The following is a 133,598-nucleotide window of genomic DNA, read 5'->3' on the forward strand; positions in this document are numbered from 1 at the left end:
TAAACATAGTTATGAATATTATATTCCATTTCTGCGAACACATCCCCATAAACCCTACACACTGTTCTTTAATGCAAACAGGCACTATTAAATGACCTGCGTCAGCCACGTTGACTTGAAATATACTTTAAGATGTAAAACAGTTCCCTCTGCTGGTCAATTAACATTATGAAAACAGTCTATAATGATAAATGGAAAGACCATCAATGACTGTTGATCAAATCATAATTCTGTGATTTGCAACTTGATAGTTTGGATAAATTATCATGAGGTGTTATCAGATGAGTTGTGTGCGTGAGACATACATTATATTATTATATATATATATCACAAGAGAAATGATGTGCAATCATGTAGCAGTATGTCTTATGGGTGGTCCAAATAATATTTTAATAATGGAAAATAAGGATTGCATCATTATCATATACAGATTCATTGAAAAGTAAAAACAAGTTTCAAATAAAACTAAAATGAAATACATTAGAATCAAGCTTTGATAGACAGGTTCATACACATGACAATATTCATAACCACATTCATACAAAGAATAAGCAGGCCATTCCTTTCCTGTGGTTTAACTGTGTGTTGTCTAAGCGTTAAGAAAAAACAGAAAACCTCAGGAACATAATTAGCTCATAGTAACCATGTAGGTAGATCTGTTCTTTACATTTACAGGTGTGGAAATCATTTACAGTTACAGTATTTGTTTCTTCATATCATGGATAACTTCATACCACAGTGTCACTAACTGACTTATCTTTGCTTCTGCTGATGACCGTAGACGTTTTGTAGGTGTGAGAGTGAGAAACCTCTTCCTGGAAGGCATTCTCCAAAACATTCAGGATGGATTTCCGAACTCTGTCTTTGAAATCTTGTCCCATGAACACATACAGCAGTGGGTTCAAGCCACTGTTGAGAAAGGCCAGGCTCTCTGCTATAGGATACCCAATAGTGGTGACAAGGTGTAATGTTTCACTAGGATAAGTAGGCCTGGAATTGACCATCTCAATTAAGTCCATGATGTGAATGGGAGCCCAGCACAGGAAAAAAGTGGTGATAACTGCGGCGATGATCTTAAAGGGGCGACTTGACTTGCTGGCCAGGGTGCGGTTTCTTCTGATACGATGGATTATCACAGCATAACAGGAGACAATGACAGTGAAGGGGACAACAAATCCCAGGAGGAAGCGAGTGATGGTCATGGCCTCAACACGAAGCTGTATCACAGACGATGTTTCATTATCAGAAAGAGGAAAGTCGGTGGAGCAGAAGGTGACGTCCTTATCAAAAGTCTTAGTGTCACTGAAGATGAAGTATGGAGTGCTGAGAATCAGAGCCAGTACCCAAACACCCAGACTCACACAGGACGCCTTGCGTACACTCCGGTGGTTCTGGGCCCAGACGGGCAACACCACAGACACACATCTGTCCACACTGATCACCATCAGAATGTAGACACTGGCAAAGAAGTTCAGGACGGTTATAGTGATACGAAGTTTGCACATGAACTTGCCAAAAGGCCAGTGGAAATCCAAAGCTGTGTAGGTCACAAACAGGGCCAGAATTGCTATGAAAAAGAAGTCGGCCACAGCCAGGTTGAGGAACCAAACTGTTTTAACGGTTTTCTTCATCTTGAACCCGGTCACCCAGATAACCACTCCATTCCCGAGCACACCAAGGACAAAGGCCAGACAGAAAACAATGAGGGACATGATCTTGAGAGACTTTTTCAGCTCTGCATACTTGCCATACAAAGAGCCATTTGCATGAGATACATCTGTTGTATTGATGTGATAGAAAGGTGCAATAGTTATTTTCTCCATTGTTGTCTTGAGACCTGCAATGACATCATGAAAAATAAATGAAAAATGTTTCTGAACTTTTCATGCCAGTCTCTTCTGCTTATTTAAAAAACGTCCTCTTTTTTTTGCACATATAAAACAGGAGCCAAAGTTGTCATCAAAATGTCATCAGAGTCTACTCACATCAAATCACTTTATCCTTCTTAAACGAGAAGTAGGCTAGTATAAGCATATGTATATATATATATATACGTATATATATATATGTGTATATATATATATATATATATATATATATATCATTTGCATATATATATATCATTTGCATCTATATATATACATATATATATATGTATATATATTACCTTAATTAAATTGAATATTGCCATATTGTTGTTATAAGGATAACAGTTACCTTTCTCAATGATCATCAGTCGTTTGAGGATGTGTCTGCTGCACCAGTAAAGCCTCATGCTATTAATAAGACTCCTGATATGATATCAGCGTCATCGAGGCAGGACCATATGTAGCACGCAGTAATTCATGACAAAAAATCATGAATTCTCAAAAATTCTCATGACAAATTCCAGTTGTTCTGCAAGTCCACTTTTTTCAATGATTATTATTGAGAATAATTATTGTTTATTTATATAATTTATTTGTTGAACACAACAAACATGGGCCTAAAGATCTCTAATTAGTTTTTAGGTGGAAAAAATGGTGGGGCAATCACATGTTACACTTTCGTAATCAGATTTCCGCTGAAATGTAGAGGAACTAAATGTCCTCTATCATCAGGAACTGATAGATTCTAAACTACTTGTCATTTTGCACGAGCACAAAACTTTCCCCCAAACACTACTGGCAGTACTTTATTATCAATCAAATAAATAAATACACATCGATCGGTATGGCTTTGGCTGAAATGTTTCCACAATTCACCCAACCAAAGAGCCATTTGCATCTGATACATCTGTTGTATTCATGTGATAGAAAGGTGCAGTAGTATTTCTCTCCATTGTTGTCTTGAGACCTGCAATGACATCATGAAAAATAAATGAAAAATGTTTCTGAACTTTTCATGCCAGTCTCTTGTGCCAATTTAAAAAAATGTCCTATTTTTTTGCACATACAGTATAAAACAGGAGCCAAAGTTGATGAGTCATCAGAGTCTACTCACATTAAATTACTCTTTATCCTTCTTAAACGAGAAGTAGGCTAGTGTAACCCGTCTACCCTCCATGTATGTAGACGGGACCCTGAGTTCTTTTCTCCAATTAACTTCTGTAGGGTAACTCTGATTTACTCAACATTATTTATCTTGGGTCACTATAGACACCTCATCCTGGATGTAACTAAATATTAGGAAACCACAAAATAGCAAATGATTGAGTGTACTAACCCTTTAGCACAATGTATAAGCACCGCAGTCTATGTAGGCTATATACCTCTGAGATAATAAACACACCCAGAAACCACTTTAAAATAGAAGGACGTAATTTCTTACTTTAATTGGAAGGCAAAAACAATATTAACTTAAACCTTAAGTGTGCTTTCTACTTTTGTTTCTTAAACAAGTGTTTCCACAGCAATCACACTGTGTATTCAAACCTTAGCCACAGTATGAGATAGATAGATAGATAGATAGATAGATAGATAGATAGATAGATAGATAGATAGACAGCTTTATCTATCCCCGTGGGGAAATTTGATTGCTACCAAGTCAGACAACAACAAACAAACAACAAAAACACAGTATTTACAATACACCAATAAATAAATAACATCATAAGAAGACCTTTGAGACATAATCAACAGTTGAGAGGTACCATGGATTTAGGCCATGTCTAAAATGTTCATTATAAAATCTGACCGCTGCTGAAACAAAAGACCTCCTGAATGGTTCAGTAGAGCACTGAGGCATCACTAGTCGCTCACTGAATGATCTTCTGAGTCCGTTAAAAACACCATGTATGTTTTAAGTTTGGCCCTTGTCCTCTTTTCTACAGTGACCTCCAGTGAGTCTGGTGCAAGACCAATCACTGAGCCAGCCTTTCTGATCAACTTATTGATCCTGTTTTTATCATCCACAGTGATGCTGCCCCCCCAGCAGAGCACGGCATAAAAAAGAACACTAGCTATAATACCTTGATAGAAAACATGAAGAACGGTCTTGCTGACATTAAAGCATCTAAGTTTTCTCAAGAAGAAGAGTCTCGACTGGGCCTTCTTGAATACAACATCAGTGTTCTTTTTCCAGTTTAATTTACTGTCCAGGTGGACACGTAGGTATTTATAGGACTGGACAATCTCAATCGGCTGACCCTTGACTACCACTTGGGAGACCTCTTCCTTCTTCCTTCTAAAATCAATAATCAGCTCTTTGCTCTTCCCAACATTCAGTTTTTAAAAGTTTTTATCACACCAGCTGACAAATGATTCAATCTTTGTTTTGTAGGCCAGGTCACTGCCTTGGTTAAGTAGACCCACTAGAGCAGTGTCGTCTGAACATTTTTGGATTTGACAAGACGCCTGACTCTGCCTGTAGTCAGCGGTGTAGAGTGTAAATAAAAAAGGAGATCAAACTGTGCCTCGTGGGGCTCCTGTTTTAGTTCAAATGCTGTCAGACCATTTTTTATCATGCCTAACATACTGAGGTCTAGATAAAAGATAATCTAAAACCAAGGCGATGGTTGTGTTGAGGTGTTTAAAATCCATCAGCTTGTTAGCTAAAATGTGTGGTTGAATAGTATTAAAAGCACTAGAAAAATCAAAAAACATAATCCTAACAGAGATGGCAGTTATTTCAAGGTGGCTGTAAATACTGTGAAGCATAAAAAGTAGTGCATCATCTACTCCCACATCCATCCTGTGGCTCTGACCTGTCTACTCATGTGACCCAGAATAACCCTTTCAAAACATTTCATTCTGTGTGATGTCAGGGCTATAGGTCTAAGATCATTAAGACTACTCACATTGTTTTTTTTAGGGATTGGAACAATACAAGATGTTTTCCACATTACTGGAATTATTGATTACGAAAGAGACAAGGAAAACAACTAATGAAGAACTGAGCACAACTGGTCAGCACAGACTGTTAGAGTACGTGGATGGACACCATCAGGGCCTGCTGCCTTGTAAGCATTCAGGCGCCTTAACTGCTGTCGAACATCATCAACACCAATAACAATAGCTGGGCTACAGTCCTCAGGACTACTCTGTGCAAGAGATGAGAGGATGATCTCATGAGAAGCAGAAAAATCAAATTCATCAAACCTAGCAAAAAACTGATTTGCCTCATTAACATTTATCCCAGAGCCAAGGGAACTGGAATTACTGGTCCCATAGCCAGTAATGGATTTCATGCCGTTCCAAAGGCCCCGTGTGTTACTATTGTATATCTGTCCTTCAACCCTATCCCTGTACTTAGACTTAGCCTGTTTGATTATTACTTTCAGCTCCTTTTGAGCAGTTTTAATATTATCTTTGTCACCACTAAAGAATGCAGATTTTTTCCTATTGATGGCAGCTTTAAAGGGACTGTTTGTAACTTTTGAGCACGGGGTCACAGCATCCAGGGACTTCCTATTGGTGCTGATGGCTTTGTCTCCTTATGTCGCAATGACCGTGCAAGATATTTCAGCTTCACACACACTTTCTCGGCGGGAAAATGAAACGGCTCGGTCTTGATGCTTGATTCCCTGGCTGCCATATTGCAGTTAAAAATGGTTAAAACTATCAAAATTAGATCCAGCATGCTAGAAAACATATAATTTGACACCAAGATCACTCAAATCGACCAAGTAGATGAATTTCTATGAGAGAAACCATTATCGGCAGTTTAATTTGGCGGCCATCTTGGATTTTCAAGTGGCCAATCGTTTATATTTGCTTAGTGACCCCTCAGCAATCATCATGCCAAATTTGGTGCTTGTATCACTATTTGCACGATTTGACTGAAAAATGTATGTTATCCGCTCCACTATGTGAACTGCAAATTTCCCCACTGCGGGACTAATAAAGGAATATCTTATCTTTTCCTATTATTACTATAGATAACGACATATAATTCTTCTGGCAATGTTTGAACCGTAAAATGATATTCTGTAAATCAAAAGAGCAGATTCAGAAAAGAGAACATGGTTTAATCAGTGCGTAACATCGCGCATTAGTGAACAACCAGTTCAGCTCCACATCCTAACACAGGGGTCAGCAACTTTTACTATCTAAAGAGACATTTTAGTCAAAATAAAAAAACAAAATTCTGTCTGGAGCCGCAAAACATTTGATCATTGTGATGAAGGTAACACAGTTTATAGTCTAAGTATATAGTATATAAGTCTAATGCAGTGAGGGCCCAAGTGCAAATGTACTACAGAGTATTAGGGCCACATAGACGGGAAAAACAATCTGAGATTTACAGAATAAAGTCATAATGTTACGAGAATAAAGTCGGAATATTACGTGAATAAAGTCATAACTTTACGAGAAAAAAAGTCGTAATATTATGAGAATAAAGTCAGAACGTTACGAGAATAAAGTCGTAATATTATGAGATTAAAGTCGTAACTTTGCGAGAAAAAATCATAACGTTACGAGAAAAAAGTCGTAATATTACGAGAATAAAGTCATAACTTTTAGAGAATATTTTTTTAATATTACGAGAATAAAGTCATAACTATACGAGAAAAAAAGAAAATTACTCGTAAAATTACTACTTTATAATATTGACTTTATTCACATAATAGTAAAACTTTTTTTCTCATGAACTTTTGACTGTTTTCTCATAATATTATGACTATATTCTCAAAATCTCAGATTTTTTTTCCCCTCAATGTGGCCCTAATACTCCGTCGTACCATAGACCTACAACAATGATAAAAAAAAAATATGAAAATGTAAACAATAAACTGTTATTTATTTCCATGTTTATAAATCCACAGGGAGCCACTGGAGAGGAGCTAAAGAGTGGCTCCAGAGACCCCTTTCCTAACAGAATGACTAGTAGAGGATTCCTGATATTGTGTACTGCTTTTGCAGGACGTAAACATTGTATCGATAGATTACAGCACCCTCCTTCTGTGCAGTGCAAAAAAAACGAGCTGCAATAGCAGGAACAACTCTGATTTTAGAAAAGCAAACTTGAACATGAACATAGACTATTGTATGTGGAAGCAGCCACAGCCACTACACAGCCAACAACACGGAGCTGATGCAGGAGAACTGGAGAGGAGAGGAAGAGGGAGTGGACAGTGAATGGATGACCCATAACCACGTTACTATGGTTCATAATAATGCAGGACTGAGGATTCATCCATTTCATGCAGGAGACGAGCAAGAATCTACCGATGCTCGTTCATCCCACAGAGGTTCATATGAGACAGCAGAGCAGTCACATCACATGTCACCTTGACTATAGGCTACAGTGGAAATCAACATAACTTGAGCAAAACTGAAAACATATGATTTATTTCTTCCTTTATCTTCTGGTAAATCAGCATTTCCCCCATGGCTGACAATAATGACATAGTATGACAAGAAGAGTTTTCTCCTGAAGTCTTGGCTCATTAAACTGTTTGTGGGCTATAATCTGTCAGATATAATCCTCATGAATGAAATCAAACCATTCTGAGACAGAAAAAAACATTTCAGTCACAAGGTAGGAGCTGCAATCACTTTTTGCTGGGTGAAAACTGTATTTTATTAATTGTAATGGTCCTTTAAAGGAATTTCAGAAAGTAAAAAGGGCTGAGTGGGCTATAATCTGTCAGATATAATCCTCATGAATGATATCAAACCATTCTGAGGCAGAAAAAAAACATTTCAGTCACAAGGTAGGAGCTGCAATCAGTTTTTGGCAGGTGAAAACTATGGGTAGTATCGGTCGAGTGAAGGAATTTAAGCAGTTAAAAAGGATTGAATGGGCTATAATCGCTTAGATATCATCCTCATGAATGAAATCAAACCTTTCTGAGACAGACAAAAACTTTCAGTCACAAGGTAGGAGCTGCAATCACTTTTTGGCAGGTGAAAACAATGAGTTGTAATGGTCCTTTAAAGGAATTTCAGCAGGTAAAAAGGACTGAGTGGACTATAATCTGTCAGATATAATCCTCATGAATGAAATCAAACCATTCTGAGACAGAAAAAAACATTTCAGTCACAAGATAGGAGCTGCAATCACTTTTTGCTGCGTGAAAACTGTATTTTATTAATTGTAATGGTCCTTTAAAGGAATTTGAGCAGGAAAAAGGGACTGACTGGGCTATAATCTGTCAGATATAATCCTCATGAATGAAATCAAACCATTCTGAAGTAGAAAAAAACTTTCAGTCACAAGGTAGGAGCTGCAATCAGTTTTTGGTAGGTGAAAAACTATGAGTTGTAATGGTCCTTTAAAGGAATTTCAGAAGGTAAAAAGGACTGAGTGGGCTATAATCTGTCAGATATAATCCTTATGAATGATATCAAACCATTCTGAGACAGAAAAAAACCTTCAGTCACAAGGTAGGATCAGCAATCAGTTTTTGGCAGGTGAAAAACTGTATTTTATGGGTTGAAATGGTCCTTTAAAGGAATTTCAGAAGGTAAAAAGGACTGAGTGGGCTATAGTCTGTCAGATATAATCCTCATGAATGAAATCAAACCATTCTGATACAAAAAAAAAACTTCTAGCCACCAGGTACAAGCTGCAATTTGTCTTCGGAAGGTGAAAACTATGGGTTGTAATGGTCCTTTGAGAAAAACACAATTTTATTGGCATTAAAAGATAAATACAAATTTTACATACTTTACAGCTTTGGGGAAAAAACTAATTTCTATCAGGCCCACCATAAGAACTGTCTTTTAATTTAACTGTAAAATTATTACTGACAGTTAATCTGTTGAAAGGTGAAATATAGGAGCTCATTAAATTGAATGTCAGTAATATAAAATGGTGATTAAATGCTGCCACCTAGAGTTGGATATTGGAATCAACCTGATACAAATTTAAAATGCATTTAAAACTATTGTATGTCTGTAATCCACATAATATATGGAGCATTTAAGAAGTGTTTATAAGTTAAATGTATATGTAACAGTTACAGGTATTTTCTATTTGTATTAGACGTTTTCTAAAAGTATTTCAACATACATTTTTCAAGTCATACTTCTTGAGCTGGGAGGGCAAAAATACTTCCATGGGAATAGGACTTTGGGTGTCCATAATAGCCCCATAGCCCCATAATGAGACAGTATTAGTGTGGATTTCATATACATCATGGTCTACTCAATGCAAGTTTTTAGTTATGTGCAATATGAAAGCCAATAAAGGCAATATGATTCATATTGTACATGTATCACATCTTGTAGTGTACTGTTTAGCTGTGAAATGAGAAAGTTTGTGACCCAGCAGCCATGTTGAGAAAAGTTGAGGAAATACCAAGCACCGCCCACCAGCCGGAGCAAACTTTCTCATTTTACAGCCAAACAGTACACTACAAGATGTTTCTGAAAACATTTGAGGCGTGAAATAGGCATTACAGTAACAGAGTATTGATTCATATTTGAAAGTTTGACCTTTTGATCAGAGTTTGCAAGTGATTGACAGCTGCCTCTGTTTAATGAACGGCCAATAGGAACGCTCTCTCTCTCTGTGAAATGACCTGTAATTGGCCAAAGACTCCCAACAAGATTTTTTTAAAGCCTGAAAACAGAGCCACGAGGAGGTGCAAAAGTCAAATTTTCTCTCAAAATACTTGAATTACAATATGATGAAAGGTTATTATGGAATTTTTTTCCCCAACGATGCCGAAAACATTCTGCCTACTGCAGGTTTAATCACATTCATGTTTTGTTGCATGGCCACTTTGTGTTATTTCTTGTGGGTTTATTTTCAACTATAAACTCAATACTCGTGAAGAATGAACTGAGTGTCTGGCACTGACATATTTCTTTCTCCAGGTTAGATATTAAAGAGTCTATTAATAACCCAATCACTGTTGGCTCCCTGCTGTGCTGGTGCACTACCAACAGCCGGGGCTTTGAAGAGGCTTCTGTCCAGCACCTGACAGACTCTCTCTTGCTATCCATGTAGTTTTTAACATACACTGAGCGAGAGGACAGAAGGTTGGTTTCAAAGTCCCCATATTTACTGTCCTGTTATCTACTATGCTCTACACACACAACTAGACTATTTGATTGGCGGAATTAAATAAACAGTGCCACCACAACACACATAGGGAACAGCTTGATGTGCTTTTTCCTAAAAAGAAAAACAACAGTACAATTTTTATTCGCAAAGGCAGAGATTATTTTGGATAAAACCATTCTTGGTAACACTTTACAATAACGGTACAATAATTAACATTAGTTAATGCATTAATAAGCCTTAATCAACAGTTAATTAAAAATAACTAAAGTGTCTAATAAGCATTTAATAACGGTGTTCATGTTAACTAAGGTATTCATTTATACATTATTTAATGCTTTAAAATAAGTTATTAACATCTCTTAATACAGTAATGAAAATTAACTAACAGTTAAGTAATAAGATAATAACCATTAAGTAACTGTTAACAAATGTCTATTGTCAACATTTATTAAGGGGTTACATGTTAATGAAGTAAGTTAGTAAATGCTTATTAGACACTTTAGTTACTGTTAATTAAGACTTATTAATGCATTAATAATGTATTTTAAAGCATTAAATAATGTATAAATTAATACCTTATCATGAACACCGTTAGTAAATGCTTATTAGACACTTTAGTTACTGTTAACTGTTAATGAAGGCGTATTAATGCATTAACTAATGTTAATTAATGTACCCTTATTGTAAAGTGTTACCCAATTATTTTCATCCTACTCAAACTAACATATCTTGGTGTGGGTCCAGGAAACTAAACTTTAGGTGTTCCTGTCATTTCAGGTTATTGTGAATATTTTTATTTATTTATTCATTTTTTATAATATGTTTATTGGGTTTTCTTAATTTCACAAACACAATAATAATAATAATAATAATGAAAAAACAAACAAACAAACAAACACTGGTACAGCTCAGATCAAAAAATGTATATAGGAGGTCATAGGAAATAGTCCATAGTGCAGGGAAGTCACAGGATATATGAGTTCATGTTCAAGAGACTCCTTGTGAGATAGTAGAGGAGAGATCAGGTCCAATATAATTCAGATAGGGCTGCCAAATATTGTGGAACTGATCTACTTTGGCATGTAGAATATTTGTAAGATATTCCAAAGGGACCATCTCAAATATGACTTTATGCCAGCCTTGAACAGAGGGTTTCTTATCACTAATCCACTGTAGTAATATATTTTTTCTGAAGAGAAACGGTTCTGACGAGCACCTCTGGTTTCACAACAGCTTCTTCCCAGCTACAATAAGACTGGTGGCAAAGGACATTAAAGAGGGACACAAATACCCCACACCTCACCTCCATACCATTATTGACACACAGTACACCTGAACTGAATGGACTGTAATGCTGTGCAATATGCTGCCTTCCACTGTGTAATTGTCTGAAATATATTAATTATTTATTTTTTTAAATATTGTTGAGAGTTCTTTTAACATGGTCATGGAGCATATACTGTATATTTGTATTCTGGGGTATTATTCCTATGCAGAGGGTAGTTTAGTTTATTTATTGACTACACTGAGGGCGTTTTATAGTTTAATAATTTATTGATTTATTGTGTTGAGTTGAATGTGCTACTTATTTTGCACTGTAATTACCTTATGCCTTTTCTACCTTTTTTTTCTTTTCTTAAAACTGACTGGGTGTAAACTGCTCAGATTTCCAATGTACTTATATTCGGTGCAAATGGCAAATAAAACTCTTGAATCATGAATCTTGAAAAAAGACTTTTATTTTGAAAAGCAGTGGAGCAGCTTCCGGCTGTTTTTGTTGTGTATACTATTACAGGAAGGTGAAAAGCAACGGGACGCTCACTACCATTAACATCAGTATTTTGATGTCAACATGGGGGCTTGTCTGGCTTTGTGCTCTGTAGCAAGCTGTGTAAGTATCTAAATCTAATATCTTACATACTAACTAAGCTTCAGCTCACTGTCGTCGTCCATATGTACATATTAGGAGAGCTAAACTGAGGTGAGCTAAAGGAGTTAAAGGCTACGTTAATAAGCAGCTACGTGACAGTTAAAGGCTCTCGCTGTAAGTTAATGTGAGTTAAGTTATTGGGCTTTACGTTGAATACTGGCTGTACTGGACATATGTTGGTATACATTTAGAGGAAGTTGGCTTTGCGAGATAATGAATCAGCAATGCAAATAGTGAAGTCTGTGGTCAGAACAGGCCAGTTGCACTCACGATAGAAATATTTAACCTAGCTGAGTTAGCTAGATTCAAGATTCAAGATTCAAGCCCTTTATTGTCATTGTGTAGTACAACGAAATTAGATTGTGACAATCCCATAGGTGCTAAAAAAAATGATAATACAAAAAAATAGAGTGCAATATAAATATAAAAAAAATATATAAAAAGATAATACAATAAAAAAGAGAGTGCAATATAAATATATAAAAGATAATACAATAAAAAAAGAGATAGTGCAATATAAATATAAAAAAAAATATATAAAAGATAATACAAAAAAAAGAGAGTGCAATATAAATATATAAAATATAATACAATAAAAAAAGAGATAGTGCAATATAAATATAAATATAAAAAAATATATATAAAAGATAATACAAAAAAAGAGAGAGTGCAATATAAATATATAAAATATAATACAATAAAAAAAGAGAATGCAATATAAATATATAAAATATAATACAATAAAAAAAGAGAGTGCAATATAAATAAATAAAAGATAATACAATAAAAAAGAGAGTGCAATATAAATATATAAAAGATAATACAATAAAAAAAGAGAGTACAATATAAACATAAAAAAATATATATAAAAGATAATACAAAAAAAGAGAGTGCAATATAAATATATAAAAGATAATACAATAAAAAAAGAGTGCAATATAAATATATAAAAGATAATACAATAAAAAAAGAGATAGTGCAATATAAATATAAACATATATATAAAAGATAATACAAAAAAAAGAGAGTGCAATATAAATATAAACAGATATATAAAAGATAATACAATAAAAAAGACAGTGCAATATAAATATATAAAATATAATACAATAAAAAAAGAGAGTGCAATATAAATATATAAAAGATAATACAATAAAAAAAGAGATAGTACAATATAAACATTAAAAAAATATATAAAAGATAATACAATAAAAAAAGAGATAGTACAATATAAACATTAAAAAAATATATAAAAGATAATACAATAAAAAAAATACAATATATATATTGATGAGATGACAGTTTTGCCAGATTATTGCACAAAGTGTCCGTCAGATAATTATATAATTATTGCACAGAGTGATCAGCATGTTATAACGTTACCTAACTTAGCCAGGTAACGTTATATGGTGATGATGAGTCAGATCTGTGGGTGATGCTTATCCACTTGAAGCCAGTAAAGGAAATTCGCTATCACTAAATAATTTACCAGTCCAGTATCTCTAATGGAACAAAACCCTATTTATGATTGCCAAACCAGTTGCCTACATTCATTTGACTGTTTCTTATTTTGTAAAAGCCTGTCTTGCCCATAGCTTTAACTCTTTATATATTATTCAGAATTAAATTAAATTCAATTTGCTTTATTGGCATGACTGTCAGGTGAACAATATTGCCAAAGCATCAATTCAATAATAAAAAAAAGAACAAAATAAAAACAAAAAACATATATATATACATATATACAATTCATTAAGCAAATGACAATTTATAGATATTTAAAAAGAACATGTATGTAAATGGAAGAAAACAATAAAGAAGTAATTAATGTTTGTTGTGTCAATAAAACAAACAAACAAATTAAAAAAAAATTAATAACAATATATTGCAATACCAAAGGATAAATGTAAAAAAAACAAAAAAACAACCCATGAAGTAGAGGAGTAAATAAAAGGCAGAGTGTGAGTTACATCTATTATGTGTTGTTGTTGTTGTGGTTGTCTCTAATGGAACAAAACCCTATTTATGATTGAAATTCTGCCAAAGCAGTTGCCTACATTCATTTGACTGTTTCTTATTTGTAAAAGCCTGTCTTGTCCATAGCTTTTAACTCTTTCTTTCCTTCCACTCCTTTGCAATTCCTCTCCATCATTCACAGGCCTCCTGTCTGTGTGGCTCAGCACCATGTCTTCTGTGTGGCTGCTGTCCCTCCTCCAACAGCTCCACCATCACACGGCTGGTGTTCTCCTTCTTCCTGCTGATGGGTACCATGGTATCTGTCATCATGATCCTTCCTGGCATGGAGGCACAGCTCAGTAAAGTGAGATCACTGTTCCTCCTCATTGCAATTGTATAACAAGTGTTCAGGGTTGTATTGCATTCACTTGCTAGATGCTGTTTACTGCAGTAGTATTGTTAAGTATTGTTACACATTCTCTCTAGGAATACTCTCTCGATAACATTTGTCCTCTGCTGTTTTTGTAGATCCCAGGATTTTGCCAGGGAGGAAGTGCTATACCCGGTTTCGAGAACCAGGTTAACTGCGATGTCATTGTGGGCTACAAGTCTGTGTACCGCATGTGCTTCGCCATGACTTGCTTCTTCTTTCTGTTCTTCGCCATCATGATTCGCGTCCGTAGCAGCAAGGACCCACGTGCAGCTATTCAAAATGGGTAAGTGCTTTTATTGAGCTTACATGGAATACATGTGCATGAGGGTGGAGGGATGTGCTACTTTCGTCTGTCTGCTGTACTGATGGTGGGTTTGTGACTGTTTATTTTACAGGTTCTGGTTCTTTAAATTTCTGATCCTGGTTGGGATTACAGTGGGAGCTTTCTTCATCCCTGATGGAAAATTTCATACCGGTACTAACATGCTCTGTTGGATTACTATAAACAGTAATATACAGTACCATACATTTTTCTAGAGCAGACACTTTGTGCTGTATAGCTGATTTAGGCAAAGGAGAAATATCTATTTTTGTTCAACCGTTTTAGGAAGCTGCATCAGCTATTTTTCCTTTCTACTTCACAGTGTGGTTTTACTTCGGAGTCGTGGGATCCTTCATCTTCATTCTAATCCAACTTATTCTTCTCATCGACTTTGCCCACTCCTGGAACAAGGTGTGGGTAGAAAATGCTGACAATAGTGACAACAAATGCTGGTTTGCAGGTACAGCGTTGACTTGAAAGAGACTTTTCACATATTTGCCAAATGATTTATTATACTCTTGAGGTAATATTTGATTAGACTAATCTACTCTGCCGGCCAAGTCAGCAGCGCATTGTTATAGTTGTGGTTTTAAGCCATTCGTGTGAATGTATGTCCATGTCATTTCCAGGCCTGCTGTCTTTCACCATCCTCCACTACGCACTGGCTATCACTGCCGTGGTGCTTTTCTACGTTTACTACACACAGCCAGACGACTGCACAGAGCACAAGGTCTTCATCAGCCTCAACCTGATCTTGTGCATCATCATCTCCATTGTCTCCATCCTGCCCAAGATACAGGTACAGTGTGCGGACCAGTATAAGGACATACTCATGCAGATACATATGAAAACACATTTAGTGTATGTTTGTCCTGTTTGTTACAGGAAGTCCAGCCACACTCCGGTTTGCTCCAGCCTTCACTCATCTCCCTCTACACCATGTATGTCACTTGGTCTGCAATGACCAACAATCCAAGTGAGTCGCCTGTTACCTTCAGCTCTTTTCTGTAGCTTTTGGTGGCATGTTCAGTTGTGATTATACTCACTGTTTTCTGTCAATATATGTATTTGCTGGTTATCTGCTGCAGCATTTTGATCATACTGGTGAGTTCTCCACGGCATGCTTTAGGAACAAAGAGGTGCTTTTTGCTAGTAGTTGACACACCTTCCTTGTTTGCCTTTCCCAAGTGAATGACAACAATGGGCACGCTTGTGGTGACTGTAGGCTTAGTTTTACCTACACGTCATTCTGTAGAACTACCTCTTTCGTAGTTTACTGATGTTGTAACACTGCACGCACTTTTTGTCTTTGCTAGATATCATAGGCAACAGCTGCTTATCTTATATTGCAAAGCGGACTGATTAAAAACATTAGTTAGTGTACAACAGGAAAATACAGTAGCACAAAAACTTTCTGTTGTTTTGGTGTTTCACTGTTGACAATGACATTTAAGAAAACACTTTGAAAACACTCTTGTTTAAAGAAAAACAGCATTTTTGCATTTATTTCAATGTGGGAGAGTAATGTATTTATGAAGTAGAAAACATGTACACTTTGTTATTAATATGTTTATATTTCCAAATGCATCTCTTATCACCTTCAAATGTGTTTGCGGAAAATTTAAGTTCATTTACATATGAATTATAACATTTGTCTGAATTTTTTCAGGATTAATACAAGGTTCTGTCAAGTGTAAACAGGCTCACTGTGTAATGATGTATTTCTCATAACCTCTTATAGTGTAAAGAAGTGTCTAATGTGTGTGTGTGCTCTGATGTCTTAGATCGAAAGTGTAATCCCAGCCTGTTGAGTCTAGTGTCAAACGTCACCACCACTGAACTGCCTGGTGACAGCACCCCTGGACTGCCTGGTGAAAGCACCCCTGGACAGGTGCAGTGGTGGGACGCTCAGGGCATTGTTGGTCTGATCATCTTCCTCTTCTGCACTCTATATGCCAGGTAGGTTTAAAACCCATCACAAATCATAGTTCATGTTCAGTTTGTATTATTTCTATTTTTGTAAATCTGTCTCTCTCCGTCTCTTCCCTAGTATCCGCTCGTCCAGTAACACCACGGTAAACAAGCTGATGCAGACGGAGGAGGGCGGAGGGTCAGGTGGAGAGGGAGTGGTGGGAGAGGACGGCATACGCAGGGCCGTGGACAACGAGGAGGAGAAAGTCTCTTACAGCTACTCCTTTTTCCACTTCCACCTCTGTTTGGCCTCCCTGTACATCATGATGACTCTCACCAACTGGTACCAGTAAGTATCTCTCACCTACAGATTATTAAACATGAAACATAAGGGGCCCAAATACTTTTCACAGCAGTCATTTTGGTATATCATAGCAGGAAAAGCACAGGTATAATCAATAATATTAAAAACAACTGCATTCCATTTAGTTCAGCTAGTTCCAGGGTCATGGTACTGTGCATGCCGGCTCACTGGCATCGTTGTACTGGTGATTAACCAGCCTTGTTTCCTAAAAATTACATTCCCATACAACTAAATTGCATACTCAATTACGTTTGGAAGGAAACGTATTTTGTTGCGGATTACGTTTATCTCTTACATATCACGAATACCTTTGTAAGTCCGCAGACAGCCGCAGCGAGTGACGTAGTACAGCGAGTGACGTAGTACATCGAGCGACGCGCAGAGCAGGTGACGTAGTATATTGAGCGACCGTGAATGAAAATACGTTGAATAAAAACGTTATAGAATAATAATGGGTATAATAAGTGAGAAAGTCTACTACTGATGGGTGGGTCCAACAAACACAGGACTCTCCCCCAGGAGCCCCAGGAGTTAGTGTCCCGTGTGAAACGTAGTCATTTCTTGCATTTTCGTTTTGTTTTTAAGTCATTTTAAGCCAAACCATGATGTTTAGTTTAGTTTAGTTTTGCTGCCTAAACCTAATTTAATAGTTTTGTTGCATTTTGGTTTTGTTTTGTTTCCATTTACAATGTTAATCACGTGTTTAAAACTACAACCGTAATCCAGGAGAAAAAATATGTGTCCTTCAAAACGTATTTTGGTTGTGCAGTTTTGTTGTATGGGAACGTCATTTTGTTGGAGACGGGGGTTGGATCAACAGACAAGATTGAGGTTGAACTGGACAACATCCAGGTGTGAGTTTGATTACAGAATTTTGCCTGTTAAAATAATGGATAAACATATGGATAGATACAATATGTGAAACAGATAGAAATACAAATAAGCAGCTTTACCACCCCAACTGACAGCTTTTAGTCACACGATTCTCCAGATATGTCAGCGACAAAGTGATCAGTTCTGAGACAAAAACATGCAACAATTTACACACATTTGATGCGTCTGAGATGCCCAAACATTTTGATATCAGTAGCTCTCAGTAGTTGTTGCACAGTCATTGTAGGCCTCCAGCATGGCCACCAGAGGGCACATTACTTTACCTGAAAGTTATCCACTCCTTGAACACAGCTTGAATTGCATTTCTAAAAATTAAAAAAGCTCACCCTCTACAGTGCTGTTTCTAATCATTGAAGAATATCAGTACACAAATTTCGGTGCACGTGTTGAATTGTTTTTTAACTAAATTTCCTTCTGTGTCCTCCCTCAGACCGGACACCACCACCCATGCCATGCAGAGTCACATGCCAGCTGTGTGGGTGAAGATGAGCTCCAGCTGGCTAGGCCTGGGGCTCTACCTCTGGACCCTCATCGCCCCTCTCATCTTCCCCGACAGGGATTTCAACTGAGTACGCCTTGTCTTCTAGCTGTATTTAGTTGTTTAGTGTCTTGCCTAGTGTACTAGGCAGTGTGAAGGATGCTATGAAGGAAATGGGAAGGCTGTTATAAAGGAAATACATTTCTTTTTATTCCTTTTTTTTCAATTAATCTCCTCTGCTGTTATTGTGCTTGTGTTGTTTTACCTCTCCTTGTATGATTATTTAGTGTGGTAATCACTGCAGATATTTGATAGTGTAAGTGGATTTTTCTAGTTAGCCTGATTGATGAGGTTTTTGGCTACAAGAAGTTATTTTCTTTGCCAGTGACTCACATTCGTGGGCAACCCCTTACCTTCCGCCTGTCGTAGTCTTAACAAAGACTCAATAACAAGGCACTTTCTCGATACCTCAGTAACAGATTCCCTTTTAAGGGCCTGTGAGATGTTCTTCTCTGATTGGCCACGTCTGGAATCCCTGATTAGCTGGACTCTGTTAGTGCTGGGGGGGCAACGAGGGGAACCCTCCTCTGGAGCCCCAGCGTGAGTTGAGTGTGAGAGTTAGATAAGACTAATATGACACGCCCTACACATCATAACAGGGCTTCCCTTTTTTGCTGCCGGGCTGTACACAAATCCACTTCATCACACCTTGAGCCAGAGTCCGAATTAGACCACCAGTCTAATCTCAGCTCTTCCAACGCAGGGTATTTTATCTCTGGTGCTACGCCTCTCCATGTCTGACTGTGTTTGGCCGTGTACAGCCACGGGCATCAATCTGTATACCTGTATAGCGGTCTGTTTGCAGCAGGGAGACATGTATTGATCCATAGCAGTCAGCATCATGCAATGTGCAGCGGTACGGTTCAGGAGGTGATGGCGTGAAGTCCACCGTGCTCTCACAAATGCCATTATTTCAGGAATGTTACGGAGCGTGTTATTGAGTTGAGAGGGCGAAAAAAAAAAAAGAAGGAATTTTTAATTGTCGCAGTGTACAAAACAAGAACATTTCAGAAGTGATAAATTGCTGTTAAATGGTAATGACTTTCAAAGTATGTCGATGGTTGTGATGGTGGTACAATGATATTATGCATTATATAGTGGTTACCTCAATATCAATGAATGGAATAAGTTAAAATAAGACCAGTAGGTTTTGTACTTGTAAATGTTTTTGGTACAATCCTGAAAATGTTTGACTGTATTATGTTCCTTTTCAAACATTTCACGCTCATGAATCAGATTCCCTGTTTCTCTGGCTGCATATGAGTATTGTGAGTGGAATTTTTAAATGTCTTTTATATTCATTTTCTTTCTCAAATATTGTCAAATGTATTGTACATTTCACAATTATTATTGCCCTATACTGAGGAGATTATTTAGGCAGAATTGTTATAATGTAATTATTTCAAAAACAATATTAAGTGCCTTTTTGTAGTCCTGCGTTTCAAAAAAGAATTTAACACTAATGCTGACGTGTGCTCGTTATACCTTGCCTTACATTGTGGTGAGTCAGTCATTGCATGCCCACAAGGCATAGGCCTATATGACATGAACTAATATTGTAATTAACGTATACTGTTTTTAATAAAGATGAAAACCTATCACTCACTCTTTGTCTTGATGGAGCCTCAATAGAAGCCTTCCACTCCCATGAAAATGTCAAATAGAGACATTGAGCAAGATTATCCTTATCAGGATGCTATGAAGATGGAGTTTAATACAAAATATATCTGATTAAAAACATTTGATTACCTTTACTTGGGTATAATAATTACTGGTAATATAATTAAGGGGAGACACTACAGGCAAAAACATTGTTTTTCATGCATTGGTATATTTTGAGATTTTGGGCTATTTTGCTTCCATAACATGTCTTCTTTCAGACTAGTGGAAAGAAAACACACAAAATTACACATTTAGGTGTTTATTTTACTACACTTTGTCTATTTGTGTCTGTAGATTTCTCCTAAATTCACCAAAAGTTAGCATTAGATAATGCCTTATTTGCATATGTAAACATACTGTACAATTTCAGAAAACTTGTCATACAATTACTTTTTTTTCTCAGACTCTGAGCCAGAAATCTCCTCTTCATTAGCACTTACATACACCAAACTTCTCAGTTTCATTCCTATCTATATTCTGAAGGTTTTTACAGAGGGGATTGTTCATATACCATTCATAGCCTGATTTATAGAACATTTTATTCCTAAGAACATGGCAAAATTTGATTTTTTTTTTTTCTGATTTATGGAGCTATAAAAAAGAGATAGATAATAATGCCTCATTTGCAAATTTAAACATACATTTTCAGAAAAGTTGTAATACAAAAAAATTGTCTTAATGTAAGTAATCAACTGGGGAAGTTTCATGGTGATATCTATTAGTTATTTTTTTTTTTTTTACATTATTCACCTAATGTGTCTCCCCCTTATATGTTAACACTTAGGAGCCCCATGGATGTTATTGAGTTTACGTAACATCTCCCTATCTCTAATTTGTCACCAGGGTGCAGATAGTGTGATGTGTTCTGTGCATCATCCCATAGATTTAGGTCATGAGGTACCAAAGGAGGGGCTGATAGACGCATCACAGCATGTTCTCTACTGTGGGTGAAGTATATCATGTGTAAAGATGACAGTCCAAAACAAGCTAATCATATGCCTGGCACATTGCTTCACTGCAAGCACTTCACATCTGCTGGATTGTCCGACTATTTGGCCTTACTGTGACAGTGGTTCCCTGTTTGCTGCTTAAACTCTAACACTGTTTCTCTCTCACACACACACACATCAGCCACTAACGTCTTGACCCTTAACTGAGTGTTTGCCCTGCAGTTAGCTCCCTGTGACACAAGTCCAAAGCTAAATTGAAAGACGTATGTATCCAATAATAATTATAGCTCTGACCAGATTTTTGCCTAACTGTAAACCGAAGCAGTAAAAAGTGTGTGACGTGTCCCCTGTTCTGGTACACAGACAGAGCGGTGTGTGTGCCAGTGCTCGCAGCCTCTGCTGTGTTATTTCCCTCTCGCTTAGCTGGCAGACGGGGCCTGTTGGTTTTGGCCGCTACAGTCACTCCAACCAGTTGGCACTGTCTGGAACTGTTCAGGACACACTACCTCCTGTCGACTTCCACCCTCCCAACAACGCCACCCCTCGCTCAGCCTATCCGCGACAATCCTGAGTTGGTGGATCGTGTCACAGTTTAGTTGCGAAAATGAATTCTCATTGTCTTTGCATGTAGTGGAGGAAACAAAGATTTCCCCCGTCACTGAAGGGAGGACACCAGCACACAACTGCAAAAAATTAGAGACCACCTTGCGATGGGATCACTCCAGCTGCGATACCAAATCGGGCCAGGGGCGTACAGTGGGGGGCCACCTGTAAAGTTTCGTGACTGCATCTTGCACGGTTGTGACACTGTTGAGTTGACAAAATCTGTTAGACAGACATTCTTCTGTGGTAGTTCCCGTTAGAGTAGGTGTCTGCTGGATCACATTTTGCCATGATGACACACACACACACAGACTCACAAGGTGAAAACAATACCAGCGTCGCTGTCACGGCTGGTAACAACTATGAGATTGTATTTTCTATGTGGCAGGGGGAAAAAAGCCCTGATGCAAAATGTAAAAAAAAAATCTACAAAAACTAGAGCAACGAATGTAATGAAAAAGTTCCAAACACTTAACTTTCAGCGCTGAAAGTTGCTTAGTCATTTTTGTGTAAACTCACTGGCTGTCTCAGTGTACCTGCACTGACCTTGTCTTGAAGCTGGGACGCTACACATTGCATGAATGTTTTGCAGAGTGGAAGTCCTGTCTTGTCTCTTTGTAGCAGTGCACTGCACACTGGCCTGACACACACAGTGCGATGATCATCGTTAAATGCACATTGTGGTCAATTGATGACGTCACTCCTCTAACGGGAAAAGACAGGCAGCATCTCCACCAAATCTCTGGTGTTTTGACCTTAAAGAGGACCTATTATGCTTATTTTCAGGTACATACTTGTATTTTGGGTTTCTACTTGAACTTGTTTACATGTTTTAATGTTCAAAAAACGCTTAACTTTTCTCATTCCGGCTGAGTTGCAGCACCTCTTTTCATCCTCTGTCTGAAACGCTCTGTTTGAGCTCCCGGAAAGCCCAGTCTGCTGCTCTGATTGGTCAGCTGGCCCACTCTGTTGTGATTGGTCAACTAAACCAAACACTGCGGACTCCGCTCCAGCTCCGCTCTGACTAGCTTTGTTTGAGGGCGTGCCAAACTAGCTGCTAGGCAGGTATTATGCAAATAGGTTACTTGGTGACATCACCACGTTACAGAAGAAAAGGCAGGACTTCAAGCAAGGTGTATCAGGCAGTTTGGGAGCAGTGTTTCTGTGGGGGAGAGTAATTCCCTTTGACGTGGACTTTGGATTTTTGTAACTTTGCAGACCTTTTACATGCACAAAAAACTATATAACACACTAAAGGAAAGAGAAAAAGCACAAAAGCATAATAAGTCCTCTTTAATTGTTTCAGTTTTATTGCTCTGGCCAGCCTTTACACAGTCTCACTCTTTACTCTTTAAAGAACTGCCCTCACTCTTGTAAACTTACCTCATATTTTTTTTTCTCTGTCAGTGATTGAAGCATTTATAGTATACAGTAAAAGCACCAGACTGAGTTTGATGAGACTAAAGAACTCTTTGCACTGTACTCTTCCATTAGTCCCATCTTAAATTGAACAGCCTTTGAACGCAGCCAACAGCATCTGAGAACAAATTAGCTAAGTGTCATAAATCACACTTTTATTTCCCCTGTTATCATCAGGTGTACAAATATGAACTCGTTTTTTTTTTTTTTCTCCTAGGATAGATTTAAGACACTCTCCATCTTTGGCCATTGGCTCCAGTGTCATAAATCCCACCTTCATTTCCTCCGTTATCATCAGATGCAATTTGTCGCTGTAATAAGAGATCAGAGGCCGTAATGTGCTGATTATGAACCACTTAGTGTGGCTCTGCAGCCATGCTTGGTTAGGCATCCTAGGATTTTTAATAATTGCAGATTGACGGAAACAATGGTTATCACTTGCAGTGTTATCCCTGACCTTAATCTTATTCGCTTCCCTTTCACCCACATTAGCCTGGAAATGTCAGCGTTTAGCTGCGTTTTGCATTCACTTGTCAAGAAGAAGGTCATTCTCTACGGTGAAACACGCAGATCATCGCACTGTTTCGCCGTTTATTATTACAACGAAGCTTGAATAGCACCACTGCTCCTGATGTTGACTTGGATAAGCATTGTTTTGGGAGAGCATTGTGCATCCCTGACCACCTCTTTGACAGGATGACTGGAAATGCCTGTCTGAGGTGTAATTGGGTTTTAAGAGTGGGATCCAGGCCCATTAAATTATGTGCAGCATGCAGGGGAGCTAATTGAGTTTGAGCCCTGCTGGCATACTGCATGTGCACTGGAAACATTTACCCAACATTAAACCCCAATTAGGCTTTTCAGGATGGGAAACTTGTTGCTGGATGGAGGGAAGCAAAGATACCGATGCCTGTCAGACTCATTGTGTAATAAAATGTGGGCACTAGTCGATCTGTTTGTTTCTGATCTATTGTTGAACTTCCACTGGACTTTCAGGGCTTTTTTCTCATTTCTGTTTGATCACTTCCATCCTCTCTCTCTGGCCGCAGTGCAATGCAGTCACTAAGCTGGAAGTCTAAAAGTCTGAAAGTCTGTTTATGTGTGTGTGTGTGTATGGCTCTCCTGTGCGCATGCTCTCCCCCAGCTCAGAGGAGCAGCTAATGCAGTTATATAACAGTCAGTGCAGCCGGCGTCTGCTGTGAGCCAAATGCCAGGCCAGTCTGGTTACATAAGCCTGTCAGAGTCATATTGTAGCAGCACGGAGCGCTCACACCACAGCGTGTCCCTGCACTCCTTCCACCGTCTCCTGCACCGTCTCTCACTTCCTCCCACTGTCTTCTTCACTCTCATCTTTTTCTACACCTCTCTCCCCACCTTCCCCTCCCACCTTTTGCTGCGGAGCTGCTGCTCTCAACAACCGGGAACAAAGAGTTTAGCGTGCTGGATGCAGATGCACAGACAGGCTCTGAAAAATATGAGACAGAAAAGAGCGGGACTAACTGTACGTTAGAATGAAATGTTTCTTATTCTACACCAGTCTCTCCTCCACCTAGACGTCATGAAAAATGTAGCTGTTGTTGTCCTTATATGACCTGTGCTGTGCACCATGACAGTGATGGTGAAAAGATGAGGTGTGCTGCCAGTCGCCACCACCTGTGAGCTCTGATGTGTGCTGGCCTTTAGAGCACCATTTGATCTCAAGGATACCAGGACTGCTTCTCTTAGTGGCCTTTACTGAATCTGACCCTCATCTCTCCCCCCGCCACACTCTTGGTCCCTCATGGTATGAGGAGGTCAGATGCAGGAAATTCACTCAGAGCTGTGTGCAAACAATTGCAAAACACCGCCTGTGTGACCCTTTAACAGTTCACGCAGTCATCCAGGGGAAGTTAATTGATTTGTGGCCTCACATCCTGACCTCCATTATATCTCTCTTGCGTGTGATGCCGTGTCAGCATCTCTTTAGGTAGCCTATTCATTCTTGCGGTATGGCAGGAGCATACTTGCTAACCCTCACGATTTTCCTGGGAGCCTCCTGTTTTTTCGTTGCCCTCTCCCGGTTTCCTCCCAGGGTCACAATTGTCCCAATTTATGGTACATCTTTTTTTTTTCCTTTTCGTTATCTCAACCTGTCTCTGGCACTGTACAGCGTGTATAAGCCCTACTGTTTCCACCCGGACGGCAATAGAGCTACACCAAAATATCTTTTCCTGGTGGGGGAGAGCTGCAGGAGAATTTTCAAATGAAAAGTAGGCCTATTTAAAGGGACTCTATGGAAGAATCAGAAATTGGTTGTTAATAGTGACACCTGTGGCCGTTAAGTCAACGACAGCCAGCGTCCTCTTGCTCACGCTTGCCCAAAATCAAACGAAGATTCCTCCATGAATCGAAGCGCCCGGCCGATGTTGAACCTAGTTTTCCCTCGACGTCGGTTACATTCCTGTTTTGCAAGATGGGCTTCACTAGATATAACTTTGTTTTGTTTGTGCTTCCGTGGAGTTTGTGTTGGAGTCTGAGTTGTGGTGGGGGCTGGTTGTTTGTTGGCATTAGACTCCATTTCTAACCAAACATTAGCTATGGTTGATTTTCCTGGAAAAAAAAAATTACCCGCATTCTTCACATTAAAAGCGGTCTACAGGTTGATAGAGGAAACCCTGAAAGTCATGTAAGGTCTCATTTTTTAGGTTAGGTTACAACCTGTTCACAAACTGGCAATAAAAAACGATTAAAAAAACAAAGCATAAAAACTTACATATAGTCCCTTTAACAAAAATGCTGTTGCAATGCACTCATTTTTGTTGTTTTCATTCTTTAAAGGGACTGTTTGTAACTTCTTACACATATAAATCACCCGGGTCGGTTTCTCATGCGCGCTTGCATATGCGTGCTCGCGTGCGGCTACGCTGTTCAGACTCAGACTCCAACACAAACTACACGGAAGCACCAAAACCGCAAAGTTATACCTAGTGAAGCCCGTCTGTTAAACAGTGTTGGTCAGAGGACGCTGGGGAGACCGTAGCTTTGGTCTCCAGGGCCGGATTCTCTGCTCCTCTGCTCCTCTGCCTGCCTGACTTCACTCAGCTCGCTCCACCTCACGTGCATGCGCGCACACTCCACACTGCAGAACAGTTAGTTTAGCTCTAAGTATATCTAGTGGACGTTTGTGCAGAAATAAATGCTGCAGCTCCTCCAGACCAACAGAGGTTTTCCGTGTCTTGTGAAGTGACGGGGCTCCGCAGCGAGAAACGTTATCGTCTCTGACAAAAACTCCGGTGTCTCCCCTGTTCCCTCCGAACGCGGTTGGGAAGCTGAAGCAGGAAAAGCCAACACTAGGATCAGCAGTGATTCATGGAGAGACCTTCGTCTGGTCAGCTAACATTACTGCCAAGCAGCTGAAATATAGAGTGATATTGTGGTTTTAGCTGACGTGTGTCGCCTCACTGTTTTGAGCGATGCTCGTTCATGTCTATGTAGAGCGAGCAAAAGCGCGAACCCGACGCTGACTTTCGTTGACTTAATGCCGACAGGTGTCGCTGTTAGGAAGCATTTCTGATTCTTACAAACAGTCCCTTTAAAAGTCACCAGAATGCAGGAATTAAGTCTGAAACTCACATGTTTTATAAGTAACAATATAACTATGTGGTGGATGAAATATTGCTGCAGAATCAGGCAGAAGCTCAGATCAGAGGGTGCACATGATTACCTCAATCAGTCTGCTATTAAAGCATGAGAGTTGGCCTGGCTAATTAAGAATTAATAGCATTATAACCAGGAACTTCTCCTCTCAACCAATAGCTGCCTCTGCAGCCTTATGAATATTAACGAAGCGGTGCTCGACGTGCCAGCTCATTGGTTGGAGGCCGAGAAAGAGGCGTTGCTCGTCGGACCTGCCGTGCGGGGTGGTGCTGGAGCCTGCTGGAGTGGCGTTTCGCGTAGGGGCGAGATGTTGTTTTGTTGTGGCGATCAGCTGAATGTGGCATCGCTGTCCGGACTGACACAACAACAACAACAACAACAACAACAGTGGGAAGCCTCCCGAGCCCCTCCGGCTCTCCCTCCACAGAAGCACAGCGGACGGCCGCGGAGAGCAGCTCCATCCGGCGCGGAGCGATCCAGGAAATGCGGACTTCTGGCCCTTTATTCGCTCCGGGATAAATGGCTGCAGCAGCACTGTAGCAAGCTGGTAAATATTGCAAATTATGTTTATTACTTTCCACTTGTCATGTTGAGGAGGGTGTGAAGTTGAGCTGCTGTTTTCACAGTCAGAGTGAGTCATGAAGTTGCCTGTTGTGATGATATGTGATGGAGGAAAAGATGCAGCAGCAGTGAGTTGAGAGGGATTTTTGGTGAGAGTCTGTAACTCCAGTGAGCAGCAGCAGCAGCAGCAGCAGCAGCGGTGTGTCGCTGCACATCCAGCTGACTGACAGCAGATGCTGCTTCTTCATCACGCAGCAGTTTGTCCTTAATAACAAACCGGCTGAGAGGAGAGAGAGCAACAGTGCGCACTGACTGACTGACTGACTGATGCACGCAGGCTTTTACGCACAACATGTAAGATTCCTCTCTGGAGAACTTATTTGTGATGGGCTACACCTACACTTGCAGGATTTTTTTTAAGGGGGATGACATCATGCTTTTTGTTGATCAGCTGTTTTATGTGAGATATTATGGTGAAGGTTTATTTTGGCAATCAGTAACTCTGCTTCAAGTTAATATATATCTTCCAAGCACACGGTTCACCCAGCTGGGTATAATGATAATATTATGGTAGCAGGGAATTTACATACAGACACACTGAATGACTGTGTGACTGTTGTTTGACACGTTTATTATGGTAACTAATTTCCTTACAAACCATTTACATGCTGGATAGAGTAACAGGAAGTCTTTGAGTTAGCAGTTTTAACCTTGCTATCTATCTATCTATCTATCTATCTATCTATCTATCTATCTATCTATCTATCTATATATATATCTATCAATATATCTAACTATCTAACTATCTATCTATCTATCTATATATCTATCAATATATCTAACTATCTATCTATCTATCTATCTATCTATCTATCTATCTATCTATATATCTATCAATATATCTAACTATCTATCTATCAGGGCTGGGCAATAGGATATCATAATATCCTAATATGGCATAAGTGTTCCTGGTTTTAAAGGCTGCATTACAGTAAAGTGATGTCATTTTCTGAACTTACAGGCTGTTCTGTTAATTGTCTTAATTAGTCATTATATCCACAGTACTGACGAATATTTCTCAAAAATCTCATCGTAAAAGCACCAAAAGTCAACCCTACAATATTGTCCCAATAACGATATCGAGGTATTTGGTCAAAAATATTGTGATATTTGATTTTCTCCATATCGCCCAGCCCTATCTATCTATCTATCTATCTATCTATCTATCTATCTATCTATCTATCTATCTATCTATCTATCTATCTATCTATGAGCTCATAACTGTCAGTACTTTGAGTTGCAAAGCATGAGTGTATGGATCTATTGATTAGGGCTGTGTATTGGCAAGAATCTGCAGATACGATGCGTATCATGATACAGGGGTTACGATTCAATATATTGTGATGTGTAGCGATACTGTAAGCAAGTCGATATATTGTGATTTTTTAAAATATAATTTTGGGAAAACTGTTTGTCATAGTATAAAGAATACACCACCATATGCATATAATCAGAGTTAAAAAACAAAAAAAGTTTACTTTTGTATGCAATCAGAGCAGCGGGATATGCATTTATCACAGTAACTGTAACATCCAACATCATAGCACTACTTTCAGATGGCACATACACTGAGAGGGTGCTTCTCTTTGCCAATGAAATGAAGTATTGACTGAGTTAATCTTTGCATGCAAGCTATTGATTAAAACGTGCTATAGGCCTAGTGTCTTTGAGAATGGATACAGTATCACAAAACATAATATCGCGATACTCAATATTTCCAATATCTTCTCACACCCCTAATATTGATATAGTCTATATTGATATTAGGCCTACATCAGGTGAAGAAATCACAAATAAATAAGATGCTTGTCATGAGTCATTGCACTTTTTGTGTCTCTAATGCCAGTTTGGCAGGAAGTGAGGTACGGAAAGCACTTGAAGTGTGCTGCTCTCTGCAGATGAAGACCACAAAAGCCAGGTGCTGCTGAGAAATACTTTTTTTTTATATCAGTGGAGTACTGCTGTCCCCTCTTAGTCAATCTATTTGGTCCTTGTAGACTAAGATTTCTTTAGTGGCTTAGTCGTTTTTTATGCTTTTTTCATGCGGAATGACTTATTTCCAAGGAATTTATGAGCACATCTGTGGATTTAAAGTGGTGTTTTTGTGTGATTCCTTGTGGAGAAACTCAGTTTTTTTCAGATTTGGTGATAAAATCAACTAATTAGTTGACAAAATCGTATGAGTGTTTGCCGACGAAGAATTTCTTTGGTCAAGGACATCCCCAAAGTGGAGGTTCAATATCTCCTCAATGCAATCCAAAGAATGTAGCCATAACAATAGCAGCAATGATGCAGTGTCCTTCCTTCCCCCTCGCTCTGGGTCCGTATTGTAACTTACATACAGTAAAGTGTCACACCATGAGTGGAGAGAGGCCAATATGCAATTACTTCTTATTGAATCAGCACAAAGTGGCAGCCTCACAGTGCTCCACTCTGGCCTGGATCAAGACCACTTGTGGTGCTGCTGGCTAAAGAAAGGCACCAGCTCAGCAGGCACCCGAGGAGAGCGCCGCTCCGTTTCCTCGCAAAATTTCCAAGATTGTTTGACATCGTGAAGCATTTGATCGTTGAAAAACTCGCTGCCATTTATGGTTTCGGCATGGACGGGGATAAAAGCTTGCGAGTCAGACTTGCTTTGATGTCTTTATACCATTGTAACTTGGCTGAAATGTTAGAAGGTGGCTTGTAAAGAGGATAATTAGTATTTTTTTAAAGCTGGAAGTGAATGCGCTATTATGTGTATAGCTGCACAACCTGTTTTCGTTTAGCGGTGCCAATTCATTACAGAAAAGCTCTGGTATTTAGTATCGTAGCTGTGGACTTGCGCAATGAGTTTGTTCTGGTACAATAAAAGCAAATCTGTCAGCACTAAAACTGATTACCGAAGACCTCAGTCAGTTAGTCAGGCTGGTTCGTGTGTGCTTGTGTGCCTCTCCCCGGCACAGGCAACACGCCACATGGGAAAAGTTTTCAGCCAATTAACGCAGATCCACTCAACAACTTATCCCTACTTTCATTCACGTGGCATACGCTCTCACTTCTCCATCTCTCACACACTGAGTCAGCCTTGCAGGTGGCGACCTGTTGGTCTAAATTCACGAGATGCCATCGGCAGCAAGAGGGTCGTGTGGAGTTCCTTGCTCAGACCTTCAGACACACCTCCTGCAGATAATCGCGGCCTGATAACCGCGGCCACGCTGGAGCAAAGGATCAGGGGATGATCTGCAGTTTTTTTTCTCCCACGAGTGAGAGCGACAGTTTAGTCTGAACCCTTGATGTGAAATTCTTAGGTGTTACACGGATGGTGTGACCCTGTAGAGAAAAAAAAAGTGAACAAGCGTGTTAGTTGGCATCCCGTTCTGCTTCACGCACGGCTGTTGGCTCCGCAGATGACACAAAGTATTAAATGGCATGTACGAGCATGTTCTAAAGTTTTCTTTGCAAGAAGCATGGCATTGTTATCAGTCTCCTGCAAAGAAAATAAACACACACACACACCCAGTGAAGGCTGTAAAATCCTGGTGGCTGGTGGACACAACCTTTTCATGTCCCTGCTGATGGCTATTAATTCTGTTCTCTGAAGCACCCGAGAAGAATAGAGCCACTGTAGTGCTTGGAGACCGGAGTGAACCAGGAACAAGACTTTGGATACACACTTGTACAAACACACACACACACACACACATACACACACACATGCAAAATGGAGGCCAGGAGTGTCAGTCTGGCAACTTCACAAATGCCCCACTAGCCTAATAATTTAGTTGCATGCAATCCGTTGCAATCTGAATAGGGCTGTCATTCGATTCAAATATTTTATTAATCAAAAATTAATCACACTTTTTTTTTATCTGTTCAAAATGCACCTTAAAGAGAGATTTGTCAAGTGTAAATACTCTTATCGACATCGGAGTCTGCAAATATGCTTGTTTTATGCAAATGTATGTATATATTGATTATTGGAAATCAATTAACAACACAAAACAATGACGAATTTTGTTCAGAAACCCTCACAGGTACTGCATTTAGCATAAAAAATATGCTCAAATCATAACATGGCAAACTGCAGCCCAACAGGCAACAACAGCTGTCAGTGTGTTGACTTGACTATGACTTGCCCCAAACTGCATGTAATTATCATAAAGTGGGCATGTCAATAAAGGGGAGACTCGTGGGTACCCATAGAACCCATTTTCATTCACATATCTTGAGGTCAGAGGGCAAGGGACCCCTTTGAAAATGGCCATGGCAGGTTTTCCTCGCAAAATGGAACGTAAGTTTGCAGCATTATTTAACCTTTTTCGCAACAAGCTAGTATGACATGGTACCAATGGATTCCTTAGGTTTTCTAGTTTCATATGACACCACTATCTTCACTTCAAACTTCAAAAGAGCAATCGCGTCAATGCATTAAAGAAATTAGTGGCGTTAAAACGAATTTGCGTTAACACGTTATTATCGCGTTAACTTTGTCAGCCCTAATTCTGAATAGATGTTATTTAGTCTTCACTGTAATCAGAGTTCAGTTTTGGTGTCATTTGGGTCAGTGTGTGTGTGTCAGGGGGGGGGTGCGGTTGCCTGTCAGCGTCTGGCCTCGACTCAACCTCTCGCCCAGGCCGCTGTGTTTGGCTGCCCCCCTCTCAAACGCAGATAGAATTTCCTTGTGTTTGCCAGAGAGCAAGAGTCTGTCCTGTATATGTGTGTTAGTGTGCCTCCTGTCTGGCCCCGCTCCCATGTGTGCCAGCCCACAGGTTATATAATGATGTGTGTGGACGATGATAGGCGTACAGGCGGCGCAGGTTTCGACAGGGAGAGGAGAGGACGCGCAGCAGAGGGGTTTACTCATTCAAACACTCCCCTTCGTATAAGAGTTAATCATTAGCTGCTTCGGCACAAGTTGGTAGCCAAGTGGAATGTGGAGGGGGAAATCCTCCCTCAGAATAGGTTTATTACATGAAGTTTTCACTGGACCATAAAATGTCACTCTGACTAGACTTCTATTGTTCTCTTCTGTGTGTAATCTGTTTTCTTCTTGTATGAACATTTAGGGCATTTTTGTGCAGGTGTTCACTTTCCACAGTGGCCAGAGTTGTGCAATAGTGATAGTGAGCTTCTGCGCAGCTTTTACCACAGGCATGTCTGTGAAGGGCTCGGCCAGGATCTCATTGTGTAACGCTTTTTGGGGAGAGGCTGCCTAGGCACTGCCCGAAAAAAAGTGATAACACAAGTGGCAGCTTATCAATTACTGGATATATTCAGATTTGAATGAAGGAATTAAAGCTCACCCGGCCTCAGGAGGTCGGGCATGCAGCTCTCCTTGCCTTGAAAGATTGGCTCTAGATGCACGTCGCCCAGTGTGTGCTCATTGATCGGTGACGCAGGCGATGTATCGCATTTCACGACTAGATATCTCTGCCTCTTCCAAATCTCTCGCTTTCTCTCTCTGGGTCCCTCCTGACCACCACACCCCTCAGCACACACACACACACACACACTGCATCTGCACACACACACACAGCAGCCTCCAGGTGTCTGCTCATCACACTAGTCTGTGTTGATTAACTAACACCTCCAGAGAGAACTTGTGGTTAATCTCTGCTTTACTTCCTCCAAAATGTGTTTCTCATTTAAATGTTGGGCACCGCTGCTTGCTTATCCCGGTGCCATGGCGAGAGACAGTAAAGTATACTTCACTAATGGATAAAGTTTTCTAATGATATTTATGTCCTTATACTGGCTTCCTTTCTTAATTTTTCCCTCTCTGCCAGTTCCTTTCCTCTCCGCTTGTCTTCTCTCCTCTCTTCTTGTTTCTTTTCCTCTCCTGTCCTCTAGTTTCCTCTCCTCTCCTTTCCTCTCCACTCATTACTTTTCCTCTAGTTTCCTCTCTGTTCCTCTCCTCTATTATAATTTCTTTTCCTCTCCTGTCTTAAGGTTTCTTCTCCTCGCTTCTCATCGCTTTTCCTCTCCTCTATTATCATTTATTTTCCTCTCCTCTCCTCTCCTCTAGTTCCTTTCCTATCCTGTCATCTAATCTCTTCTTATTCCTTTTCCTCTCCTGTCCTCTAGTTTCCTCTCCTCTTCTCTCCTGTCCTGTCCTCTCCTCTCCTCTCCTCTCCTCTCCTCTCCTCTCCTCTCCTATCCTCTCCTCATCTCCTCTCCTCCTTCTCTGGAGTCCTTTGTCTCAGCGTGTAAGGCGTCCCCCGCAGTAACAGCGAGTGAGGATTGGAGGGGATTTCTGCTCTGCGGGAGGGTAAGAGGGCTTTGGGAGGAAAATCCTTCCAACCCTGCCGTGGATCTACCGAGCAAATCAAGGCAGCAGGCGATGCTCCAGCACAATCCTCCCCAGCCATGTCACTGTCACTGAAGCAGAGCGGTTGAACTAACCCCTGGACCCCCCCCGCCCCCCTCCTCCTCCTTTTAGCTGCACTCTTTAAAAGCCCTGTGGAGTCTGTGGAGCAGCCTTCAGTACAATCCACATGTGTTTTGTCTCTCTGTCAGTCTGCGGTGTACCATGTTCAGCCTTGAGGAACGCTCTCTTACCTGGCGTGCCTTTGTGCTTTGAGATGTGTTGGCTCGCGTGGAGCTCTCTGAGGCACGCTCCCTTTTATATTCAGGGCCATATACTCTGCTTTACGATCCATAATCTAATATACAAAACATCTGAAACAAGTTGGTCTATGTGTGAGCGGCACATGTGCATTTGTTATTTACCGCATATAGTCCCTGCAGGCAAGTTGCGCCCTGACATTGTCAGGTAAGGTCACATAAAGAACACCTCGTTTTAGATGCTGTTAATTATGCAGGAGTGTGGTCGACTGCCATCACTTGGGAAGGTCATTTGCTCCTAACCCCATTAAAGGGCACAAATCTCTACAGATTTTGGTCTGTGTGTGTGTGTGTGTGTTGCGTTGGGATAGAACTTTTCATTTTTTGTTGTGGTTTTTGCCACCGATGCTGTGTTGACATCCTGTTTGAGGTTCAAACTCACTTTGCAGCTGTCTTCCATTTGATGTCACGCTGCAAACGAAGACGTATTTACCCAAGACGTGTTTGTGTACACTGTGTAGGTATGTCTCTGCGTGTTTATATATATTCCGTGACTGTTTGTGTACGATGTTTTTGCTGATGCTTCCATACTGCAGCCCCTAAGCGAGGGCGTCTGTTTCACCTAATTGAAGGTCAATATTTGCATGAGCATTCCTACAGACAACTTTCCTAGCTCGGTCTAGACAGAACACAGGCTACCACTGTACTTCAATAAAATCAGAGTGCCTGTCATATTCTAGTCCAGCACTGCCAAACCTATCTCTCGACACTACGGTACATTTGTACTGTGCCAAAGCAGTGGAAAGGTCTTTCATAGCCCGCTATTATTCTGCAAGAGACGGGGAAGGCCTAATGTGTAACCAAGTGTAGGCCTAAACTTTGCAAAGCACTCTGGTTCTCCTGCTAAATACTGCTGGGGAATGATTCTGAGAAACATAGCAAGAGGGTAATTAAATTCAGCAAATATGGGAATTTCCCTATTTGATAATACATTAATAACAGAACGGCAACAGTGACTGGAAGAGAGAAAAGACAGGAAACGGAAAACAAGTGTCGGCCAGTGATGCCTATTCCTGTGGTGCACATCTTTTGAATCAGATAAGTCAAAGTTTGTGAGTAACTTGACTCTAGAGTTGAAGTCGATTAACCAATAAGTCAATTGAGAGAAAAATGATAACTACTTTTATAACTGATTGGGATTGTTTTTGTTATTTTTCAAGCAAAATTAATGGCAAAAAATATGACACATTCTGTGTTTCAAGCCTTTTCAAATGGCAGGATTTGCTGCTTCTCTTTGTCATATATATTATAGTAATCTGAATACTTTGTGATTTTGGACATTTGGTCAGACGAAAAACCCTGAGCTCTATAAAGTTGTGTTAACTTTTTGATATTTCATCGACCAAACGAATCATCGTCAGATAAGAATAATCGTCAGTATCAGTCCTACTTGGGTCTACTGTAAAGCAGCAGATACAAGAAACAAAGGCCCATAAAGGACTATACAAGAACTGCAATTCTTAATACTAATCATAACCAATTAATCGATTATCAAAATAGTTGGCAATTAATGTAATGGTTGACAACTAATCAATTAATCGTTGCAGCTCTAGACTATACCTGTAGTTTTTCCATGTTTCGCTCATTTACTACAAACCACATATACTTTACATCACAACTCTCCATTCTGCAAACTATGCTGCTGTGTTTTAGAAATGTTCATGTATTTTGTTTACTATTCTCGGTATGCACTTATTTCCATTAATTTCTGTGCAGTATGATTATGTTAGCAGAGTGTTGAAACATGCTCGAGTTGTGTAATTCATCCTTGTAAATTCATCAGATCTGCATTCATTTTTGTAACTTGGTTAAAGGGCTGTCCTTCACCAAAGAAATTGTTAGTCGAGTAACACTTGAATGATTTTGTCCACTAATCGAATAGTTGATTTAGATCTCAGTCGACTAAAACGGCCGATTAGTCGACTAATCAACTAAGAGGGAGCAGCCCTACTTGGTAATTCATTGATTTTGGAAAAAAACTGCAGAGAAAATACATCCAAAGATCTAAAACTGTATAGTGTTCAAAAGTTGTTAAGTATACATGATTTTTAGTTAAGGGAAAACTATGGCTTATTACAACTCTGTTTAATTTTTGTAGTTCTGGTCATTGATTCTATCATTTTATTTATCGCTAAAGTAATTGCCGAGATCTCATATCTCCAGCTGTGCAGCAGACATGAGCAGTCAGGCGATGAGTCAGACTGCTTTAGCGTGAGTCTGAGATTATGTGAGGACAAACCCGTATTTGCTTATTTAACTGTCTGTCTGAAAACCCCTAATAATCCTCTATGAGACAGAGTTCCTCCACCAGCCTCATAGTCAAACAAAAGGCATGACAGCAGGTGAATCATCCAGCTCCACAACACACTGCAGCCTGAGTGAAGTAATCCCGTGTCACATTTGTCACACTGTCACGGTGGATTAACAGTTGGAAGACGAATGGTCAGGTGATGGTGCCGCTCGGCGTGAGTCGCTCCGTTGGGAACGTTACGGATGGGAGGTAGAGGACACAGTTTGTTTGGTATTGTAGATGTTCTGTGACACAGAGCTGCTGACACAGACTCACCCCGGCGTAATTGAGAAAACAAACAGATGATGGAAAATAAAGGCAGGTGGCGCTCATCACAGGGCTACATGTTTACCCTCTGCTGCTGGATGCTATAGAGCCAAGGTTTTCAACACCTTTCGGGGTGGAAAGGTTGTGAGTGAAGCTGAGGAAAGAGGCAGAATGAAGGCAAACAGTTGAGGCTAACACATGAAAGTCCATCCACCAATCCAGTTTCTAACCTCTTATCCTGTGCAGAATCTGCAGCGTTTCCCAGCACATACTGGGATAGAGGCACATAACAGTAAAGTTAAATGAATTGGATATTATAAAGTCTATATGAATTTAGGATTTGCAGCCGTAACCAAGACAAAAGCTTTGACTTTGAAATGCATGATGGAGGGCTGCAATTTTCATTGTCAATTAATCTGACGATTATTTTCTCGACTAATCAATTAGTTGTTTAGTCTAAAAAAAATGTCATAAAATGGTGAAAAATGTCGATCAGTGTTTCCCAAAGGCCAAGATGACGTCCTCAAATGTCTTGTTTAGTCCACAACTCAAAGATAATCAGTTTACTGTCATAGAGGAGTAAAGAAACCAGAAAATATTCACATTGAAGAAGCGTTTTTTAATTAAAAAAATTGCTCAAAACGATTAATCAATTATCAAAATAGTTGGCGATTAATTTAATAGCTGACAACTAATCGATTAATCTACTTATCGTGGCAGCTCTACATGGTCTATATATATTTTTTTTTGGGGAACAGGACAGAGAACGCTGTAGGTAGCTCTTCCTCCGTCGGAGGTGTTACAGTGATTTCTATTATGTAATCCTCGTGTCCTCAACAACCTCATACAGTCAGCAGTCCCAGTGTTTGCAACCAGGTAGTCCCCCACCACCTCCTCCCTCTTTTTTTCTCCCTGCTTTGCACCGTCAGCACGGCGCTACGGAGCAACCCCAGCTTAGTCACTGCAGACTCTGATTTTTCATCAACACTCTGCAACTCTAATATGCTTAATGGCACCGCGCTCGCCCTCCGAGGACACCCGGAGTCTTGCCCCGATGTCAGCTGATTGACAGGCCAGTGAAGGGGGCTAGGGAGAGGGAGGAGAAAGAGGCTGTGTGGGTGCACAGTGCTTCTGGTGCATCTCCAGGGTGAACGCCATATTTCACTCTGACACCCGCTCCCATAGGGAGACCGCAGGAGCTGCACGGCTGGTAGCATGTGACCAGCTGAGGCGATACAAGGTTCAGCTCCCTCGACTCCTCTTCTTCCTCGTTCTCCAAGACCTTCTCTCTCTCTCTCTCTCTCTCTCTCTCTCTCTCTCTCTCTCTTTCTTCCTTTGTCTCACTACCAAGCTGTAGTAGTGTGTATCTGAGAAGCTGATCAAGATTCTTTGAGAGTACAGTAGCCGGAGCGGCGGGGCTTGGTTCCCACTCGCTGCCCCTGAGTAGGGTATCCATTACTGTGGGAGTGCCTAAATTACACAGAAGAGGGAGATCAGGAGAAACCCTACTGAGAGTTTTGGAGAGAGAGAGAGGGGGGGGGGGGGGGGGGGGGTGAAATCAATTTGTCTCTGAGCGAGAAGAGGATGAGACAAAAAAAACAATGCGTTGTGTGTGCAATTACATGATTTCAAAACGCAAATTTGTTTTAACGCCACTCATTTCTTTAACACATTAACACAACTTGTGATCTTTAGGTTGTAGTGGGCTCAGTTTTGAAGCTAGAATATACTGAATCTATAGTGAATATAGTATAATGAGTATAATATAGTATAATAGTGAATACACTGGTGTCATATGAAACTAGAAAACCTAAGGAATCCATTGGTGCCAACCATGTCATACCTGTGTGAGGTTAAATAATGCTCCAAACTTGATCCCTTGACCTCTGACCTCAAGATATGTGAATGAAAATGGGTTCTATGGGTACCCACGAGTCTCCCCTTTACAGACATGACCACTTTATGATAATCACATGCAGTTTGGGGCAAGTCATAGTCAAGTCAGCACACTGACACACTGACAGCTGTTGTTGCCTGTTGGGCTGCAGTTTGCCGTGTTATGATTTGAGCATATTATTTTTTGCTAAATGCAGTACCTGTGAGGGTTTCTGGATAATATTTGTCATTGTTTTGTGTTGTTAATTGATTTCCAATAATAAATATATACACATATTTGCATGAAGCAGCATATTTGCCCACTCCCATGTTGATAAGAGTATTAAATACTTGACAAATCTCCATTTTAAGGTGCATTTTGAACAGAAAAGAAATGTGCTCTTAATTTGCGATTAATTGTGATTAACTACGGACAATCATGCGATTAATTGCGAATAAATATTTTAATCGTTTGACAGCCCTATTTTGAAATTGTCTTCATAACAAGCAGTGTAGCGAGATTGACTTGTATTGAATTGAATTTAACTTCATGAGCTAAATTCCATGGTAGATTTTTTTTTTTTTGTCAGTGTGAAAGCATAATGTTTCTTTGTCAGCGAGGGGGAGGGATGGCATTTCCGATTTTGTGAGAGCGAGCTGTCCCTGTTGCTAAGCCTGCAACAGTATTTCTTTCATTGGTCACAGTTGTTTGTTTTGGCTTTGCATGATTGGTCATGTTGTTATCAGCATTACGGATACACAAGTCACAGGTTGGATAGCGTAGGACGAAGAGAAGAGGGCAACGTTTTCTGCTTTTGTTGCTCAAGTGCAGCCGCAAAACTCCCGAGCTGCAGTTTGCTTTGCAGAGAGTATCAGTGTTTCATCCCATCAATCTGTGTAATGCACTGTTTATTGCTTTTCTGTGTAACTACAGAGTTATCAGATTATCCTCAGTGCCGTTTTTCATGGTGAACATTGTGTTTCATTGTATTCTGCCAAGTCTTTACCACTCTAGTCTGTGTGACAACAAACATCAAACAAGCTTTTCAAAAATGTTACCCCTCTAAAGCCAGACTAGGCCTTTAGTTTGAGGGTCAAATTTCATGATGTACTTATTTCTATCCTCTATCTCATGTCAGTCAGTTTTTTGGTTCTTTCAGTCATACCCCGTCTTTGGACCAAACTAAAATATCAATATTGGGTGAAGTGCCATGAAATTTTATACAGACGTGTGTTGTTTCCAAATAATGAATCCTACTGACTTTGGTGATCCCCTGACTTTTCATCTAGTCTAGTCTTTCGGAGGCTGTAGCATGCTTGGTTTTCATGTCATGTTAGCTTGCCGGGAAGGAGGCTAAATAATGCTCGAAATTTAGGCCAAAGTTCGGTGAGGAAAAACTCCTCTGACCTCAAGATATGTGAATGAAAATGACTGGTAATGAGCCCAATTGTATTCAGCAGGTGAGTTTTAAGGGGTTAACTATGTAAAAGCTAAAATAATACTTAATTAGGGGAACTTGGGATCCTCGTACCATTTTGCATCTTAACAGTACAATACAATAGGTGTTAACTTTTGGCCCGTGGCCAACCATTGAGTTCCAGTTTGGGCCCTCCAAAGGAAAAGGTTTGGGCACCCCTGATCTAGTTCCACCATGAGGTTGACATTTCTCATTTTGAGTGAAATATCTTGACAACTATGGGATGGATTGCCCTAAGATTCACTGCAGATGACTTTTCATCTAGCACCATCATCATGTCAAACGTTCGATTTGTCCATTACTTTGGTTAATGACCAAATAGCTAATGAGTTGGACTTTGTGTTTAATTAGCAAGACTAAACTAAGATAGTGCAACCCAGTTCCCAGGAAAAAAATATTGGCATTGTCCGTTACTGCAAACCACAGATACGTTGAATGTCTACGTTTGTACATTCGGTCAGAGCAAGCGGCGTAGTATATATAGAGCGCTAAGGGCGGTTGTTATTTATTTACAGTAGTTATGTTATTATTTTAACACAAACCATGATTTTTTTTCTAACCTTAACCAAGTCGTTTTGTTGCCTGAATCTAACCAATCCTTTCACAACGTTAACCACACGGCATTGTGCATTTCTGCAAGCGTGATACAAGGCTGATATGAAACATGTTCATGAAAACGTATTGTTGGTTCAGAAAAGTAGACATTCTTTCTAGTAACATACTTTCTGTTGTAGCTACTCAACACTGGTAAATTTATAGCATTTTTCTCACATCATCAGTATGATACTGAATTCAACAAAGCCAATATACAGTACTGCCAGACAGGTGAATTATGTCCTCGTTTTACCCTTAAATGGAGATGGCTTATGTTGATGTGTGAAGGCCAGACCTGTCAGTCATCCTTCGTACAGCCAACGTGAAATGACGTCTCCAACCAAACGCCTGTTGAGTCTTGCCAGACCACAATGAGCCGAGTGAACACTGCGGGCTGACGAGACCGGGTCTGCCAAGACCTGCCTAAAGTGATTTTGTTGTGTTTGTGGCAGTTGGTGTTTTTGGTAGCGTGTGCATATATATGTGTGCCGGACCATGAAACCCAGGGAATGTTCTCACTGAATCTGATCTGATCTGATCACTGAATTCCTTCTCTCCATAATCGCAAACCTTCAGCCGGTGAGCTCACTCTTCACTGTTTGTTCATTTGTTGAGATGCTGGTTAACTTTGATGGCATGCACCGTTTTGAGTTTTTCTTCAATTTGTAGTCAGACGATGAAAGTTATCCTACTTGCCAGTCCCCAGATTAGATTTCCTTGGTCTTTATTAGATTCCCACTCCCACTGGAGGGCACATATTGCCATTTGTTTAAGTTTTGTGGGTTCAAACTTATGACAGCCTCATCTGCTATGTAAATGTACTATAAACACATTTCTATTCTTCCAGAAAGTTCTGCTGCTAGTCCGTCAGCTGTAGGTTTTTACTGAAGTACCTGGCCGGTTGTAGCTGTATGATTTCATACTCTATGTTGTTTTGCTGTTTTGTTTTTTTATCATATTTAAGTTAAAATAGCTTGATTGAAAAAAACTAAATAACTCTGAATAATTTACTGAAAACAAAACTATCAATCATTCATTTGGATTCAGCTGCTCTATAAATACTGTTTTCTCCAAACTGTCGTGGAGACGTGGAAAACTTTGATCGTGCCAGACCACAAAAAGTAAGCTGACAAGCTTGTTAACCACGCACGTCATCCAGGTTTCCCTCATCAGTCAGCTCTCTAGGAAATTAATTAACCTCTATAGTGACTTGTTGATTATATAACTTACAGTGTGGATGTACAGTCAGTGTTTCAGAGACTTATTTGTGACAGGAATATAGAGGCATTTTTAATCCGGAGGAAATCAAAAGCCGTGAACCACTTTTTTTTTATTCGCGTCCACATATTTTTTTTAATGGCTTTAAAGAAAATTGTGCTCCGACCACAAAATATTATTACTTTGGCAAACATCAGTGTGGTTTCAATTACCCTCAGTTGGCTGAGCAAAGCAAGAAATCAGGCACTATGTTTGAACACTTGACTATATGATACTGCATGAAAATGGAGTTTTTCCCATCAACAGCAAGCTGTGCAGTGTGTTTGAAAGGTTTGTGGTTAAAGGGAAAATCTCTAATACTTAAATATACTCATATAAAGTACAGATTCCTATAAAATCCAATTCTCCAATTCACTTCTGTTGTGTTTTGAGCGCTGCAGCTGAATCATTTGGAGCAGGGTGAATTGGACCGCGCTGACCACAGAGACAGTCAATTCAAAGCATGGAAACTATTGAAATCCCACCAACAAAAATGAAACTGTGCCAGAAAATCTGTCTGCATAGGAAGGTGTTTCTGTCCCAAATATCTCCATGGTACAAATGCTCACCCAGTAAGAAATAAAAACATGTCAGTTTGCTGTCATTACATGAAAGCCTGAATAGATGTTACATTCTGGCTGTGTGCAACTTTTCAGGTTTAGTTTTCCTTTCCTTAAAGAAGTAGTTCGACATTTTGGAAAATACTCTTGTTCGCTTTCTGGTGGAGAGTTAGAGGAGAAGAGTAACATTACTTTCACACAAGTTGTGAAACTCTCAGTGGTTGGGTTAGGCATTGACCTCAAATAGTTATGGTTAGGATAAGTCGTCACATCGGGCAGTGAGTCAACGCGAGAGGTTTTGCAACTTGTGGTTGGCCACCTAGACATGACCCTTTCTTGCAGGGATAGTGGGAGGCATTGCTTCTGCTTTAATTCGGAACTGTGCTAAAACCACAGATGAATGATTAGTCTACACTGATGCTCAGTGTCGACAAGAGGTTTTCATAGTCGAGTACTCTGAAACCCCTAATATGAAGTGGTAGAAAGACCAGAAATTTGTAGGGAAACCATAGACTGTATAAAAGAAGTGGACGTAGTCACCGTGACGTCACCCATTGGTTTGTAGACTACGGGCTTGAAGCTTCAAGTTCGGCATTTTGGCCGGCGCCATCTCGTTTTTTTTTGCAACCAGAAGTGACCCGAGAGGGTGGAGCTAAGTACAACCGAATGCTGAATAAGACATTTTTAAGTGAACAAAATGTTACAATTAACTTTCATGAACTGAAAACACAACGTGAAAGGGTTAAAGTTGTAAGACGAAAACACGGACAACACCAAGACTGGACAACGCCGTGGTGGTGACCTGTCAATCACAAGGTAGCCACGCCCTAAAGCATACCCTGCTTATCATCTATTTGACTCTAAATGGGACGATAACTTACTAACTTAAATGAACATCATGCTGTATTGAAGAAGACTTGAAACTGGCGATTGAGACCATAAACTCATGTTTACAATGTTTACTGAGGTAATAAATCAAAGTAGGGTCATTTTCTCATAGACTTCTATACAATCAGACTTGTTTTTGCAACAAGAGGAGTCGCCCCCTGCTGGCTGTTAGAAAGAATGCAAGTTTAAGGCACTTCAGCATTGGCTTCACTTTTCAGACCCGCAGGTTGCCATGGGGGGAAACCCTTTATTTTTCATCATAAAATAAAAAATGTGAAGGTTTGGCTTGAAGAGAAGATAGTCCTGTTTGATAAGCAGCTCATAAATTACTTTATGAGATTGTGGTCAAATTAAGGTTAGCGTAATATTAAATTAATAGGCATGTGGTTTCAGGTGTCAGTTATATTGTTTTACAACATGATCAAACAGGTATTACCCGATCAGCACTGATGTTGTACCTGAGGTTACACTGAGATATCTGGTAACCTGGCATGACAGAAAGCTTTTACAGTAAACAACGTCAGTGGGGAAACATTCTCTGAGGTAACATAATGATCCGATGTGTGTGAAGCCTGGTTTAGGGCATGTTCAGAGACAGTGCTTCAACCTGTATTGGATGACAAATCAGCCGTACGTAACCGGGCAAGAACTAACAGGAAATCAATGTATCCAGCCACCTATCCTACATCAATACAGTGTCTCACGTTCTCGCCATAAGCCTGCTCATCTCCATGTCTTTCTCTCTCTCTCTCTCTGTTTTCTGGCTGTGTCTCTGCAGTGTGCTTCTTCTTTGAAAGCCACAGCATCTCTATTTTAAGGACGTCTTTGTTTCTCTGCTTTGTATTCAAATGATCGGGCTCACTCAGGCAGGAGGATGCAGCTCTGTCTGAGGACGAGCAGGTTGGCGGGGAGAGAAACAAGAGAGTGAAAGAGAAAGAGGTGGCGGGCCGGCTTTCAGAGTCGGGTTTCTCCTAACCAGATCTTTATGAGGTGATGACAGCTGGAGGAATGCGCCGCTAATTCCCCTAACGCGGGTCATGCGACCTTCGGGGCTCGCTTACCTTACAGCGCAATTTGAACGGTCTGGTTGGTCAGAGGGGAGAAAAAGGTCCATATATAATGTGTGTGTCGTATACTGTATATGATTTGATCTCATTAAGAAGCAGCGTGCAGGAATATGGGTTTGTTACCGTATAGCCTGCTGGAAGCAGACGGCGTGGCTGTGTGTGGCCTTCCCTAGTGACCCGACTAGACTGCACCTCCCAGCAACAATGAGTGCAGCCAGCGACACATTTCTGTCTGTCTGCTGATGTAAAGTGGGCCACTTGGTTTGCAGTAGGGTGGGCCAAGTTGGACTTACAGCACAGACTTATGAAGGTGTTGGTACTTTTTTTTTGTAGGGATGCACTGATACTGATATTGGGCCGATACTGACTCAAATAGCTGGATCGGGTATTGGTGACAATGGGGCTGATCTATTTAATTCAATTCTATGTTATTATAAACTGGAATTTGAATTCCTGTTTAGGTTTTGTCCAATTTGTTGCTGCATTAAAAAGGTTTACACTTGAATTGTAATTCCTGTTAAATTTGAAGATTGAAGAAGTTGTTGGTGTACAATTTATTATTTTAATAATAAATAACAATTCACTAAATTTATATCTATGTATTTATTTGTTAATAATAGATTAGTTGTCGACTATTAAATTAATCAACAACTATTTTGCAACTATTTTGATAATCGATTATTCAGCTTGAGTCGTTTTTAAGAAAAAAAAGAGAAAAATTCTCAGATTTTTGCTTCTTAAATGTGAATATTTTCCAGTTTCTTGACTACTCCATGACAGTAAACTGGATATCATTGAGTTGTGAAAATACAAGACATTTTTCACCATTTTATAGATCAAACAACTGATCGATTAATCGAGAAAAAAATCAATAGATTAAGCGACAATGAAAATAATCGTTAGTTGCAGCCCTAAAGTCAAGCCTGATGTTGCCTTACACATAACAGAATGGTCCCAGTCACTTCCACACAGTGAGGCATACATCTTATTTATTAAACACTAGTACTGGATACTCCATATCGGCCGATACCCAAAGCCCAGGTATCGCTGTTGGTATCAGGACTAAAAAAGTCAGATTGGTGCATCCCTTCTTTTTTGTCATATCAAATAATTTCCTTTCACAGTAACTGGTCTTCCCTGTAGTCAGAGTTTTGGTAAAGAAATTGGACGCCAGCGTATGTTTGCTTGTCCCTTGTGCTTTGTTACTAAGCAGCGTGCAGGTACTGACACTCATCTTGACACCTTAATCCTTCTCGACCTTGTGTTTACAGTACAGTAAGGCTCTGTATCTTTAGCACTCTGTTGTTGACAACTGTCACTGTAAAGATAGGATTAGCGCGGTGAAAGCAGCATGATGATTTAACATGTTCGGCTGAGAAACAAGCTGGATAAAGACTACATATGTCATGTAACTTTGGAGCTACTTAAAGGGTCAGTTCACCCACATAATGAACTACAATGTTTTGGTGTCTATCCATGTAGAAAGTTGTACTTGTATTTGCCCATGCAGGTTTTGTGATATCTGTCTAACAGATTTCTGAGACATCTCAATACAATGGAGGTGCATTTTGTTGTGGCGCTCAAAGCATTGAAAAGTTACATAAAAAAAAAAATCAGAACAGTTTTCGAACATATTTTCAAACATATGCTTACTACCATTTCGACTCTTAGATGCCATTGGAATAATTTGTATTCTAAAACATTTCAACCTAAATACTCCAGACCTGTTTGACACCACTTTGTTTAGCCCAGATATTCCAGGTGCTTTGTAATCAGATATTGCTTTAGCTTGGTCGGCTTCATGGCTTTGTTCGCCAGCACCTGAAGACACATGACGGATTTTGGTCTCCCGTCGCTGTCGTGCCAAGGACCCCACTTTGAGAATCGCTGATCCAGAGTAACCAGGACCTTGTTTCTCTAAAGAGATGTTGATATTGACGGACTCAGACGGATATCTCAAAATCTGGACCAATGAAGCCAAAACTATTTGCAGGACCAGACACCACAAGTTAGAAGATATGTTCTGGTACAATTGGGCCCTTTTAAGGGTATAACCAGTGGAAATATTGGGAACACGATCGTTCAGGGGTTTGGGGGGAATTATGCAAGTACAGCAACAAAAAACAAGAACCAGATCCCTCTTTTGTATTGATTAATTTAGAGAAACACAGAAACCTACAGTATAATCATGCAGTAAGCAGTGCAGTTTATGGTTGACATGTATTCTGTAGATTCAGCATTTCACAACTCCACTCAAACACACACAGATTTACCAAGAGACTGTTTTAGCTGCTACTTGATTGTCGTGTGTGATTGATGAGCCGTCTCACTACTCAGCCCCGGAGCTGCCGTCTCATGATGTAGAGGCTGCACACCGCGTGCACATTTGATAGCCTTTTATAAGATTGTCTCAGCTGGCAGATAGAGTCACAACTAGGTCCGAGCCATGTACCGAGAAGACCAAATGACCACGTCCATCTCTCTCTGTGTCTCTCCTACGCTATTTCTGTTTTTCTCCTCTATCTTGTTATTCTCCGTCTCGCACTCTCTCCCTAACACATGCGCTCACACACACCTCCACTTTCAGAGAAACCAACACATAAACAGACGGGTTATGGCACATGGCGTTTGTATATGTGCGCTGGGTTTTGAAGGGCAGCTGACGAGGCGTTGATGCGTCAGGAGAGCCTCTTGTTGACAGGCCACTAATGCAGCGCGGCACTGGGCAGAATGGGCAGCGGGGGCACGCAGCGGAGGAGGGAGAGTAAACTGTAAACCGACACTTAGGCTGAATGGAGTTGTTTGTCATGGTGGGTAGCAATTACTCGGACCGGCCTGGCTTTTTGAGTAAACTCCCTGATCAGAAGGGTGCTCCTCTGCCAGGCCGCGAGATTGAGGCGGGGACGGAGGCCGTGTTGATACATTCTGCGGCCTGGTCCTCGTGTTTGAACATACTCAGACTGAGCTTCCACCTGTTGACTCTTCCCCCGTGTCCGTGTTTGTGCAGGCAGCGCTGAAAGCGCCAGCAACTCCAACTTAACAGCTCGAATGAACATAGTCACAGGTTTCTGAGATGTGCAGATAAGGCATGGCACCGCAGGGTCACGCACAGTGCTATGGCAGTACCTGCTGCAGCTTCACACAGGATGCAGCACAGCAGCAGCTGCAGAAAGAGGAACTTGCACAGGCTTTCCCATCATCACTGGGGAGGAATCCACATGGGTTCACTTCATAGAAAAATAGATAAATGGAAACAAAAATAGCTGCACTGAAACGACTGCTGATGTACAAGTGCACAGACAGTTGTCATTTAGCAGCATGTAGAGGCAGATTCAATAGCAAAACGTTCTCTTTAACCTACCAACAAAGATTGAGCTTCATATTTGTCCCCTCTCCAATCACCTTAACTGAAGATGTTCATCTCGTTGCAAGCCCGTCCTCTTCAGCTGCACCGTGACTTGAGAGAGCAAACATAAAGCAGCCGACTGTGAACGACGGGTCCAATAAGCTGCGTGGGAGAATTTGCACTGTGATCTCGACATCCACGCATCACTGAAACTTGTGGGTGCAGGGAGGACAGCTTTTGAAAATGTCAGTTCCTCTTTCTATATTTATCCGCTCCCGCTCGCCCACCACCCTACCCCATGCTTTGTCACTCTTTTGTTTCATTTGCACACCACTCGTGCTGCGTTTTGATGTTTGGTGTCGAGCTGTCCAAAGGCAGATGAGGTTTCTTTGACAGACACACTGTATCTGTTTCACTTTTGTTACTCCCTGCGAGGCCCCGGTGTCTGTTTGTTCACCGCTGCTGTCCCTAATGTATTTGTTTCAGTGAATCAAACCTAATGCTTAAGACTTAGAAAAACACTAATACTGTATAAACCATAAAACCTGCACTACTGTCGCAAATTGCTAATGATATATCAGCTCTGTACAAGGTATCACTTACCAATCAGTGACTTTACTCAGGGCCGGGCTACTTTCCATAATCACTACCCATAGCGACCCTGGAGACATGATTTCCTGGTAGCCTTCCTCATAATATACATGAAGTTTACTTAGCCGCAAATAATGACAGTGGCGCTTATTAATGCTCCAGCGCCATGGCGAAGGAAAAGATAATAAGAGTGGGTTGCGAGGCTGAAATTGAGAGCTAAATGGGGGGAGAGTGGCTGCAAAAAGGGAATTGTGCATTTCTGTGCGAGATAAATAGAGAAAATAGAGGCAGAGAAACCCCTCAAGATAAAAAAAAAAAGGAATAGAGAGCTGCTGAGTGAAACAGAGGGTGGTCAGTCTTTCAGTGTTTTACAGGATCAGATATCACATCTGCTGAGGATACTTATCGATTGGCATTAACAAAAGACTAGCATGCTCGACTCCATTAGCAGGCGGGTTGGTTGCATGTCTAAGACCGCTCTTCTCCACTAGCTGTATCATATGTGACTGTGTATGTTTGTGTGAAAATGGATGTACATATGTATATTTGAATGCCAAATCCAAATATCAAAAACAAGTGTGCTGAAAGTTGACATCGATAACTTTAGATTTTTTGCCTGGCTCATTCTTTGATCAAATTTTTCCTGATTTGAGACATAGTTTTGTTTGCATTTAACGTGCAATCAGGACGCCTTTCTAGTTTTTGGCGTGGCATTTGTACTCCATGTAATCTGTACTGACTGCAATGTAAACGCATCCGCGTAAATACTGTATGCTACGCTCAAAGCTAGTGACGTAGAATAAAAAGCGAGAAAGACAGCTTAGGGAGTTGAAGTGGAAGGGTCCAACAAAGACACATCTCTTAACCAGGAGACCTGTGGTCAAGGCCAGTGTTTTGTTTTGTAAGTTATGTTAATGACGTTAGTGACGTTAGTGGCGTTTGTGACCTGTTTTCCATACATATGTTACATTTTTTCCTATGTATTTTACTCAGTTTACGAAGGCAAATTACTTTTTTACCATGATGTATTTTTTTCTAAACCTAAATAAGTGGTTTTGTTGCCTCAACCTAACTAGTTTTGTCGTGTGGCGTAGGCATACAAATAACATGCGAAAAGCCTAACAAATGTTGTATATATGTATGCCTTCCTGTGAGATTGGGTTGAAATAGGAGTGTAATTCAGTGGAGTACTCTTTTAAGCACAGTGGTGCTTTGCACTGAAGGCTAATGTCAGCATGCTAACATGCTTAAACAGGTATAATGTTTACCATATTCATCATCTTAGTTTGGTGTGTTAGCATGCTAATTATTGCTAAACACAAGTCTCGGACACATTGAAATGTTTGATGTGATGATGGCGCTACGTGAAAAGTCAGGGATCACTAAAGTTATTACATTTCATCCTGAGAAGGAACATGCTGCATCAAATTTCATGGTAATTCATTCAATAGTTGTTGAGATATTTCACACAAAAAACCCACAAATGTTTACTACATGGTGGTGCTAAAGGAAAAGTCAGACGATCACTGAAGTCTTTGGGATTCATCCTCTGAGAAACGTAAAGTAAATGTACAAAATGATGTCAATCCATCCAATAGTTGTTGAGATATTTCAGTCGGGACCAAAGTGGTGCACCACCCAACTGACATTGACATACCTAGAGTCACGCCGTTAGCATGGCTAAAAACAAGGTTGTTGGTATCATGGGGATCATATTGGCAGCCAACAACATTTGGACATTTCTCCAGCTCTATATCTGACATTAGTTGCACAATGCTCACTTGTCTGCTCAGTAACACACACTCATTATGCTGGTGCCATCCAGTCATGGTCTTCTCTCAAAATGAAAGCTGTAGCTACCTCGGGAGAAAAGTGGCGAGGTTTATGTCAAACTTTGGGAACTTTATGTCAGATAAGTATGTATTTAAGTTTTATGTCGTGAAGTGATGATACAGCTACATTTACCCGCATAATGACTTGGATTTAGTGGTTTGACATGCTGTTCCCAGAAGACTCAGCCCACTCGGGTAGATGGACGTCTTGTTTTACCCCAGTTTTTTTTTTGTTTTTTTTCCCAAATAAATGCAAACAGGTAGAGCAACACTGCAGGCCACAGTGGCTTTTCTACCATAGGTGGGCTCCCTCTTTAAATGGGTTTTGTTTCTATCATAATACCACAGTCTTATGGTCGGACGGGGGTCAGTTTACTGGAAGACCACACGTCTGAAATACTCCCTCAGAACAGAGAGAACCCTCTCTGAATACTACCGTATTTGCCTGTTTTACTGCCTGTGTCTGCAGTTTACGGGGTGAAAGTCCGAAAATATGTCATCTGTATGGTTGTGTGTAAATCTGCAAACCACTCATTTGGTCTAAATTATAGTCTGTGGCTGCTCCAAAACAACACAAAGTTTCTTATAAAGCATGATGTGTGCATTTGAGGTGTTGCTTGCCTCTGCATTATATGAGGTGTGTGTTCATGTACGTGAAATTGCCTCACGTGACCGTACCACAGGGGAGCCCTTGTTTCCATTTACTGTAAATGAGAAGAGTTTTGCATATTGTGAGCCTGACATATGGTTATAGCATTATGAAAGCTTGCTTTCACACCTTCATGATCGTTGCACTTCCCATTTTCTTCAAAAATTATCTTCTCTGTTGTCGCTTGCAGGGTTGTTTAACTTAATACCTCCCAGCTTTCTCTCTGGTTCAAGACTGTGTGTCTGCAGCCCGGTCCCCGGCCTCGCTAATCGTTACGTCTGTGTAGAGCAACTTTCCTGTCAATCATCGCCACAGTGGCAGTTTTGTTCCCGGGCCTCTGCTTCACCCCCCCCTCCAACCTTCCCGTCAGAACCCCTCAGTCAGAGGAACAGAGGACAAAGGGATGACGGATGGGTGAAGGTCCCTCGCAGGGAAGTACAGTATAGAAGGTGCGTGCTGTAAGGGGCGACAATGAGCACATTCAGGCAGACACAATACAGTGCCTCGGCCCGCAAAGCCAGCAGCAGCCTGTGAGAGTAAAGCCCAGCATCAGGCCAGCACAGCATCCGAACAGAGCCAGGGGTAATCACCAAGTCCTGAACAACACTCCTATTGACTGGGGACCAAATAAAATAAGAGAGGAAACACAGGGCAGAGGAGGAAGAATGGGGGGGGACAACCCAGGAACAGGGCAGGAGAAGAAGAGCAAATGAGCAGGTGCGTGGTTGAAGAGGTTGAAAAGACAAACAAAAACATAATCGATCAATTAGAGAAGGAGAGAAACTAGGGATGCACCAATCTGAATTTTTCAGGCCCGATACCGATAGTGATACCAGGGCGTTAGTCATCGGCCGATACCGAGTACAGATCCGATACCGGTCTTTAATTAATAAGCTGTATGCCTCACTGTGTGGAAGTGATGGGATCATTCTTTTATGTGTAAGGCAACAGGCTTTCCTAACTTTGTAAATTAAAATGTAACAAATAAAATACATAGATACAAATTTAGTGAACTGTTCTTTATAGCAACTTGAAAAAAACAAATCTGCAAAATTAACAGGAATTAAAATTCAGGTGTAAACCATTTTAATGCAGCAACAAATTGGTCAAAATTGAAACACAAATTCAAATTCCATTTTTATTGTAATGTATATACAGGGCTGTCAAAGTTAACGCGAAATCGTTTTTTTAACGCAAAAATTAACGCAATCGATCTTTCGGAGGTTGTAGCGGCTCAGTTTTAAAGCTATCTAAGAGAGGATACTAGCATCTTATGAAACTAGAAAAGGAATCCATGTACCAACCATGTCCTACTAGCTTGTCGCGAAGGAGGTTAAATAAAGCTCCAAACTTGCTCTAAATTTTGTGAATTTCCAGTATATAATGTATTTAGTATATAAACATAGAATTGAATTTAATAGATCGCCCCCATTGTCCAATCCAGCTATTTGAATCAGTATCGGCCCGATATCCGATCCGGTATCGGTGCATCCTTAATAGAAACATCTTTTCCCGTCATCTGGCCGTGAGTCCCACCAGGCCACCACGTGTTGCTGGCCGGTGAGGATCCATGTTCCCCTCTGCCTGCCTTCTGATCAGCAGCCCAGCCATCCACTCGTTGCTGAGCGAGTGTGTTTATTTTAGAGCGTGTGACTCACACTTCCTGTGCTCTGCCAGTGAGGCAAAGCTCTATGGAACAGCAGGACCTCCGTTCATTCTCAATTCTCTCTTTCTCTTTCTGTTTCTCTCCCTCCCTCTCTCTCTCTCTCTCGTGTTGCACCGCTGATAGGCCCAGCCCGAGTTCTGCGTAATGCGGGGGCTTGCTTGAATGGATGCCACTCTGGAATTCATGTACAGATGCATGCAGCACGCCGGCTGGAGCTGGAAAAGGTTTACGTAATTGAGACGTGTTCATGTCGGCAAAGAGGGTTTGTCACTGCCGAAGAATGCTGTCATCACTACAACGAGATAGATTTGCTGATAAGGAGGTGATAATTGCAAGGAATCGCCCTCAGGGTTGTGTGCGTGTGTGTGCGTGTGTGTGTGTGACAGGGGAAAACCCCATGTAAGACCTGTTTGTAACCCTATCTGTCGGCAGTGCCACTAGCCGCCGAGTGTGTGTGAGGTGCATGTTTTTGGTTTCCTGCTTTGTCGTGCACTTTGCTACGTTACAATTGATGCCATAACTGTGGTTTCACAGAGGATGGGATGATATTTTCGGGGATGTTACTCATACTGAGTCGCTTTTAGTTTCTTCTTCGTGCTGCATCTTCCTCCTCCTCCTCCTCCTCCCGTACAGTGGAAACATTCATTTACTGTCTTCCCCTCTCCCTCTTTCTCCATCACTCTTTTTTTTTGCCTCACCCCCAGCCTCTCTCTCTCTCTCTCTCACTCTTCCTCTCTCTCTCTTTCTCTCTCTCTCTCAGCAACACACCCACTCAAACAGTCATATCCGCTCTCACTCTCTGGCTCTCCCTGCTTGTCTCACAGTGCCTGTGAAGCGTCTCTGAGGGGGAAGACCAGACTGCTCTGTCAGGTAATCTAAACTCTCTCTCTCTCTCTTTCTCTCTCTCTCTCTCGGCGCTCCCCTCCCCTCACTCTCTGTCTCTCGCTCTCTGTCTTCCTCTCTTATTTAGATCCATCTGTCTTTCTCCTCACCCCCCTCTCTCCCTCTCTTTCCCTCCTTATCATTACTTTACTTGTCAGCTGGTAAATGAGTTATTTAGTTATTGCATCAGCTGTTCCAAGTGTGTGTACATTTGATTGTTTGGTACGTGATAATCTAGCACCCAGAGGAGTATTTAGTAAGTTAAAGGATTGAAGTTTATGAATGTCATAAACTCTGTTTAAGGACAACATAACTGAGTTGTTTTAGCACGTCAAATTGCACTGTTTTGTATGGACGTTATGATGCCAGGATTCAAATGAACAGATTTATTTAAAGTTGGAAAGAGTCTCCCTTGAGATTCCTGTTGAAAGTCCGTTCTTGAAGAGGGATCCCTCCTCTGTCGATTGTGCCTTTTTTTCTGAATTTCTGGAAATTTCATGGAATTTTTTCCTTATCCGAATCGAGGGTGTCAGGATAGAGCTCCTCTCCAGTCAGAGGTAAAGCCCTCTGAAACAAATTCTGGACCATATCATTTAGATTGACAAACTAAGTGACTACGAAAAGATGATTCCCACCCGTGAAAGGTCCTGACCGCAAATAAAATGATGGAAAACCCAGCAACCTGCAATTTAGTCCGACTTGTGGTCAGTTTGTTTTTACAGTTGATTATGTCACCAAAAGGACCAGATTTTCCGCTGCCAGCCAGGGGTATTATTAAAACACTCAGCTCAATCTTCTCCTGCCGTGGAGGTGTGCATTACCCGGCTCCGCCGTGCCACTCCGTGTTTGATTTAATGGCCGGTATTGACCCGCAGTTCACTGGCTTGTGTTTAATCAAAGTGAACACTGCGACGGCTGTGAACTGCCAGTCTTATCAAAGCCCTGTGAAATCCTTCTCTACACCCTCTCGCCGCAGAGGTGCACAGAGCTGAGAGGGAGTGAGTGAGAGCTCTGGTATGTGGTGTTTTTTCAGACGGCGTCCTCCTCAGCGAGCAGCTCCTACTGACAGCAGTGATATCCCCGGGTGAGTGTGAGCGTTGGCCTCTGAGGCTTTTTACGCTCTCTCCGGCGTCTGTTTCTGTCTTCCGTTCCAGTCGTTTACTATCAAACCAATTCTTGATGTGGTTCTGTGACTGGTTCGTGCGACTGTCTAGGATTTGCGGCTTGATTGACAGCTCTGTTTTTGGCAGCGATGGCAGGGGGGAGGACTGTGATTTGACTTTCCGTTTACCTTATACTTAGGGAATGCTGCAGAGCCTCCTGCACAGTATCAAATGTTGCATCGCTTCATTGAGATTATGACCCCTTGCGGTTCAAGCAGACGTTACTGTACACATTCAGCTGCGACCCGTCGTCACTCGGAGGCGGTTACGTGTCAGAGGTCACGCCAGCTTGTCAATGCGCGCCGAGGCCAAGCATTTCCCCTCCTCACTTCCTGCTGCCAGTGTGCGTCTGTAGTCAGAAAGGATGCTGGGAGATAAATTTAGACCTCCAGCTCCCTCTCCATCTGCCGTTGCTCAGAGTAGGCTGGTTTCCATGGGAACCTGCACCAGGCTACCGCCAGTAAGAGAGAACGGGGAGATGTGTGTGTGTGTGTGTGCGTTTGGAGGGGTACGACAGCAAAAAAAAAACAACAACACAGTTTATCTGTTCTCGGGGCACAAGGTAATTTAATGTTTAGCCCATATTTTGTATCCGTCATTTCCAGCTGCATGAATGTGTCTGGGTATTGATGAGGAAATGAGCACCAACTCTGCCTGGCCGTACCCTCCTGTGCATGATAATGAAGTTTTAACTGTAAAAATTGCTGCAAAGCTGCTGCGCTACTTATCGAGCAGGAGTTGAGCTAAATGTTCGTTTTATGGGATTTACGGTTTTAGATATAGAACTGCTAATAGACGGAGCAGCGATGATGGAAGGAGACAGTGTGTGTGTGTGGATGTGTGTGAGCTCTTCCACGTGTCAGGGCTCCCTCAGGTACCTGCATCATCAGTGCCTGTTTCTGCTGACAAAGCCCCTTTACACACACACACACACACTCCTCACTCATTCTCTTCTCCTCTCTCGGTGGACCAGTCGTTAATCACGATTTAGGCACAGAAACTAGTTCACTCACACAACAAATCCTGCCATCATGAGACTGTTCTGTGGAGTATCATACGGTGGGGTCATGACGGACTGGAGGTGGAAAACCAGGGGGGATGAAATGCTCCCGTGTTTGTTGTTTCGCTACTAATATTAGCTTTGCGGTTTTGATGTGACACCGTTTAACAGCTGCATCGGTGGCTTCCTGCTCGCACCTCGGTCTAAAAATAGAGCAGAGCGAAGAACACCCTTGCCCCACCCTCATCGATAAGGTTAGACACATTTACGTAACCTGTGTGTTTTACCAGAGGTCTTATCATTGTTTCTATTAGTGTGTGTTTATACTGTATACGCCCCGTGTTGCATGTAATAGGCGCCACTGATAACAGGTCATCTGTGTGGAATGAGGATGACGAGAAAGGAAAACCCCGCGTCAGAGAGCAGCAGGATCGTCAGAGTGGAACCGGGGTCACCTCAGGGTGCTGCAGCGGATTGGCTGGTCTGATGTGTCGGAGTAGATCTGCTGTGTGTTAGCGGCTCTGGGGAGAGTAATACTGTACACTGTACGTGTGCTGTAGGGCGTGCGTGTGTGTGTGTGTGTTTTGGCTTAATGTAGGCTAGACTCTGGCTTTCCTTCTTCCTGGCAAGGGCCCTGCCTGTGTGTTTCCCCGCTCGGAGCTGGCACGTCTAGACTGCCATGAATAATGTAAGCAACGCTCTCTCCAACCTTAAAACCTTCTAATCGCCCTGTTTAAGGGCTGCATCAACAGCTACGCCAGAGATCATTAAACTTACACCCTGATAACCGACTACACGAGCAGAGACATTTATTACAGGGGAGGTCGAGGAAGACAATTTGTCTTGCTCTTTGTGCTTTCCCTCCTGCTCAATCCTCCTATTTTCTATGCACAGCATCGTCCTTCTTCTTCTTCTTCTTCACACCCAGCTGCATTCACATTTTACAACCAACTTGGTTGCCCTCTCTTATGTTTTTATAAAATTCAAGTGTGTATGGAACACCTTTGCAAGCTATATAAGAAGTGGACATGGACTGCCGTTTTAAAGCCTCGAGTTCGACATTTTGGTCATTGCCATGTTGGACTTTTGCAACCTGAAGTGACACAAGGGGGTGGAGCTAAGTACAACCGAACGCTGAATAAGACACTTTCAGGCGACCAAAATGTTATAATTATCTTTCATGAACTGAAAACACTGTGAAAGGGTTAAAGTTCTAAGACGAAAACACAAACAACTCCCAGACTGGACAACGCCGTGGTAGCAACCTTTCAATCACAAGGTAGTCAGACCCTAAAGCATCCACTGCTTTATGGTCTATTTTCTCTAAATGGGAACATAATTTACTAAATGAACATCATGCTGTATTGTAGAAGACTTGAAACTAGTGATTGAGACCATAAACTCATGTTTACAATGTTTACTGAGGAAATAAATCAAGTGAGAAGTAGGGTCATTTTCTCATAGACTTCTATACAATCAGACTTCTTTTTGCAACGAGAGGAGTTGCCCCCTGCTGGCTATTAGAAAGAATGCAAGTTTAAGGCACTTTCACTTTGGCTTCACTTCTCAGACCTGGAGATAGCCCACTGGCTGAGAGTAATGTGTCTCTCTGGCTCAACAACTCAAGACAGAAACGTCTGCCTGTACAGCTGAAAAGGTGGAAGACAAACAAATGAAAACAGAATTATAATTGGTGTTGATTCGGCTTGTTGTGCTGCCTAATTGCTGCGTGTTGATGGTAAAAGTCTGCCGTAATCACATCGTCGGTCTGCTTGGAGAAACACACGCTAAACAGATGATCGGCCCTCAGCAGATGTGGGGGGGACGTGGAGAAGACGGAGCCGAGAATCTGTCAAGTTGTTTCCAAGAGGAAGACTGATTCGCTTTCTTTTTTTTTCCCCCACTGTAAACTGGCGCTAATGAAGGCTGACTGTGCACGGTGTTTTTTTTTAGACACATGGAGAGAGCAAAAGTGTGGCTCATTAAAAAAAACTGTCAGTGCTGCCTTGCCACCGCTGGCACCTTGAGCTGCAGTCTTCTGCTGGGCCTGTTTATTCAGCCACCGGATCACCGATTCAGTCTTTCCCACCTCTTCTCACATCATCTTGCACTCCCACTTCATATGCATATCTGTAATATTATAAAACATCCATACATTCTCATCTCCCTTCATTTGCTGTGTATCAGTACCAATTCCTTGTTATCTTCTCTCCTGGTATGCTCTTTGCTGCCAGAGGTGGTGCACGCTGTCTACACCATCACAGAGATCTACAGCAGAGAAGGTGAACACACACGGCGTCCTCCCTCAGTGATCTGCAGAGTCAGAGAGGTGGGTGTGTGCAAGTAGTGTCTTTAAGCGTTGATTGATACTCTGGATGAGTCTGTGCCGGAACTGTCAGCAGTTGGGCATGGCTGCTCGGGGAAAATGTTATGATTGGCCCCATCCATTCCCAGAATGTGCTTTGATTGGCCGCGATACAAGAATCCCGTGTCTCGAGTTGAGACGGAGTGCAGGGTTTGTAGTAAGTGAGCGATATTACAGAACATACATCTTGATAAAAGAGGAGATTTTCGTCGCACACCGCAAGTTCTCCATGATCAGGCGTATCGGCTCCTCATAAACACTGCTCTCTAGTCGTGTGTGTGTGTGAGCGGGAAATATTACAGTAGATCTATCTTGATAAACGCTTTCACAGTACCCTTTCCTTTCACAGCAGGCTTCGTAAGGAGCAGCCACTCCTGGCCCCTCATAAACACTGCTCCCTGGTGGCTGTATAACAGCAGAGTGTGAGGGGCGGAGGCTGAGACCCAGTTTGCTGTCAAGTCCCTTTATCCACTAGAAAACAGCAACCCCCCTCCATTTACCCCCTTTAGCTTAAGTGCCAGATCAGATAAGCAAAGGCTATATTTCCAGCATTTGTTTTGACTGCTTGCCCTGACACTGTGGTCTCCTCTGTTGGTGCTTGTGCTGTGGATGTTGCCTGACTTGCCCTGAGCTGCTCTGACTCCTGCAGAGCGGGCCAGTCGTGGTGTCAGATGTGAATCACTTGTGCTTGTGTTTTGAGGAGAAGTCTTGATTTGAAGGGAGTCTATATTTTTAAAGTAATAGTTTGGGTGTTTTGAAGTGGGGGTTGTATGAGGCACTTATCCACAGTAGGTGTATTACCTACAGTAGATAACGGTCGGTGAGCCACCAACATCGAGAAACTGACAGGAGTACCAGCACCAGAGCAAAGCGATGTACTGCTGTGGACGGGGCCGGCAGTAAAACGTATTTTAGCCACCTACTGTAAAAGAAAGGCCCACCTAAAAAAGTGTATGCTATATTTAGAATATTTTCATACAGTCTATGTTTCCGACGGGGAGCTGAAGCTGTTATCTACACTCTCGCCATAGCAACCAGACGCCAATGAAAAAAACAATTAACAGTAGGGCTGACCCGAATGCTTTGAAGCTCTGACCGTTGCCATTGTTATCGACCTATCTGTCATAATAATGTATAAATCCCAAATAGCCCATGAAATAAGGAATAATCCCACAACATTATTCATATTCAAGATGAATTATTATTAGTTATTCTCAGATGGATATCGCTGTTTGTTATGTGTAGAGGTGCGTGTGTGTGTACAGTAGTGCTGCAGCGGCACCATCCCAAAGCATTGAATACCTTCGAATATTTCTCACCAAAGCTTTGAAGCCCAAAAAATGGTATTCGGGACCGCCCAAATTAACAGTAACAGTAATTTTACCACGCAAGGGTTGCTGGGAGTTGCTAGTCTACCTCCGCCTCGATCGGTTAGTTTGTTTGTGTTATTGTGTCACTTTGATTGGTTCGGATTCACCAAAGTCACACAATAGCACATACAAACCGATCGAGGCAGCGGTAGACCAGCAACTCCCGTGTTCTGCGAGGTAGAATTACAGGTTTTTTCAATGGAGTCTGGTGATTTTGGCGAGAGCATAGATAGCGCCTTCAGTTCCCCGTCACAAAGGACTGTCTGATGGCAAGGTAAAGTGGGGAAAATATTCTAAACATAGCGTGCACTTAAAATGATTTAGATTTTTGGTGGGCCTTTCTTTTAGGTGGATAAAACATGTTTTGCTGCCGGCTCCGTCTACAGCAGTACATTGCTTTGCTTCTGTGCAGTAACTCCCGTCTGCTTCTCCAAGCTGAGAGTGCGCCAACCTTCATCTACTGTAGGTAATACACTGACTCTGGATAAGTACTTCATACAGCCCCACTTCAAAACACCCAAACTATCCCCTTAAGAAGTGTTTAAACAGCATGCGGACATGCACGCACTACATGCCTGTGTGCTCAGATCACCGTTCCAATAGCAGAGCATCTTGACCTTACATTTCTTAATAGATTTACAGTAGGTGTGCCTCTGTCTCCCGAATCACTGCACACTTTCTGCTTGTTAAGAGCTGAAGCCCGGACAGATGAGAGCAATAACGTGTTGATGATGCAATTACTTTGCTAATGTTCTCATTACAACACTGACCCCACTCAAATGTAACCCTATTTGTCATAGTATGATATGTGGGGGCAATTTTTAATAGGGAGTTTGATGATGGGACACTAATGATTTTGGCCTTCTGCTCTACCAACATAACTCTCTTGAAGACTGCATGGCAGGCCATTTGGAAAACCTTAGGGTGTCAAGAAGCTTAAGTCGTCTTCACAACGTCCTGTGTGTTTTGATGTGCTGTTTTTCAGCAGACCTTCCTTTATTATCGTTGTTTTATTGCTTTTATTACTGCGAAAACACAAAATCTTATATTTTGTATAAGTAAGTATATTTGTCTAATTACTAGTCAACTAATAAGGGACTTATTTTTACACAATGTATCTTTAATATCTTGTTAAGTGAACAAAATACTACTTTTACGCATTGCAGGCTTATTATGATACACAACACTTCCTAATACTAGTGAAATATAGCTCAAAATGAGTTTTTCCAGCTAATTTCAAGATCTCTTTTTATTTTGAATCTCAACACTATCTTACTATCTTATTTATCTATCACGTGTTCCGTTGGTAGATTTGTTTTTCTTATTACAAGAAAAAAAACACCTTGTATTTATTGTAATTTTTACTTATTTTTGAAGTGGCCTTTTGTTTTTCTGGTTTCATTGCAAAGTGAATAGGAAACATATTTTTCCAGCACTTTGCCGTGCTGTAGCTCTTTGTGACAAAAGCTTTTTTAAACAATCTAATAAATGTGCTAATATGTTTCCACTTTTGTAACTCAGTCCTTCCTTGTCTTTTTCTGTGTTTCTTTAGACCCATTCAGAGGCTGAACGGATAACACTCTTGACAACCAACAAAGGAGATGCAGAGGAGACCTTGGGAGGGCTGTTAGGATGGCTGAGGCTGGACAGAAGCAGAACTGCTTTGTACAGAGAGATGATCCATGTTTACCTGCAACCGTGCAGCTCCAGGGCACCTTTTAATGATGCCTCATTTGGTCCTCTTGAATAACTCTTGGCCCACGCTGAAAAAGGCCCTCCATTGTGATTTACAACTCAGTCTGTCGATGTTCCCCTGCCTCTGACCTCTCTGCTGCCATGCGGTTAGCCCCATGAGGCTCCGAGAGCCCTTCCTTGTGCGTCTGTGAGGCCTCCTCCCCACTCTATGGAGGCTGAGCCCAGCCGTCCGGCTGATGGGGAGCGCTCTGGAAGGCAAGAGCAGCAGCAGCAGCATGTGACGCCTGAATCCTCTCTAGGATCTTGTCCACCTCAGCAGCCCCAGCAGCCTCCGAATCCTCGCCCTGTACACAGATCCGTGGGCCGCCTGCAAAACCGCCAGCCCAAACGCACTGACCATCTGCTTCGGTTACAGCAGCAGCAAGCAGTACAATGGCAGCAATCAGACACCGCAGGTCCCTCGGGAGGCAGCTTCTACTCTCCAGCTTCCTCATCAATCTCATCCCTCCCATCTACTTCCTCCACCCGGGGCGAGCATGGTCACGGGGTCCCATCTCAGTCCAGCCAAGAGGGCCTAGAAGGAGTCAGCTCACCCAGAAAAGGGGAGAAGAAACCCCCAAAACCAGGGAAATATGTGTGCACTTACTGTGGCCGTCCATGTGCCAAGCCAAGTGTTCTTCAGAAACACATTCGCTCCCATACAGGAGAAAGACCCTACCCTTGTGTCCCCTGTGGCTTTTCTTTCAAGACCAAGAGCAACCTGTACAAGCACCGCAAGTCCCATGCCCATCGCATTAAAGCGGGCCTGGTGTCCAGTCGCGATGAGCCCAGTTTGAGTGGACCAGAGGGCAGTGGCGTTGGAGAAGACCCCGAGGAACACACAGAGGGAGAAAGCACAGAGTCTGAGGAAGAGACGGGCCAACACAGAAAATCCTCCTCTAAGGAGATGTCGGGCCAGCAGAGGAAAGGTGGCAAGGAGCCGCTGGGAGGCTCAGAGGAGAGCCAGAGGCCCGAAGACTCCCAGGCTGTCAAGCAAAGGCTGGCGCTAAGGCTTAGCGAAAGGAAACGTGGCCAGATGGCTTCTCCAGATGACCCTCCTTCCTCCCTCTCCACCTCATCTTCCTCCCTAGGCCCTGGCAGTAAGGGCAGCACAGAGTCTGGCTACTTCTCCGGGTCAGGCAGCACTGACTTGTCCCAAGCTAGCCCTCCCAGCACCAGTGCCAAAACCTACGCAGAAATTATTCTAGGTAAATATGGAAGACTGGGAGGGCAGCAGCGCAGTCCCCATCAGCAGCAGCCTCATTCTTCCTCATTCTTAGGAACGGAGGAGAAGAGCATTCCTTTCACTGTACCCAAAACCCAAGTAATAGAACACATCACCAAGCTCATCACTATCAATGAAGCGGTAGTAGACACCACTAAGATTGACAGTGTGAAGCCTAGACGCTCCTCTCTGTCCAGGAAGAGCAGCATGGAGTCACCCAAATTTACCACCCCGTTAGATCCTTACGCATTCGACCACAAAGGAGAAGCCCCTGGCCCCAGCGGTTTGAAGCACCTTCACAGTCCTGAGGCAGATCCACCAGGTACCCAGGAGCAGTCGGCGGTGCCTCTGCACAGAAGCCACTCAATGCCATCCTCTACCAGCCAAGGAGAGCCCTCCACCTCTGGCGCCATGTCTCCCAGAGGTTACCGCCTCTGCCAGTCGTTCGATGAGCAGCAAGCGGCGGCAGCAGAGATGAGGGTTGCCCAAGCCCAGCGCATGCTGAGGCGCCAGCCTGCCATAGAAGTTCCACTGGGAGCTGAGCTAATGCCGGAGGAGGCCGGCGCCACTTCCTCCTCCTCAGCCAGAGGCGCCGAACAAGCCAGGCAGCCACAGCAGCAACAACAGCAAAAGAGTCCGAGCCTGTTTGAATGTGAAGCATGTAGGGCCCACTTCCAACACAGCGAAGGCTACGAGGCCCACAGAGCCGCATGCCCAGGGCAGCAAACGCTGGAGCAGGAGAGCGGGGATGCAAGTAAACCGTGCAGGGAGGATCGCCCCCAGATGATGATGCACTATAAGTTCCGAGCGCTGGCCATGGCGGTGAGGAAGAGGAGGAAAGAGGAAAGCCTGGAGGAGGATCCTCCCAGCCCTGGGTCTGTAGCCGTGTCAGGCAGCTCTGCAGGCCTCATTCCTGTGCCAAGCAGACCAGAGCACAGCCAGGTCCCCTCAGGTTTGTTTATGTTTCTCTACAGCAGCAGATCAAATTATAACAACACTATCCTGTGTGAGCAATACGTTTCTTTTCTGTCGTACATTTTTATCCTCTTTTAATATCTGAAAAACCCGAATAGCTAAGGAAATTACGTTAATAACAAATCAATATCTGCATGTACATCATTAAAGAGGACCTATCATGCTCATTTTCAGGTGCATACTTCTGTTTTGGGTGCTCTTTACATGCTTTAATCTTCAAAAAACACTTTACTTTTCTCATACCAGCTGTGCTGTAGCACCTCTTTTCACCCTCTGTCTGAAATGCTCTGTTTGAGCCCCCCCCCCACTCCCCGAAAAGCCTAGTCTGCTCTGATTGGTCAGCTGGCCCTGCCACTCTGTTGTGATTGGTCAACCAAACCAAACTCTTCGGACTCCGCTCCAGCTCCACTCTAACTAGCTTTGTATGAGGGCGTGCCAAACTAGCCAGCTAGGCAGGTGTTATGCAAATGTGTTACTTGGTGACATCACCATCTTACAGTGTTTCCTTTGGTGTGGACTTTGGGCTTTGTAACTTTGCAGCCCTTTTACATGCACTAAAAACTGTATAACACACTAAAGGAAAAGGAGGAAAAAGCACGAAAGCATAACAGGTCCTCTTTAATGTAAAGCAAAGACAGAAACAGAAAGGAAACTACTGTGTGAAATTACACTACAAAGGAATGAAGTGAAAAAGCAATTAAAGTCAACATTCAAAAGTAAACCAATATAATATAACGGTAGCTTCTTCGTTGTTTGTTTCTAGGTGTTTCTTTACAGACTGAGCCAAAACAACAACAGCAGCAGCAGCAGCAGCAGCAGCAGGACAGGAAGGGTGTGTCCGTCATCCAACACACAAGCTCTTTTGAGAAGCAAGAGAGTGTATCCATGGAGAGTCAGGAACCAGACCTCAGAGAGAGTCAGCAAACACAACAGCCCGAGCCAAAACCGTCACCCTCTACATCTCGCCTCATCCGCCAGCCAAACATCCAAGTGCCAGAGATCCTTGTTACTGTGGAGCCCGACGCTGACATGCCATCTGTGTCGCCGCCAGTGACCTCATTCAAGGTACATTTGGCTATATGTTTTTGTACATTTTACACAATTTGACTTCCTCGCTTTGCTTACTTATTTCATCTCCCTCCCCTCAAATATTTGTGAAACATGCATTGATTTAAGGTTGTTTTTTAACATCGACATCCTAAGAAAAATGTTGCATCTTGCACGTTATGTCAGAACAGTAAACTATTTATCCGTCCTAGGAGGCAGAGCGAGTGGAGGAGTTCCAGTGGCCTCAGCGTAGCCAGTCTCTGGCCCAGCTCCCTGCAGAGAAGCTGCCACCAAAGAAGAAGAGACTCCGCCTGGCAGAAGCAGCCCAGTCCTCCGGGGAGTCCAGCTTTGAGTCTGTGTCTGTGCCTCGCAGCCCCAGTCAAGAGAGCAACATCTCCCACACTTCAAGCCTTACTGCTTCCTTCGAGGACACGGCGAGATCGGAGCCTGCCGTCTGGGCCTCTAGTAGCCAAAGCTCCCAGATGTTGACGGTACCGTCCGCTTCCCACCAACACCACCAAAGCCACAAGGAGATGAGGCGCTCGGCCTCGGAGCAGACCCCTGCCAGCGCCCAACAAACGGAGCAGGTCTCAGAGACCAGAAGTAAGTCATTTGACTATGGGTCCCTGACCTCTCAGCAATCTTCGTCCTCCTGGAAAGAAAGGAGGAAGTGTCTCCTTGTGAAGCACGCCACCTTGGGGGAGCCTGAGCAGGAGGAGGGGGCCGGCGTGAGTCAGCTGTCCAGAGCAGAGAGTCCAAAGCCTGGGCCATCACGCTCCATCCGTCCTCCTCTATACTCAACAGAGGTTAGCTCCCAGTTCAGCCTGGACGTCACGGGGAAAGCCTTGCAGCTGTTACAGCCGCAAGTCTTCCCGCCCGCTCAGGATGTGCTCCCTCTGCAGCAAGCGTTTCCCCCAGGATCGCTATCCCAGCTGATCCCCGTCACCACGGCCATCACTGAAGTACTCTCCACCCAGATCATCCACAGAGCCTTCTTACATTCACACACAGCTCCTCCACCAATACAGATTCACCCAGCGCAGATCCACATGGCAGAACAGTTGGGGATACCGTTTCATCAGCTTCCTACTCTAGTTCCTCTCCAGTTCGCTTCCAGGACTAGAGCCAGCCAGGCTCTGTTCTTGCCTTTTCCTCCAAGACTAACTGCACATGTTCCTTCCCCTTCCACGACAGAGAGCAGACCCTCGATCTCTTCCATGTCTTCTCCCCATACACATCAGTCCCTTGTAAGAATCTCTTACCACCACCCACGGACGATCGTCGCCACATGCGTGGCACAGCTCACACCAGTAGTGTCCCTCGTGGTGCCGGTGCGCCTCCAGACCCATATACCTACCTATGCCAGTGCCATGTATACCACCCTGTCCCAGATACTGGCCACCACACGCTCACAGGAACCCATTTGTTGCACAGCTATGGTCATCATGGGCCAGGTGGAGCGGGACAAGCTGCAGAGGTCCTACTTGAGGGTCCCCTCGCCGAACATCAAGAGCCTTCTCCCCCTGACTCTGCCAACGGAGCTGGCCTCAGGATCAGGGGAGGGATACGGTCCGCTGGGGGCTGGAGGAAGCAAACGCATGCTTTCTCCTGCAGCCAGTCTGGAGCTCAGCACAGAGGCACAGCGTCACCAGAAAAGGGTAAAAGAGGAGGAGGAAGGGGAGGAGGATAAGGCAGGAGAGGAAGAGGAGGATGTAAGACAGGAAGAAGAAAGTAAAGCCACTGGGAGAGAACTGGAAGAGGGGGAGAAGAAACAGCCAGAGGGGGAAGAGGTGACAACTGGGAAAGTAGAGGGGGAGCAGGAGCAAGTACCAAGGAAACATAACAGGGAGGAAAAGGAGGAGGAGGAAGAGGAGGAGGTGAAGGAGCTCACTGAAAAGACAAGTAAAAAAAAGGAGGAGGTGCCAGTTGTGCAAGAGGGGGCTGAAAGACCAGCGGCCCCTTCGTTCCCCAGCCTCCACAACTCCCCCTCAGTCAACTGGTGCTACCTGAACTATGTCAAACCCAACCCGTCTACCCTGAGGGACCCCCGCTGCTCAGTTTACTCTACCTGGAGCGTCAGCGCTCACAACCCCAACCTGCCGGGCCTCAGCACTAAGGTGGCGTTGTCTCTGCTGTGCTCCAAACAGAAGCACAGCTCAGAGACGTACACCATGGCCATGGCCACAAACCCGGCCAAGAGCATACTGGCCCCTGCCGGTAGCAGGACCCCACGTGTGTCAGAGGTAAACATAATCACAATATACACCTACTGTGTTTATAAGTTAAAGCAGCAGTGGGTAGAATTGGAGCAAATATGATTAAAAAAAGTTATTTTTTATAAAACAGTCACTACATCCTGACAGTAGTGCATGAGACAAGTAATCTGAAAAAAATCATGTGCCTCTGTGTCCTCCGGTGTCCTCCGGTGCTCCTAATGGCATCTGCAAGATTTCACAGACCGAAGGAAAACAACCAATCAGAGCCGAGATGGAGCCTGTTTTCTCTGAGCAGCTTTCAATCACTCGCGAACTCTGATCAAACGGTCAAACTAGGCAGTGCTGATCAAATACAAAATAAATATTCTGTTACTGTAATGCCTAGTTCTGTGAAATGTGAAAGTTTGTGACCCAGCAGCCATGTTAAGATCAGTTGAGGAAATACCAAGCACCGCCCACCAGCCGGAGCAAACTTTCTCATTTTACATTTAAACAGTACACTAAAAGATGTTTCTGAAAACATTTTGAGGCGAGAAATATGCATTACAGTAACAGAATATTGATTCATATTTGATCAGCGCTGCTTAGTTTCATCATTTGATCAGAGTTAGCGAGTGATTGACAGCTGCCAACGTTGAATGAACAGTCAATAGGAACACTCTCTCGCTCTCTCTGAAATGACCTGTGATTGGCCAAAGTCTCCCGTCAAGAGCTAGATTTTTTAAAGCCTGAAAACAGAGCCACGAGGAGGTGCAGAAGTCTAGTTTTACAATATGCTGAAAGGATATTATGGAATTTTTGCCCAATAATGCCAAAAACATTCTGCCTACTGCCACTTTAATGTACACCACCTTGTTAAAGAGACCTTAAACTTCTGTAAAATATAATACCATCATCTTTTGTAATCTGTATGTTTTACATATAACCCCATTAATGTGCTTAAAGGGGTACTCCATGATATCTGTCTACAGGTCTTGGGGAGTCCTTGTAAGAGTGCAACGCTAACTTGGTGGAATACTCTTTTAAAAATAAAACATTTTATTTTAAGTTGTTTTGAATTTTTCTATGTGTGTCTTGAGTGTAGGTACATGCCACCCCACCCAGCACCCTCACCAAAGTAAAGGATCAGCAGCAGCTTGACAAGGAGGAGAACAAAGAGATGAGAGAAGAGGAAGAACCCTCCACCTCCAAACAGAGCGAACCCCCTCGTGTTCGCATCTTCGATGGCGGGTAAGAACTACAACGAGACTGTTGAAACACACATCTTGTAATCCCAAATTCAATATTTGCGAATAATTGCGGCGCCTCATTACACAAGTAATCCGTTCCTCTGTCACAAACCGACGGCTGACGACAGCAGAACGGCGACTATGGAGAGCTGACAGAGTGCACGGAGAATTACAGTAACAGATGGGAGGCAGTGGAACCCGCAGGGACTTCATTTGTACCTGCAGCCAAGCTTTTTCCTCTTAATGCTGGCACGGATGTCTGTGTTTTAGAAATGTTAATTTGGAGAGATAACAGTGTGTGTGTGTGTGTGTGTGTGTGTGCGTGTCGCTGTGAGACTCTCATTAATACCTGTTTTTTATGGTTGCATACAGTAAGTTACTCAGAAGACACAGAGGAACAGTATGAAGCAATGTGCAAGCAATCAGTATCATAGTCATGATTGTCATGTTTGTCTTCAAACCTCTACACATTCGTACACTTTACTGCGTTCACATATTCACATCTTATGTCTGGGTGATTTTTTTTCTAGCCTCTCTTCTTTCCCGGGTTTACTGTGTTACAGTAAGAGCTGACAGTTTCCCCAGATCTGTTAACATTGAAGCAACAGTAGAAATAGATGAGAATAAAAGGGAGAGCAGTGAATTATGGAGTAGTGGATCGAGGTAAAAGGTTCCCAAATTAACAAGAATTTCACCGGTTTTCCTTTTGATGGGAACGGAAAATCTTTTAGAGAGATATCAGGTTGGAGATATAAGAGATTTTGGAGACTGTTTTTGCATATACAGTATACTGTATTTGTGTGTGTGTGTGTGTGCAAATGTGTCGACACTTGCACATTTAAGGCCCTTGTTTTGTGTTGCACACAGATTGAGTGTGAAGGAGATGTCTGCTTAACAGTAGATAAGGCACTAATTACTAGTCTTTATCATTTGCAGCCACACATTACACACATTGAGGAAGTGCATTTTCATCCATAAACAGCCGACAGCTTTCTCTTCTTCTTCTTCTTCTTCTTCTTCTTCTTCTTCTTCTTCTTCTTCTTCTTCTTCTTCTTCTTCTTCTTCTTCTTCTTCTTCTTCTTCTTCTTCTTCTTCTTCTTCTTCTTCTTCTTCTTCTTCTTCTTCTTCTTCTTCTTCTTCTTCTTCTTCTTCTTCTTCTTCTCCTCCTCCTCCTCCTTGTTCTTCTTCTCCTTCTTCTTCTCCTCCTCCTCCTTCTTCTTCTTCTTCTTCTTCTTGTCCTTCTCCTTCTTCTCCTTCTTGTCCTTGTCCTTCTTCTCCTTCTCCTTCTCCTCCTCCTTCTTCTTCTCCTTCTTATCCTCCTCCTCCTTCTTCTTCTTCTTCTTCTTCTTCTTCTCCTTCTTCTTATCCTTCTCCTTCTTGTCCTTCTCCTTCTCCTTCTTCTCCTTCTCCTTCTCCTTCTCCTTCTCCTCCTCCTCCTTCTTCTTCTTCTTCTTCTCCTTCTTCTCCTCCTCCTCCTCCTCCTTCTTCTTCTTCTCATTCTCCTCCTCCTCCTCCTTCTTCTTCTTCTTCTTGTCCTTCTCCTTCTTCTTCTCCTTCTCCTCCTTCTTCTTCTTCTCCTCCTCCTCCTTCTTCTTCTTCTTCTCCTTCTTCTCCTCCTCCTCCTCCTTCTTCTTCTTCTTCTTCTTCTTCTTCTTCTTCTCCTTCTTCTTGTCCTTCTCCTTCTTGTCCTTCTCCTTCTTCTCCTTCTCCTTCTCCTTCTCCTCCTCCTCCTTCTTCTTCTTCTTCTCTCTCTCTCTCTCTCTCTCTCTCTCTCTGTCTCTCTCGCTCTCTCTCTCTCTCTCTCTGTCTCTCTCTCTCTGTACCTGCACCCCTTAATATCCCGCTATGTTTTCTCTGTGCATGCAAAAATAAGCACAGCTCCACAGAATGTTTTGTACCCTGAATCTGTTAGGACTCATTATCCCTATTTCCCTTTTGTCAACCCTTTGAAATCATGACTCTGAACAAGCAACACCTTTTTGTTTTTTGTTTTTCATGAATATGCATCGTGCAGCTTTTTCCTGATCCCTTTAAGAGAAGGGGGGGTTGCAGGGGGTCTCTAGAGTTTATTAGCATCACACAGCTAAAGAAACAGATATTGGATCAAGGCAGCTTTCTCCTCAATGACACACGTCTTAGCATTTAAGCAAGCATAGCCGCTCCTTCTTGGTGGCAGCAAAAGTCCGTGAAAACACCAGCTTTAATCCCCTCTTAGTGAGCACAAGCTGGACTGAACTCCTTCTGGATTCTATTAAAACAGATTGATTCCCACGGTGTTAGTGGTTAACATTGCAGATTTGTCATGACACTTTAACCACAGTGGTGAAATGGCAGAGTTTACAGTAATGTGTCAAAAATGATTAGTTATGTGAAAACTCCTTTCTGGCCAAATAGTGATTGAAGTATACCTGCAATACTGCCTTTTACTGTTATTCAGTTGTCACCGCTTTGACATTCAGTGGCCTTATCGATCAATCACACGCCTGGTTGGAAGCGGTGTTCTCGCCACCAATCTGCCACGGCGGCCGTAAAGCTAGAGCACAAGCAGGAGGCAGATTGTCAGTTGAGTTTACGGAGAGACGTGCTGCTGATTTAATGCTCCATGTGTGAAGTGCAACTTTGTTTTTTCCTGAGCTGTGGGTGGATATTTTTAGCCGTGGCAAGAATTAGATGCCAGTAAACAGTAGCCAGCTCCTGAATGAACACAATGTTGAGACTATTTTACAGTTGTGTATCAATTGGTTATGATTTGCTATTGCTGGTTCTGATATACAATGGGGAGCATTCACAGCCCGGGTCCTTGTAGATGTGCACATCCTGTAATTAAACACAGTCAACACACGTTGGATGTTTACAATTCAGGATGGATTGTGTGCGTCTGTTCATGAGTAGTGAGAGCAGATTTTTCATAGAGGACAATTCATTCAGATGTGAAACGTCTGCGGTCCACTGTGTCCGCAAATAGGCTTTCGGTAAACATCGAGATTGCGTATAAACAATGTTTTTATAGACTGGACCTAAATGTGTTGCTTGGTTTTTATATATAGTGTCTATTTTAGGTTGTTGACCATAGCCAGGCTTCCCTTCCCTCTCTTTAGCTGCTGCTGTTGTTGGCAGGGCCACCCGGTCGCAGCAGAATAGCTGGTATTCTCTGTGTGCCCGGGGTGTAGTGGAGGGAACGGCCGAGGGACTTGGTGCTGCTGGGGTTTTGGTGGGGCTTCCCCGACCCGCCTCCATAAAGAAAGCCTTGTTTCACAGCGTCCCTTGTGAGTGTGTGTGTGTGTGTGTGTGTGTGTGTGTGTGTGTGTGTGTGTGTGTGTGTGTGTGTGTGTGTATGTTTTTGTGCCGTACACAAACCCACATCCACATTATTATTAAAACTACACTAATCATTATTTTTCTAAGAACAACAACTCAAATGACTGTAATGTGAAAGGGGTGCTTTTAGTGACGAAGCTTCGGAGAATTATCACCCAACTCTGCAGCTCTACTCAGCATTGTTTTTGTTTTTTTGCCATTCAAATTCCACCGTCATCAGCCTTGTTTCCAGAAGCAGCTGTTTTCAGGGAAAAAGCTCTATAAAACCTCTGTATGCTGTCACAATACAGCGGTATTGACGCTAACCATGATATTTGAAAATGAAATATTGATATTGTGTTAATAATGCACGTATGATAATATTGTGTAAATAATCCAGCGCCTCTTATATATACAGTTATAGTTACAGACTCTCTCTCCACCTCCCTACACTCGTATTTTGAGTGTAATAATTTGCCAAAAAGAGACAAAACACACAATATACAAAGTTAAAGATGAATTTGACTGTTTTTTTGTTTTTCAAATTTTCCACAGATATCGTGATATTATCGTAAATTATTTTGGCCACGATAATCGTGTAATGAAAAACTGATATCGTAACAGCCCTGTATGCTACCTGCCCAGCACCAAACAGCAGAAAGGCAAAATTAGCAACAAGCTAATGATCATAGTGAAGCTCTTGGCTAGGTCGTCATTGTAAATGAGAATTGGTCCTCAACTGACTTATCTGGGTAAATAAAGGTAAAACAAAATAAATAAATAGAATTTAGAAGCTTAAGAGACAGATATTTTCTAAGGTGTTGGTGGAGACCAAAATAAAGGTAAAAAGTGAATATAGGACTTAAATCTGCCAGGGGGCCAGAAGCGCGACTCAAGTGAATTCGAATGTTCCTCCATAACTGCTGGATGTTTAAATAAGTAACTGATTGCTAACATGTTCACTGTAACAACTTTACAAGGTGAAAATATGTTAAAGGAACAGTGTGTAACAATTAGGGGGATCTTTTAGCAGAAATGGAATGAGCCGTTTATATCTACATACGGAGCGGGTTCTCTTCACGGAGCCGGCCGCCATGTTTCTACAGATCCCACACTGCACCTTTTAATGTTGTGTTTCCAGCTTCCTCCATTGCCCCCAAGTGGCCAAAAAAATCAATTAATACAGATTTAAAATGCAATTCAATTTAATTAAATATAAATTTCAGTTACTTTGTAGTTATTTGTGCATTCAGCTCCTAAATTCTACCACACAGTGAAATCAATGCTGGTCCACATGTATATGAAAGTAACCCTAATTTGTGATTTTGCGGTGACCAAGTTTCATATCTTTCTGTTTCTTTCTCCTTGCTCTCTCTCAGGTATAAGTCCAATGAAGAGTATGTTTATGTGAGAGGTCGCGGCCGGGGCAAGTACATATGTGAAGAGTGTGGCATCCGCTGTAAGAAGCCTAGCATGCTGAAAAAGCACATTCGAACGCACACCGATGTCCGTCCGTATATTTGCAAACACTGCAACTTTGCCTTCAAAACCAAAGGTAAGGAGACAATTTACTAACATGAAACGCAAACATGATTCATATCGCTATGCTATCTACTTTATTTTTCCTCTGTTGTTGCAATGTCCTCATTTTCCCCTTGCCCCGCATGTGTCCTGGGCCATTTTAATGTGCTTTTCTTGTTCCTTCCTAGGGAACCTCACTAAACACATGAAGTCAAAGGCTCATGGGAAAAAATGCCAGGCAATGGGAGTATCCGAGTCATCACTGGACGAGCCGGAGAGCGAGGAAACAGGTACTTAAGAGGGGATGGGGAGGCTCCTTGCATATTTCCTCTCCGCTGTGGAGGAATATTGGTACACAGCTGGATGAACTTCTGCCTCTGAAGAGTTGTAGCTGCTCAGCACTGACAGCTTATGCAACGCCATGTTCTATTCTCCTCCCTTTGGCCTTGCATAAGAAATATGTAGAAGTAGAAGATAAATGGAGAATATTCCACAGTCTCTTGATGTGGTTGTGGCTGTCTGGCGAGTGTACCTTGCTCTCAAGGATGTGTTGCTGGCGTAATTTGACAATACGCATTCCAACACTGCCTCGAAGCGAGCCACCTCACGGTCTCCTCCCTAACCTTCGTCTACTACCCCTCCCTCGGCTGACAGACTACACTCATCACAGCCAAGGATGCGCCATTTAAACCGTCTTTCCATTCACAAGGCTGTTGAGATAGTTTGTGAATAGAGGCATGGTGCTATTCAATTAAATTCCGGTCTTTTCATCCTCAGTCTATTTATAACATGGGATTGATGGGCGGTGGGTGAGGTCTGTCAGAAAGATACAGTATATGCCGTCCTAACCCTTTGTGCTTGTTCCTGAAAATTGTTCTGTTTTTCGTGTCTTTCAGTGTGAGGATTTTTGTCACGACTCTGTACATTTTAAAGTGTACATCATGGATGTAAAGGGATATAAGTTAAAGTATGTTTTTTTTCTACGTCTGCACAAACAGCAGGAAGTGACGAACGCGCGTGCGGCTCAGAGGAACAGGAGGAACACCAGTTTTCTGACGTGGAAGAGTCCGAGGACGACGACGACAACGACGACGACGATGACGAAGAAGAGGAGTCCGCATCCCATGACGATCCGTCCTCCTGCTCGTCGGACACTCTCCATTCAACGGGAGGGCATTCCAGCTTGAGCAGGCGCTCTCAGCAGGGCACACCTGACCCCGAGGCACCGGGCCCCAGTCCGGGTCCGGAGCACTCCCCAAGGGGAGTCTGGCCCAGCAGACGAGCCGCATCCCCAGGCAGCAGGAGGGCGCTGTTCTCCCGGCGGGGCTGGAAGGCGTCGCCGAGAGCCTTCTCCCCCAGCAGCGAGAGCTGTTCCCCGAGCCGTAGCCTCTCGCCCCGTCTGGAGCTGTCCTCGCCCATCCACAGCCTCTCCCCCAGGACGGAGCTGTCCTCGCCCAGCCAACACTTCTCGCCCTCCCCCGAGAGAGGGCCGTCTTCTATCAGACCCCTTTCTCCTCTTCGCCCCATTTCGCCCAGCTGCTACCGGTCATCACAAGCCTGGACCCCTCCTTCGCCACTCGGGCTACATCACAGGACCCCTGGATACCTACCATGGGAGAGCCCTGGTACAAAGGGTAGTCATATCAGACCGGTGAGTCTTTTTTTTTTATTAGTCTGCACAGATCTGTGCAGAGAAATTTAAACTGAGCAACCACAATGTGTTTCCTCTGCATTTTCCTCCATTGAAGATCTCAGTGTATAGTACCCTCCCTGTGTACTGACGGAGCAAATCCATGAAATGTAATGATGAAGTCTTTGCTCCCTCTACAGGTGAGAAGGGGTACAGCAGCAGCAGAGGGGCCAACATTGCCAGAGGCCGGCTTGTTCCCACCTGCTTTCCGTATTTCCACCTGTGAGGCTTATCCCGGACACCAGACAGCAGACAACATCTTCAGCCATCTTCCCATGCACTCCCAACAAGCCAAGGTCCCCTATCTGATGATCCCCATCGGAGGAATCCAAATGGTACAGGCCAGACCGAGGTCCCACCCCACCACCCCCTCGTCCCCAACGTCTCCCCCCATTGAGGGGCCATCGCTGGCCAGATTTGAATCATACTGGGGCGGGACCCCCAGAACTCAAGGGCTTAGGACTCCTGGAGAGCGCTGGTCAGAGCATCAGACAGCAGGAACCAGCCAGTCAGGGCGGTGCGTTCTCAGTACAGCAGCACCAACGCGTTCCAAACAGGAGTCGGAGACCACGGACTCAAAGCAATATGGCAGCTCACACAGCTCCGCCCACACCCGCAGGCCTGCTACTGAGACCACCAAACACTGCGTCAGAGACGGTTCAAGAGCACCCCTCAGTCTAGCGGCCCCCGTGGCCTCGAATGTCATCATCGGACAGCAGCCGGAGGTGGAGGAGCCTCCGTCTGGTGGCGATCTGGTGGAGGGAGGAGCTAAAGGAGACAGAACAGACCAGAGCACTTAACGGTGTCTACAACCTTGATGCGTCATGCATCTCATTTTGCTTTATTGGTTGCTACACTAGTCTTGTTTTTTTATTGCTTTGTTTTTATACAGTTTTCAATACTATTGTTAACTTAAATGTTTGTTCTTTGGCAATATTCAGGTTTGTTATAAAAATGCACTTTTTTCTTTGTGAAAATAATGTCTATCTATGTATATATATAAATTATATATATATAAATATATCCCTCCTGTATCTCTGTTGATACTGGTAATCTTAATGTCTGTTTAAATATATGTAAAAAGGAATATGAATAAATTTGTAAATGACCAAAATCTTGAATCAAAAATAATTCCATTTTTTTTTTTTTTTTTGTCCAAATTTTGTCCAGTATTACTCAAATTGTAGTTACATGTGCCTTTTCTGTCCAGGTTTGTGTTTCGAGATGTACAGTACAGATAGACAAAGAGAAGGCTGTGAAATTTTATATCCGCTTTTTTTTTCGTGTTGTTCAGGCGGATTGATATTTGGTGTTTTGTTGCTTTAATGCCAAGGATAACAGAGAGTCGCATCGCGGCGGTGTTGAAGGAGCAGCAGAAGTGTGTCAAAGGAAATGCACTGAAGTACTATTTTTTATTACAAAAGGTTTTAGATTAGAATATATCTCTGTACAGGGAAGAGCGCTCCTTATTTATTGTTATTTGATGACAATGATCATTGTTTCAAGGTTGTTGTTTTTTTGTTTTTTTTACTTTTTTTTTATTGGAAAAAGGATGTTTTTGTTACATCTGTGTGTCTTTTTCATGATGTTCATGTGACTTGAATTGGCGATAAAGATGAGGGGTTAGCGTTTGGCTGGTACCGGAGGATTAAGTGCCCTGCAGATTTCACACACAGCAAAATTTCTAGTCATTGAAGAAATAAAAAATGCACCAGACTCCCTTGAGGTTGTGCCTTTCTTCCATTTCGCCATGTGTACAGTATCCTGCTTTTACTATAACAGAGTTTGTACCATAACTGTTTAATGATTTGCTTGTGTTATCAACCACATTGGATTGTTTTTCCACGAGAGATCAGTGAAGTTGGAATGTGGACAAAGAAAACATCAAAACTACATCATAAACATATAAGGTGTTGCTGGGCGTGTGACTGAGGCTGTAGACAGTCAAAGAATAAACATTTCTTTATGGTATTTGAACTATGAGGATGAACTTTTGGTGTTATTTTGTACTACTCGGTGGTGCAGTTTGTGCTTGTTTGTGGTGCTTTGTAATGAGTTTTTGAGGTATTTCGTGGTCTTGGCTTCTACTTTGGTGGCAGTTTTTTGATATGTTTGGTTGTATTTTGCAGCCCCCATGTGATGTGAGCAACGGCCCTTTTCAAATGTGTGTTCTCCCTTCAGGAAAGTTGTGTTTTCCTTTTTCCTTCCACTCAAAAACAAGTGGTGTTAAATCTGTCTTTTCAAATGCTGTTTGCCTTTGCAGATAGATTTTTCTTTAAAATATGATTGCATGCCAAATCTCTGCGGAGAGATAACAAAAACAATATTGGGACAAAGATGCAACTACAGGTGCCTGACTTAAGGTGGATGACTTAAAGGACCAGTGTGTAACATTTCAGGGGATCTAATGGCAGAAAAGGAATATAATATTCATAACTATATTTTCATTAGTGTAAAATCACCTGAAACTAACAATTGTGTTTTCGTTACCTTAGAATGAGCCTTTCATATCTACATGGGGAGCGGGTCCTCTTCACGGAGTCCGCCATGTTGCTCCACCATGTTTACTACCGTAGCCCAGAACGGCTTGCGCCGGAGTCGATGACGTTGCTCGCTCCCGTCGCCGCCACAACTGGCTCTCAAGAGGTCAATTCTGATTTTCGAGTCGGCCACCGTAGCTCTCCTACAGACTTGGCACATGGGAGAGGCTTCAGTTGGTTGCAATCTCAACCTCACCGCTCGATACCGCCAAATGGTACACACTGTTCCTTTAAGCAACTTCAAGTTTCTTAGTGATAAAGCTATGGTTGCCGCCATAGCTTTATCTTGGCATAAATCTTCCAATTGATCTCTGCTGCAGGGATTGTACAACATTCTTCCAAAAGATATTCCCCAATTTGGTGTTTAGATGATGGTAGTGGAGAGCGTTGTCGAACACGGCAGTCCGATCGTATTTAGTGACTGTTTCAGCCATAGCATATGATTCACATCTTTTTTTTCCCCCATACTCACCAAACTATTCTCAGACCTCTTGTGCCCCATATGGAAACATCTGCTTTTATGATATTCTCCACTCATCTATTTAGGTGTTTAGTGGTTTCTCTTTAAAGAGGACCTATTATGCTCATTTTCAGGTGCATGATTGTATTTTTTGGTTTCTACTAGAACATGTTTACATGCTTTAATGTTCAAAGAAACGCCTTATTTTTCTCATACCGGCTTTGCTGCAGCACCTCTTTGCACCCTCTGCCTAAAATGCTCTGTTTGAGCTAACTAACTAGCTTTGTTTGAGGGTGTGCCAAACTAGCCGCTAGTCAGGTATTATGTACCGTAAATGTGTTACTTGGTGACATCACCACGTTACGGAACAAGGCGTTTCAGGCAGTTCAGGAGCAGTGTTTCTGTGGGGGAGAGTAACTCCCTTTGACGTGGACTTTGGGCTTTGTAACTTTGCAGACCTTTAACATGCACAAAAAACTATATATCACACTAAATGAAAGGGGAAAAAGCATAATAGGTCTTCTTTAATATGTCAGCTGTCAGTATATGGCAAGTGTTGAATAGCAGATATAAACTCACTCTGTCATAATTAAACTACTAAGCTTTTCTCTCTTGTGGGAGAAACAAGGCAGCTGTATGCCTGCAGTAGCACCACTAGATGTCCTTACTAAACTCTCAGGTATTAGGGAAAATATTTTTCTCATCCATGCGACTAGTGTGTTAGAAAAAGGAGGTGCTGTTAAACACTGGTATCATTTAGCATTCTGGTTGCCTTGTTTTTAGTTTTGATTGGGGTCAAGAAGGCACACACACCTTTCAAAAGTAATTCACCTTATCAAATCTTAAGCATGTCGATAAAATCCAGGAGTTATGGTTGGCTATGTGGCTCAAAATTCATTCTCTGTTTCCTTACAACGCCCATTTTTATTATATAGACACACACATTTATAACTTCCAAAGGCTGATTTTGATTCTACAAAGATTAAACCCTCCTTTCATTTCCCGTTATATCATATAACTATTTGGAGCATTCCAAATAGTTATAGCTATAGCTAGGCATATAAAACAATATTCACATAAAATGTATCACTCCCATCCCTGCAGTGTTTCCTGATCACTCTCACTGGTGCTTTTGCACAACAATGTTTAGCGGCGCAGCAAGACGCGGATTACGTAAAGCTGACTCGGGCACAGCCAGCGAGCGTGTTGACAAGAAGCCAGAAGATGATTGCTGCTGTGACTCGACATTCCCTAGAAATGTGTTACAAAACAGGCAACGGGGAGGCGCTTGTATTTTTAGACACCTACAGTATATCTAAAATAGATTGAAGTGAATGATCATTCTTCCTCTTAAAGCCCCTACACATGCTGACAACACACAGCCAGAGCGGTTCAGGGAGATTATATTTTAAGGAGTGAACTGAGGAGGTGAGGTTGTTGATTAAAAATAAACACCTGCTTCTATAGGACAGAAACACACTGAGGGTGTGGCTGAATAAAAAAGAGACTCTCTCTGACTCTCACTTTGACTCGCTATCCATTTTTCAGAGACAGGATTGCCTAATATGATGTGATGCCTGTGGAGAGGGGCACATCTGTGCTCCTGAGGGAACTGAACTTATGACCTCTGGTGCAAGAATGTGTTGGAAAAATCTAGGCTATAGCGATGCGCTGTGGCAATCTCATCGCCATGTCACGCATTCCACAAATATTTACATGAGAGGAAACATGGCAAGTTTATGTATTAGAAGCTAGGATAGACTCAATAACTCTTCTCCTGTGGAGGGAAAGATGTAGGAACAGACAAGGTGATTAGGTGAATTGTCCTCTTTTTAAATTATAATTTGACCTCTTTTTAATTTGTCCTCTTCTCTGTTTTGCAACGCGTTTTCATTGACACATGTTTTTCTTGCTCTGGACATGCCCACTGCACAGAGGAAAAGTACAGTCTGCTCTCTTCTATGTTCTTTATGTTCAGGTGTCAGGTTTCATGCATGGAAAGTGGGTTATAAGCCCCTTTTAGAAAACACTAACCATAGAAGGGTTAATGACGAATGATTAGGAAAAAACATGTTTTCATCTGCCCTTGTAGTACTGAACAAACAAAACTGTTAAGTGATTATACATCCATCTGTCAACCTATATTCTTCCCCAAAACACTGCCTGCTTCATGTCTCCATTGGCGAAAAAAACATCTTCAAGCTCACAGTGGTAAAAAAAATGACAGATTTACTCCTAATGTTCATATTCTTTAGTCCCGATCAGAAAAGTGACATCTGTCATCTTTATATTATTCACACCACTAATATGAACATGCTTTTACTGTGTTTAACATGTGCCAGTGCCATTTGGCTATCTGCATGACTCTGGCATGACTGACTGGGCACCAGGTGGGTTGGACACGACTAGCAGCTCTACTGCCTGTAGGCAGGTTAGAGCAGCAGGCTTCTCTGTGTGTGGGCCTTCACCAGCCGTCATGAACGCATCAATTCAGTCAAGTGTAACTCTGAAATTTCTTTTGTGACAGTCACAGAATTACAATAACTGAATTTTTTTTTTGTCCACTTAGGGGCAGTGGAAACACATTAAACAACCACCTTTTAAAATGTTGCATATTTGTTAACAAACAGTTGGTTATTGCGCTCCTATTTGCTTCCCACTTTGAATTGCACCCGCTGCACAGCAATTTCCCTCTGGATAAATAAAGTTTTATCTTATCTTATTTACAGAAGTTACGGAGTAATATTGTCATCCATTGTTTTTTTTTCGCAATTGAGGATTTTTTGTTGAATTTTGCTGCTTCCATACAGCTTTTTTAATGTGATTCTTCAAAATACGCATACAAATATGTGAATGGAAATACGGCTACTGTCACATTGGTTTCAAGTTGTCATTTGAGTCATTGTTATTACAAACAAATATTGATTATAGCTTAGGGCTATTATATCGATATTATATCAATATCGTGATATGAGACTAGATAACGTTTTAGATTTTGGATATGGTAATATAGGCTATGGCATCTTTTCCTTGTTTCAAAGGCTGAATTACAGTAAAGTGATATATATACACTCACCGGCCACTTTATTAGGTACACCTTGCTAGTACCGGGTGGTCTTCTGCTGCTGTAGCCCATCTGCTTCAAGGTTGGACGTGTTGTGCGTTCAGAGATGATATTCTGCATACGTTGGCAGAACGAGTGGTTATTTGAGTTACTGTTGCCTTTCTATCATCTCGAAACACTCTGCCCATTCTCCTCTGACCTCTGACATCAACAAGGCATTTCCGTCCACACAACTGCCGCTCACTGGATATTTTCTCTTTTTCGGACCATTCTCTGTAAACCCTAGAGATGGTTGTGCGTGAAAATCCCAGTAGATCAGCAGTTTGTGAAATACTCAGACCAGCCCGTCTGGCACCAACAACCATGCCACGTTCAAAGTCACTTAAATCCCCTTTCTTCCCCATTCTGATGCTCGGTTTGAACTTCAGCAAGTCGTCTTCACCACCTCTAGATGCCTAAATGCATTGAGTTACTGCCATGTGATTGGCTGATTAGCTATTTGTGTTAACAAGCAATTGAACAGGTGTGCCTAGTAAAGTGGCCGGTGAGTGTATATTTTCTGAACTTACCAGACTGTTCTAGCTGTTTTATTACTTGCCTTTACCCACTTAGTCATTATGTCCACATTACTGACGAATATTTATCAGAAATCTCATGTTAATATTTTGTAAAAGTACCAATGGTCAACCCTACATTATCGTTGCAATATCGATATCAAGGTATTTAAATAAAACATATCATGATATTTGATTTTCTCCATATTGCCCAGCCCTATATTGTAGCCGCTTTGAGTATAAATACAAATTTTGCATTGGATTTATGAGTTACTGCATTTAAGGCTTAGGCTACTTATAACCAAATTATGTAACAAAAATAATTATAATTTTTCAAATGTCACTCCAACCGTTTTATCATATAAAAGGTTTATTTATCCATTATTGCTCAAAACAAGGTCTTATTCAGACATTTACATTTTTTTTTTGATGTAATGAAATGTTTCAGAATACATTAAAGAGGTCACAATTGTCTCTGTCAGTCTTTGGGGGGGATTCAAGTTTCCTTGAATGAGACACTGAACCCCAAGTTACTCCGCGGGCGCTTTACAGCAGCCCACTGCTCCTAAATACTTAGGATGGGTCAAATGCAGAGGTCAAATGTCATGTATGTATCTGTACGTATATGATGATTGTAATACAGTTTTGTATCAGGAGCTTCACAAGTAAAATATTGAAATTGGGGTCGTGCACTGTGGCTCCATGGCAAGCAGCCGTGGGTGGAGCTTTTGTCGTGACATCATGTGAGGGAGAGGAGGGTAGAGATATAAGAGAGAGTGACAGAGCTCGGACACCTGCAGACAAACAGCAGCAGCAGCAGAAACACAGCTGTAACTGTATACGGATGATAATAGTCTCTCTGCAGAGCTTCACCCATCTGCTATCAACTATGTCTACTCACACCGGCGTTCTGCTTCTCATCACTCTTTGGGCCTCCATGGAGGATGGTGAGTCTGTTTTGTTTTTACAATTTTATATTCTTGTTGAAGTGGGATATGTATGATGATGTAAGAGACCTTTCTCAGTTATGCTAAAAGCATATTGCTATACCTTTGTAGTGACGGTCATCACCGTATGTTCGTGCATATACATGTTTTGGCAAGCACAGGAATCATACATGCATTCATCAGACAAAACCTGCTCATTTTATCTCAAAGAGATTTTTTACTTTTGTGAAATGATGACGTACAGTTTGTACTTGATTCCTGTAATACCTCAAGTCCAAGCTGTAGGGTCGTGGTAGAGTTTTTCCTCATTTCATGCTGGCTTTTTATCTAAAATAATAGATTGTTTGTTTGTGAGCTTTTTAGATTTTGACCATCTATGATGTTGGCATGAAAAATGCAAAGGAATTCATGGGTTCCCATCTTGTAAATATGTCTATTTGCTCACTGTTAAAGATCAAGATTGATGAGTTTTGCAGAAAGGAAGAATAGTTAATGAGCTTTTTTCATGTTCTCACTTGCAAATTCTATAGACTGGTGATGTAACACATCAATCTGTTTTTATGTTTTGAGACACAGTAGAAGTGGAAAACAGGTAGAGGCCCACTAATGATTTGGCTGTGTTTGGATCACTGTTACTGAGTGGCTCCTTATGTCGCTTTATAGGTTTTGGTCTACCGGTGATAAAACATCTGGATGTGGAGGCCGGTGACGGCGTCCCAACACAGAGAGTGAGGACCAAGCGCTGCGCCTGCAGTAGCCAGCTGGACTCGGAGTGCCACTACTTCTGCCACCTGGATATCATCTGGGTCAACACGCCCAGGTGAGCGTGAGAGGACACGGCACACTCACTTTGAGCCCAATCTCTGCAAAATAAACATGTGCTATCATAATCGTTGTATAATTAAATGGGCAGTGGTGCATCGCAAGTATCAAAGAGCAAAGTCTGCAGACTGTTTATATCATCTTTCTCTCTGCAGTAAGACAACAGTTTATGGGCTGGGCAGCGCTCTGTCCCGACGCAGACGGTCCACTGGTCGCTGCACCTGTGCCAACCCTGAAGATCAAACCTGCACCAGCTACTGCCAACACAGGTGAGTCGGGGCACCGATCATCCCACACAGCTGTCAAGCACCAGTTTGAAGGCCCTCGTGAGTGTTTTAACCCAGATTTGTGGTTGCTTAGTTAGTAAAGGCATGTATTGTTGCCCTTTGTGGAGGATTAAGGATTGGTGCAGCGTGAGAGAACATCCCAATTCACTGCGATGCTATTATTAGCCTAAATGTGTTGTTACTGTGTTCTATAAGTCCTGCGTGTCGGAGGGAGTGATCATCAAAACAACACAGCCGAGGCCTGAGGGAGTAGAATAATCTCAGGCTGGTGCACAAAGATCACAAAGCTTGTTTCTGATTGGCTCGGACGGCCCGAAGGATAGTGTGGGAGTCTGGAAGCAATGAAATTACTATGTCGAGAATTCCCGTTTCCTAGAAATGCCAAACAAATAATGTCACCGCCTAGAAAGAGAGTGAGTGACGGGCCGAGACAGAAGGCATCGCGTGATTTAAACCATGACATTTAGAAAACATTTCTGCTGATGCGGCTCACTGTCTTCTTGTTATACATAAAACATTTAGTGAGCTTGTAAAGACAAGACTTTCTGTTTTAGGTTACTGACAGTGCAAAAAAGAAATAACGTTGGATGCTTTTATTTAAGCGGGGTGTTCTTTAACTACATCAATAAAACATTTAAAGTGACAAAACTGCAGCGTCATGATGAATCTGGATTTCAAAGGTTCTCGTCATTTTTGGTAACTATGCTGTTTTCCTTCCTTGTGTGCAGTCCTGAAATCACCTCCCCAAAGAGATCTGTGAAGAGACTCGACATACTCAGCATCCTACGGTGAGCTTTGAATGACAAGATTACCTCAAAAAACATACACAAATTCATTTACATTTTGATTTTGATTACATGACTGACTTTTTGTCCCTCAGAGCTGCGGCCAGCAGGTCCAAGAGAGCTCTGGATTCAGACAGAGACGAGTCCTCTCACGAGAGGAAGAACGCTCGCTGAACAATGTGCCAGCTGAGTGATAGTGAGAGAAAGAGAGCGGCGAGCACCTGAACAAATGGCCCTCCTTTGATAGAGAGGTGGCAAACAAAGGGCTGCTGAAAGACGGACGCAGGAAGGCCCGAAGCGCCACAAAGACGTCTGTTTGTACCTGTGGAATAAGAGGGTGGAAAATGTGACAGAGAGTTCTACAAACACATCATGGAAACAGATGTGGAGAATCAGCTCCGAGAGGTGATACTAGCATGATAAGAGAGCGCTGCAGTGCCTGTGGTCATGTTTGACTCTAACAGTTAGATCAATTGTCACACTGTACAGAGAGACCAGGCCAACACTGTCATAGGAGACACAGAAGAAAAGGAACATGCATACAGTATATACTGTAAACACATGACTTTCTCACATACATGGCATGTTTTTACTCATTCTTTTGTAAAATGCCTTTATTTTCTTTTATGGATCAACAGATTTATTTTATCATTATGATGTACTTTAGGGATACATGTTGAGTATAAAGGATAATTGTGTGCAAAAGTGTAAAGCAAATCAAATAGAATTGAATCAAGCCTGTATCTTAATATCTGTCTGTCAAAGTTTTTGAATGTGAAGATAAATTGTAAAAATGACCCTCATCTTGTTTTGGTCTTATTTTTCCTTATTTATGACCTTCTCTGTTTGCTTCAGGAAGGCACACTGTGTAAAGTAAATCAAAGAAACTATATGTGAAGGATAATGTGAGGGAAAATAAATCCTCTTAAGCGGCATGTGTGATTCAATTGTGTGACAAGCAAACACATTTCTGAGTTCAAAAGGAGGCCTGAGACGGATGAATGGTCCAGGAATTCAAGGCCCACATTAATAATAAGTTCACCTGCTAGTCAAAGGGAGCACGGCCGGTGTTATCATAAGGATCTGTGGAAAGAATGCAGCATTTTGTTACTTTGCTCGGGGGGCGAGAGAGAAGAACAAAATGCCCTGTCACCCCGTGTTCCTTTCTGATTGCCTGCGCCGTACATACCGTCCACGCATACCTGGATATGTGCAGACGAAAGCTGGAGAAAACAAGAGATGATTCCTCTGTCAACTAGTGAATAAAGCTGCAGCGAACTGACCTGCTTTTTGCTGGAGAGACCCCCTGCAGCCATCTCTTGGAAACAGGCCTGAGCACAACCACAGCCTGGCTTCATATAGGCTGCAGGCATCCTCCGTCTAACACAGTTATGCAATTCTCATACTTCAGTCAGAAGTACATTTTTACACGATTGTTTAAAATGATTCACACGGAACCAGGCTAGCTGTTTGCCCCTGTTTCTAGTCTTTATGCTAAGCTAAGCCTACAGCTGCTGGCTGTAGCTACAGTGTACAGACACGAGAGTGGTATCAATCTTTCATCTAACTCTCGCACTATTCCTATTAAAGCTTCTTCATCATCCAGAGCTTCGACTCAAAAAAGGGTGTTAGACATTTTTTTGTCTTCGCCCGTCCCTTACTTTTATTATCTTTTAGCTATCTTTTTTTTTTGTTTTAAAGGTGCTCTATACGATATCCAGAGCATTAATATAGCAGCAAACAACTATTTGTTGCTATATTATTTGCTGCGTAAAGATATAGAGGAGTAATGTCTACCTGAGCAGAGAACGAAGTCACTCTCCCTCTGTGTGTGTTGTAATCCAAGTTTCTCTGTGCTTTGTTAGCCGGGCTTTTAGTGCATGTGAGCGTGCCCCACTGGCTAGCTAATGCCCGCCGCTCTGCGCTGCGCTCATACGGCGGTTACAACTGATAACGCCGTCCCGACCGATGGCGACGTCGCGGAAACGTAGCACCCACCCTCTGGTTCCCCCCGAAGGGTAAACACTGTTAGCTCTGTCAGCACTGTTGCTTCCACTACCAGCCGTGTGGAGGCAACAGATATGCTCCCAATTTTGCATTTAGCACCTTTAATAAAGTAATTTAATAATACTTTAAACAGTTTTGGGGGATTCTGTCAAGCCCTGTTTTGGCATTGATGTCATAATGTCAACATATTTAAAAACATGCTCAACTTACACCCTATCTGTTCCGTTCTTGTCTCTACAATCGTCTTTACTACTGAACTCTCTGGTATTCATTAGTCATCTGTCTTACACAACAAAACAGGAAGCATTTCCAACATGTCGGTGTAAAAAAGCGAGAGGAGAAATGGCCAGGAAGGAACAGGCCATCTCAGGTCAATCACCGGAAATCACATTCGCTCATCGGGGGGTTGATGATATGCTGATTCATCTCAACTGAATTATTTAACAATGCTGTAAAACTTAAAGAGATGACGATTATATGACAAACACACAGATGCCTATGAATGATTAATTGATGTGAAGTAAGAAAAAAAGCAGACTCATCCTGCTTCAGTGGCAGAACTCTGTCCATGGTGCTGGAATAAGAGAGACTAGTGAACCACTTCACTGTTGCCACCACGCACTGAAAATCACTGTTTTACAGCAAGCCTTTCGGAAAATTCTAGTTATTCCAGTGAACACAGTAAATCACATGTATAGGCAAATATTCAGCTTGTATCTTTGTTTCTCGAGCACAAATTTTGACTTGTCATAGTAGGAAAAGCACAGGTGTTACTAATAACATTAACGATGGCTCCTTTCTGTTCAAGTGAACCAGCATGCACTGTATCGGGGACCTGAAGACAAAGCAGCTAAATGGAATTCAGCCATCATTCATTTCATTATTTACACCTGTGATGTGTGAAAAAGGCCTATTGCTTTAATCATCACATCACACTACTTTATGGATGATACATTACCTCATTGTTGTTGGGTAGGATTAAATCCAAATAGTGTATTTACAATATAATGGCATTGGAGAAAACACTGAAAGCATTTTTTTTTTATCAAGGACAGTTCAATATTAAATCTTCAGGTATCTCACAAATTTAAACAATTAACCTTTATATTGTAGTTTATAGATTCTAGTTCGTCATAGCAACAGGCCCTTTTCTCAGCAGACATTTTGATATGTCATTGCAGGACAGGTGTGGTTAAAGGAACAGTAGGTAACATTTTGGTGGATCTATAAGCAGAAATGGAATATAATATTCATAACTATGTTTTCATTAGTGTATAATCTGCTGAAACTAAGAATCCTGTTTTCGTTGGCTTGGAATGAGACGTTCACATCTACATAGGGAGCGGGTCCTATTCATGGAGTCCGCCATGTTGCTCCGCCATGTTTCTAGAGTAGCCCAGAACGAACAAATCAAACACTGGTTCTAGAGAGAGCTAGTAGTTGTCCGTCACGCTTGTGAAACTGCGGTAACTTGAGCTGCTGAGTGCAAAACCGTCGTACCGCCGGCCGCCATCTGACATCTCCTAAAGTAGTGTTATTATGTTAAGGATGGCCTCTGAGTGAGGTGAACGGCGTTACCATGGTTTTGCACTCTGTGGCTCATGTTACCGCAGTCTTGGAAAGGGAGGAGTGAGCGCAGGAGTACTCAGTTGATTGCAATCTGCAACCACACCACTAGATGCCGCCAAATCCTACACACTGCACTTTTAATTTTTGTTTTAATCTCATATCAAAGGCTTCATAGGGTGCCTCATTTTGCAAATTTTTTTTGTCCAAATAACACAAATCAATACCGTATTCAACTGATTCTTAACTCTGTTGTACATTGTGACTTTACGCAGTTACATAAGCCAGTATTCAAAGACATTTTTTTTTTTTTACAAATGACTTTCCTGTCTGTGTGCTCTCTTAACCTTATCATATAGAGGACTGTTCTATGTTAAATGTGTTAATAAATCATATGTCTGTGATGTAGGGCATGTGAAAGGTGAAAGTATGCGCTCTCTAGTTTGGTTGTAAGTTCTCTACCACCGGTATCACTATCATGTTTCCTGATAGTGATACCTAGCAGCACTCCAGATATCAGTTATGTAACTGATAGATTTGTATACATTGTGATTGGGGTTTCTCAGTGTACGTAGGAAGCAGACGCTGACCTAAAATAGTCTCAGAAGATGCAGGTGTAGGATCAGCAACATGTGGTGGTTTAGATATTTCATGCCTGCATGTGTATTTTTTCATTGAGGGGAAGCCTCCGTGGTTTAATTGGCATCTGTTCCCCCAGAATCCCACTGGAGTGTGGCCGAGTAATGCTCTTATGCTTCGGTATGCATAATCTCATATATTCACATTGTGAGCGTAATACAATTGAATAGCACTGAATCCTCATAAATGACTCATATGCTGCACCAGCACTGACCCCTTTGGTATATTTAGCTTCAAATGGTCACATCACATTAGATACAACCCATATACCGATTCAACACACTCCGTAAACATTCCTTAAATGCTTTAGTGTGCCGCCGTGTCCTGATTTACTCAAATGGCATTACTTTGGGTCGCAGCCAACTGGCATTGATCATGATTGGTAACACCATGTTCCCGCTCTTAGAATAGCCCTCTGTATCGCACATCTTTCCAGCTTAGTGAACTGGGTGAAAGAGTTCAGCAATGAATCAAGAAAGTTAGGAAATAATTGCTTTGAAATCATTAATAATATGGCTTCCTCTTTATCGTGAGTCATGGGTTGCCTGCCTCAGCATTTCTGAGTGTTTGTTATAATAAAGGATAAATAGCATAAGTGCCCATTCATCAGCAACTCAGCAAATGAGAAACAAAGCTGAGATGTTAAACAATCCTGATGCAGTGTTAAATATTCCACAGCTGTTCCCCAGGAATGTGCAGTGCGGCCCAGCGTCTCAGCCACCCACACACACACACATGCACACAAACTGTACACACACATGTACACAGCTGTTGCCGGGGGATTTACCATGGGGGGGTGTTTTCCAACAAGACTGTACTGTATCATGAAAAGACAAGCAGATCTTACAGTCAAAAACATCAACTGCAGCAGAACAAGTGTGTGTTTTACCCTCCGCTGAGCATAGCAATGATTCTTTACCACCAGGGCACAAGATCATGTTTCTTTGTGCGGGCTCGGACAGCTGCCTGTCCTGTTCACGTCAACATCCGAACAACTTAACTCATGCAGGAACAATCCATACTAATACTAACAGGGCAAAGTGCAAAGGTTCCCTTTGCTCGCGTCATCGCTGTGGGGCACTTCCAAGGAAAATGCTTCACTTACTCATTTATGGTTAGTTTATCAGTGATATCAACTTAACCCAGAGATACCAGCCAACAATGTCAGTTGATTGTTCACAGTGCAAAACTTTATTCTCATTGAAATCTAAAAATGTGGCATTTCTCAGTCATTCAGTGTCATTTCACTGTGGATAAGCTTTAATATTGCAGATATTCTATTGCATTATTAAAGAACAAATCATTTCAGAACTTATTTATCTGGCAAAACTTGTGTTGTGCTGTATTGTATTTGTTTTGTATTTCTTGCTACTATTCCAAGTGATCAGAATTGAATTGAATTAAAAAATTGTCATATCATCTTACGGGAACACAATAAGATAGTTATTGATAACAATGATTTAAACATATAGAATGAACTAAAGTGACCAGGTGTTTTCAGCTACAGAGATGCCTGTTGCATGTAAACTGTTATTACCCTGTTGTTAGCCACTTCGTACTACATTGTACGGTGTGTTATGTATATAGGTTTGGAAGCAGTTTGCATTCCATATGCAAGTTATTATATGCATCCCTGTGTTATTTACAGTTATTTTCTTTAGGATATTCTGTTTATTTTATACAGAACCACTAATTCACCAGACGGTTGTTCATAAGGAATGTGGTTGTGTTGGTGGAAATAAAGAATTTGAATTGAGACATTTGTGTGATTCTGATCGATCACCTGCAGCGGGTTATTAATTAAGAGAATCCAGCACAGCAAGAGAAGCAACACCTTCTTCACAACAGATAAATAATGTGTTATACTCTACAACATGTATATAAATTATAAATATTGACTTGCATATAGAGTGCCTTGCTGTGGAATGCTCATTCTAAACATTTTTAACTCAACATCTGCTTATCATAGCTATTTAATAAACATTTCTTCAGATATTTGGCATTACAGTGTGGTCCGTTTCACCCATTTACCATAACATAATGTTCTATTCACAATAAAAAGGGGAAAAATATCATAAAACAAGCTTTAAAAGTCTAGTGTCTACACCTTATCTGATGACATTTCTTATCTCAAACATTAAGGAAATTATAGATTCGAGGTATCAGATAAACCATTGAACCAGGAAGACTCCAGATACGGTGCTCCTGCTGTGTATATAAAAGTACCTTTGGCTTCCTCGGCGGCAATGTGTTACATCAAACGCTCACAAGGATGAAAATGATTTTATTGGTTTCGGTTTTTTCCCTGGTGGATCAAAATACTTCCCTGTGTTAGTGTTGACATAGCTACAAAGGCTTTACATGATCCAGGTTTCGGTCTAATAAAACCTTTCCTGGTCCTAAAAATAACCTCTGGGTCTTTTAATTGCACTGATAGATCCACAATGTGTTTATGATAAAGTAAAACTCATATCTGTGTAATCAGTGGAGAAGCATGCTATCACTATAGTTGGCCAGTAGATGGCCTCTGGCTACTATAAACTCAGACTAGAACAGATCTCACTCTCATATATGGCATTTAATGTTGATGAAAAAGTGTCATCTGATGACATCTCCTATTCAACACTTGCTGCTCTGATTTACATCTTCAGCAAACTGTCATTATGTTTATAGATATACCAATATACTAATTATATTGCCCAAAAAAATCAGTGGAAGTGTTTTGTTTTAGGATTTTCCCTGAAATTAAAATACTGCATGCATTACCAACAGAATCAATACTTTTATATAATATTTTACCAATAATACTTAATACCTTAGATATCTGAATGCAGGACTTTTAATGGACTAGTTTGACATTAAGGTGTTGCTATTTTTACTGAAGTAAATGATACTTGTCCCACCAATGTTGCACAGTAAGTCAGTGGCCGGTGGGAGAAAACGTTGTCAGACAGTCTAGGAAGCTGAGGAAGAGTTCATATATCTTCTTCATGTCAGCATAATTAGAGAATATGTATAAATGTAACTACACATGATGATATTAATCAGAGGTTTCTCTCGACTGTGTTATGTCACAACAACAACAGTCAGGATGGTGGGAGTGTAACAGACTAGCAGAAACTATATTTGGTACCCTAAAAAAACTAAATTATGATTTAACCTCTGGTGGAAGGATATCAAATAATTTACAAGTAGTAATACCACAGTGTAGAAATACTCCATAAGTCAAAATTCTACTCAAGTAAAAGCACAAAAGTATTAACATCAAATACTTTAATTACTGAACATAAAAGTACTCACTATGCAGAATGGCCCAATTATTGTATCATTGGATTATAAATATCAATGCATTGATGTGTACATCACTTAAATGTTGCCGCTATACTCTAAAAGTTTGGATAATTTTAATTACTTTATCCCCCCAATAAAAAGTTGTGTCCTATCTTAACCTATAAAAACACATCATCATTTTTTTTATTGATTTTATTTTGTATTATTAATCAGCATCTAAAAAATTAACTTGTAATTAAAGTAAACAAATAAACTTAGTGCAGTGAAAAGTGCAATATTCCCCTCTGAGATTTAGTGGAGTAGAACAATAAAATAGCAGAAAATGGAAATACACAAGTATACCTCATAATTACAAAATGTTTCCGCAACTGGAAAAACATAAATGATGCTCTAATGTTCTGACTCAATGACAAAAAATCTTCTTGAATATTTTCTGGCATGAAAGTTAAACAAATGTTTGGGGTTGTATAAACTGTAAGAGTAATCTTAGACATTTATATAAATAAAAAATAAAACTAGATTAAAAATGAAACACAACAGAATCTTTTCTTTTGTTCATTAAACACCATGTAGTGGTGAATTATTGAATTATTATTTGACCCCGTTTATACATCATTATAGCTTTAGGATGTAAAGTTGATAAGGTGTCATAAAGTGGCAAATTATTACAACAGGCTCTATTTCAGTATTTTAAATGTTGGAAGTATTTTTCTTTTTTTTTTCAAAGGTCTTTTTATTAATTGTCAATAATCAATAGAACAGTCACTGTACAGAGAAAGTTAATTTTTGTTTTTCTGAACAACACTCACCTGTGACACAACACATCAATCAATCATACCTGACAACAACATACACACAGACAGCCACAGCTGGCCACAAAGGACCTAACTGATTCTCAATCATGGATACATCAAATTCAAATTGTAGAGAATACAACACAGGGAGAGTATCCGCAAAGTCATGAAATAAGAAGAAGAGAAACATTGTTTTTAATTAAAATGTATATATATATACACACACATACATACACACAGACATATATATATAAAAATAGAAGAAAAAATAATAATAATAATAAAAATATGAATGATAATGAATAAATAAATTAAATAAATTTAAGAAAGGAAAAAGAAGATACTACTACTGGCTACTCAGAGGGTACTGTAGTGGGCTTCTCAATAAATGTCAACTATTTTGTACTATTGAACTATTTGTATTCTTATAATAAAATGATAGGTATATAGGCAGTGAAAAGTGTAATATAGTGATAATATAGTGATAATATAGTGATAATATAACGGAATGCTCTCCCCCTTCCCTTCCCACCACCAGATCAATGCAATGCAATGCCTGGTGGGTACTGAAGTCTTCCCAACACAAAGACGAGCAATGCTCGCAACGCCCACAGAGCAGCTGCATCCTGCACCGAGAACTACCGGGACCGAGATGCCCAGCTTGGAGGGATGGTTTCCGGTAAGTGCGTAAAAATGTTTGGACCGGTCGCTGGAAGAGAGGGGGGAAAGTGTGAGGAAGGCGAGGAAATGACTGGGCTGCTATTCTTACATCGTCTGTAACTAATTTCAAAGGAGGAGGAGGAGGAGGAGGAGGAAGAGCCAGGAGAGAGGTAGGCTATAATGTGATCAGTGAGGTCATGGAGGGAGTTTGGAGGGAAGATTTCTGCGCAGACAATAACCTAAGTTGCGCTCCAACTTGGCCGATACAAAACAAGCCGGCATCTCGCGTAAAATGCGCGTTTGCATCGCAGCATCGCCTGTAAATATGTTGCTTTTCTGCACATCCTTGGTGCCATATAGGATGAATGTTCAGTTGCTGCTGTTTCAACCTCCTGCAACTCCATTTTCCCACTGATCTCTGTGCACAGGCGTCCATGCACAACAAAGGATGCGTGTGTGTGATCTCCGGGATGTAGATGATGGTGTGTGTCGATGTTTGTAGTCGGATGTCAGGAGGGGGATGCACCGTTAAAGCTCTGTGTGATGCAGCTTTCTGTTTCCATTACGGTGCATTATGTTGTGGAAAAAAAAGACATTTGCAGGCCTCTAGAAACGATTTTCCTTCCTGCATGTTGTCTGCACTGCAGCCATCTGAGAGGAAAAGAGGGATGCTGCTGCTAGAATAAAAAAAACTGGTCTGTTTCCAAATCAGTTTCATTTCTGAGGCGCAGATTTACGCATAAAGATAGAAGCGTCAAAGTAGGCTAATAATAATTAGCTCATTTAAAAAGGTTGCCTCTATCCACTTTAAGGCTTATCTACATGTAGGCCTATAGATGTTAAAAGCAAGTGACTTAAAAAAAATATGAACAACAGCAAATCCCACATAGGCTATAATAACAAATCCCACCTTTTTTGAATGTTATATTTAAAAAATTGTACAAAACGTCGCAAAAAAAATGGTTTTGTGCTTTTATTTTGAAGCGTTTTGGCCGGATGTTGCCGTCGTGCACGCTGCTGGGTGGTTTGACCTCGCGCTCCTCTCTTCAGTCACTCAGCAGCATCTTGAGTCCACTGGCGCGAGATCCGCTCGCGGAGAAGAGGAGGGAGGCAGGTCTCCACACACACACACACAGGGCTGCGGTTTCTCCTCCTCCTGCCTGGAGTCCCGGTTTCTCCTCCTGCCGGGAGTCCCGGTTTCTCCTCCTGCCTGGAGTCCCGGTTTCTCCTCCTCCTGCAGCAGGAGTCACGGCTCTTTAATTTGATGGTAGACCGGGTCAACCTCTCAGGTAATTTACAAACAAATCTTGTCTCAAGGAAAGGAAGCGGTTAAGTGTATAATAGTCGGTCTAATCTCTGCGATGCAATTAGAAATGAGCGCTCCATTTCAATCTAATTAGGACATTTGTTGGTTTGTTTCTGGCAAAAGATGGAAGATGTGATATACTCGCCTGTTCGTCTTCCAGGAGGATGTTAGGGGCTTGCATGACTCTGATATAAAAGTGTATTTCTGCAGATGGTATATAGCAAAGCTTTTAATTGTAACACATTTGTTGTAGCCTATTACTATTCTTTAAGGAGAGTGGATTTCCTTCAAGGACATCATAAGATATTGAATGCCATAATAAGGAACATACTGTAGTTCATTCACAGAGTAGGCTGACACACTTTCTTTGCCAGAAAACCTACAGATAGAAGCTCCTTTTAAGTGTGTGTTGTTCATAATTATTGTTTACTGTATACATCTCTTTTTATTGTATTTATTCCAATGAGTGTCCACATTAAAGGGGAACACCACCTAAATTGAGTGTGTTCTTTTACAGTTTTAGCTCTCTAAGCTTTTGGATTTGGGAGAGAGTTCATAATGTTTTTTTGACTGTCTTAGATCATATAACATGCATGGATTTTGAAAATGGGCATAGTTCCCCTTTAATAGCCTATATGTAAAACCAGTATAGGCTACATTTGGCCCATGTATAGATATCTTAAACCTGCAGTAGTAGGCAGAATATTTTTGGCATCGTTGGGCACAAATTTCATAATAACCTTTCAGCATATTGTAATTCAAGTGTTCTGAGAGAAAACTAGACTTCTGCACCTCCTCATGGCTCTGTTTTCAGGCTTTAAAATATCTACCCCGTGACGGGAGACTCTGGCCAATCACAGGTCATTTCAGAGAGAGAGAGCGTGTTCCTATTGGCTGTTCATTCAGCGGAGGCAGCTGTCAATCACTCGCAAACTCTGATCAAACAGGTCAAACCGTAGGCAGCGCTGATCAAATATGAATCAATATTCTGTTACTGTAATGCCTATTTAGGTGAGAAAAAGGCCTTACAGTAACAGAATATTGATTCATATTTGATCATCGCTGCCTAGTTTGACCGTTTGATCGAATACGCGAGTGATTGACAGCTGCTCAGAGACGGCAGACTCCAGCTCGGCTCTGATTGGTTGTTTCCCTCCGGTCTGTGAAATCTTGCAGATGCCATTAGGAGCACCGGAGGACACCGATTCTTTTCAGATTACCTGTCTCATGCACTACTGTCAGGTGACTGTTTTATAAAAAATAACTTTTTTAACCACTGCTGCTTTAAAGGGGAACACCACGTAAATTAAATTAAACATGTTTTATTTTAGAGTTTTAGCGCTCTAGTTTTCGGATTTGGGAGAGTTATTTGTTGTTGTTAATATTTTTTGGACTGTCTTAGACCATAGGAATAACATGTATGAATTTTGAAAGTAGTTCCCCTTTAATAGCCTATATGTGAAACCAGTAAGCTACATTTGTTCCCACTGGCTAATAGTCTGGTCAGGTGTCTCCTCTCCTTCTTGAACCTGCGTCTCTTCTCCTAAGCAGTAACATGCATTTCCTCTGGTTTCATCCGCCCGTCGCGTAATAGCTCCTGAAGTTAATTTTCTCTTCTGAGAAAAAAGAAATGCTGCCTCATGCCTTGTGTTGTAGCTCTTTCCACTTCCCATTGGAAGTCCTCCCCCCGACCCCACCACCACCCCCTTTCTTTAATGGACCATTAAGAGGCAACCACCGATGGTTAAGCTGTCGACTGGGCCTGATTGATTCAGTTCGACCACAGATGAGACTGCTCCGTGCCTGAGATTCCTCCGGAGCTCTCAGTTAAATGTCTCTTCTCCACCCCTCCACCCTACTTCAAGCTGGGAGTATATAGAGGTGAATAGCCTGGCTTTAAGGAGCAAGATGTAAAGTGAGAAACCATATGCACCATGTCAATGCTAGTTGTGTGTGTGATCTTCAGCATAGTAACATGGTGGTAAGTCATCCCTGCAGTGCAGTCTTCACACAGGTGGAGGGTGTGTGATGAAGAAAAGTTAAGCAAAGGCGAGGAGCATTTTGGGTTCGTTGTAAAAAAGAAAAAAAAAGAAAAAGTGGGCCACCGGTCCCTGTGGTGAATGATGCTTTTCTGGGGCAGGCTCGGTGATGACGCTCACCCGGCCCGGATTGGGAACAGACACCCTTGTCCATCCATTTCGGAGAGAGAGGGGTGCAGAAACGGTGCTGCTCGGATACACGCTGCAGAGAGACTGCAGGTGTGACTTTGCTTTCCAAACAGCAGCCACTTTTTTTTCTGATCTACACATCTATCATTGATGCGTCTCTGGAGCAGCAGGCCTGTAAGTATACTCCAGCTCAGTCCACCTGACTCAGGACCTATTGAATCAGCTATGAACCATCTCGGTGTTACTTGTTACTTTTTTATTTTAGTTCTAAAGTGGGGAGTTAATCATTTTCCTCCACTGACTTGGCAGCTTTTTGTGCCCAAAAACCCGAGCCCTGGAGTGAGAAGAGCGCTGCTATTTAAAGATGGCACGACCCAGCCAGCTGCTGCCATTTCCGCTCCCATCGTAATTGAATCAGCGCTAGTAGAGTGCGCCAGTGAGGGTGTGTGCGCCCCAAAGAAGATTATACAGTCGGGACATCTAGGGCGGTCTGTAGCGGCCACTTTCACATACCTGACTGGTGGCTCCTATTCCCAGTGAATGTGTTTGTGGGACGGAAGCTGGGAAGAGCACAAAAATCCCAGTTGGTATCATCCACGAAAAAGGATGTGGGTTTGTAATAAGAGTTTGCAGATTATAGTATGAGTAGTGATTGATGAGGCAACTTTCTGACTCAGTTATTTACTCCTCTGTAAGAATATTTAAGCCCCAGTCGGGTGTTTTATGTCATTATTGGTTGTGTGCGTCATGTCTTCTTCGATTTGTTTGCCCAACACTGTGAAGTGACTCGCGGCAGCTGTCAAAGGCTTCAGAGGAAAATATCTTTCACGATGGTGCAGACGCTGAGCGAACAGAGCGTCCTGCGCAGTTTTGGACAGACTCATCACTTCCATATTGATCTGTTCCGAGAGCAGGGAGAGGGTTAACAACTCAAAAGGGAAGTAGGCCATCAACATCCCTTTTTCATGGGCACATTCTGAGACTGGCTGACAGAAACAGCAAGTGAAACAGAGCGATATTTGATCGTGGAATGTATCTCCTTAAGCCAGTTCTTTCTTTTTTGGATAGTCTGTGTTGTAGTTAACATGCAGCGATGCATGCAAGGAGTGTTATGCATATGAGGTTGTGGCTGAAATGGTGGAAAACTCTTGTGTTTGCAGCTCTACCCCCTCACCGCCTCAAATCCGCTCGTACTTTTCAGACACCAAAGATATTTTCTCTTTCCCCGGATGGAGCGAAACGCTCACCACTCAGCTCGATTATTTTGAGTCATTCAGCCAAGGCTGTGGCACTGGGCGGGAGTGTAAAAAAATTCATCTCCGACCACGGATACATCTGCCTCCTCTCAGTGGTGTCAGGGTCCTCCTGCTCCAGTCTGTTTGGACGGCTGTACTTAGAAAACTACAGTACTTTAAAGCCCATTTCCTATATGTTTTAGGCAGGATTATTGACCTGTTTGATGTCCAGGTGTCGTTACTCTGGCTTCTTCTTTTGATAGGGAAGCTCACCTTTGACCCTGCCAGTAAATTGATCTGGAAGAGGAACAGAGAAGAATGCCAAATACAGTGTATATTTGTAAAGTATTAGATAGGAAACCGTTCGTCTATTTGTGCGTCACAACGCCGTACAGTCACACAGACGTCACTTTACTTCACGGCAGGACATTGATCATTGATTACATTAATAGTCTTGTCAAAGGGCCTCCTGTGGCCTGGACACCATCAGAATCTAAAGGCGCTTTTGCTCTTATCTTGCCATTCGTTGAAAACGACGTTTGCCCGCAAGACAAGGATGCTGCAATTTGGTTAAACCAGTAATTCACAGAACTGTAAGCTGATATGGAGGCCCATTAAACCACCAGAAGGATTGCATTGCATTGAAATTCATCGGAACTGTTGAGAGGAACTGAAGGAATTTTGTGGGTAGTTTTATAACCAGCATTTTTTTTTTTAAATCTCATGTCATTTGCTTTTTAGTTTCTCATGCAAAGCAAATGTCTGTGCTTGTTTTTCTCCATTGCCCCAAAAGATGTGGCTTTTTATTGCAAAGAATGGTCAACTTGCAGTCCAGTGTGTTATGATGCCGCGAAGTCTCGGGCTGCAGCTGCCAGCTAATGATTATTTAAATTCAAACTTAAATCAAAGGGCCACTGACGCACGTGTGGTGTAGAATATGCAGGAAAAAGAGTTCATTGTCCATGCAAAGTTTCTGTCTTTATTATGATTTATTTCTCCGAAAACAAACAAGCAAACAAAAGAACAAAGAAATCACAGCTATTGCTACCTCTCTTGCTCTGGTAAAAAACCATAGGCCCATCCAGGTGCATGCTGGTCCTTCTATACCTGCCTACCTACCAGCAGGTGCCCACAGTGGTACCCAATTTGCAAACAAAACAAAATACTTATGCAAAAACTAATTATACTAAACAAGAAAATAATCAAACCAAACAAGTAACTACCAATAGAAAAAACACAATCATCTAGAATAATCAATCAAGTAATATTACTTATTATGATTTAAACAACAACTAAATGCTAACAACAAACAAATAATTTCTATAAAATTGCTGTAAATAGTGTAAAATGCACACGACAATTCCCTGGAGCCCAAGGTGATGTCTTGAAGTAGCTTAAATGTTAAAGTTACAATGATGTAGAATACAGAAAGGCAGCAGATCCTTACATATAAAAAGCTGGAACCAGCAAATGTTTAGCTTTTTTGCTCAAAAAATGACTAAACCAATCATGTGATTATTAAAAATAACATTAATTCTCTGTCAATGGACTAACCTGTTCTAGCTCTAGTTTCAGCGCTACAAGAAAGGGATCATTCACAACCTCCTGTCGCCTTTACTTCCTACAATTCATTCCCCATCCTCTTTTCTCTTTGAACTGACAAGAGCAGATGTTGATATTTCCATTCTCAACAAACGGGCACATGCGACAGGTCCAGTAGGTGCAGGAGAGTACAGTCTGCTCATTTTCACAGTCTCTTTCATGAGAACCTTTTGTGTTCCAGTCTAAGAGATGAACTGGAAGTTCAGTTCGCAACAGCCTCTCTCTGCTGATGTCAAACTCGGTCTCCTCTCTGAGTTAAATCATAGTTGACTCTGTGTTCCACCGCTCTGCTGCTCTCTGCCCCGGGGCTCTATCAGGCTGTCTTTTGCCTTTGTATTTATAAAATTAATAAACACAATTTGTTAGGTATTTGCTTTGCCACCTCAGTCAGAAACTATAATAATCAACAGCAATATATTTTTTGTTATACATAAATTGCCCACTTCAGGTGCTTAAAATGGTTTTGAAGTGATGCGCTCGGCCAACAAAAGAGTTTAATTACATTATTGAAGTGTTTTCGACGATAGCGTTTTGACTTTGGTTTACCCGTGAACAGTTTATGCCCAGTTGGAAACCAAAGGCCTGAGTGAACGCCAGGAAGCCGTTCTCCCACGAGACTTTAACACTACCGTTGTAGTGACGTAATAGATATTGACTCACACTCCAGTCATCCAGTTTTGAGGATCACTGCAGCATCATTGTCTGTTTTTAGATGACCGGAGTCTGCTGTGCTGTAGTCCACCTACTTCAAGTTTTACCAAACAGTGAGATCATCTCACACGTTGAGGCTTTATATTTTGTCTTTTGTAAGCGCCCACGCGTTCATATACACAAGGGAATGCGGATGGTTGTTGTAGCATCTCCCAGATGACGCTTAATGTCCTCTCTATGATGTAGGCTTTTAGACCTAATTTACACGCTATATTCCGCTCTATCACATGTTGTGTCAAGTGTAAATGGGATCTTATTCTCAGGCTCATTCAGGTTTAAATATGTTGGTGCTCTTTGTAGTGATGATACATGCATCTTCATGCTTTCTGTTCATGACTAACTATGATTCGTTGTTTTTCTTTTATCAGAGGGGTTAAGATGGGTGGAGCTGCCATCTTAAGCATGCTGGAGACCTGAACAAATACTGCTATACTGCTGCTGAGGACCTCAACCACCCCCACCCATGACTTTCTATAGTGTATGTATGTCTATACCTTTTTATATTCACACAGATGCACAATTAATAATGCTAAGGTCACTTATAATGAGTACAAGGCCACGCGCATCCTATGTAAGGGATAATGCACAGCTTCGCGTCAGAGTCCTGCATCACCCTGTCAGGGTTTATTTCACAACAATGACCCGCTAGCTGTACATTATCCCGCTTATTACACGGCTACTCACTTAAGAAATCAATAATTTGACACAAAAATGGTCCGCCAGAGTTCGACATCAGAACTGCGTCCATAACAACGGTCTGTTATACATAGCAACGGCATGTTATACATAGCAACGGCTGTTATACATAGCAACGGTCTGTTATAAAGAAATAACAGATCGTAGAATGCTGTGATTGACCAATCAGAATCAAGTATTCAACAAAGCCGTGTAATAATGAAAGATAAATAACTACAGCCATTAGGTTTTGGATATAATGTCCATCATAACAACAGCCATGAAAACATTGTAGATGGTAAAAATATTTCATTGTGTCCAAAATGACAAGCACTGTGCTAGTCATTTCTAAAAGCAATGCTGACACTTTTAAAAACGTGTATAATCTAGTAAAACCATATCTATACATAACGATTGATATGCTGTATTTAATATGTGGTTTCTTCAGCTAAATAGAAGTACAGTAATTACACATAGTTTGATTTTAAATTTGGCATGAAAGTGGTTAGATCCGTTTGAGTTAGATGCTTTACATACTTTTATACTGGGAATATTAATTATGGCTTTTAAGGAATTTGAATGAAACCATTTAAGACTCATGAATCCAAGACCACAGTGTTTGGAGCATCACTTGCAAAAAGGTTTGAGGAAAAACTGAATTCCTACAACAACACTGGCTTAACTTGTTTAGCTCACATTCTCAAGCTGGTGTTTGATGCTCCAACTGTTGTTTTTCAGGAACCGTTGATTGGTGTGCCCCAAACTCTGTAATGGAAAATCGTGGTGAGTACCCAGTTGCTCGTTGTGGTTTGTTAAGTGCAGTGTTAATGCTGTGTGGGAGAGCTGTAGATCCACTCATGTCGCTGTACATCCACTGTGTTTATGAGGTCTGTCTAGTCTCTGCACATTTTATGAGCCACTCAGGACTCCAGCTATATGTCTTCTCAACCTCGGGGCCTGATTGAGGATCAGTATCCCCTCCCAAAACTTGGCTTTTCAGGGTTCTCCCTGGTCGCCATAGGTATGTGTGTTGCAGAAGAGACCGCCGGGGAATATCTGTTGCGTCATTGTTTAAGTTAGGGTTGTTTTTTTTGTTAACTGCTTTGCAACAAGAGGAAGTGTTAACCTTGATGATGTGCGCTGGTGGTTTTTGGTCCACTGTCACCTGCAGCTCTTCAGTTAACCAGTTCCCTTTTGTAAAACTAATCTGCCAAAAAAGGCCATGCCCAAAAGCCCAAATGTGCGCGTAACACTTCCTGTGGTTACTTCATAATAAAAGCCTACACAATTCTCATCACTACAAGACTGAAAAACATCTACAGGTGTTGAATTTTCATTAAAGCAGTAGTTAGATATTTTGGGAAATACAGTTATTTGCTTTCTTGACGAGAGCTGGATGAGAAAACCGATGCCACATTTTCATGAAGCTTCAGGCAGCAGCCGCTTAGCTTAGCTTAGCTTAGCATTAAGACTGGATACAGGGAGAACCAGCTAGTCTGGCTCTGTACCATAAACTGTATATAAGAAGTGGACGTAATCACCGTGACGTCATCCATTGGTTTGTGGACTGCCGTTTTGAAGCCTCTAGTTTGACATTTTGGCCGTCGCCATTTTGTTTTTTTGCAACCAGAAGTGACACGAGAGGGTGGAGCTAAGTATAACCAAATGCTGAATAAGACATTTTTAGGCAACCAAAACTTTATAATTAACTTTCATGACCTGAAAACACACTGTGAAAGGGTTAAAGTTGTAAGACGAAATCACGGACAACTCCCAGACCGGACAACGCCGTGGTAACGACCTGTCAATCACAAGGTAGCCACGCCCTAAAGCATCCCCTGCTTTATGGTCTATTTGACTCTAAATGGGACCATCATTTACTAAATGAACATTATACTGTATTGAATAAGACTTGAAACTAGCGATTGAGACAATAAACTTATGTTTAGGTAATAATGAGGTAATAAATCAAGTGAGAAGTAGGCTCATTTTCTCATAGACTTCTATACAATCACACTTCTTTTTGCAACCAGAGGAGTCGCCCCCTGCTGGCTGTTAGAAAGAATGCAAGTTTAGGGCACTTCCTCATTGGCTTCGCTCCTCAGACCCGGAGGTAGCCCACTGCTACCAGCACCTCTAAAGCTCACTAACTAACACACTATATCTCATTTGTTCAATCTATTTTTAAAAATATGCGATTTATTGTTTTACAGTGGGTTATGTGCCGGATTGTTCCTTGGCTGGGTGCACTTCCTGGTGGATTTTGTTACCTTTGGACAGAACCAGGCTAGCCGTTTCCCCCTGTTTCCAGTCTTTGTGTTAAGCTAAGCTAACTAGGTAGCTTCACATTTACCGTTGAGAGGCACAAGAGTGGTATTGATCATCTCATCTAACTCTTGGCAAGAAAGCGTATTTTCCGTCATTGAACAGCATACTAACGTTTAGAAATAACTGCCTGTTCTCTTTGTACAGGCTGTATCTTTGTTTTTAACTTGCTTATCAAAGACAATGTCCATACAGATAAGCAATTAAAACCATGTCCTTAAAGAAAAATATGAGGCATCTGTTAAGACATTTGAAAAGAAGACTCATTTTCTATCATGAATGAGACTTGCAACAGTGACACGTAGCTTTGTAACACCATCCATAGGTTTCCTACTCCCCCTCATGTTGGACGGGCTGCTGTATGTTCATGTTATGTGTGTACCTGCTTCAGTCTGCTGAAGTGGCCTGGCCCAGTCTGTTATCCAGGTCAGGCCAACAGGTTCTGGGCTCATGCGGATTGGCTCAGCTCTCTCTGGAAGCCGGCCCGGTGTGGAGGCAGTATTTGGGGCACGGGGAGAGAAAAAGGAACGCTGTCGAACACACTAGCTCTCCATCTTTAGAAACAAGCTTGAGATGCAGCCAAACGCTCAGAAAACTCTGATCTATCCAGGCATAATGACACAGCTCAATGCTCCGGATTCCTCTGAGGAGCAGTCAGACAAGGTTTTCTGAAGACACAGAAACCTCAAAGGGAATCAAAGTACTAATTCAGGGGTCCAGTCTGCACTCTCTCTCTCTCTTTTCTTCTAGTTTAGAGAAAGCTGTCTCTTTTTCCTCCCTGCTCTGCCTCTCTCTCTCTGTATATTCTAGCCCCAAACAGGGCAGCTCTCCTTGGCAAACATGTTTCAAAGTCATGCTAATGCCTCCAAGACTGTTCAAATTGTGATAAGAGACTTGGAGATGTGCATGAAATGGTGTCTGGAGGCATTAAGGGAGGTGAGCGGCATGATAAACACCCTCTGTGAAAAAGAAAAACAGTAGTTGTGGCTTAATATTAGCGTGCTGGATATAGAAATGGCAGCATATGTCTGATCAACACTTGACATGTGATCCTTCATTCCTACTTTTAACAAGTTCAATGCCGTAGTAGCTGCTGGGATTCTTGTCTATTGTTCATGATCAGATGTTGAGAGGGAGCAGCATGTCACACACACTTGACCTTTTAAACAGCTCCCACAAAAAATCACGCCTCTGATTTTGATAACATTTCTCCTGATTGAGGGCATTGATTGAAATTGCTCCAATTTCCTTCAGCTCCAGACTAAATTAAGCTTTTTGTTTGTCATGTTAGACCCTATATATATCTCTCTATCTTGTGTTCTTGTCATCTCGGCGCTAGGAAGGCAAGAAAATACTGGCACCAGTGTGTGAGGCATTTATTTGTTTTCAGGGCATACAATGTGGTCTGAGGTTTTTGAGTCAAGTTTCTGGATCAGAGTGTTAAAAAGTCCTTGTTCTCTCGAGACCAGCTGCACCGCTTACATTGGAAATGCATTATTGGATGCACACATTGTACCACATACCGCAAGCACACACATTAAATTGAAAACATAACTCGTCTTTCTCCCAGGAATGGCAGGCATCTTTCAGTGAATGCTGACCTGTGCTGCGAGCCAAGGAGGGAGGGTCAGTGAGGGAGGGGGAGAGGGAGTCCAACTCCTGGAGGGAGGGAAGGTCTTAAGGAGATTGCGGGAGGGAGGGACGGACGGGGGAAGGACTGGACTGAGAGGCATAGAGGACGGGTAGACGAGAGAAACACAGAGGAGAAGAAAAGACCTGAGGTAGAGGAGACGTTGTTGAAGAGGGAGTAAGGCAGGTGCAGCCGTCCAGTGCAGTGTGCACGTTTCTGGGTGCAGGACAGGTAGAGGCCCCTCAGGGGCTGGATCATGGGACAGAGCCTTCGCGTGGAGACCCCAGCTCAGGACCCACAACAACACAACAATGGCGGTGAGTTTCTGGACTCACTCATGCACTCTGTGTGTACTTTACACAGTTATGCATTCCTCAACAGCAACAGACACAGCATGAAATTAGTTTTTCCAATGAATTAAAGAAGCAAAGAGGGGAGATAAGGGTTGGAGATTGTATAATCAACTTTGCACAGTCTCCTCTCTCTCTCTCTCTCTCTCTCTCTCTCTCTCTCTCTCTCTCTCTCTCTCTCTCTGCCCCCTCCTTCACTTCTACCACCACAAGGAATGTTAAATCATCGGGATCACGTGGATGAATCTCAGCTGTGTTTTTATACACCCGTGTGTTGCGCACTTATTTTCTTATGTTACAGTGCACAAGAAAAGTTATTTTTTCAGTAAAATTAGATGTTGTAAATGCCTTTTTAGGGATTATTGGAAATGACGATTGTGGCCGACTGTGGGAGATTTTACATAATTGTGGATCAATTCCTACATTTTTTCCCCTTTTGATTATTGCAGTTTTTCATAATACAGAGTGTAAAGTTACGAACCAAATGAATCTTTAATTATAGATCTTGACCTTGAGTTTGACAAAGTAGAAAAGTGCTTTTAAACACACAGACATTTTACCCCGCCAGCAGCATTGAGGTAGCTGTGTGGAGCAGTGTTTAGAGTGTAAACCTACAGACCAAATTCATCTTTAATTATAGATCTTGACCTTAAATTTGACAAAGTAGAAAGTAGTGAATTCATAGGACAAATTAAAATTAGGGCTGTCAATCGATTAAAATATTTAATTGCGATTAATCGCATGATTGTCCATGATTAATCGCGATTAATCGCACATTTTTTATTTGTTCAAAATGTACCTTAAAGGGAGTTTTGTCAAGTATCTAACACTCTTATCAACATGGTGGGCACATATATTTGCTTTATGCAAATGTATGTATATATTTATTATTGGAAATAATGGAAAAACATGGCAAACTCAAGCCCAACAGTGTGTCAGTGTGCTGACTTGACTATAACTTGCCCCAAACTGCATGTGATTATCATTAAGTGGGCATGTCTGTAAAGGGGAGACTCGTGGGCACCCACAAAACCCATTTTCATTCACATATCTTGAGGTCAGAGGTCAAGGGACCCCTTTGAAAATGGCCATACCAGTTTTTCCTCACCAAAATTTAGCGCAAGTTTGTATTTAACCTCCTTCCCGACAAGCTAGTATGACATGGCACCAATGGATTCCGTAGGTTTTCTAGTTTCATATGATACCAGTATCTTCACCCTAGCTTTAAAAGCGAACCCGCTACAACCTCCGAAAGATCGATTGCATTAATGCCTTAAAGAAATTAGTGCCGTGCTCTAATGGTATCCATTTGATTTACTGCACATATGATTCCACAAGAAGCAATCACAGTGATTATTATAACCTCTTTGTGTGCTGTCAGGTGGATTAAAATTCATAATATGTCCTGGCAAGTGTTAGGGTCATAACGAGGGTGGAGGTATTTCCCAACCGTCGCACCGCGTGGAAGGTGGTGTCTTATGTAAGTGATCAGGACGGCTTGGCCGGTCGGCTCCTTTAAACCAACAATCTCCTTTAGCCACATGCTCACCTGACCGGGCCTGCCATGACTCATTGAATCATGAGGTTAAGAGGGAAATCTGGCCTCTCTGGGAGATGTCTGAGAGAGAGAGCGGTAGGTCTGGCTTCAGGACGGGGGTACGTCAGAGGAACACACAAACACACACACACACACACACACACACAGTGTCACACACCCCCATGTTTCCTGACTGACTGGTATGCCTTATCTTGGCAGAGCTCCTGATTACAGAGCATGACTGCTAGAATTCTGGCCTCGTTCTGAATGGAAATAGGTTTTCTATCATCTGGATGTTTTAACAATCAGAATGTTAATTAGTTTCACTGCGTTGTACCTTGCAGCGACCGTGTTTCCATAAGCAGCACAGTGTTATCGAGTTTGAGGGGAAGAGGTTGTCTTTGTTCTCGGTCACAGAATCAGGGTGGAGTGCCGTTTCCTCCCTGTGTTTCCAGGCTGCCCAGACCCCCCCCTCCTCCTCTATAACTGTACTTTTTCTCTCTTTGTAGCCCTTTACTCCCATTCCCACAGTCACACACAGCTGTAGTGCCACCACACGCCAGACGCCTTCTCACTAAAACAATGACATGTCGGAAGAGTCTGTCTCTGTATCTGTGAGGAATAATTTGGAGTGGATCCACAGCTCTCTTGAACGTGATAATTGAATTGGATGTACTTTCCTTTTTCTTTTTCTTTTTCTGTGTGCTTCGTTGGATTGACACATTTTCTAATCAGGCGTCCTTAGCTAATGTGCAAGCCACCTAAGGATATGGTCAGTCATCTCTTTCAAGTAGACGCCCGCTGCATGGGCTGAGTCCTCTTGCGATCGTCATCGCTGCAGTGCTCCTGGAGTGTGCAGGCCTGGCTGGCACAGGCAGCTCTTATCCTGCTTCACTGCCTTCAGCTGAGCCGCTGTGTCAGAGGCTCCCTCTGACGGAGCGCTCTGCTGTGTGAGAACCTCAGTTCTGGATCACAGGCTGCCTTGAGCAACACTTAATCTGGATGTTATGGCAGCTGGTCTGAATCCTCAGATTTCTACCTCGCCAAGATAAGCTGGATTTCCATGGTGCGGACATGTCCCCTGAACCCGGAGCCTCTCTACTTGTAGTTTCGATCAGCTCTCCGCAACTTGTCCTTCTGGCGTTTTCTGCCGGGATATATACGGGATAGTTGATTTTGAATGCTTCCTGCCTCCCCATGGCGTGCTGTTTCAAGTCCCGCCACCATGGGAGCTGGACGCTTAACACCCCTCTTCCAGGTAGACTAGTGTCTGTTTTTTTTAATTAAACTTTTCAGGACATAACAACACTCCCTACTTTTTGAATTAGCAATAGTGCATGAATTTAAATTTGTTTTGGAGGTTTTACCGTCGGTCAGGCTTTTAAACACTATGCAAGCATTCGGTTCAAATTTTCCTCCGCCAGCAGCTCCGAGGTAGCCGTGTGGAGTAGCGGTTAAAGACTCCTGTCCTTCAGCTGCAAAAAACTGGGTTTGAATCCTGTGTCAGCAGCCATCCACCACGCTAAAATGTCCCTTAGCAAGATACTGAAACCCTGCCAGCTCCAGGGCTGCTGGTCCGTGGCTAGCCCTGACATCCCTGCTGTGTGTGTGTCAAACGAAAGAGTCCATCCAGGAATGATATCATTATTATTACGGTCTTTATTGGAATGCAAAGTATGCCACATCAGTGTTATGGGTATTGTGTGCGAGTGCATTGTTGTGGGAATCAGACTGCGAGGCGTTATTGTCGCAGAGACATCCTGTGTGTGTGTGTGTGTGCATGAGACTGGATGTTTTAAATCAGACCCTATTCTCTCTCCACTGGTAAATATTATGTCTGCTGAGTACTGCAGCCTTGCAAGAGTTAAACTCTCTCAGAGCTCAGCGCCCTGTCAGTTGGCCTGTCAATCACCCAGAATATATAACCATGACTGCAGAACGCCACTTAATGGAGCACTTTAAGCCTTATTCGCATCTCATAACGATTATTCTTTAAAAACCGTTTCGCTTCTTGGTTGCTTCTATGTACATGTATGTACTGTATCATGGCCGCTACTGTATGGCTGCATCCGTGTGTGTGAGCCTCTCCTCTCTATAGAGGCAGCCAGGGCCGAAAGGCTGATAAGGCACTAGTCTCCATCCAGCCAAGGAATGTGAGCACTTGACAGTGAGAAATCCTGGCCGCACGCCAGCGTCCAGACCTCTCCTGTTAACTCTGTGGATATGTGGAGGAGTCCGAGAGCTCTCAGCATCACCCTGCCAAAGCACACTCCGTCCCCGAGAAGTAACAGCTAAAGATAATAACAGCCATAATGAGCACGGCCCTCTTTACAAAGGCAGCAGATGAGCTCAGTCAGAATATTAGGACTGCCGATGGATCTATACTCTTATTTCCCGTGCAAGTCTGGATAAAACGGTTGGATTTATATTAAATTACTGCTTTTTTTTGTTTCTATAGATGATGAAGCTGAGCAGCACCACGGCACTATGGTGGGAGAGGGGGGCAACAAGGGGGACAGCACCCCTCCCCCAAAGCGTAAGGGCAAGTTCTCCACCCTCGGCAAGATCTTCAAGCCGTGGAAGTGGCGGAAGAAGAAAAGCAGCGACATGTTCAAGGAGACTTCAGAAGGTTTGTGGCGTGAACTTGTTGCGTTCGTAGCGTGAGTGAGTGCCCCCCCCCCCCCCCCCCCCCCCCCTCCTTTCTCACTGGTCATATCAGTTACATCCAGCTTTCATCAAAATTCCTCAATGCATGTGTTCCTGCCTGAATGTTACAGGCCCCTTTGGCTCTCCAAAGTGCATCTACAACAAGACAATTAGCTGCTAACAAAATATCTGCATCTTTGAATTCTGGAGCATGAAATGTGACAGATTTTTACTACATCTTTTCATTGAAAAAAGAAAACTGTGAGTAACGTAAATTCTGTTCATTGGCGGCAGAACTGGAGAGAAAGATGTCGACGCGGCGTACGCGGCAGGAGCTTATAGAACAGGGGGTGCTGAAGGAGGTCCCGGACAACGGTAAGAGTGCCTCTTGTGATCCTTGTGATCTCTCTGCACAACGGTGTCTGTATCTGACAGCAGCGGCCCCGAGGCGATCACACCCACACAGGACAGTGCAGTTAAGTCATCAAGTACATAATGGCAGGAGCACTGTCCTCCTAACCAGCAGGTGTCTGAGACATATTTATAAAAAGGCAAATTTACTTTCACCTTGCTGTTTTTTCAAAGTAATATCTGTTTAAAATGGCATGCCACTCTCCAGAGCTGAGGAAAAGTGGAACGAATTGTGCCCTGCAGCAAAATAGCTTTGAGAGGGGTGTGTGTGCAAGTGTAATGTCGGCCCCGCTGTTGCAGAAGCCCATTTATTAAACCTACAGCTGCTTCTTCATCACACCCACAAACACACACTCCAGCTACAGGGCTTGGGTTAAGGGCACCTTCCTGTTTCACTGTGGAACGTGGCTGCAACAAAAGATGATTTTCATTATCGATTAATCTGTTCATTATTGATTGTATGTATTTCTATAAAATGTGAAAAAAATGCCGCCCATCACAATACCTCAGGTCCCAAAGTGTCGACTTTTAAATCACTAGATCAACAGTTAAAAAATAATACAGTAGGTTTTCAATTTAAATAGGACCTATTATGCTCATTTTCAGGTTTATACTTCTATTTCTGGTTTCTACTAGAATATGTTTACATGCTTTAATGTTAAAAAAACACTACTTTTCTCATAGTGGCTGTGCTGCAGCACTCTTTTTACCGTCTGCCTGAAACGCTTTGGCAGGTATTATGCAAATGTGTTACTTGGTGACATCACCACGTTACGGATTAAAAGGCAGGACTTCAAGCAAGGCGTTTCAGGCAGTTCAGGAACAGTGTTTCTGTGGGGGAGAGTAACTCCCTTTGGCCTGGACTTTGGGCTTTGTAACTTTGCAGACCTTTTACATGCACAAAAAACTATATAAAACACTAAAGGAAAGTGAAAAAGAACAAAAGCACAATAGGTCCTCTTTAGATAAACCAAAGAAGAGCAGCAAATCCTCTCATCTGAGAAGCCAGAACCTGCAGATATTCTCATTTGCTTGAGAAATGACAACACAATTTAAAAAATAAAAATAAAAAATGTTGTAAGTTAATTCTATTAATCAATTAATGGATAAACCAACTAATCACATCATCACTTCTGTTGTATTAAATCAAGAGGGAGGGAACAATAAACTCCCAAAATATTCTGCAATATCAAACAAAGACATTGGCAGTATGAAATATTTTGAATAATTTAGATTGAATAAATATTTAGTGTTTCCAGCCTAGTAGCTCTCTAGACAGAGAATTTGTTTAAAGTCGTGTTTTCACAAGACGCCTTTTCTTTTGTCCAAATTGTTTCAGATGCAGACACACACAACCCGAAGCAGCTCTACGTGAAGAACGGCCACACTCTGCCTGTGAGCGCCGGGGTCGGAGGAGGTGGAGGAGGAATCGTCAGTGGTGGCAGGAGTCCGTGCAACCAGGGCAAACTCCCCTTAGAGTCAGACTTTAGGATGAACCCGGCCTGGCTCGCGCAGCCAGACGACCGCAGGGGGCGGTCTCCCTCGGACGGAGACCGCCGAGGAGCTCCGGGTTCCAGGGGTACGGGACTACTTCATGAGGATTTGCGGCGAGGGGGAGGGATGGGGTCACGTCCACACATCGAGGGCGAGTGGAAACCTAACATGGTCTGGCATGGCCAGATGGAGGAGGGCAGACGTGGCGGGCGACTTCACCCCGACGACGGGCAGAAGAGGCCTGGGCTGCAGAAGGCCCCATCGGAGGACGGCAGGAGGACTCGGCCTGCGGAAGCGGACTGGAAGCCCACGCTCCCTCGCCATGCGTCTGCTGAGGAGGGAAGGGCCCGCAGAGGTCAGTCATTTAGATCTTCCACCAATTTTTTTGAAAAGCTGTAATCACAAGATCCCTGTTGAGTTTGGTCAGGTCAAAGATAAGGTCTATATTTTACAACTTGACCTCCTTCATACATGTTTGAAGATAGAAGGTGATTCATCAGTCTACTGTCACTCTCCTGCTTATGTGCTGTCCTCCCAGATATAGACAGGCTCCTGACGGCTCCCAGGGGCCCTGTTCCAGCTTCTTATTCAGGAACATGAGGGAATAGCTCGTCCTCTCTTCTCCTCTCCTAATTAACGCGGCACGATCACTATACCCATTATTGCCCTTTAACGCTAACACTGTCAGCTCAGTGATAATTGGCGAAGACCCACAGCTAATTGATTTTACTGAAACATTACACTTTGAAAAATAACGGTGGTTTCTGCTGTTTTTTAGATCTCAGTTGTCCAGTTATCACTAATCTGACACTCTTTTTTTTTTTAACCACTTCCGTACATATGGATGGATGGTTGGCTGTACTTTATTGATCCTAAAATTGGAGGATTTTAATTGAAATGATTGTGTTACAGCAGCAGGTTATCCAGGCAATGCACCGGAACAGTAAATAAAATGTACATATCGACGCTAGAGAAATATATCCATAGAATACACAATATAAAGAATATTGCAATACACTGTAAATATACCCGACTACTAGGGCTGTGTATTGGCAAGAATCAGGCGATACGATACGTATCATGATACAGGGGATTTGCATTCATCACAGTCCATGTAACATCCAACATCATAGCACTACTTTGAGAGGGCACATTTTTACAAATGAAATAAAGTATTGACATCTTTTGCATGTAAACTACCAATTAAAATTCTATACAGTGTTTTTGAGAATCAATACAATATCACAAAACATAATACTCTATATTTTCAATATTTTCTTACACCCCTACAACTAGCTTAAAAAAATCTAAATTATAAACATGGAATAACCTACTTTATACATTAGCAAAGTGTGCAAGATACAATGTTTGTTCTGAAATAAAAAATAATTGAGGTAGTAAATGTGCAAATGTAGGAGCAAGAACAGAATGAATGGTTGAGACAGAAACTATAAAGCTGAGAGTCGTCTGTTAGACAGAGGTGAGGTGTTGTAGAGAGTTATTACTTCATGTAGGAAAGATTTTAGGAAGATGAGAGGAAACCTAAATGAATGATCCACATGTGGAACTTGGGTTGAAAAGAATATAAATGCATCATATTGAAAACAGCAATGCAGAACTACTGTAAGAAAAGAGAGAATTCTTTGTATCGACACAGATTTACAGGTGTACAGATTTATTGTCTCCCTCTCTTTCATGTGCCGTCCCTCGTGTCTTTTCTCTGTCTCACCTTGTGTTTTTTCTTTCTTTCTCTCTCTGATGCCGCTTTTCTCTCCCACTCTTTCTATCTTTATCACATCTCCGGCATTCTGTCCTCCTTTTCTCTCTCTCTCTCTCTCTCCCTCTCTGTTCTCCTCGCTCACTTCCTTCTTTCCCCTGGATCATTTCTTCTTTGGTGGTGCGACCATCACAGCAGTGATAAGGGTTCTTCTGTAAATAAATAACCCTGAACTTTCAGAGCTGCAGCTTTGAGGAATTGCGTGGGAGCAGCAGCATCAGCAGCCTGGGGGGGTGGGAGGGGTGTGTGTGTGCTGCATGGTGGGCAGTGGGAGGTGGGTTTTTGGTGGTAATTGCAGCCGCCTACTCTGTTTATCTTCACAGCTGATCCCTAGATAATGCAATTCTCAAACAAGTGAGAGCGCTTCGAGTGGTGAAGCAGCAGAAGATGTCTCACTGCTCAGTCCCTGAACTGAAAGATTTATAGCCACATAGAGGGATAGAGAGGTATTTCATAATGAGATATCACTAATTCAATAATGGAAAAGTGCACTTTTTAAACGCCTGCTATGTAGAGTAGTGTGTGCACCACAGCTGGATACAGATTTTAAAAGTTTCTGGCATTTTCAAATTTCTCAATCTCAGTGGTACTGTGGTTATTTTGGTGGAATAAACTTCTTTTTTTTTTTAACCTATCCCTGTGATATTGTGTTTTCAGAGTCAGACACCCATTTCGTCCCTGACCCAGAAGCACTCCGTGACGTGCGGGACACCTTGCGTGAACCTCTGCCACCTAAACAGTCCGTCATGCCTCCAAAGTGGCTAATGACCTCCGCCCCCGAACCTGGCAGCAAGGGTCCCCCTCGCACCCCGTCCAACCACCCCTCGACCCAGTACGGCTCTCCCTCCAACCCCTTGGCCGTGGCGCCCAAACCCGTCAGGTCCGTCTCCTCTGCGGGCGCGTCCACTCAGCAGTCTTCCTGTGTAGCCCCGATCGCCACCTCTCACGTCGCCAAACAGCCCCCTCAGCCTCCGCCCAAGCCTGTGAACAGGGGCAACCCCAACATGCTGGGTAAGTTCTGCTGAAGGAGGGTATCAACATGATCACATGCAGCCTACATCAACTGGCTCAAGTGTGCATCATGAACACTCAAATGTCTGCTCACTTAGCATGTAGCTTTCCCCACTGGCGAATACTATTAATATGTACATTAATGAGTCAGTGCACAACTGTTGGCAGAAGAGAAGTCTTCAACACAGCTAGCTACAGTACACATATCCTGGTAATGATGTGATCTGAACAGCTTGAGAAGCTTTTCCCCAGCTAATTACTTATTACGCCTGGGCTATTTTAGCGGCAACTTTTTCCCAGAATTTTAACTCTCTGAAGATAACAGGGACTCTTGTGGCTGTGGGACGCTGCTCGCACAGATGCAGTGTAGTGGTGGTTGTTGTTGTTTACTGTGGGTTTGTCTCATCTGGGATCTTGCCTTAATTCACGCTTGGGCAAGGCTGTCTACGTTGATTCATTTTTAGCTTATCAGCTGATGATTTTTGGTACCTTAAAAAATGTCTTCACTTCTTGTCATGCCTTTTAGTTGCATCTGTGCGTCAGTTTTTTTGTTATGATATGCTGTGAGATGTTGTCTTTTTTCTCACATATTTGTCACGTCATCAGATAGTCATGCAACTAGTCGAATGGGGTAAAATATTACTGTACGACCTGTTGTCACTTGAGGCTAAATTGGTTATCACTTGGAAACTAACAGTATTTTCAGCTTCAAAAGCTTTGGTCTACCAAGAATAGGCCAACCACAAATCTAATTTAGGGAACAAAAATCCGTTGATGCAGTTGTTGACAGTTTGCCGAAGCTTTCCGTGAAGTCCAAGTTGCTTAACATTAAAACCTTCAAAGAATTGTTCGATATTTTAAGAGGTACACATTTGCTTTCTCGCTCAGAGTTGACATAAAGAGAGAAAATCGATACCACTCTCATATCGCTCCCTTAAAGAGGACCTATTATGCTTTTGTGCTTTTTCTCTTTCCTTTAGTGTGTTATTTAGTTTTTTGTGCATGTAAAAGGTCTGCAAAGTTACCCCCACAGAAACACTGCTCCTGAACTGCCTGAAACGCCTTGCTTCCTCTGTAACATGGTGATGTCATCAAGTAACACATTTGCATAATACCTGTCCAGCAGCTAGTTTGGCCAGCCCTCAAACAAAGCTAGTTAGAGCGGAGCCGGGAGTGGAGACCGAAGAGTTTGGTTCGATTGACCAATCACGACAGAGTGGGCCAGCTGACCAATCAGAGCAGAGTTAGTATGAGAAAAATAAAGCGTTTATTGAACATTAAATTATGTAAACACGCTCTAGTAGAAACCCAAAATACAAGTATGCACCTGAAAATAAGCATTATAGGTCCTCTTTAAATATGAAGCTACCGCCTGGAATCAGTTAGCTTAGCTTAGCTAAAACCACGACTTGTTGTTTTTACACTTTTTCACACTAGGTGGATTTTGTTACCAGAGCGAGGCTAACTCCAGATTCAGCTAAACTAACTTTCTCCTTGTTGTAGTTGCTTCGTATTGAACAGACAGACACGAGCATGGTGTCAATCTTCTCATCTAACTCTTGGCAAGAAAACAAATAAGCGTTTTTCCCACAATGTAGTTGAATTTTTTTTCAATAGAATGACAAGCATTTAGAGCAACAACAGCCCTTCTTCATAGCGCACTCTATACATACAACACATACAGTACCACCATGTACCTCCATTCAATAAACAGTCCAGCTGAAGGCCTCCGTCTCCTCCCTGTTAGTCTCCGCCCTGCAGGGGGGAGAGAACGCTCAGCTTCCGCTCTACTGGTCCTGCTGGAAGCGAGAGTGCGACTACGATGTCTACCTGTCCCTGCCCGTCTACCTGTGCCGGCGGGCCGGAGGCCTGCGTCCAGGTAAAAAGGAGGCCCTCTGGTATCTCTGTGGCCAGGGTGCCCGTGTCTGGAATGCCCCCCTTCAGCGTCTGCGTTCTTCATCGTGTCGCGTCCTTTTCTCGCTGCCAACATATTTCCCCTCCCCCCTCAACGCCTTTAACTTGTTGACTGGCCTTGATTGCTATTCTCTGGATGTGGTATATAAGAGCCGCATGCACATAATGAGCTGATAATGAGTGTGCTGGGTGCTTTGTGTACGTGAGAGGCGACTTCTCTGTGTGAGTGAGCACGGAGCGGTTGAATGTTCTCAATGCTGTACTCTCTCTCATTTGGCATGTGAATGAGGGAGAGCCTTCAGCAGGTTCCAGCCTGCAAAGCATCAAGTGAATTTTATAGTGCTAATCCACTCAGCTTCTGCTCAACTGGGATGGATGGATGGATATGAATGAATGGATGGATGGATGGATGAATGAAGGGGGCTAAAGGGTTCTAACATTAGGGCTTGACTTTATTTAGAGAGGGAGATGTAATCCAGTTCAGTTTAGTCTACTGCATGTTTCAAGTCTGGTAACACTGATCTCTTATTACGCCTCAGTAGCACGGCTACGGCTTTTAACAGTGATGTGGCTGTTCTACAGAGTTTCAAGAATTCAAATATACACATGTGCATGCAAACAATTGGAGGTTTTGCAATTTGGCTTTCTTATGAGCTTTTTGGCACTTTAAAGCTGCAGTCAGTAACATTGAGTTAAGTTATTTTTTATAAACGGTCACTATTTCCTGACAGTAGTACATCAAACAGATAATCTGTGAAAAAAATCATGTTCCTCTGTGTCCTCTTTGCTTCTAATGGCATTTGCAAGATTTCACAGATTATCTGTCTCATGCACTACTGTCAGTATATAATGACAATTTTATAAGAATAACTAAGATGCTTATAAAACCAGGTTTCACGGCAGGTTATGAATCTGGCTGTGTAGAGCATGTAGGCTGTATGTACCTTCTTCGTCTCTGTGACCTGGGGCACATGCTGCACACTGGTTTGTGAGGGCAGTGCGTGCATTCATGTTGACACAGTCATGTGACCTGACACACTATATGCACGCAGTAATGCTCAGTCAGACATGTAATGCTAGTATTTATATTTGTTCATGTGTATTCTGTCATGTTGGGTACATCATTCTCGCAGAGCTGATGCATGTGCACTCATGTCACAGCGGCAAACTAGATAGAAAAACAAAGCTCGCAACTCACTCACAGGCTTAAACTTTATCTATTTTGCTTTATGATTAGATGTATTAACTGTTTTTTTTCATTTGCAGGTGACTTCACCCAAGCCGGCGGAGGTGCCAGTCTTGTGCCAGCCAAGCCCTCTCCACCGATGCCTCCTAAGAGGACCACCCCCGTCACCAAACGCAACCCGGAGGACTCGAGCCATCCCATCATCCCCTCACCGCTTTCTCTGGAGGACCACAGCAACCTCCCTATGGGCTTTCAGCTGCCTCCCGCTCCTCCCTCCCCTCCCCTGCCAACACACAAACCACCTTCTCCTCCCCGCCAACACATACACAGCCACCACCTCCACCATCAGCACTCCTATCCCCACCCACTGCCCCAACCCATACCCATGCTGTTTGACCCTCCAAGCCCGACCAACGAGTCTCCTCAGCGCCCAGCTCCTGTCCCGCTGCACATCATGATCCAGCGAGCCCTGTCCAGTCCCGGCCCGGCTCAGCCGCATCCAGACGGGTCGCAGCGTGCACACGCGCTGCTTTTCGAAACCCCTCAGGACTACCAAGGTGGTCGCCCCCTTCCCGTCAGCATCCAACCACTAAAAGTGTGAGTTTCTCAGTGCACAATAATGGAATGGTTACATGACAAAGAGGGCCGCTCAAAAAAAAATATTTCAAGGCTTCTACCTACATGAGATCCAGCTTTGCATGCGGCCATGAGCAGCTTGGAGCAAATCTCACCCCGATCATTACAAAGTCAAGTATAGCTAGAAGGTTGAAGGTGGGATATGGCTCCCAGTACGGCTAAAGCACTTTCATTTACATTTTAATTTGGTAAAAACCTGTTTAATTTAAAAGTCAATCTTGTTTTAAGTGCAAAAGCTGCTTCTGAATTAGTTAAAAAAAACGCACAGACATGCTTCATCCGTATCCATAATGCTTGTGTATGTATTCATTTTCTATTTACATTAGATCTGAAGATGACTACTCAGAGGAGGAAGAGGAAGACGAGGAAGATGACGAGGAAGAGGAGGAGTACGACGGGGAGATACCCCAGCCAGAGCTGGAGCCACGGAGTCGCAGATGCATGATCGGAGACGCCGGCGTTTGTGTCAACAGCAGTGAGGAGGAGGAGGAAGAAGAGGAGGAAGGCGACGAGGAAGGAGAGCATGACATGCGCGGGGAGGACAGCGACTCAGACGGTCCTGTGCTTTATAAAGATGAAGACTCGGATGAAGATGAGGAGGATGAACCCCCAATTAGTAAGCATAACCATATTTTATGAAAATACTAGGGCTGTCAATCGATTCGAATTTTTAGGTAATCACATTTTTTTTATCTTTTCAAAATGTACCTTAAAGGGAGATTTGTCAAGTATTTAATACTCTTATCAACATGGGAGTGGGCAAATATGCTGCTTTATGCAAATGTATGTATGAATCTATTATTGGAGATCAATTAACAACACAAAACAATGACAAATTTTGTTCAGAAACCCTCACAGGTACTGCATTTAGCATAAAGAAATATGCTCAAATCATATAACATGGCAAACTGAAGCTCAACAGGCAACAACAGCTGTCAGTGTGCTGACTTGACTATGACTTGCCCCAAACTGCGTGTGATTATCATAAAGTGGGCATGTCTGTAAAGGGGAGACTCGTGGGTACCCAGAGAACCCATTTTCATTTACATATCTTGAGGTCAGAGGTCAAGGGACCCCTTTGAAAATGGCCATGCCAAAATTTTGCTTTATCGCGTTAACTTTGACAGCCCTAGAAATTATGAAAATGTAATGTTTTTTTAATTCAAGACTTTTGCATTGTTTTTTTGTGGGCCTCCTTCACACCTGACCACGTCTCTGCTTGGCTTTCATCCAGGTGCGCTGGCCAGCAGGGTCAAGAGGAAGGACACCCTGGCTCTGAAGCTGAGTAGCCGTCCCTGCGCCCCAGAGAGGGACAGGTTTATCCACGAGAGGAACAACAGAGACGACCAGCCACCAGGACAGACCGGCCTCACCTGGCAGAGCAGGGAGCAGTGGGAGGCCATCCGCACACAGATCGGCTCTGCACTCACAAGGTACAGACACACATCATCACACTTACTCCATTTCTTTTGTATCCTTTAAACTGACAACAGTGAAGGTGCATTTCCTGAAGAAATCTGGATCATTTCTTAGATCTTTGTCCTAGTTATTGCCTGAAATACAAAGTGTTGGAACTGTGTAAAAATAGTCCTACTCTTTTCTTTTTTTTTCTTTTCCAATTCAGGCGACTTAGCCAGAGACCCTCTGCTGAGGAGCTCGAGCAAAGAAACATCCTTCAGCGTTAGTATCAAATCTTTCCTTTCCTTTTCACCTTTATTATCCGTTACTGGACCTTATAATTCCTTCACTAAGTAAATTCAGTTTTGAGTCTGCTGCTCTTTGGCTTTGGACTCATTTTTTGTGGGTTTTAACAAACTTCACAGCTCAATTTGGACTGATGATTTGTCCATGAATTAATCTTATTTATGTAAATAATGCCACATTTTAACATTGTTGAGCCAAGTCTTGACCGTGTACAAAAGATAACATTTTAAACATGCAGTAATAGCAAGACTTTACACTTGAAAAGACAGTTTGAAGTTCAGTGTCTAATTTTAGAAACTGCTTTTACTCTACCTTTGGTGCACGTCAAGCCTGACTTTCATGCAGCATCTAAATATAGCTTCTGTTGTTGTTGTTTTTTCAGCCAAAAATCCGGCTGACAGACAAGCTGAGGTTAGAGAGATCAAGCGGCGGCTGACCAGGAAGGTGAGGCAGCACATCCACAACAGACATCTGAGTGTCAAATCATATATTTACTGAATATTAAACTGACATCTGTTTATTGCAGCTGAGTCAAAGACCCACAGTCGCAGAACTACAGGCGAGAAAAATCCTGCGGTTCCACGAGTACGTGGAAGTCACAGATGCCAACGATTATGATCGGAGAGCAGAGAAGCCGTGGACCAAGCTGACTCCCGCTGACAAGGTGCCATGTCCAGCAAGCACTTGACAAACCCGACAAATCTCCGAGCAGTAGATTGTGTTTCACATAATTTCCTTTTATGTTCACACTAACTCTCTCTTTCCTGTTGCTTTGTCTAGGCGGCCATCCGTAAGGAGCTCAACGATTATAAGAGCACTGAAATGGAGGTTCACGAAGAGAGCAGAATCTACACGAGGTATTCCTTTTTAACAGATGGATCTTGACATTATACTCCTTCAGATTTCAGTCCTGGTTCATTCGGTGTCACCTGTGGTTACCGTGGTAACAGCAAGTGCGGTTTAATACTACAGCAAATACTCTGTGTGCAGCTACTGTGTCAACAGAAGAGCAACTGCGGTATCTGTTTACACACAACCAGATTAACTGGTGTGGTTTTATTAAAGAATTCAGTTAATAAACTGCCTTTTTTTTCCATCGTGCCATGAGCAACCAATCTGATTTCATGGTGTGTACACAGGGCAAGTAGTTTTCCACACAACACCAGGGCAAGGTGAGGGGAGTTTGTTATCTTGCTTAGAAGTTGGAGGTATGCAGCCTGTTTCCTGCAACTCTTCATCTAACAGGTCACTGTGGCTGTTTCGTCTTGTTCCATTACTCTCTGCCATTGATGAAAAATGCTGCAAATGACTTTTGTCTTGTCTTGTAGAAGAAGGATTGCTCTCAGCACTCTAACCTCGGTGACAAAATACATCGTGTTTCCTGTGACTGCTTCACAATAAAAGCCACCTCATGTTTCACCTAAATACTTTTAATGGGAAGCAGCAGCAGAAATATTCGGTGACTTGATACAGCGTTAAGAGAGTGAACAGTAAACAGTGATGTTTGATTTCCTGAAAGGATTATGACTTTAAACAGAATATGAATGTCTCTTCATGCCTCATGAGATCCTTTTATTTTCTAGGTTTCATCGGCCTTAGCCCCCCCCATCTTCGCGGATAATGAAGCACTTAAGATCTCTGCGTGGCCAGAAGCTGCTCCCTATGCAGACAGATCGCCCTTTTACATTTCCCGAATGTACTGTACAGATTATCAGAGAAAGCCTGGAACTGACTCGAAACAAGAATGCTTCTCGCTTGCCCTCCATCGCCCTCCCACTACATTGCTTTCACTAGACTGAGGTGGCGGTGTCGGTGGTGGGGTGAGGACCAGATGCAGTATTTCTCCCGGACAACAGGGGGAACCACGTGCCAATGAAGCGGGGAGGTGGCAGAGGACCTACAGGGCTGACTCTCACTCTGCTGTGAGGTGGTACCCCTCAGGGACTTGGATCTAGTTACAACCTTTAACGCGGCCTCATTCTGTGTTGCCTTTTTTCTTCTTTACTGTATATGGAAAAGCTAATTCATCTTGTTAATGTAATAACATACAATAATAATAGTAATAATAATGATGATGACTTGTAATACTCCACACAGTAATAATAAGATAAGAGACAAACGGCCGCAGTGAGAAGAGCGGGCTGGAGGATGAAGACTGGGATATTCTGTTATAGGACTGGACATCTCTGGGATATTGTGTGTGTGTGTTTTATATAAATTGTGTACAGACTGCTATTGTTATACCTTAGAATGAAACTTGGAAAGATCTAATTACAAAATATTCTGTAATGCACAAGATATTTTATATTGTAATTTTGATCACATGAGTAGTGACAGCTTTTATTTGAGCCTTTTATTTTTTATTTGGCTTGCCTGTATTTAATGGTTGTGATGTGAGGTGGCCATTTAAGCATCAATCTAGATATAGAAACAGGTGCGGGTCAGGAGGCTTGTTGGTGTTTTTATGTGTGCCAACATACCCAATGCCTAAAGGACTATAGGATACTGGTTTTCATATCACTGATTTCTGCAATCCACTGCATGAGCCAACACAGAATCCAATGCCATTGGATCTGGATAATCTCTCTTCATTTATACTTTTTTATGAGTTTTTGTACTTCCCTTTAAAGATCAAACATGCAATGCATTCTGTAGCCATTTTGAATAAGGTCATGCTAGTAGTGTCTATACTAAGGGTTAAATGTAAGTTGCTGTGCGTGTAGATCAGGGATTTATCCAAAAAATCAGAAAATGTATAAACGGTCAACAGGGAGTCACTTTGGCTGGAACCTTTTGAAACTGCAGAAGTGTTTTATCTTGTATTGTTGTCTGGCCAGTAGCTTACAGGGTTATCTATGCTGTGTACAGGTTGATATAGGTTTAACGGATGCTTGTGTATATCTTGTCTTCCTTTCATTTGAAAAGAAATTTTAAATATAAAAGTATTATAGGTTGCTATTTTTTTAAGCACAGAATATTAGTTTATGATTAAATGCTACAAGAATGGGAATATGAAAGTGTACCTTTTCTGTAAAACTAAGTTCCTTTTTAATTGAATGTGGAATTGTATGGAATGACAGTTTTTCTTTTTAATTGTAAATAGTCACATCCGGATCTAATTAAAAATCTTACAATTCCTTGAACGGTCTGTGCGATGGCTCTGCACACAGCTCTTTAATCAATAGACCTGTCTTGCCTATTGATGCTTTCAGGTGGAGGATTGTAGGGAAAATTTTAATTGGAACCTCTAAAATAAGAATTAAAGGCTGCAGTGACACCTGGTGGAAGGGTCCGTCTATGTCTGTCACTGAGGAGCTGAACTTGGAGATAGCTTTAGATGCAGCATGCATAATGTAAGTGTCTATAGGAAGCTTGGAATACATTTGGTTTTCTAAATGCACACGCCAAAGGTTTAAAGCTGTATATTTTGTAAACAATGAATGTAAAATCTCATCAGTGATCTTATATGATGAGGTGATGCTGAAGAAGTTGCATTGTTGCAGCAGAAGAATAAAGGCCAGAAATTGACAAAAGACAAATAATATGTACAGATTGCAAAACAACAGTAGAATTTAGATTAAATGAATAATGGGGGGAAAACAGCATCATCAGATTGCTACACTATATACGGGGCACATACTGGGTGATCATGTAAAAAAAAAAAGAAATACCCAAGCATTGGAAGATATTTATGGTTTGGGATAATTGTACAGATTATACAGAGACATAAAAGGTAAAGAGTCACACCGAATTTAACATGAAAGTAGCATTGCTATGTTGTAGTGATAGACATAAACTAAAACACAATACACAATCTAGTAGAACAAAGACTGAACTAAATACTCTCTAACTCTAATATATATTACAAGTGGAGTACATTCACTTTTACACTGGCCATAATTCATAATGTCATGTTCTCATGTATCATTTTTTATCTTTACTTGATTATACATATCATATAAACAATGCCCGTAGGTGTGAATGTGAGCGTGGATGGTTGTCTGTCTCTATGTGTCAGCCCTGTGATAGTCTGACGACCTGTCCAGGGTGTACCCCGCCTTCGTCCAATGTCAGCTGGGATCAGCTGCATGACACAGGTAGTCTGAAAAAAATCCCTTGCCTCTGTGTCCTCCGGTGCTCCTAATGGCATCTGCAAGATTTCACATACCAGAAGAAAACAACCAATCAGAGCCAAACTGGAGCCTTGCCGTCTCTGAGCAGCTGTCAATCACTCGCAAACTCCAATCAAACAGTCAAACTAGGCAGCGCTGATCAAATATGAATCAATATTCTGTTACTGTAATGCATATTTCTCACCTCAGATGTTTTCAGAAACATCTTGTAGAGTACTGTTTAGCTGTAAAATGAGAAAGTTTGCGACCCAGCAGCCATGTTAAGATCTGCTGAGCCAATAGGAACACTCAATAGAAACGCTCTCTCTGAAATGACCTGTGATTGGCCAAAGTCTCCCATCACGGGCTAGATTTCTTAAAGCCTAAAAACAGAGCCATGAGGAGGTGCAGAAGTCTAGTTGTCTCTCAGAACACTTGAATTACAATATGCTGAAAAGTTATTATGGATTTTTTTGCCCAATGATGCCAATAACATTCTGCCTATGCAGGTTTAACACATATAGCTTCTGAAATACAATACATTGTTATAGTTTATAATAATAATGTATACTATATAATCATAGATAATGGTATACATTATTGAGATGTGCACAACACAAAGCGTCTGGGTCAGTCTGTCTTGCTGGTAGCCATCAGGCTCCACAACCAAGGCTGACCCCCACATGAAAACTGCACTATCTGGACTATCTGGACTATCTGGAGTATCTGCACTACCTGCAACCACCTCTCCTAACCACTGGTGCACTTTAAACTTACTTTACACTACATCCCATATACCATTTTATAGACTGCACATATAACATCTATTTATTGTACAATACATTTTTCTTATTGACGGACGGTACACGCCATGTCCATTCACTATGTCCATTCACTATGTTTATTCACTATGTCCATTCACTATGTCCATTCACTATGTATATTCTGTATTTCTATTTATTGTTTTATAATCTTTTTGTACACCTTTACCTCTGTATCTGTGCTTTGCTGCTTTTACACCTGAATTTCCCCCCGGGGCTTAATGAAGGTTCATTTTATCTTATCTTATCATCTTATTATGGATGCATACAGTCTGTGATAAGATGCAACATGAGCATGCCACTTACATGCAGCAGTATCAAATAATTGTGATTTAACCCTCACAGGAGACATTCTGCTGCATAATCCGTCCATTTACTTTTATGATTGTTGATACTTGATTTTACTTATTAAATTTTGAATGCAGGACTTTTACTTTCTTCCACCTCCTGCAGGTTTTAATGGTGCTACTGTCTCTTTAAGGACGCAGGACGTCCTCTACTTGACGTCGTGCGTAATCTGTGGTGCGTAATCTCCAGACGACCGGGAACAGAACAAGCTGTCCACATTCACATGTAGACAAACTTCAAACTACTACATCTCACAGGTTAGTGCACTATCAAGTTCCTAAACTGTCCAACCGGGAAAAGACGAGCATAATAAACGCTGCTTAAGCATAACGTTATTTAGTTTAATCAATAAACGATGTTATTATAGTTCATTCATCCACGAATGTCATGCTAACGCTGCTAGCTAGTTAGCATTAGCTAGTGTCACAGCTATACTTTAATGGTAACATGTGCCATGTGGTTAAAAACGTGACTTTTGCATCCTACATTCATGCTGTATTATTAGCCCAATGTGTCACCTTTATTTACAATGAAGAAGAGGAGTGGAAGCTCAGCCATGGAGGTTACAACTCGTTGTGTAAGATAGCTATCTGAGTGTTAGCAAGGACACATGGGTGAGTTACAGCCAGCCTTAGATCACGATGCTTATTTTAAACTGCACTATGACTAATGTTAAAACACTGGCAGCACTCTCTATAGACATGTCCCTCTCTGAGACATGTCCTTAAGAAAAGTGAGTGACCCCAGTTTAAATTGTGGCAGCTACTATGTAGAGGATCATTTCACAACAGCATGGTGGAGCAGAGGAAGCAGAGGAAGCACAACTGTCTGCAGACTGTGTGAGCCAGCCAGCAGACATTGACGTGACTCTGACAGCTGCTGAACCACAAACAGCTCCTCCTGGTTAAATAAGGACTGATTGTGTCTGTTGCCAGGAGGCTTGTGAGTTTATGGATCATGGATTGGCTGCATGTTAGGGCTGTTGCTGTTTGCTGTGAAGGGATTTCCCCTGCAGTGATGATGGTTGGCTCAACAGGGCATTATGCAGTACTATTGACATTTTTATTTATTTTTATTTTTTTTGCAAATTACTTCATTTATCCTGATTTAATTGCTATATAAATAGGCTAGGCTATTATTAGGTATATTATTGTTTTTTAGATGACTGTTTTAAAACTGTTGAAATTAGGGATGCACTATTTTTATATATATGTGTGTGTATGTGTATATATATGTGTGTGTATATATATATATATGTGTGTATATATATATATGTATGTATATGTGTATATATATGTATGTATATGTATGTATGTATGTATATATATGTATGTATATATTTATATATATCTATGTATATATTTATATATATATGTATGTATGTGTGTGTGTGTGTATGTATATATATATATATATATATATATATATATATATATATGTGTGTGTGTGTGTATATATATATATATTTATATATTTATTTATTTATTTTAAATTATTATTTTTATTTTTTTCTCTTATTATTATTATTTCATGACTTATTTGCGGATACTCTCCCTGTGTTGTATTCTTTTGTATTCAGGTGTGGAAGCAGCAAAGCGCAGATACAGAGTTATGGGTGTACAAAAAGATTATAAAACAATAAATAGAAATACAGAATATACATAGTGAATGAACATAGCGTGTACCGTCCGTCAATAAAAAAATGTAGTGTACAATAAATAGATGTAATATGTGCAGTCTATAAAATGTTATATGGGATGTAGTGTAAAGTAAGTTTAACGTTTAAAGTGTACCAGTGGTTAGGAGAGGTGGTTGCAGGTAGTGCAGATAGATGCAGGTAGTCCAGATAGTCCAGATAGTGCAGTTTTCATGTGGGGGTCAGCCTTGGTTGTGGAGCCTGATGGCTACCAGCAAGAAGGACTGACCCAGATGCTTTGTGTTGTGCCGAGGGGGGATGAGTCTATGACTGAAGGTGCTGTATTAACAAGGTTTACACTTAAATTGTAATTCCTTTTAATTTTGAAGATTTTTTTTTACCAAGTTGCTGGTGTACAATTTATTATTTTAATGATAAAGAACACATTAAATTAATTTATATGTATGTATTTATTGGTCACATTTAGTTTTACAAGGAAAGCAATGTTTGGTTGAGGGTCAAGGAAGAGCTCTTGCTCTGTAAATATGCAAAGTTGAGCAATTTCTTCCGTAGTGTTTTTCTCACGTACAGCTCAGTGACTTGTGCAAGTGCAAGTGTTGGTTATAAAAATCTTACACCATTCTCCTCTCATGTTTTTCCCAGAGTCCTTAAGTGTTGCTGTCATGCCTGCTAAAAAGACCCCCACCAAGAGGAAGTTCGACCCTATTGTTGAGGATGCTAAAGACCTCAAGAAAGTGAAAGGTAAATCACTGGCCTTTTCAAAAAAGGTCGATAAAGGCAACCAGACTGGACTAGACAATGAGGCTTAATTTAAACATGCACAATAGATTTCTAACTTGAAGAACCAATTCAAATTACTGTTAAGATAATACACATACACAGTTTATGGGAGGACATGTCACACTCACACAACCACAATTTTTACCAATTGTCTCATGTCCTATGCTCGTATTTGTTTATTCATGCCAACGTCAAGTTTGACCTTGTAAGTCTAAAAAAAACATCTAAGATCAAATTAAACAACTGGTATGAAATTGTGTGTGTTTGTTTGTGTGTAACAGTTTTCCACAGGAGTCATGGCAAGGAGGCAGGTCAGGTTCTTGCTCTGGGCCAGGGTGAAGTTGGACAGTTGGGTCTAGGCGAGGACATCATGGAGAGGAAGAAACCGGCTCTTGTGTCTCTGCCAGAGAAAGTTGTGCAAGTGATAGCTGGAGGCATGCACACTGTGTGCCTCGGCGACACTGGCCATGTAAGGAATCACCTGTCTTTATTTCTTTTAAAATGATTATTGTATGGCTAATGCTATCGCTCCCTGATAACATTTTGACAAAGGGTCTTGAGTTTCCCAGATAAACTGATATTTTTTTTCTTTTGTAGGTCTACACTTTTGGCTGTAACGACGAAGGTGCCCTTGGTCGGGACACAACAGAGGAGGGTTCTGAGATGGTTCCAGCGAAGGTGGCATTGGAAGAGAAGGTGGTCCAGGTGTCGGCAGGGGACAGCCACACAGCTGCACTCACAGAGGATGGAACAGTCTACACGTGGGGCACCTTCAGGGTTAGTGACCTGCTGCTTTCAGCCATCTAGGCCTGTGCTCGGAAGTGTGCGTGTTTGTTTGTGTGTGAGATTTTCCCTACATCTCGTCAACAAGTGATATTTGTAGGGCTGCCCCCTGAAAGTCGATGAGTCGAGTCATCTGTCGTTGACCCCTCAGTCGTCATTTGATTTTTATTGGAGGCTAGATCTATGAAGAACTGTGTGCTCTTGTAAACAATCATAAACACATAGGTTGTATAGATATGAATGGTGATGACAAAAAAAAGTCACACCCACAAAGCATGGTAAACGAGACGGGGTTCTCGTTTCAAGACGGGTTGGGTGGGTTGCTAGCTGACAGTCTCACCAGGAGCAGGGCGCAGCAAGCACCACGGCCCCGGGAATCGGTGAGGTCCGGGCGAGGGGGGGTTAATGTAAAGCTCATGGCCGAAGCCACGAGCCAACTTCACGCTGGGCCTTTCCAAGCTGACCTAGAGCCGGTTGTGCATCACGGCCACAGAGGAATTGCGCCCGGCGAAGGCCAGCCAGCACCAGGGAGAGGATACTCACACATCGCTTGGTCGTCTCTGACCCGCTGAGTTGAATCCTCCGGGCAGACTGCGTGGACTCCACCTGTTGAGAACAGTACAAATATTTTCAGTTCATAACGAAACTGTGGCGGGCCGCATTTGACAATGTTAATGAGGTTGAAATCATCACTGAAATTAATTTTCAGCATTTCAGCAGTTTGTAGTGTTTTCCGATAAAATGACAAGACAGTTAAAAACCACATAAAACAATCTGCTCTCCATATATAATATCCTCCATATTAATGGTTTTGATTTTCCTTTTTACTCATTTGTCGTATCTCTGTGGTATTCGCAGTCTCATTTCCTTTCAGCCCCATTTGAATTGGATGCTACAAAAAAATTAAGTCGAAAGCTGTTCAGAGTTGCTCTTGACTGGAACTCAAGCAAATGACACAGAATTTCCAGCTGACTATTTGAATTGAACACTTAAAAGCTCATTAGCACAGAGCTTGAGTCTGAACATACTGTATTAATACTTTACGGGTTTGCTCATCTCTACTCAAAGCAAGGCAAAACGTGTCGGGTGCTTTTGGAAAACGGGGAAAAAAATCAGGGTAGACAGGAAGGCAATCTAGGCACTCCAAAATACTAAAACAAGTGGCAACGAGGAAGGAAATATATTAAAAGGCCTTCATTGTAGCGGCTAAATTGTTAGAAAAGCCAACATTTTCGACCATTGTAGATCTTCGTCGGGGCATTCAACAAGCATCCACTCTCCTTGCTGGCACTGAGTTAATGCTGTGTCCCCATTTGTAAAAACTTGTGTATACTGTACATATCAAAAATATACTCTCTTGGAGTATGATTACTGTTTGCAATAACCCAATCAAAGTCTTCTTTCTTTCATTCTTTTCATTTCCAATGCCAACCCTCCAACCTCAACCTACAGAGCAGAAACAAACCGTCCCACAAAATAGAAAAAACAACCCACCTTCCAGCTCACTCTTATGTCCTCAATTTGCCATAACATCAAGCTTTTATCTACACAGAGAACTCGAATGCCCACATATTCTGTTCTCCATTATATCACTTCATCAATAATTTTCTTTTAATGACTAGATAATGTATCCCTCCTCTCCTCTTGCACAGAGCTCCATCAACTGCAAACAAAAAAACTACACTTGACCATTATGGTGAACCATAAATGACTGATATCACTTCCATTTCATGCCTCTTCTTAATGTGAGGTCAAGTGCAGATTCATTTCCCGAAATAATGTCTATTCTAGTCATATCACCGTTATTCAAGCACACCGGGCTCTCTATATTCCTCAGTCTCTCGATTTATCAAACCAGTAGCATCTCACTAAAATGTCAACCCTCAAATCTTTTACTGTCTTGACCCTTAGTTTGGAAAACAAATCTTTGATACTTGAGTTGATAGGTCATTAACCACTCCTCATGTCGGTCCAGTTAGACTGAGAGGCTGTTCTGCTGCTGTAACAACAAATTAACTGTCAGGTTTAGACTCCTCACCTGCTGTGCTATAAATCATCCAGCATGAAAAGCAAACATGTTCTTCAGGTCCTTTCTCAACCCTGCAAGCCTATTTATCCCTATCAGTGTGTCTCTGTTTCCTCAGACCTGCCTAATTGCCTCTGCATCAGATATGTTCTTCCCATAGTCTGAGCTTTTGAACTTTTCCCCATCTCCATCTTACTGATTTCTGTAATCTTTGCTTCTTGCGGCTACATGACCAAATCTCTTACCGTAGCATGTTGTTCACATCGTAACTTATTAAAGAGAAAAGACATTCAAACATAGTTTGATGATCCTTCATCACGCTATTCTTCATTGTTTTCATCTCTCAGCGTTTATTATCACTCCTCCTCCTACTCATGGGTTTTTCATTATTAATACTCAGTGGCACAGTGGCAATTACATCTCTATTACCTCTGCCTACCTTCTGCAGATTTGACGGTGCTGAAATTAACTGTGTGAAACACCGTCTGTTTTGAAAAACATCCCTATTAACAGTGTTTTGTGAATTGTATTTTGAATATGTTTTATATGTGCATTATACAGTACATACATCCCATCAACTAATTTCCATTCAGAAGGAATCTTGGCAAGTCAAATATCTCCAATTGCATCGCCTGTATTGCTGAACTCCTTAACATCTCCATGTCTTTCATACTGATACTGCCTGTCTATTCTCAAAGCAGGTGCTTGTTTGTCACCTGGCTGTTTGCATCAGCCATATTTCCTCTTGCTGTACCACCATATTCTCACCATAATTACCCGACAATAAAGCTTATTTATATAGCACTAAAATCAGGATAAATTAAGTAACTTGCAAAGAAAAAAAAAATGGACACATGGATTTTGCATATCGCACTGTTGAGCCAATCATTATCACCGAAGTAGTGCATGGAAGTATGTGCAAATACTGTGCTGCTTGACCCAGCTCTGTAGTTGTTAATCAAAGCCTCTAAGAGGGAATTTAGTTATAACCAACCCAAACAAAAAGAAAAGAGGTAACTAAGAGGTAACTAAAATGTTTTTGTTTTTTTCTGGAAAAACATACAGCCACACTGCAAAAGACCAACAGTGTTAAAAAAAAAAACTGTGTTCCTAGTTTTAATTATCAGGTATCATTTATATCATTATAGCAACCATAGAAGCTTGTTGACCAAAGTGCTCCCATTTACAGCCATGCTATATCTTTCATAACCCAAAACATAAACATCATGTATCTCTGGGTTCTACTACTTATACTCTGGACCCTTGTTTTCCCAGGATAACAACGGTGTAATAGGTCTTCTGGAGCCCTTCGAAATATGCAAAGCTCCAGTCAAAGTCCCCATGACAGAACCTGTTGTGAAAATTGCGTCAGGTAAGAAACAGTCCTCTTTAATGCCATATATTTTTGTTTGCTCGAAGTTAATATGCAGCGTACAATGCTGCTGTTTTAATTTTCATGAATCCTTTTAATAGGTAGCAACCACCTTGTACTGGTTACACTGGAGGGGAATCTGTACACATCAGGCACGGCAGAGCAGGGGCAGCTGGGAAGAGTGCCTGAGCATTTTTCAGACAGAGGAGGCAGAAAAGGCCTCGGTAAGTAACGCGAGCTTTCCGAAGCCCAAACCATCAACACATGATGGAACTAAAGTGTTCAAGATTTTACATGTACATTAATCTCTGATTTGTGATTACATTAACAATAGATGTTTTCATGTCTTGTGTGTGTGTGTAATGTTTATGCTGTGGCGTTCTGGCTGACTGTGTCCTGTGATTTCAGGCCGGTTGCTGGTACCACAGATGGTAAAAATCAAAGGGAAAGTTCACTTCAAAGATGCCTTCTGTGGGGCGTACCACACTTTCGCTGTGTCAAAAGAGGGGCCTGTTTATGGGTTTGGTCTCGCCAACTATCACCAGCTGGGTTAGTATTGCGCATCAATGTTTAGTCCTTTTGATAATGTCTATTGATTAAACTTGTGTTATAACTTTAACTGCAGTAGTATCTGACACTGCTTTACAGTTAGCTATGAGTCAATTGCTCACATTCTGCTCTTAGGTAATTGCATCAGACGTTGTGATGTTATTTTATGTGTTCTTACACCTCTTTTTGTTAATTCAGGCACTAAAAACACCAAGATGTGTTTTGTCCCGGTAAAACTGGTTTGCTTCAAAAACTCTACCACCTCTTGGGTGGACTTCTCTGGAGGACAGCATCACTCTCTCTGCCTTGATGCTGAAGGTAAGCTACAACTAACTACATTCAAATTAAATAACTATGCTCAGACTGTGAGATCCCATCAAGACAGATTAATATACAACTGATGTTGCCAGTCATGTTTCAGCACTCAATTGTCAGCCGAGTCAAATCTGTTCTAAAAACTATAAATTGACAGTGATTGCCTATTTGTTTTTATTTTTGCAATTCAACAATATAACCCAAACCCTGGCTGAAAATGGTTGGAAAAAGTCAATAGATAAAAGAAGATATCAAGAATTACAAGAGACTACAATAAAAGTCTTTAAAATGTCAAAAGTATATTAAAACACAAAAGACAAAAGTAGAACTTTCTGCTTTGTGTAATTTTCTCCTAAAAACCTCTTTAGTTTGGTAACATGGTTGGAAAGCTGTTCTACAAGTAAGGGACACCAAGGACCCGGCAGGTTTAAAGTACGTTGACAAACGAACAATACATGAATCCCTTTTCCATTCATCTTTTAGGACAGGTATACAGCCTGGGCAGAGCGGAGTACGGTCGTCTCGGTCTGGGCGAAGCGGTAGAAGAAAAGAGTGATCCCACGCCTGTGATGGGGATGGAGCCGGCCAGCGGATTGTCATGTGGGGCGTCTGTCAGCTACGCCGTCACCAGAGAAGGTGAGAAATGCAGCAGAGGATTGAGGGATCAACTTCTGAGTCTGTTTCATAAAGAGTGTTACATATTGTTTGCTTTTGAGGCAATGAACCGCAACAAGTCCTCATACCTTAACGATAAAATGAGTTGTTTGACAGTGCCTTCAAAAACAATCTGTAGAACTCAAGTGTTTTCAGATCCACCACTTAGGAAAAGGTTGCCATTATGGTTAAAAAAAAAACTACTACAAGAACACAATCTCCTGTATCAAAGTCACACTCTTTGTACACACAACCATCCACATTGACCTGCTCCCTAACACGTTTATTGACAGTAAGACAGCAGCTTGCTTCTTCTGCCTTTATTACGGAGGATCGTCATTATTCACTCAAATGCAAAAGGCTTATGTCAGGAAAACACAAACTTACGTCATTTTAAGTATAGTTGGATGTAAAATAAATATCCATTATTACTGCAAGTTCTCTATACTGCCAGCTGATAGGAATTTTCTTTTCCAAACTGTGTGTCAACTTAATTTGTCTAATGTTTGCAATGAGCTTAGAGGGTTAAAAAAGGATGCTTACTCCACTTAACTGTTGGCAATGCTTGCTCCAGGATCCGTGTATGCCTGGGGCATGGGCACCAACCTGCAGCTCGGCACAGGAGAGGAGGATGACGAGTGGAGCCCTGCAAAGATGACCGGCAAGCAGCTGGAGAACCGCACAGTACTGATGGTCTCCAGTGGAGGGCAGCACACAGTCCTTTTGGTCAAAGACAAGCAGGAGAGCTGATGTCCATCTCACACAGCAGGGATCTTTTGATCTGTTTCAAGGTGGGGCCTTTTTTTCCACAATGCCTAAATCCGGGGAGGGGGTTGATCTGTATGCGACTAACTGTGCTGAGCCGAGGGAGTGCGAGAGGTTTGGGCGCTTTTATGAGACACTCTTCTCTTCCTGGTGTAGGGAAAAATATTCACGGATGTTCGGTAGACCATCACAAATGAGAGACTATTTTTTTTAAAATCTAGTTTTTGATGTTCCTTGAATTCTTTTCATTAAAAGTCATTAGTACGACTGTAAGGTGATATATGTGATGTTCGTGAATGGGACTGTTTGCATGTATGTAAAGGAAATGAGAGTGCAAGCCTTTTAATGACTTCCCCAAAACAACAGTCTTTTTAATGTTTTTCTTTTTTCTTTTCTTAGCAATACTGTAATTCCACTGACCTTGGTTCAGACAGGACATTTATACTCAATGAGTGATATGTGAGACTACTGTTCATTTTACCGAGGGCACACAATTGCTGTGACATTTGGACATTTGGTAGCGCGTCATACTTGATCCTGCATTTTGTTGCTTTTCCTGTCTAAAAATAAAGATACAATTTTAAGGTTTTTAAGCCTTTTCTTATCAATTCATCAAATATGTTGCAACCATGTTGATAATTGACTGATTGAGTTTATTTTTCATGCAAACATAACAAACATTTTCAGGTTTTGAGCTTATCAGATGCAAGCTTTTACTGCTTGTCTTTTTTCTTATGAGAACTTGTTCTATATATAAACTGCAAATCTTCTTGGTTTAGACTGTCGGTCAGGCAAAACAAACTATTTAAAAATGTCACCTTTGGTTT

At 41.9% G+C, this 133,598-nt stretch overlaps 6 protein-coding genes across 19 annotated transcripts; 5 read left to right on the plus strand and 1 right to left on the minus strand.

The window, feature by feature from the left end:
* Positions 1-449: 449 nt before the first annotated feature.
* Positions 450-1,839, minus strand: LOC119496509 (chemokine-like receptor 1). The gene has a single exon (XM_037783861.1). It carries the CDS (start codon positions 1,821-1,823, stop codon positions 729-731), a length of 1,095 nt encoding a protein of 364 aa, XP_037639789.1. The 5' UTR covers positions 1,824-1,839; the 3' UTR covers positions 450-728.
* Positions 1,840-11,675: 9,836 nt separating this feature from the next.
* Positions 11,676-19,889, plus strand: serinc2l (serine incorporator 2, like). Its single transcript, XM_037785254.1, has 10 exons — positions 11,676-11,827; positions 14,025-14,186; positions 14,351-14,538; positions 14,651-14,730; positions 14,900-15,037; positions 15,207-15,376; positions 15,463-15,553; positions 16,362-16,536; positions 16,628-16,837; positions 18,177-19,889. Exons 1-10 carry the CDS (start codon positions 11,789-11,791, stop codon positions 18,313-18,315), a joined length of 1,392 nt encoding a protein of 463 aa, XP_037641182.1. The 5' UTR covers positions 11,676-11,788; the 3' UTR covers positions 18,316-19,889.
* A 6,923-nt stretch (positions 19,890-26,812) lies between these two features.
* On the plus strand, positions 26,813-75,437 carry LOC119497046 (transcription factor HIVEP3). 3 transcript variants are annotated; one of them, XM_037784825.1, is made up of 10 exons: positions 26,813-27,101; positions 52,966-53,011; positions 60,474-62,832; positions 63,619-63,920; positions 64,115-66,145; positions 67,203-67,348; positions 72,024-72,199; positions 72,354-72,455; positions 73,164-73,816; positions 73,996-75,437. In XM_037784825.1, exons 3-10 carry the CDS (start codon positions 60,825-60,827, stop codon positions 74,653-74,655), a joined length of 6,078 nt encoding a protein of 2,025 aa, XP_037640753.1. In that variant the 5' UTR covers positions 26,813-27,101; positions 52,966-53,011; positions 60,474-60,824; the 3' UTR covers positions 74,656-75,437. The 3 variants fall into 3 exon arrangements, with proteins under 3 accessions (XP_037640753.1, XP_037640752.1, XP_037640754.1); XM_037784824.1 differs by lacking the exon at positions 52,966-53,011; XM_037784826.1 differs by lacking the exons at positions 26,813-27,101; positions 52,966-53,011 and adding an exon at positions 27,272-27,469.
* A 5,043-nt stretch (positions 75,438-80,480) lies between these two features.
* On the plus strand, positions 80,481-84,826 carry LOC119497062 (endothelin-3). The gene is made up of 6 exons (XM_037784865.1): positions 80,481-80,638; positions 81,328-81,420; positions 82,084-82,240; positions 82,398-82,511; positions 83,258-83,317; positions 83,410-84,826. Exons 1-6 carry the CDS (start codon positions 80,599-80,601, stop codon positions 83,486-83,488), a joined length of 543 nt encoding a protein of 180 aa, XP_037640793.1. The 5' UTR covers positions 80,481-80,598; the 3' UTR covers positions 83,489-84,826.
* Positions 84,827-92,152: 7,326 nt separating this feature from the next.
* On the plus strand, positions 92,153-121,732 carry phactr4b (phosphatase and actin regulator 4b). Of its 12 annotated transcripts, none has more exons than XM_037784861.1 (16): positions 92,153-92,290; positions 99,662-99,775; positions 100,707-100,751; positions 108,269-108,439; positions 108,751-108,831; positions 110,207-110,716; positions 112,796-113,149; positions 114,897-115,028; positions 116,330-116,846; positions 117,212-117,501; positions 118,120-118,318; positions 118,510-118,565; positions 118,972-119,033; positions 119,116-119,253; positions 119,370-119,446; positions 120,173-121,732. In XM_037784861.1, the coding sequence occupies exons 3-16, from the start codon at positions 100,739-100,741 to the stop codon at positions 120,186-120,188; spliced, it is 2,616 nt and encodes an 871-aa protein (XP_037640789.1). In that variant the 5' UTR covers positions 92,153-92,290; positions 99,662-99,775; positions 100,707-100,738; the 3' UTR covers positions 120,189-121,732. The 12 variants fall into 12 exon arrangements, with proteins under 12 accessions (XP_037640789.1, XP_037640786.1, XP_037640787.1 ...); XM_037784858.1 differs by having other exon boundaries at positions 99,662-99,771; XM_037784859.1 differs by lacking the exon at positions 92,153-92,290 and adding an exon at positions 92,304-92,441.
* Positions 121,733-123,981: 2,249 nt separating this feature from the next.
* On the plus strand, positions 123,982-133,359 carry rcc1 (regulator of chromosome condensation 1). The gene is made up of 10 exons (XM_037785399.1): positions 123,982-124,127; positions 126,170-126,268; positions 126,589-126,776; positions 126,905-127,084; positions 130,392-130,488; positions 130,590-130,712; positions 130,897-131,037; positions 131,236-131,355; positions 131,836-131,988; positions 132,581-133,359. The coding sequence occupies exons 2-10, from the start codon at positions 126,190-126,192 to the stop codon at positions 132,754-132,756; spliced, it is 1,257 nt and encodes a 418-aa protein (XP_037641327.1). The 5' UTR covers positions 123,982-124,127; positions 126,170-126,189; the 3' UTR covers positions 132,757-133,359.
* Positions 133,360-133,598: the final 239 nt, after the last annotated feature.

The sequence above is a fragment of the Sebastes umbrosus genome, chromosome 11, assembly GCF_015220745.1.
Source record: "Sebastes umbrosus isolate fSebUmb1 chromosome 11, fSebUmb1.pri, whole genome shotgun sequence".
NCBI classification, from domain to species: Eukaryota; Metazoa; Chordata; class Actinopteri; order Perciformes; family Sebastidae; genus Sebastes; species Sebastes umbrosus.

Bases quoted from the DNA above. Each gene is read 5' to 3' on its own strand.
- phactr4b (XM_037784852.1), top strand. From the start codon at position 104,180: ATGGGACAGAGCCTTCGCGTGGAGACCCCAGCTCAGGACCCACAACAA. The intron at 113,150-114,896 runs GTAAGTTCTGCT...CCTCCCTGTTAG, and splicing joins GGGCAACCCCAACATGCTGG to TCTCCGCCCTGCAGGGGGGA. The intron at 118,566-118,971 runs GTTAGTATCAAA...TTGTTTTTTCAG, and splicing joins GCAAAGAAACATCCTTCAGC to CCAAAAATCCGGCTGACAGA.
- LOC119497046 (XM_037784825.1), top strand. From the start codon at position 60,825: ATGGAGGCTGAGCCCAGCCGTCCGGCTGATGGGGAGCGCTCTGGAAGG. The intron at 63,921-64,114 runs GTACATTTGGCT...TATCCGTCCTAG, and splicing joins CGCCAGTGACCTCATTCAAG to GAGGCAGAGCGAGTGGAGGA. The intron at 72,456-73,163 runs GTACTTAAGAGG...CTGCACAAACAG, and splicing joins GCCGGAGAGCGAGGAAACAG to CAGGAAGTGACGAACGCGCG.
- LOC119497062 (XM_037784865.1), top strand. From the start codon at position 80,599: ATGGTCAACCCTACATTATCGTTGCAATATCGATATCAAG. The intron at 82,512-83,257 runs GTGAGTCGGGGC...CCTTGTGTGCAG, and splicing joins ACCAGCTACTGCCAACACAG to TCCTGAAATCACCTCCCCAA. The intron at 83,318-83,409 runs GTGAGCTTTGAA...TTTGTCCCTCAG, and splicing joins GACATACTCAGCATCCTACG to AGCTGCGGCCAGCAGGTCCA.
- rcc1 (XM_037785399.1), top strand. From the start codon at position 126,190: ATGCCTGCTAAAAAGACCCCCACCAAGAGGAAGTTCGACCCTATTGTT. The intron at 126,269-126,588 runs GTAAATCACTGG...TGTGTGTAACAG, and splicing joins AGACCTCAAGAAAGTGAAAG to TTTTCCACAGGAGTCATGGC. The intron at 127,085-130,391 runs GTTAGTGACCTG...TTGTTTTCCCAG, and splicing joins ACACGTGGGGCACCTTCAGG to GATAACAACGGTGTAATAGG.
- serinc2l (XM_037785254.1), top strand. From the start codon at position 11,789: ATGGGGGCTTGTCTGGCTTTGTGCTCTGTAGCAAGCTGT. The intron at 15,038-15,206 runs GTACAGCGTTGA...TGTCATTTCCAG, and splicing joins CAACAAATGCTGGTTTGCAG to GCCTGCTGTCTTTCACCATC. The intron at 16,838-18,176 runs GTAAGTATCTCT...GTCCTCCCTCAG, and splicing joins ACTCTCACCAACTGGTACCA to ACCGGACACCACCACCCATG.
- LOC119496509 (XM_037783861.1), bottom strand. From the start codon at position 1,823: ATGGAGAAAATAACTATTGCACCTTTCTATCACATCAATACAACAGAT.